Raw genomic sequence first — 123,550 nt, 5'->3', positions numbered from 1 at the left:
TTAGCCTGTAGACCCATCCCTTAAAGTTTCATTTTCCTAACCTATCCCCTTTCAGTGATATTTCAGAGAAAATTTCAGTGATATTTATATCACTCATATATTTCTCATATTTTATATCACTTTATATTTCAGTGATATTTTTCAGAGAAAAATAATTCAAATTTTTTCTCAAAAGAAGCTTGATTTTTAAAAATAAATGTATGTTTAAAAGAAAGCAACTGACATCATATGAAATCCAATAAAAAAAAAATTCATGGAGAATAAATAATATCTGCCAAATATTTAACCTATTGTGAGGTGGCATAAAAGATTATTTCTAAATTTAGAAAACCCAGTGTTATGGCAACAACAGTATGGCAAATCAACAGGAATTGTCTTTTCAGAACTAAAGCAAGAGAAAAAAAAAACTGATAACCCAAAATTTCAGGACCATTTAGAGGGAAAAGAAATGGAGGTAGGTACTTCAAAATACTTTCCTGGGACATACTTCAGCCTGCAGACACATCCCTGAAAGTTTCATTTTCCTAACCTAACCTCTTTCAAAGATAGTCAAAAGTAGCCAAAGTAAAATTTTGCCCCTACTTTATGTTAAAAATCTAGTTTAAACAGCAATCTCAATGAATACAGACTATATAACTAGGGAAAAGGGTAAAATTGGTGCAAACAGTATTACTGGCTTTCATATAAAGTGAATATACCACTTGATGCCTGTTTTAATGCTGTTTACATATATAATAAATGCTTTTACTGCAAATTCAGATTTAAACAATTTTTGGCCTCTTAAAAATGACCTAAATATGGGGTATAAAAAATCTGTAATAGATTAGAAACAAATTTGGGCTATATATTTGCACATCAGGGGGGGTGGGGGTAAAGCATAGCATATATTAAATAAGTAAACTAATCTTTGCCATATTTTTTTATGTGTTTGTGCACATTGAATTTTAATGAGAAGAGAAATCCCCAGTGCAACAGCACAAACATAAAAAAAATACACCAATGGTTAGTTTACGTATTTAATATATGCTATGCTTTACCCCCCACCCCTTGATGTACAAATATATAGCCCAAATTTGTTTCTAAGCTATTACAGATTTGTAATGACCCCACATATAGGTCATTTTTAAGAGGTCAAAAAGTGCTTAAATCTGAATTTGTGGTAGAAGCAATTATTATATTTATAAAGAGGATAAAAAAGGGCATGGAGTGGTATATTCACTTTATTTGAAAGCCAGTAATACTGTTTGCACCAATTTTACTGGGAAAAGAAGCCAATAATTTTTAGTTTTTAACTAACCTATAATATAAAGTTACAAACCAACCTATAATTTTTAATTTTTTCAACTAAAATTATAGGTTGGTTTAGAAACTAAGCCTGTTAGATTTGGTAATATTAGAATAACTCACCAATGTGATAGCTGCCTTCCTGAGAATCAACGTTTTTAACAACATAAAATTTTTCTTTTCATTCCTTATTAAGCTTAGCCTATGCAAGATAGGCCTAGAACACCAAAAACCCTTTAAATCCTAAGGAATATGCATAAGATTACTTACAGGTCACTGAAAAGCTAAGATTATTTCCACTAGGCCTATTAACAATTTCCTTGTCTTTTCTTTAGACTAAACAATTTCATATTTCTAAATTTTTCGCCATTGAAGCGTTCGATTCGCAATTCTGTGTTGACTTTCTAGGTCAACTTTTTACTAAATAAAACGGCAGCAGAGAAAAAAGTCAACTTTTAAGTTGACTTTTTCGAGTCGATTCGAACGCAACTTAGCTTAGACATAAGTCTAGTAACTTCACAATATCTGGAAGGTGCTAAACCTCTTAAATAAAGAAACGACAATAATTGAAGAAAAGATAAAGCTTTAGATACTCTACTGCCAAAGCAATATAATTATCAAATATGATATTAGTAAATATCCGTTTCATCCGTTTTCCTCGATGTCATATTGTCAGATGTCAGACTTTACGATTTCACATGTTTATCCATTTAAAAAAATATGTAACATTGACGTTACTTATCCTCAATAATCTTTTTATTTGGGGGTTATAAAGTGCAAGCCCACGGACAAGTAATCCTGAGCGTTCGAGGGGGTAATCCGTGTAACCTCTGACGTCATGTGCGTCTCATAAAACGCTTGGATTAGCCAGATAAGTAATCTGACAAGTAAAACAATATACGGTAGGTTTTAGAAAGAAAAGATTATTTAATAAATACAATTAAAAAGGATTGAATTACATTTCTATTAACTGGTCCCTGAAACAAAACTTTAGGTAGTTGTTTTTCAGTAATTGAAGGTAGGCGTAAGTTTAGAAAGTAGTCCTTTAATGTCTTTTCTATAGCCATTTTAAAGCCTACATGTTCTTCAACCTTAATTGCTAGAAGATGTAATTTAAGGAGCTGAGGCTTGTCTAGGTCTAAACCCGAAAATGGGGTAGGTCTAGGCTACCATATTTTGTATGCACATTAAACTAACAAGAGGAACATCATTTGATCATCATTTCCTACCATTTTTAAGCAGCCTATAATGGTGCCTAGCCCCCTCCTAACAGAGTCAGGTAGGCTACCCTAATATTTTAGATAGGTGACTTAATAAAACATGAAAAATCTGAATAGAATAAAAGCAGTACATTTCAGGGCTGCAACAAGTTCAGACTCTGCAAGACCCACATCTAATAGCCTATGTTTGCCAATGTTTTCATCATGAAATATGTGTGAGCTTGCTTTTCTGTCTTTTGGTCTAGCCTTTTCATAGGCTCGGATTCAGTGCTAGAATTGATTAGCTTACCCTTATTTTATTCCTTCTTTGCATCTTTTCTGACTAATGCTGTTCCATTAATATTCTTTTTTTCAAATTTCCAAAGAAGTCAAAACAAGAAGTAGGTAAGTGGTTGATAAATGTCTGCTTTAGGGTCTATTAAGAAGAAAACACACTAAGACAGTAGTTACTAGCCTACTTCACAATAGCCTAGGCAGAATAATATAGCTAGCACATTTTGACTAGCTTCACTATGCTTTGCCCCCAACCTCCCCTAATGTACAAACATATAGTCCAAATTATTTATTTTCTATATGCATTCTACTGCCTGTCACTCTTTTTTTTCTGGCTACTTTTTTATGACAGTTGATTCATTTTATCAGTACATGGGTTGAAGCAAGGACAATGCACTAGGCAGAACACTATGGAAAAAGTCATATATTTGTTAAAAAAAAAGTGAAAAAAGCACCCAATGAAATTGTATAAGAAGGAGAGCTGCATACACACAGCACAGATCCAGGGGGGGGGGGGGTGCAGGGACTGTGTGCCCTCCCCTGACAAAGTGGTAGATTTGTGATTGGGACCACTTGCTCTGGTTTGGGATGATTTTTTTGTAATTGCTTTTTGATAGTTGAGTTTATAATAAGTTTCTAATTATTAAGACTGTTTCCTTCTGCAAACAAGTTTGAAATAAGGTTTTAGTTACTTTGTGTAGTCTCTTTTAGGCTTTACTAATGACACAAACTACCAAAAAACATCTAATAAAATTTTAGATTATCAAGGGAATCTGTCTGTATTACCACAAAAGCCAACTGGGAGGCAAAAATCTTCATTTCTTAATAACTAGGAGGGAAATTTAAAATCCTAAGTTCTTTAGGCTGTCAAAATGATATTTCAGGATTGTGCTGTCACAATGGACCAAGAAACAAGGTATATATTTCTTTGTACTGTCAAAAATTTGTTTTGAGTCTTGCTATGACACTAAGGCAAAGAAATTGATATCATTACTCTTTTTGGCTGTCTGTTTTGGTTTTTTGGGTTTGCTTTTGTTTGCAAAGTAGAGTGGTTTTTACAACATTTTTTTTGTAGAGGATTTGTATAATACAAAGTAAATGTTGGAGGTACAAAAACTATTAATATAAGTCTTTGATTTTGGTTAGCCAATGGTGGCCATTTATCTGCCTATTAGAACTTTAATAAAGGCTCATATAAGTATATACTTAAAACTAAGTATACAAGTCCTAATACTCCTTTAAAGATCAGAGTAATCATTTAAGAAGAATAGATTCTTGAAGAGTTGTTTATAAAAGAAGGCAAATATTTATGTTTTTTCTAGCTGGTATAGATGAGTCTCAGAATTCTCAGTTTGAATCAGTGGAATGGCATTGATTTTTTCCAAATATTTACTAATAAAATGCTTTATAAAAAGTGGAAATTCACACTACTTGAATTAACCACAGAAATGGAATGCAACTACAATATTACTTCAGAACTTCTCACCTTTTCAATACCAGCCAGTCACAAAATATAGTTATGTTTTTGTATAGGGATTGTATATATTTGTACATAAAATTGTCTAAACTCTTATATATACTGCTGAGGATTTTTATGCTTATTTTGATACATGCCATCTAATCATATTTCCACAATTAGTTGTTTATAAACAAAAATTTTACAGGACAATTCTCTTACTAAATGCTAAATCTGAGTCAAGTTTCATTTTTTTTGTGCTCAACAAACATATTGAGATTTAATATTTGAATTGAATGTCTGAATGCACCAAGATTAAAAAAATAGTTATAAATCTCCACAGATTGAAACCCTGATTATTTAAATCACCAATCTATACCTATCAAATACAAAGATTACAAAGACATCAATTATTTGTTTTTTAAGGAGCATTTCAACTCATATACTTAGTTTGAAGCACATACCTATATATATTTTTATTAAACTTCATATTTTTCTGATGATTTTGTTCTTTATTTGAATATTTTATGATAAATAGAAAAGGAAATACTAAGGAAGAGCTCTAAACTGACAGGACTCTTAGATTGACATGACTAGCCATTATAAATGTTCACTGGAATATTGAGGTAGACATTGACCATATAATAAATAGACATGACAGGGGTGGAAATACAAAGATTGACTGTTCCTCATAAAACTGTAAATTCTGTAATTTAAGCAAAATATATCAAACTTTAAAAAGTGGAAAGATATACTATGTTGTTATGAAAAGTACAATTTTGATTAGTAAATTTTTGAGATTTCATCAAAGTTGATACTGCTTATTAAAACACTATTTTTAGAAAGAAATAGTAATTAGTTAATTATCAGTTTGAGTTTTTAGGTATATAATTTTTAGTTTTATAGATATGGTGGGAGTAGAAATAGAAGATTGACTGTTCCATATAAAATTGTGAATTCTGCAATTTAATCAAAGTATATCAAACTTTAAAAAGTGGAAAGATACACTATGTTGTTATGAAAAGTAAAATTTTGATTACTAAATTTTTGAGATTTCATCAAAGTTGATACTGTTTATTAAAACACTATTTTTAGAAAGAAATAGTAAATAGTTAATTATCAGTTTGAGTCTTTAGGTATATAGTTTTTAGTTTGATAGATATGGTTGGAGTAGAAATAGAAGATTGACTGTTCCATATAAAATTGTGAATTCTGCAATTTAAGCAAAGTATATCAAACTTTAAAAAGTGGAAAGATACACTATGTTGTTATGAAAAGTAAAATTTTTGAGATTTCAACAAAGTCAATACTGTTTATTAAAACATTAGTTTCAGACAGAAACAGTGATTAGTTAATGCTTTATTGCCTTTACTTAAAACCCTTGTTTTAAATGTCTTCTACACATTTCCATCCCTTTATTCTGTTTTTCTTGTTACACCCCTAAAAGAACTAGTATTTAATGTTTTAATATATTTAAAAAATTAATATATTTAATTATATTTAATGTAATTAATTTAATATAATTAAATTAATATATTTTGAAAAAAATTTACAAGTTTTATCTTTATCCTCATTTCCTATTTTTCATTAATATCATATTTAGTAAGTGATGTTGCAAAGTTAGGCAACATGCTAAATGATTTAACCTATACAAATTATCACAAAGAGTGGCTGACCCCAAAAGATAGTTAAAGACCAATTTTTTTTTATAATAAAAAGCTTAACTTGCAGAAAATATTAAATATCATATTCTTTCTATAGATAGAGAACAGCTTTTTATGGTCAAGTGATATTTATAACTTACTATTTTTTGTATCAATATTTTGAAAACCATTTTAATTTCTACAGATTTATTATTTTAGATTAAATTTTACGACCATTTCTACTCCCTCCCTACAACACATAATTGTTGAAGTTCCTTTTAAATTAAAGGTATTTCTTTGTTCACAAGTTTGGCAAAGCAACCTTTTATGTGTCCCCCTCCCCCTTAAATAAAATCCTGGATCTGCCCCTGCATGCATAATGTTTTAACTACAGTTATCTTGCATATTATGAAGTAAGAATTATATTCTTAACATATTTGCTTCTTAATAGCCCTTAATCTAGATCTTTACCCAGTTGGTTTTTCACAAACATATGGCCACTAAGAATTTTCTTTTTGTAATATTAGGCTACTTGAAGTTGTTTTTTTTTTTTATGTGTTTTTTTTTTGCAAGTAGGCCATATGCTTGAAAAAGAATAAAAGATTGTGACCAGGTGCTCTGCTAATGAGTAAAGCAGATAAAGCAAGAAGACTTTTTTGGGAAGTTTCAGCTATAGATCTCCCTCTGAAGCTAAGCTAGAAGCTTTTGTTTAATGCCTTCTGATGTACTGATTTTTTTTTCTTGTCTACCTAGTAAGTTTTTTTTCTGATTTTGTTGACCATGGAAGTAAAATATTTTCTCTTTTTTTTTGGTGACAGCTTGACCATTATATTTCTTATCTTATGCTCTTTCAAGCATCATGCTTGGATTTTTGACAATGCATCCCACAACTCCAATGGTTGAAGACATAGCCATAACACATATAAAACCAAATGTAAACAATGCTATTCTTACAATATATTATACAGGGTGTTCTGTTACTTGCCTTTTCTTCCAATATTATCCATAGTTTTAAATAATTCTTTTATTTGTTAAAGTCACTTAGACACATTTTCATTTGTCAAGAATGCAACAAACTTATTTTTGTCTAACAGGACTTGATACAATCATGAGATGACAAAAAACAAATGAAGCAATATTGTATTTGAGACTTTGTCAGGGGAAGCAGGGATGGGGGGTTGAAGTTCTAGCTGAGGGGCTTTTTACTTTCATGGAAAGTATTAATTACCTTAAATTACACTTGCTAGCAATAGGATGAATCCTGTGTCATACTTAGTTTAACTTAATCAAACTTTCAAGAATGAATCCTTGGCCTAAAGTAGACCATGGAAAGGTGTTGTTAAGTTACTATCTCTACCCTTTCCTTATTTCTAGGGCTTAGAATATTGTATATTTTATAGGCTTATAGCTATAATCTGTCTGATAGGTCTATACCTATTTATTTTTGACAAAACCATTGTACATTAATCTTGGATTTTTAGTCTTTTTAGTTGGTTCTATTGTCTAAAAATAGAATTCCTGTTATTTCTCTAGGATTGTAAGCCATATCAAGGTCCTTAATTTAAGAAAACGATTGTTAAATTGTTAAAAACCTTACAAATCAGGATTGAGCAAATGTATGAGTCTCTAAACACTTCCCTTGTGTCTAATTTGAGCTGTACATATATTTTTCCAGGATTTATTTTTCTGTTAAGCTGATTGTGATTTACTTGGATTTTTTTTCTTCATTTTCAAAATCTTAGGTTTTAAATTTTTTGTGTGAAATGTGGTTTTCTTGGTGTAAAGTTGGCTTTTTAAAACAGTCTAGCTGCAATAACAGGAAAAGAGGCGGAATAACATTTGGTTCCCTGCTCAACACTTTCTATACATACAATTTGCTACAATTAAAGACCAGTCCCCCTTCCCTATGCCTGGGTATAACTGAAGTTTGCTGATTTTGCTGGCTTGCATTATTTGGTATGGTTATTTCTCATCAAAGCTTGGTCTGTAGTTCTAAGTTATGCCATTCTAAGAAAAACCACTAAATTATTAAACTTTTGAGGAACATATAGCCAAGGGCTATATCTATTAGCTTGACAAAAGGCATTGGAGTGGACTTAGAAGAAAATATTGCATTTGGAAATAGTGTTGAATAAGGAGCCAAATAATATAAGACTTCTATTTTTATTGTCACTTTTTCAAAAACAAAATCTAATTATCTTAAACCACATGTCAAGCAAGATAAGGTGCTGATGAGCCTCCTGTGGAGCATCTTGCTGGTGGTGTGACTTGACTATGGTTTGGCATCCCAGGTTAGCCTACACTCTGCTTTTCCTCCTCAATGCCCCACTCTTTACTCTAAAATTTGACTCTTTCTCTTAACTCTACTTTTTAAAAAAGTAAGAAACTTTAGCGTGAAGAGCTTGGCGTTCAGGAGGAAAAGCCCCTTTCATATACTGAGTAATTTCTGTTCGTTTTAAGTTTTAGTGTTGCTACTTTCATTAAAAAAAACTTGTTTTTTTATTTAATTTCTGGACGTTTTTGAATTAATGCATGTTTTGATCTTGGCTCTCCGCACATAAATAATTTAAACGAAATTTGTATATTAATTAATTGCAATTAATCGGAAGTTTTTGAGAAAAAAAGAGCGAGGGAGGAGGCCTAGTTACCCTCCAATTTTTTGACTACTTAAGAAGGCTACTTAACTAGAACTTTTAATTTTTTTTAAACATTTTCATTGGTAAAAATATACGTAACTTACGAATTAACTTATGTAACGAATTTCTATGTTCGTTTGTTTTTATTGCGTATATGAGGGGGTTCTACCCTTGTCAATACCTCACTATTTACACTACAGCTTAAATTTTGTCCCAATTTCTTAAGAATGACCTCTGAATCCCAAAGGCTGTAGAATAAATGGTTGAAATTACTAAAAATACTTTAGCGTAAAGATAGAGGTATAACGATGAGGTAAACCCCTCATATGCATAATAATTTTCGTTCGTTTTAAGTTTTAATGCTGCTCCTTACTTTCAGTAGAAAAAACTTTTCACATTTATTTATTTCATTGTTTTTTCACAATGGAAATTTGAAGGGAAAATTTTTTCCCCTTCATTGAAATTTTCTTCCTTCATGAGAAGCTCCTCTATGGAAATATCTTCCCACGTAACCCCATCCCCTCAACTCTCCCCCCTAAACAAAAAATCCCCCTGAAAACATCTGTACATTTCCCAGTAACTAATGCTGCTTCTCACTTTCAGTAGAAAAACTTTTCATATTTATTTTTTCATTGTTTTTTTTTTTTAAATAATGCTAGAAAATTCTGCGCCCCCACCATTGAAAGTCTCTTCCCCCATGAAAAGTTCCTACATGGAAAAATCTTCCCCGGCAACCCTCCCCCCTAAAATATCCCCCTGAAAACGTCTGTACAATTCCCAGTAACCATTACTAAATGTAAACACAGGTCAAAGTTTGTAACTTGCAGCCCCTCCCACGGGGACGTCGGGGGAGTAAGTCGTCCCTAAAGACATAGTTATTATGTTTTCGACTATGGTGGATAAAATGGCTATCTCAGAATTTGATCCAGTGACTTGTGGGAAAAAATGAGCGTGGGAGGGGGCCTAGGTGCCCTCCAATTTTTTCGGTAACTTAAAAAGGGCATTAGAACTTTTAATTTCCATTAGAATGAGCCCTATTGCTACATTCTAGGACCACTCGGTCGATACGATCATCCCTGGCAAAAAAAACAACAAAAAAAAAAAACAAATGAACATGCATCCATGATCTGTCTTTTGGCAAAAAATGCAAAATTCCACATTTTTGTAGATAAGAGCTTGAAAATTCTACAACAAGGTTCTCTGATATGCTGAATCTGATGATGTGATTTTCGTTAAGATTGTATGACTTATAGGGAGTGTTTCCCCCTATTTTCTAAAATGAGGCAAATTTTCTGAGGCTCATAACTTTTGATGTGTATAACTGGTTTTTGATGAAACTTATATATCTAAAATCAGCATTAAAATGCGATTCTATTGATGTAACTATTGGTATCAAAATTCCATTTTTTAGTGTTTCGGTTACTATTGAGCCAGGTTGCTCCTTACTGAATGGTAATGAACACATCAAAAGTTCATTACCACGAACTGTTTGATAATGATATTCTAAAAAAAGGAGTCAAAATCTTATGTAGGCCTACTGGACCTCACTACAGAAAAGTAGCTATTTATGAGTTTGTTTTTGTTTTGTTTTTGCAGTCAATGTGAAATTATTGCAAAAAGCTTTGTTTCTATTCAGTATCAGAGACAATGTTGTAGAATTGCCTATTTTAAAGGCTGTAAGGCTCCTATGTTTAATATTTATTATTTATTTTTTTCCAGAGGTACTTCACATGGAAGGGATGGCTGTTTAAACTTTAGATGGGACTCTTTTGATTAGAAATTGGAAGTTCTAGTGCCCCTTTTAAGAGTCAAAAGTGACTGAAGGGTAACCAGCCCCCGCCCTCTACGCCCTTTTCCCTCAAATGTATCCAATAAAAAATTTGAGATAATCATTTTGTTAAAATAGTTCAAAGATGAGATAGCGAAACCCCATGGCCAACACAGCTCCCCCAGGGCTACATGATTCATGCATTGTAAGCTATGCCATGGAGGCATATATGGTTCTTATAAAAGGGGGGCTCAAATAAACTTGAGGGGGCTCATTTGATTGGAGATTGAAAATACTAGTTCACCTTTTAAGAGTAAAAACAATTAGAGGGCTACTAGCCCTCTTCTCCCCATGCCAGAATTTTTCCCAAACTCAATATGAAAAAAAATTTGAGAAAACCTTTTTTTTTAAATAGTTCAAATATGAGATAAAAATAAGCCTGGGGTACACATAAACCCTCAGAACCCCGTTGCAAATGTTTAAGTTATGTCCTGGGGGCATATAAGGCTTTTAATGTAAAGGGTCATTGTAGAAGTTTCAGATGTGGCTCATTTGATTTAAAATCGAAAGTTTTAGATAGCTTTTTATAATCCAAAAGGGGTCAGAGGATATCTACCACCCCTCCCCACACAAACCCTCTTTTCCCCAAATGCATCCAACCAAAATCTTGATATAGCTAGTTTGTCCAAAATAGTCCAAGGATCAGATAACAAAAATCAGGGGTTAACATTCCCTCCCCCAGGGCCTGGGGGAAGGGTTGTAACTTATGCCCCAGTGGCATATAAAGGTTTTTTTTATGGAACAGGTGGTCATATAAACTTTGGAGGTGACTCACATGACTTAATATTTTAAGAACAAAGTGATAGGGTGGCAACTAGCCCCCCCCCCCCAATCCTCTTTTTCCCAAAATAAATCTGATTGAAATTTTTATGTAGCCATTTCGCTCAAAATAGACCAAAGACTATATAACAAAACTCCAGGGTTAACACTCCCCCTCCAAGAACACAGTGGCAAGTATTGTAACTTATGTCCCAGGGGCATATGAGAGGATTGTTGTATAAAATTCAGAGGGGGTCGTATAAATTAAACAATTCTATCGTTACTCGGAATTTCTAGTGCCCCTTTTAAGAGTTAAAAGTGATTGGAGGGCAACTCCTCCAGCCCTAAGGCCATAAGGCTCTAATGTTCTATTTTTTTCAAAGAGGCACTTCTATGGAAGGGATGATTGTAGAAACTTTGGAGGAGCTCATTTGATTAAAAATTGGGAGTTATAGTGCACTTTTTAAGAGTCAAAAGTGATTGGAGGGGACACTAATCCCCCCAATACCCTTTCCTCCAAATGTATCAAATAAATAATTTAAAAAATTGTTCAAAGATCGAATTAAAAAAACCTCCAGGGTCAACACCCCCCCCCCCAGGGCATAGAGGCAGGTGCTGTAATTTATACCCTGGGAACCTATACGGTTTTTATGGAAGGGGTGCTTGTATAAGCTTCAGATAAGGCTCACTTGATTGGAAATCGAAAGTCCTAGTTAACTTTTTAAGAGTCAAAAGAGATTAGAGGTTAACGCCCCCCATGGGCATTTTCCCAAGACCCATCCAATAAATATTTTGAGGTATCCATTTCATTAGAAGTAGTTCAAAAATCAGATAAGAAAAACTCCAGCATTAACCCAACCCCCGAACCCTGGGGCAAGTGTTCTAAGTTATGCTCTGGGGCATATAAGGTTTTTATGTAAGGGATGGTCATATAAACTTCAGAGGTAGCTCATTTGATTGGAAATTGAAACTTTTACTTGCCATTTTAAGAGTCAAAGTGATCAGAAGGCATCGACCCCCTTCCCCAAACACACCTTTTTTTCCTTAAATGCATTCAATCAACTTGAGATGACCATTTTCTTTGAAATAAGTGCAACAATCAGGCAACAAAAACTTGGGGTCAATATATCTCTCCCAGAGCCCAGGGAAGGTTTGTAACCCTAGGGGTAAATAAGGTTTTTATGGAAGAGATAAACTTTGGAGGCGACTCAAACGACTAGAATTTGAAAGTTCTAGTTTCCTTGTTGAGAGTCAAAAGTGAACTGGCCCCTCCTCCCCCCCCCCTAATGCATCATTTGCACTTTATTGAAAACGAATGATATTAAAAATATTTTCTTTTGTACTTTTTACAACATAGAAAATCAACATAAAAATTACAGTAAAATAAAATTTTGAACTGGTGAGTTTTCAGCAATTAATATCATTATATATCAAATATTTATTTTAATTTTATTACTTCATTCCAAGACTATTTAAGACAAATATAATTTTTTTTTATAAACAAGAGTTTGGATACTGCCCTCTTCCCTAACTGTAAAAGTTTCAAGTCTGTTTCATCATTGACACTTCAATGAAAACGAATTATATTTCAAACATTTTTTTCCCAGTTATTACAGAATTGAAAATGAAAACAAAATTACTGTGAAATAAAATCTTGAACTGATCTTTCAACAATTAATATCATTATATATCCAATATTTATTTTGGTTTTATTTGTATTTTCCAAGACTGTTAAAGGCACATATAGTTTTCAGTAAAGCAGCAATGATGCAGTAGGCTTTTGACTTTTAAAGGGTCAGGGGGCAATAGGGGAAGGGGTCCATATCTGGACAGTCAAGAGGCAGGGGCTGTATAATAGTTATTTCCTCCAAATTTTTAGGGGGTGGTAACAGCCCCCCCCCCTCTGCACGATGCCCCTGACAGTGAGAGAAGGAGACAAAGCCCAAACTCTTGTTTGTAAGGATTTTTGTTCGTTTCATGCTTGATATGTATATTCAATGTTAGTTTCATTTGTTTAGGATTTATTTATTTACTTATATTTTTACCTATTTTATGTTTGTTTGTTATGATTTTTTAATTAATTCCTGTTCTTTTTTAGTTTAATTTATGCTTCAATAGCAAAATATTTTTGTTTGCTTCAAGGTTGATTTGCATATTCAATTTAAGCTTTACTTGCTTTAAGATTTATTTATATTAGTACCTGTTGTATGTTTTTTGCTGTGATTGTTTATCTAATTTCTGTTCGTTTTTGGTTTCATTTATTCTTTAATTGTAATATCTGGTCGTTTTGAGTTTAAGTTTCTGTAGATTTCTATTTCTTCCGATCTTAAGTTTAATTAAATAAAAAAAACCAAGTTTTTTTTACTGAAAGTAAGGAGCTACATTAAAACTTCAAATGAAGACAAGTTACTCCGTAAATGATAGGGGCTTTTCCTCCTCAATGCCCCGCTCTTTACACTAAAGTCTGGCTCTTTCTTTTAACTCTCTTTTTTAAAACAGTAAAAAACTTTAGCGCAAAGAGTGGGGCGTTGAGGTGGAAAAGCTCCTTTCATATACGGAGTAATTTCTGTTCGTTTTAAGTTTTAATGTCGCTCGTTACATTCAGTTAAAAAAATTAGTTTCATTTTTTCAAATTTAATTTCTGAACTTTTTGAATTAATGCATGTTTTGACTTTTGCTGTCTGCACATAAATATTTAAAACGAAATTTGCATATTAATTTTTTTGGCTAAATGGCGTTATCATAGTTCTAATTGGAAGATTCTAAGAAAAAAGGAGCGGGTGAAGAGACCTAGTTCCCCTCCAATTTTTTGATTACTTAAAAAGGCAACTAGAACTCTTAATTTCTTACGAACGTTTTCATTAGTAAAATAAAATCCGTAACTTATGAATTAACCTACGTAACAAACTTCTATATTCGTATGTTTTATTTTGTATATGAGGGGGTTCACCCCCTCGTCAATACCTCGCTCTTTACACTAAAGCTTGAATTTCGTCCCAATTCTTTAAGAATGACCCCTAAATCACAAAAGCAATAGAATAAATAGTTGAAATTACTAAAAATACTTTTTTTTAACGATTACCTCGCTCTTTGTTACATAAAGAGCGAGGTATTACGAGAAGGTGAACCCCTCATATGTGTAGAAATTTCTGTTCGTTTTAAGTTTTATTGTTCCTCCTAACTTTCAGTTGAAAAAAGATTTCATATTTATTTTTCCTTGTTTTTTTTTTTAAAATAATGCTAGAAATTCCGTTGCCCCTTCATTTAAATTCTCTTTCCCCATGACAAATTAACCCACCCTCGACTTCTTCCCTCCCCAAACCAAAAAAAAAATCCCCCGAAAAACGTCTGTACACTTCCCAATAACCATTACCATATGTAAACACTGGTCAAAGTTTGTAACTTTTAGCCGCTCCCATGGGGACTGTGGGGGAGTATGTCGTCCCCAAAGACATAGTTATTAGGTTTTTCGACTATGATGAATAAATGGCTATCTCAGAATTTTGATCCGGTGACTTTCGGGAAAAATGGTCGTGGGAGGGGGCCTAGGTGCCCTCCAATTTTTTGGTCACTTAAAAAGGACACTAAAACTTTTAATCCCCGTTAGAAAGGGCCCTCTTGCAACATTCTAGGACCACTGAGTCGATACAATCACCCTGGAAAAAAAAACAACAAACAAACAAATAAACACGCACCCGTGAGTGGTTTTCTGGTAAAAAATACGAATATTCCCATTTTTGTAGATAGGAGCTTGAAACGACTTCAGTGGGGTTCTCTGATACACTGAATTTGATGGTGTGAAGGTGAACGCTAAGATCCAATGACAATTAGGGGGTGTTTCCCCCCATTTTCTAAAATAAGGTAAATTTTCTCAGGCTCTTAACTTTTGATGGGTAGACTAAATTTGAAGACTTTTATATTGAAAATCAGCATTAAAATGCGATTCTTTTGATGTAACTATTGGTATCAACATTTCATTTTTTAGAGTTTTGGTTACTATTGAGCTGGATTGCTCCTTACTACAGTTCCTTACCACGAACTGTTTGATATGGGCTTTAATTTTCTTTAAAAAACTTCTTTTTCTGATTTTTTTTTGTTAAGTTTATTGAGAAAATGCCAAATTATTTGGCAAATTAATTTTTTCTGCCATATTTTTGCTTAAATTACCTCCCTGGTCTCCCCTGCTGTGTTGAGAAAAGTTGTTTTGCATATTTTGTTTGCTAATGTGCTTTTCATTACGTTTCTAAGATACCAAATGAAAACTTAGATTAAGTTATCATATCTGTTCAAGCCACAAACCTGGCTATTTGTTTGATAGTTGGGGAATATTTTTGGTTCTGGTTTTATTTCCTTTAGGATATCGTTTTAGGAACCAGCCCTTTGTATTTTACAATGTATCTGTTATTAAGTTGAAAGAAATACAACTTTCTATACAAAAAGTTACAACTTTTTGTATAAACCTTTTCATATAAAATTTTTTTTTACAACTTTTTATATTAAAAAATACAACTTTTTTTTTATACAAAAAAGTGCAATGACTGCACAACTTTTCTCTGCAGTGTGATTGCAGTGGTCTAAACTGGGGGCTTCCCTAGATTTTGGGATATTCTATTGAAAAATGCCTTTTTGTAGTGTTTCCATTGGAAAACTGTAAAAAATGAAGTGTGCCCCTTCCCCTAGATATTGAAGAATTCACTTTGCACATCTCCCTTTACTTTTTATCATTTGATGCCACCCTGTGATTACAAGTTTTCATTTGGAAGAATTTTTTTTTTGATGGGGAATTGCTAGTTTCATTAAGTGTAACTTTAAGGTCTTTATGGTCTTTGTATATTTCAAGCCAACTGCAATGCATGTAAAAAACATTATTTATTAAAAAAGAGGTATCCAGCTGATTTTTGTTTCTATTATTGCTATTTAGATTATAAAAATTAAAAAGAACCTATTTTATAATAAGAGTTCTGTTTTTTTGGCATCTGATGTGCATAAGGAATTTTGCATCAGAACTGTATGAACCCTGAGATAACATCTACAAATGTATGTATTTAAATGGTATGATAACAGTTTATCTTTTTTGTAAGAGTATGAAACCAAGGTAGAGTTTTCCAGTAATGGCCACAGTAAAGGTTTGTAGGCCACCTTGCCATCTCCTTCCAAGACCCCTTAGTGCCATGAGAGAGAGAGTTCAGTTCAGCAGAGCTGTGTGCAAACTGTAACCTAATCAAGATACCTACTAAATGTTGATTAAAATTCGCTAAAACGTAGTTTTCTAATTTCGAAAACCAAGAAGTTATTGTACTTCTCAAAAACCTAGAGTAAAAAAGAGGCAAATATGTATAGATTGGGGAGAAGGGGGGGGGAGAGGGGCAACTCATTTTCTCTATTTATACAATTAACTTTTTTCGTCTTTTTTCTGTGTCCAATGTATAGTCACAATACACTTGCTATTATAATCAATTGTTTAGTGCTATCTCTCTAATTGTGCATTAATGCCCCAAATTTCTCAGTCAAAGATAAGAATGGAAACTATTTTACTGTTTTTTTTTTGCTTTAACTTTTTGTTTTGGCATATGCATTATTGCTCCAGTATTTCAATGGCGACTGAGAGTAGAGCCAAATCAAGCTATTTTAGCTGGCTCGTGCCAGCCTAAAATTTTCTGAAGGAACTAGCGCCTTACTTAAAATGCTGCTGATTTGAACTTGTAACTTCTTCCCTGTTGCCCAAAGGTTCTGAGCTATGTGGAGAATACCTGCTTTTGATGTCGACTTAGTCTTGTACAGACTGAATATGAATGAGAAGCTGTACTATTAAGCTACACATTATGGTTGTACACTGTTTTTTTTTCTAAATCCCCAAATGAAACTGATTTATCAGTTTAAAATTTTTATTTGGAATTTTTAGTTTTATTTAAAATTCTATTTTAGTTCTCCTTTAAAACTATGAAAATCTGAAATGTGCCATTTTGTTCCAACTAACAGTGCTTTTTGCATAATGTGTCATCTTCTTTTGTGCTCGCAATTTTTGTGTAGGACTTCTCGAAAGATTTTATATATTTTTATCTAGATTTTGGATGCAATGATTTGTAGGAGCAATATTGTAAGCATTCCTTTGATTTTGAAAAATGAATCATACCGATTTGAGAGAATGTTTTTTACAGGCATCTGGCCATTTTAAGTAAAGATGGAAGCAATTGCCAAGCACGATTTTAATGCCACAGCAGATGATGAATTAAGTTTCAGAAAAGGATCTGTATTAAAAGTAAGTGGTAAGGTGCTTTAGCTAAAAATGAATACATACCACCAAATTGGCTACCCATGCACCTACTTGAGGAGGGGCGTGTGGGTAAGGGAAAGGTCTGACAGATCCAAAATTTACTTTTAAATCTAACAGAATATGTAATGCCTAGACCACAACGGGTCCTTCATGTGAGAGATTTTTTTTAATTTTCAGAAACCCAAAGATTTTGGAGTATTCCGCAGATTAATTGAAGGATAAACTAAAATTAAAAAAGCCACTAGAATGTTTATGTTTATATGAGCAATATCCCAAAATTCTAAAACTCTTGACTTGATGCAATCACAACTGGGGGGGGGGGGGGCAAACAATGAATTACGCATATTTAGTCATGTTTGTCAGAAGAAAATACACACAATTTTATTTTTGTATATAGTATATATATATATATATATATATATATATATATATATATATATATATATATATATATATATATTGGTGTGGGCGCTTCGCCCCCCCCCCGTGTGCGTAAGTCGTTACGTGTCATATTAGTTGCGCGCCATTGTAGTTGTGTCCCTGTGTACCACCTATGAATATAGATAGATTTATATATGTGTTTTGAACTGCGTAAAACTTGCGAATATACAACATTCTTGGCTTTCCCATTATCTGTGCATATACAAAGCCTTATGTACTAATAACGACGTCATATGCAAACGCTCTTTTTAAAAACAAACAAACACGCATACACACAACTCGTTTTTATATAGATTGATAGATAGATAGATACAATACAAATTAACTGCGTAAAACTTGCGAATATACAACATTCTTTGCTGTCCAATTGTCGCTGCACATAAATAGATTGTCAGGTTTACCGACCCTCGAACATGCAACGTACAATTGTCCATGGGAAAAACAATCAGTATTAAGATCCATACCACATTTTTCTAATGATTTACCTTGAGCTTTGTTGATGGTGATTGCAAATGCTAATCGAATTGGGAATTGCAATCTTTTAAATTGAAAAGGCAGATTCGTTGGAATCTTGGGAATGCGAGGAATAAGAACAGCCTCACCCTCAAAAGGCCCTGTCAAGATTGTGGCCTCTATTACGTTTTCCATTTTTTTTTTTTACGGCAAGTCGCGTGCCATTGCAAAGCTTTGGTAGGTTGATATTTCTTAACAGTATTATTGGTACGCCTATTTTTAGTTGTAGCACGTGTGGTGGAAACCCTGAAAGATCCACGGAATTTAAAAATTCAGATGGATAATTAACCGCCTCATTTGGTTCCAAAACTGTGTCGACTGACTTGTAAAGAACTGCCTGGTCTCGAATCTTGGTCAAAACAATATTGTTGATTTCGTGGACGTCTATATTTTTGGGTGCAAGAATCGCTCTTTCACTTAGCCATTTATTATTTTTATAATTGTTTAGAATATTCGGAAATACTTTTTCAATCAATTCATTTTTGGACGTCACTAAATTACAGAATTCAGCAGGTAGTTGTATACGTCCTGAAATTGAGTCTAGTGGGAGCTTTCCGTTTCCAATTGCCAGCAATTGATCTGAAAATGTTTGACCAGAGTCATCGTTTTGCAATCGGACACTCATATTTGTAGTTACTTTTAATGTTTTTACATGTGCCCATAAATTAAAATTTTTCAGGCAAGCATTCATTTCGTCTGCAGGGGTTGATTTAGGTATTATAGGTAATGTTTGCCTGAAATCTCCCGCAAGCAATATTAATGTGCTGCCAAAGGGTTTCGACTTCCCTCGCAAATCTTTCCAACATTGATCCAGAGCCTCGAGCTATTTTTTGTGTGCCATTGTGCACTCGTCCCAAATAATAAGTTTGCATTGCTGCAATACTTTACCCATCCCAGATGATTTGGAAATATTGCACGTGGGAGTTTCTGTAGAATGCAAATTCAGAGGCAATTTCAAAGCGGAATGAGCAGTTCTTCCACCAGGCAGCAACGTTGCGGCTATTCCGGACGACGCAATTGCCAACGCTATATCATTTTTTGATCGAATTGATGCCAGAATCATTTTTATCACAAACGTTTTACCAGTACCTCCTGGCACATCCAAAAAGAAAATTTCTCCAACGTTGTTATCGACACAATGCATTATCGTATCATAAATGTCTTTTTGTTCCGACGTTAACTTGGAAATGTTATTTTGTACATACGACAATAGATCACTCGTACTGTAACTTTGTTCACGATCCAATTCTACACATGTCGAAACAGCAGCGGTGCGATTAGGTGAAGGCATTCCCAAATCCTGAAGAGGTTTGTTTGCCATACGTACGCACAAATCTTCTATAATAACTAAAGTGTAGTTATGAATTTCTGATGTAAAATCAAAAGTCATATCTGACGTCTCTAACCGTTTTCGATGGAGTATATCTTCGGACATTTTTTATTTATATTTTTCCCATAACTCTGTAGGAGCTGATGGAGAGCAAGTTGTTAGTATGATGCCAAACAATGCACGAATTTGACTTGGAGTTGACGTTTCGCACGTGTCATTGATGCAGTTATCCCAGTGTTGGTCATTCTCCAATAAATTCAGAGCTTGGCATGCACTACGGTAAGTGTCATGTATAGTACCGTTTACAGTTCTCAAATACTCCTAGGACGTCGGACCGGGTACATTCACCAAAAGCAGGCGTAGAAAGAAGCATTCATGTTGATTGGGGTGAACGATGTAGAGTCTTCCTATCTTGGTATCTTTGAAGATGGTAGGTTGGCCGTCGACTAATTTACCCTGTTTTTGACGTTCAAATACTTTATTTTTAGTATTCCACGTGTAATACGAAGGTACTTCAGTATACAGCAGTTTTTTTTTTTGCAAAAGAATCATTTTTGCATAGCGAAAAGAAAGCAGTTAATTTTGTATCCGGTGGATTCAGGGCTCTTTGTTGCACGTTGGATTCCGAAAAATAAACACGTTGACCATTCTGTAAATGTACCGCTAAGTGAACAACAGCTGGACTACGTTCATGTATCGGAAATGAAAGAATTCGCCAAACAGCTTCATTACTGCTTATGTATCTTCCAGCCTAATATTGTACGATTTCGTCAATATCTTTGATTTCGGACTGCAAGCCAAAAACTGCCATGTCACTGCCTTTGTTGACGTATTTACATATGTATTTGATTGCCTTTACGGAGTTACAGTATTCAACGTTTATGTGTTCATTAAATGTTTTTGATAATAATGGGGAATATGGAACAACCCACTGGTTATCTACTTCGATGGTGGTACCGTTACGCTTCTTTATTATTGCTGTTTTACCGCCATCTTCAGTAGATCTTCTTCTATATTGTGGGTAACCATCATTGCCAGTAATTGTGTTGGATACTAAAAGTCGAGGATATTGCTTCGTGCACCTTCCTTTGGCCGTGCATGGTGAATTTTCGTTCACTGCACCGAAAGGTCCATGTATCATATTTTTTACAACACTATTATATAACCCTTTATCGACATCTTCATCAGGCATTTCAGCGGAAATCACCTCATCAGTTTCTTTAGAAGTAATTTTATTATGTAGCCAGATTATTATATGTGCGTGTGGCAAACCTCGTTTTTGCCATTCCACTGAGTACATCCAGCATCGCACTGACCCAAACACTTCAAGTTTTACTATGTAGTTTATCAGTGATTTCAACTTTTGCCGGAAGACACGGGCCGTAATATCATGTCTATGATCCGCCGATTGTCCTTGAAGTAAAAGCTGCTGTATCTCGTCCCAAGATTGATTACATGTAAATGTTATAAATAAATCTGGACGACCATAGAGACGAACATACGCAATAGCATCTTGAGCATATTCATGCATATGACGGGGACTGCCAGCATATGACGAAGGTAAAATCGTTAATCTTCCAACGTTTGTGGTATTACCGTCATTTACAACTGTATCTCGCAAATGAATGTATTGTTCAGAGCGGAGCTTGGTCTGGTTCAGACGGATAAATAGCAAATGTTCTGATTCAATTTTTGCATACATATCAACGACGTATTGGTGAAACATTTGACGGCATTTTAAAATATAATTGTCTTCATCCTGCCGAATCATTAGTCTATAGGAATAATAATGCATTGCACTGCATTTCTTATTAATTTTTTTGTTAGTGGCTGGATTCATCAATTTAATATTAAAGTGATAGCCGTCGGCTCCATCCCAAAAAATGATAGGATATTGTAGGGCATCGTAGCATCGATGAGTTTCAGCAATTCTTACCAACTGAGCGTTTCGCTTATGTAGAATAATATTTCAAAGTAAAAACTGATCACCGACCATAACGATTGCCACTTCGTCGATAGTTGGAGCATTGTATATACGCACATGTTGGCCAGGAGGCGTTTTGTCAGCGGAAATAACAATTTTATGCGTATCAGTAGGCATCAAATCGATGGCTGTTTTGAACAGACGCACTAAATTATTATTTTCGTGGAAAAGATGTTGGAATTGGGAAACGATTGTTCTTTTCTTACTTTCTCTATCAGCCGCAAGCCTGTTTTCTTGCTGTTCTTGTGATTCCTTGGCACGCCTTCTTTTTTTACTTTCTCTTTCAGCAGCAAGTCTGGTTTCGCGTTGCTCTGGTAGTTCCTCGACACGCCCTCGTTGACGTAAATTGCACATTCCTAATCTGGCATTATCTCTGGAAGCCGCAAGCCTGTTTTCACGTTGCTCTTGTGATTCCTCGACACGCCTCCTTTTTTTACTTTCTCTTTCAGCAGCAAGTCTGTTTCGCGTTGCTCTGGTATTTGTTCGACACGCCTTCGTTGACGTAAATTGCACATTCCTAATCTGGCCCTTTCTCTTTGAACCCCAAGCCTGGTTTTGCTTTTTGGTAACATTCTATCTTTTTCAATGTTTTTCAATTTGTCAATGTTCATTCTAACATTGGCAGTTAGAAAAATTTTTACGTGCAAAGCATGCTAAAACTCAACAATTTATAATAAACCTCAAATTTATAAGTATCTGTTTTAAGGTTTTCGAATTCCTTTAATCTACTGTCAAAATATATTGAAATATTTATGCAATTCCCAGTTTCTACATTTTTAGTTTCAATTTGCTTTTTCTTCTTTATTTTTCAGACGTCATATGCAAACCCTCAACACAAAAATACATAAAACTTATATATATATATATATATATATATATATATATATATATATATATATATATATATATATATATATATATATAAGATATAATCTGGCGTATCAGACATAGTGTAACAGACGTATCAGACAGACAACTTATTTATATATATATATATATATATATATATATATATATATATATATATATATATATATATATATATATATATATATATATGTTTTGAAGTACGTAAAACTTGCGAATATACAACATTCTTCGCTGTCCCATTGTCTGTACATATAAATAGATTATCAGGTTTACCGACTCTTGAACATGCAACATATAATGGTCCATGGGAAAAACAATCCGTATTCAGATCTATACCTCATTATTCTAATGATTGCCCTTGAGCTTTGTTGATGGTAATTGCTAATCAAACATTCCCTGTGTCCTCATATATCCCCCCTGTACCCCCCGGCGTCCCCGTTGTAGTTTTATCCTTGTGTCCCAGTCGTTATTTATAGTCGACAAACATGACGTCAGTCGACGCACATTTATATTCTCTATGTCCCGGTCGTCATTTTTGTCCCGGTGTCCCAGTCTGTAATTTCTCTTTGAGTGTCCCGGTCGTGACTTATATTCCCGGTGTCCCAGTGGTCATTTGTGTCCCGGTCTGTAATTTCTATTCGAACAATCCCTGTGTCCCGGTCTGTATATACATTCGTTTTTGAATTTGTATATGATGAAATAAATTTTTTGTTTTTTTTTCCTTTTTTTCTTTTTAGTTTTTTTTTCTTTTTTCTTTTTATTTTTTTTTTATTTTATTTTTTTTTAGTTCTCTTTTTCTTCTTTATTTTTCAGTTTTTTCCTTTTTTTAAATATATATATATATATATATATATATATATATATATATATATATATATATATATATATATATATATATATCTATATATATAAAAATAAGTTGTCTGTCTGTCTGTCTGTGTGTCAGGTGACGTCATGTTTCTGTGTCGACTGACGTCATGTTTTCGACTGACGAAATTACGAAATTACATTGGGACACAAATGACGACCAGGACACCGGCACATAGGGAATATAAATGACGACCGGGACACTCAAAGAGAAAGCGACCGGGACACAAGGAATGTTCAATTAGCAATCACCATCAACAAAACACCGTCAACAAACCATCACAAATGACGACCGAGACACAGGGAGTATAAATGACGACCAGGACATAAGTAAAAAAAAAAGGTAAAAACTACAAAAAAACTAAAAAGAAAAAAACAAACTAAAAACTAATAAAAAAACTAAAAAAGCTAAAAAACTAAAAAAACTAAAAAAAAAAAACTAAAAAAAGGAAACAAAAAGAAAAATAAAGGAGAAAAACAAAACTAAAAAAATAAAAATAAAAAAAAACTAAAAAGAAAAAAGAAAAAAAACTAAAAAAAACTAAAAAATGTAAAAACCAAAAAAAAACTAAAAAGAAAAAAAGGGGAAAACTACAAAAATTTATTTCATCATTTACCATTTCAAAAACGAATGTATATACAGACTGGGACACCGGAATACAAATGACGACCGGGACACAGGGAATATAAATGACGACCGGGACACAGGGACACAACTACAACGGGGACGCCGGGGGGCACAGGGGGATATATAAATGACGATGGGGACACAGAGAATGTTCGATTAGCAATCACCATCAACAAAGCTCAAGGGCAATCATTAGAATCATGAGGTATAACTAAAAAAAAAAAAAAAAGGCAGAAAACTAAAACCTAAAAAAAAGACCAATTCAAAAACGAATGTATATACAGACTGGGACACCGGGACACGAATGACGACCGGGACACCGGGACACAAGGAATATCAATGACGCCCGGGACCCTCAAAGAGAATTCACAGACTGGGACACCGGGACATAAATGACGACCGGAACACATGGAATATAAATGACGACCGGGACACCGGGGGGCACACGGGGATATATAAATGACGACGGCGACACAGGGAATCGTCGATTAGCAATCACCATCAACAAAGCTCATGGGCAATCATTAGAATCATGAGGTATAGATCTGAATACGGATTGTTTTCCCATGGACCATTATATGTTGCATGTTCAAGAGTCGGTAAACCTGACAATCTATTTATATGCACAGACAATGGGACAGCAAAGAATGTTGTATATTCGCAAGTTTTACGTAGTTAAAAACATATATATATATATATATATATATATATATATATATATATATATATATATATATATATATATATATATATATATATATATATATATATATATATTCACAGGTGGGACATAGGGACACAACTACAATGGCGCGTAACTAATATGGCGCGTAACGACTTACGCGCGCGGGATCTATATATATAAAAATAAGTTGTCTGTCTGTCTGTCTGTGGATCAGGTGACGTCATGTTTCTGTGTTGACTGACGTCATGAAATAAGTAAGAAAAGAAAGCGTTCCGAGGAATCACAAAAACAGCAAGAAAACATGCTTGCGGCTAAAGAACGCAAAACCGCGCAGTTAGATGAAAATCCACCTGGACAGCGAGAGTCAAAACATATCAAAACTGAAAATGATAGCGATGATGATTGGGTTTGGGATTTTGACTTGGATAAGGTCATAAATGCCTACCAGATTTAAGTTAAAAAACAAAGGTTCGTCGATATGTACTTCATAGTGACGCTGAAAAATAAAGAAGAAAAAGAAAACTGAAAAAAGAAAAAAGGTAAAAAACTAAAAAAAAAACTAAAAAGAAAAAACACTAAAAGAGAAATTACAGACCGGGACACAAATGACGACCGAGACAGAGGGAATATAAGTGACGACCGGGAACCTCAAAGAGAAATTACAGACTGGGACACCCGGACACAAATCACGACCGGAACACAGGGAATATAAATGACGACCGGGACACAGGGACACAACTACAACGGGGACGCCGGGGGCACAGGCGGGATATATAAATGACGACCGGGACACAGGGATTGTTCGAATAGAAATTACAGACCGGGACACCGGGACACAAATGACGACCGGGACACAGGGAATATAAATGACGACCGGGACACTCAAAGAGAAATTACAAACTGGGACACCGGGACACAAATGACGACCGGGACGCAGGGAATATAAATGACGACCGGGACACAGGGACACATCATTAGAATAATGAGGTATAGATCTGAATACGGATTGTTTTTCCCATGGACAATTATATGTTGCATGTTCAAGAGTCAGTAAACCTGACAATCTATTTATAAAAAACAAAGGTTCGTCGGTATGTACTTCATAGTGACGCTGAAAAATAAAGAAGAAAAAGAAAACTGAAAAAAGAAAAAAGGTAAAAAACTAAAAAAAAAAAAAACTAAAAAGAAAAAACACTCAAAGAGAAATTACAGACCGGGACACAAATGACGACCGAGACAGAGGGAATATAAGTGACGACCGGGAACCTCAAAGAGAAATTACAGACTGGGACACCCGGACACAAATCACGACCGGGACACAGGGAATATAAATGACGACCGGGACACAGGGATTGTTCGAATAGAAATTACAGACCGGGACACCGGGACACAAATGACGACCGGGACACAGGGAATATAAATGACGACCGGGACACAGGGACACATCATTAGAATAATGAGGTATAGATCTGAATACGGATTGTTTTTCCCATGGACAATTATATGTTGCATGTTCAAGGGTCAGTAAACCTGACAATCTATTTATATGCACAGACAATGGGACAGCGAAGAATGTTGTATATTCGCATGTTTTACGTAGTTAAAAACATATACTTACGCGCGCGGGGAGGCTTGGGGGTTGGGGTTGCGCGAAGCGCCCCACCAACTAGGTGTTGAGGTGACGCGAAGCGCCACCCCAACAGCTAGTATATATATATATATATATATATATATATATATATATATATATATATATATATATATATATATATATATATATATATATATATATATTTATACATATATATATATATACATATATATATATATATATATATATATATATATATATATATATATATATATATATATATATATATATATATATATATATATATATATATATATATATATATATATATATTTATACATATATATATATATACATATATATATATATAATATATATATATATATATATATATATATATATATATATATATATATATATATATATATATACTTATATATAAATATACATATACATAAACATATATATATATATATATATATATATATATATATATATATATATATATATATATATATATATATATATATATATATATATATATATATATGTATATATATATATATATATATATATATATATATATATATATATATATATAATAAACAATCAAGAGAGATAAAACTCTAAAAAAGAAAACTTCAAACGAGACGACGGCCAGTAAAATTAAAAGACTAAAACAACGCGGATATTTCGCCTGTATAAAACAAGGCGTCTTCAGCACAAGATAGAAAATTAAAAGAAAACTAATCTAAAAACAAATAAAAACCACCACCAAATATAATAAATACAATTGTCGCTACTTATCCACGTAGGGAAAAGCAGCTATGCGAGTTACTTCAATGAGAATCAAAGAGCGACATATATGAAAAATACAAAATATTGGAGAAAATATTGAAGACATCTTAATGCTCTGGACGTCACTTGACTGCGCATCCCCTTTGTATGTTTCTGATTAACCGTGAACCAGCCAGGCAACAATTGGGATTCGCCTCTCTGAACCTTCAAGATTTGCATGACTATGGCAGAGGTATCACAAGTCCCATCTATAGCGTCAAACCTACCAAATGAGAGATGACTGGGACTCGGTCATAACTGGTAGAAAAGACGAATTTCGAGTCTCCAACTCTAAGCCTACAGAGCTTAATTTTATGAACTATGCTAGAAATAGTTCATCTTCAAGATTTTATTTCCTCGTCCCCATTGGTATTTAGCTCATACTTTGAATACAATTAATTTAGAATTGGAGTCAATTACAGCTCTTGAATTCAAAATATACGCTGTTTGGATTGCCTGGAGCCACAGCCCATTTCAGTAAAAGAGGCAGTTAAATTTACTGAATATAAATACATATTATACACTATTATAGTGTATGATAGCTTTAACTCTAATGGAAATGAAGTTTAACTTCCTGATACAACGATCAAGTTTTAAATTTTCTTCTGTTTTTAGTTTTTAACCCTTAAATTGTGAAATTGTGTCGGAGTCGAAACATCGAGGTTGGATTAGGATTAGAATCAAAATTGAGAGAAGTTCTTGAATCTTCCTGTCACTGAGTACTAATGTAATAATACATACTAGAAGATACTGTAGATCTTCAGACGAGTCTCATATCAGAGTCGGGAGGACATTTAAGAAGCCGTCCGCTTGAAGGCTGCTCAAGGGCTGCTACTAAATAACACCCTTTGTGCCCTTGGAGGAACTAAGTTCCAAAGGCAAGATAGCATAGTACACATAAAAGAGTTAATAGTGACTCCAGGTAAATAGTTCGTGTGGAATTTGCTTGGAATCATTGGACAACTTTACATGTTGGGAAACAACTTTCATCAAAAAGTTAAGGTTCTTCAGTATTTTATATGAATGTTCTAATAAAGCCTTTGATGGTACAACTAAAGTCCGAGAACGTCTTTAACCACTTATGCTTCCCATTTTATGAAGATCCAAATCAGCAAGCCTTTGGAATTGTTTTTCCCTTTCGTTATTATTATCAGGGAGTAGCTATCTTCATGTCAATTACTGCATATAAAAAAATGGCAAAAAAGGCTAATAATGTTTCATAGTTGGCCAGTTTCTGACGAAGTTTACGGATCAGCAATTTTTTTTACGAGTAATTAATTTTGTCTGGCTGTGCTAATAAACTAGAATGACCGTGGCTGGGAAAACAGCTTATGCTGCTGAACTCACGTAGGAAAACATTCCTTAATAGGGCGTATAAAATGAAAATCTTGTTAATTTTGGTTTTAATTTTGTTTTTGCATTGACAGATCACAGCTTTTGTTGCATTTTCAAACTATTGCTAAAAATCTAAATAAAATTACAGATAAAATTATTTCCCGTACAGACAAAGGGAAGAAGTAAGACAGAGCACTTTTAAGAATTTAACAATACTAATTTTTGCTTCTTAATTCCTGTATGAAGTGAATTTTAATGTTTCAGCATAAAAACAAACCTCAAGTCCATTTTTTTTTGCCGTTTCAAAATACCGGTAGCTCATCTTAGATGACACCCAGTGCAGGATCGCAGTGGCACATCCAGGAGGAGGTCAACCAATTTTTAAAAATTATGTCTGAATGCAACAGAGAAGGAATTTTTGTTAAATCATACGAAGAAAAGAAAAAAATAATAAGAGATATAAATTGAGCCCCTGAGCATAACTTTAACATTAATAGCCTATAAAATGTAAGCTAATAGCACAGCTTATTGTGTAGCCTGACCCAGCAGAGCGATGTAAATTAAGCTAACTTGATTTTTATTGTATTAAAACATGGTTTAAACTGAAGGTATAGTTTTTTTTTAATCTTGCTTTTCATTTTATAAGTAAGCTGATTAGTTTTGTTTTTAAGTTTTTGTGGTTTATAAAATAGTTACAGCTAGGCTAGTATGCGTAAATAGGCTGGTAAAAATATGCAGAAATATAGCCTGCTTATTGTGTCCTGTTGGCGCAACTAATTCTATTTTCTTCAACTCAAAACAGAGAAAAATAGCTGAGAAAAAACTTGTAACGGTTTTTTTATTATTAACTAAATGATATTACATGGTAATAATAAAGGGCCTTGTCTCTCTTGAGCCCGATACCCCAGAAGACATATTTATTAATCCTTGACTATTTCCAATTTTTAAACATCGTCACAGTTAGCAGATTTCTTGGTTCCTCAAAAAACAAATACCTACGGTACTCCATGGCAAAACAGAGAAGAAGAATCAGATGAAATAAGACAAAAAAAAAACTTAAGAAAGGTAAAATTTTGGCTTTCCAGAAAGGCAAAGTCACGATAATGAAATGGAAAGATAAAAAAGACCGTTTGTTGTAATCAATCATCGACAATCCCAAAAAAAATCAGAGACAAGTAAGCCAGATCCGGATGGCAATAAAGTATTAAAAGTAAAAGTCGTTATCAACTAAAATCATACAACGGGTAATGTGGATAAGTTTGACCAGCAAATGCAATACTATCCAGTAGCAAGAAGGGATGCAAAAAGTGTTGCGAAAACATTTTCTTTTAATTGCACGACATTTCGGTTTATAATTCGTTTATTTTATACAAAAAGCAAGGTGTTATTTTGATTATTGCATTTCCTGAATACCGCAACTGACTTATGTTAGCCATTCGAAAAAATTAGCTGCAAAAGAAGGGCGTCCCACCTGTACCTCTGTGGCCGAGGGAGACGATATCCCGAATTTTTGTCTACAACTAAGAAAAAGCAGGAACCAACAAGGTATTGTGCAGTGTGTTGTACAAATTGGAATGACGGTAGGAAAACAATTCCAAAGATATTTTTCTTTTGTTCAAAATGCAACCTTGGGCTGTGTTGCACCTCATTTCTCTAATTTACTCTGGCCTCAAATTAATATTACATATGTCAAATCCGGAGGAAATTAAGCCACTGCTAAATCATTTAATTATCGTAGAATGACACTTTCAACACTTTTACAAATGTTTTATGTTTGAAATCTTTTGCCCAATGTGACAAGTAAAAAGTGCTTTTGCAAAGCAGTTTTGTTTAAGCTCAACCATAAGTAATTTTTTCCATTTTTGCGGTAAGCATACAAGCTGGTTAAACCAAAACTGTCATTGGTTAAACCAGATGGTTGACGCAAAAAAGGCCTTAAGTCCACGGACAAGTAATCTTGAACGTTCCAGGGGGTAATCCCACTAACCTCTGACATCACGTGGATTTCATGAACACCTTGTTGGGCTGTGTGCAGTTCCTTACTTCATGTTATTTCATACAAACGGGATTTTGATCCAAGGTTATAATAAGTACAAACCAATAACAGCTGAACGTTGTTATCAAATCTTTTCCTTAGTTACTGAAATGATTGTAGTTAATTTTAAAATATATTATAAGTCTTGCATCTTCTTGAATCCTTCTACTTAAAAATAATGGAAAAACTCCGTGAGCTGTTTGAGGCGTTGCCCACTCTCAGAAATCATGCACACCAAGTGGTGTGTGCCAAGCGTTTTTAGGAATGTGTCAAACGGCTTAGGGATTGTGCTAAGTGAGGTGGAACTGTGCGGCGCACGTGGCCTACTGAGATGTACACCATGTAGCAGAAAGTGGGAAACCCCTCGGGGCATTTAACATGCTCTTAGAGTGAGTATTACTGAAATATTGGAGCTAATCACTTGCCAAACAGCCTAAACATAGATTATCTTCAATATAAAAAAAATCGAGACTGTAATAAAAATGCGTGTTAATGGGCCAAAAAGTACATCATAATCTGATCTAATTGTCGATAGTACAGAAGAACTACTTGGAAAATATCTAAAAACTTTCCCAACTAAAATAAAATGAAATTAAAGTTCTTAAAAAAAAAATTATATTTCTTTTCACCAGGACTAAGTTTTACTGCCGCAACTGGCAGCTGTTAATAGTTCTAATGTGGTAGTTGTTAACTGTAAGTAGTTTTAGTCCGGTAGCTGGTACTGTTAAAAGTTTTAGTGCGGTAGCCGGTGTATTATTGCTATTAGTTGTTGGTTATTGAGCATGTGGAATCTAAAAGTATAGACATGGAAGCTCTTTTTTGTGCAATTTCGGAGGTTATTTTGCAGTCTTGTCATGTTTCTGATTGTAAGTTCTGTTTTCTTTCAGATATTAAATATGGAAGATGACCTGAACTGGTATCGAGCGGAACTAGATGGCAGAGAAGGTCTAATACCTAGTAACTATATTGAAATGAAAAACCACGAGTAAGTAAATTATTCCAAATATTTTAGCGCAAGGATTTCTCTCTACGGACGTAATCTTCTATGCTTAATGGTTAGATTACATTACGTTAAATGTCGTGCTGAAGATGAGTTTCATCAAATATGATCTTCTTGGCTTAAATAAGTTTTTTTTTTCTTACACTATTCCATCGTAAAAATCTATATACTACCAATTTCGTCAAAGTGGCGCTAATTATGGGGTAGGAGGCAGGATGGTAATAATATTTCTCACTGAAAAAGCTATCACAGTATATACCGGAAGTGATTTTTTTATGCCAAGTATTTATTTTTCATCAAATACGATCTTCTTGACTCAAATAATTTTTTTACACTATTCCATCGTACAAATCCATAAAACCACCAATTTCGTCAAACTGGCGCTAATTATGGAGTATGGGACAGGATGGTAATAATTTTTCACAATGAAGAAGCTATCACAGTATGTACTGGACGTGATTTTCTATGCCAAGTGTTTATGTTTCATCAAATATGATCTTATTGACTTAAATAAGTTTTTTTTACACTATTTCATTGTAAAAAAACATAAAACCACCAGGTTTGTCGAAGTGGCGCTAATTGGGGGGCTAGGGGGCAGCTTGGTCTATGATATAAAAGACATCATGAAAGGATTTTTAGCAAAATTCTTTTCATTTATTTTCAAAATTTATTAATTGTTCTTCGAATTTTTTTCTTTCTATGTTGACATACAAAACATAACGTAAATTTATGTAATGTAAAATTCTATTTAGAGCTCAGACTGCTTGGCAGTGTCTATTTTATGGACAAAAAATTGTACTTACACAACGCAAAGTCGTAAAATACCAAGAACATCAAAATAAAAACATCTTTTGCCACCTGGAAACTTTCTAGGTTCACATCTAAAAACTGTAATTTTCCAAGTTTTTGCTTTGCATTGTTTAAAAGTTATGGAGATTGTGGGTGGTATTGGGTTTTGGTCAGTGTTGCAACACTGAACCGTGAAAATAAATATGCAAAAATAATTAATTCTATCGCACAACGCTTTTCATCCATAAAATTTCAAACATTAACAACCTGGTGATTCCTAAAGGCAACTTTTTTTTATTTATATTTTTGCTGATTTTTCTTTGACTTTTTTTTTTAATTTGATGCCCACTTCTACCAAAGCCTGGATAAGTGCATATCGAGATTTTTTCCATTAAAAATTAAACTCCTGATTTTTTTTTTCGAAACATATATATGGTTGTGTAAATGTCAACTTAACCAGTTGAAAGTGTCGGATTAGATTTTCACTGTTTTAGTACCAGTTGTGTCAACTCACAAAAATATAAAAAGAGAGAGACAAAGGGTGGGGGAAAATTGTATTTTTCAAAAGCTGGTAAAGGGAAAAATTTTCATGTTTTTGAAAGTATTTTCAACAAAAATTAAAAGGTCTTTTGGTGAAAATACCAAGAAATATATTTTTCAAAATCTAGGAAGGGATAGGGAAAACAAATCTAGGACGGAAAAATTTCCCATTGTACAGTCCCTCCTGCAATCGACCCTTCTGCTGTGTACTTTAAGTTGTGTCAATGCAAAAGGTTTTACGGCGTAGTATGAATGCCACTAGTCATGGGTTTTGAATTAAAAAAAGTGGTAAGCTCCGGACCTTTATTCGATATTTTTTCCCTTGGTTTTTTCCTCATCTATTTGAACATCAAGACTGTCTTTAACATCTTAACTGAATTTTAATTCATAGATATTCTTCGATACCAAAATACTTAGTTTCATGAAATTATAAAAAACCTGAACTATAGGGTTATCAGTCAAAAATTAGTCGGAGATAGTAAAAGCTCAAGCCTAATATTTGGCACTTTGATTTATTTTTATTGTACTTGGAAGCCAACAATGTTTTGCCTGTAGGGAAAAAAAAATCTAGGACGAGAAAATCCCCCATTGTACTGTCCCTCTTGCAATTGACGCATCTGCTGGGTTTTTTAAGTTGTTCTAACGTGAAAGGCGTAGTATGAATGCCACTAGTCCAGGGTATTGAATGAAAAAAATTTAGTAAGCTCAGGATGTTTATTCGATATTTTTTTCCCTTTGTTGTTACTTCATTTATTTGAACATTAAGACTGTCTTTAACATCTTGACAAAATTTTAGTGTGGGTATTTTCAAATTTGTATCACAGGGAATTAGAATTAAAGGTACTTTTTGCTACCAAATTACTTAGTTTCTTGAAATTGTTAAGAAAACTGAGATGTTGGGTTATCAGTCTAAAATAATAAAAGCTCAAGGTTAATAATTGGCACTTTGATTTTTTTTTGTGTTCGGAAGCCAAAAAATAAAACAACCTACAATGTTTTACCTGTGGTTAGCAGTTATGGATTAATTAACGTGGGTTTGAAATGTACTTTTCTAGGGTTCAGCCAGGGCTATATCCAGGATTTATTCTGAGGGGAGGGGGGGGGGTAAAAAAATTTAGAAACTCATAAAAAATTTGTTTTTATTAATTTTTGATAGTTTTTACGAAAAGGACAAATATTTCGGAGAACTGGGATTCAAACCCGGTTCAGCTTAAATTCTTACAAAAGTGAAAGCGCTGACCAACAGCTTAAAACAAAAAAGAAGTTTTTATTCTCAATAGTGGCAAACGCTAAAGTTTATTTTTTGGTTTTTCCTTACCCCATATCCAATATTAAAACTGACCGACAATCTTTGTTCTGTGGTTGGCAGTTTCGGCTAGGATCAAGTTAAATTGGTCTGAAGTGTACTTCCTCGAGTTCCTTGAATTTTCTAATAATGTCGGAAACTACGACCCACAGTTCAAAATAAAGTATTCATTTCAAAATACGAAAGCAGTTTTAAGTATTAAATTCTCAAGTTTTATTTATTCTTTGTTATGATTTCTTTTGCCCCAAATCTAATATTAAACTGACGCGCATTTTTTGTCGTGTTTAGCAGTATCGTATCAGATTAACGACGCTTCTTGACTACTAAGATCCCTGCGTCGGCCCTGCGGTGCATTACTGCAGCATGATTCGATCTCTGGGTCCCGTATTACCAAGCTAAGGTCAAACCCACTGCGCCACCACAGGACTAAAATAAACGAATATAGAAGTTCGTTACAAAAATTTGTATGATTCGAGCTATCTATCACCTTTCCTAGTGAGACGCGGGATCGAACCTAGTAACCTTAGATTGATAACGTCGGCGTCATCCACTACACCATCACAAGGTATATTTACTACCAAAAAAATAAAAGTTGGCATTAATTCGTTTGAATTTGCTGCGCACTTTGCTGGAGTTGTCCGAATTATCTGGCAAGAAGTAACAATTGGACAGAGTTATGTTTTCTCATAAAACATTTTATTTGGCTGAAAGAAAAAACAAACAGATCAGTTAAACATTGTTGATGTTTGGGGTGACTTAGATGGCTAGGGTTGATTTCTGGGTGTGTTAATTTTTGTAGTGGGAAAATTATTTGTTCTTTTTCTTTATTTATTCTTATAATTTATTTTAGGGGGTCTCATAGAATTCCCAGTATGTTCATTAGTACTCATACAGCATGTCTTCATTTAAGTACAAGTATCACGTTTAAAGTGCGTATAATTTGTACGTTTTATTTTTTAGTTATAACTTTTTGATTATGAGCAAGCTTTTCCTAAAATATGAGGTTTAAATATATGCTTTCAGAAAATGTATCATAGTAATTGACATAGAATATAATATCTTTGTATTCTTTTATTCAAGAATAATTGATTGAATTACTATTTCTAGTTGGTACTATGGACGGATAACACGTGCTGACGCAGAGAAGCTTCTTTTGAATAAACACGAGGGGGCGTTTGTGGTTAGAGTTAGTGAAAGCTCCCCAGGTGATTTCTCGTTATCTGTCAAGTAAGTAGTTATATTTTTGGTCTCAATTCTTTTAAAAACATCATGAAAATGCAACAAAGGACAAAAGAGGGAAACATATCTTAAAATATGGATAAATGCCGAAGAGAGTTTGGAGGGACCTCCCCTTTCATATATTAAATGATATAAAATTTATTACATACAAAAAACAAAATAAAATATTCAAATAAAACAAAATAAGCTACTCTATTCAATCAATTTATGAAAAACAAAGTAAAAAATTAATAGATTCTGAGGAATCAATAATGGATGTTGTCATAGGGATACTCCGGTAGTGGTAAAAAGACAAAGATAAAAATCACCCGGGATGTGACGAACGAAGACCAGCCAATAAAATCCCTCACAGGGCGTGACATAAAGCGACACGATATCTACAATGTATGAACTAATTCTCCTTTTCACCCCTCATTGAATTTGGACGCCAAACCGGCGTCCAAAAATACATTTATAAAAGGGATGAGTCGCCCTTTTAGGTGGGCAGCTAATTCAAACGGCCTGTGAGGAAAAGGAAAAACCGTAATCATTACCTTAAAGAGAGAACCCAAAAGAGTAAACATACAAGTAATAGTAAAGATTAAGTTAAGTTTACAAAAAGGTCATTTATCTGATAAAAAGGGACTAGAAAAAAAAAATCCAAGACTAGAATGAAAAATAGCGCAATGTCGGAAACATAGCGACGCGTAATGAAAATTAGTTCTAACTGAGCAGCGACACAATTTCGAAAAAAAACACAATGAAACGACGCAAAGCCGATACTGGTGTAGTCTATTTTATATGTTTGAATAAATATAAAATCGTAACATTTAAATATTATTCACATAACATATAATTCAATATGGTTTTGTAGCCTACCAAATAGGGAAGCTTGTAGATAACTAAGGCATTTCTATTTGTATCAATGGAAATCTATAATCACTTTCATAAGGTTTTGGCTAAGAAATTTGATTTTCATCTTTTTTTGTAAGTTGCTTAGAAACGTTGTCAAAAATTAACAGATTCCCAAATTCCCTTGAAATGCTTGAAATTAAATGACGAGTTTCCTCTGTAAATCTAATCAAGCGTTTAGCTTTATTAAAAATTAAAAAAAAAATAAACAGGCCTCCCAGCCCACGAAGAGAGATGGATCTTCAAGAGGATCGTCTTCTTCCGAAGTCTCAACATGTTATAAAAGAGGTCCTTAAAATAGTAAGAAGGGTCGACCAGCAGAAGAAGGGGAAGGTCCTGTCGCTAGATCCGTGGGAGTACCTGCCGAGTATTTACTCTTTAAGTCGCGGGGAAACGGTAGCAGGACCTTACGCTTTCTTTGTTTCGCCCTTCTGAAAAAGCCAAACTAGTTTTTCTTTCCCCCTTGGAAGAATACAATTTCAATATCATGGAGGAAAACCATCCAACTTTGAAGCCAGAAGGACCCTGAATGATGAAGTCCAAGTGCTTGCTAACGAAGATAAAGAACTTTTCTTCTTTACTTCATTCCATACTTTATTTATCTAAACATTTTCCAATTCTAGTTTATTATCGTCACCGCCAGGAGGGAACTATAACAACGCTGAAAGCTGTTCAAGGACTCATTCGAAAGGACGTTGCAATATCTGTCACCTTTTGTAATTAACAAATGATAATATTGTACTATCATGCAATTTTTGACAAAAAACCGCAGCTGATTGACGTCACAGATCGTAGGTTACAACCATAAATGACGCTATATTAAAAGATTAAATCATGATGTTATAAAAGAAACAGTGACGTCATTAACAGTGACGCCATGTAGAAACAAAAAAAGAAGACTTCATTTGTAAGACATTATTCACCACAATGTGATCGAAGAGGCGATTTTATTAATCCAGGATATTTCTAACAGTAAGTTGCTCTATGCTAGCAAAAGCAGCTTATTCTTTTCGCTGTATTTTTTTTTACGTGTTTCATAAAGATCCACATAATATTGCTGAAGATAAACATCTATATTGTTCAGGCTAAGGAGTATGAATTCTTTGAAAGAGGAAGATGATAAGAGCTGAATTTGAGACTATGACTGAGGCTTCTTCAGGGACTCGCTGCTTAGTTGCTTGTGAACAGACAAAACTTATCTCAGAGAAATCAATCATCTCCTTCTTTGTCACACTTGCTACTTCCACGCCTACTGCTAAGCATTAGAAAATTATTAACTTTCTTAGCGCATAATCTGCCTAATATGAAGAAGCCAAAATATTAACCATTCATGCAATACAACCATTCGCTTGAGATCAACACTCGTTACCGTGGAATGAACACAATCTGGGAGAGAGTCACCGTTACCACTACACTACGGTAACTATTTAATAATAAGACATTATTTACCACAATATGACCGATGAGTTGGCTTTTATTAATCAAGGGTGTTTCTAGCTGTAAATTGCTGTTTACTAGCAGAAGCAGTGTAAGATCTTTGCCATTTTTTTTATATACTTCTCAGGTAAGACTCTATAGATGATGAGGGTAAAAATCTATATAAGATTGCTGAAGATAAAGATCTATAACTTAATAATATGAAAAAAACTTCGTTTTCTTAAAGAGTTAAAGAGGCTGCGTCCCAAAGTCGAACCTTAAAACGTACAGGAATTAGAAGAGGCAGTTGGGGGGCTGCCGCCCCCCAAACCCCCAGCTTTTAAAGACTCTTTTGTACAGGTTTTTATTTGTGGGGGGACTTCATTGTTACTAATTACTAGTTTCGGCGCAATGGTTCTCCTGTCCTCTTGTGTTTAACATTTTTCGAAGTTATTCCATTATTCATTCATTTCAATTTTTTGTTAATTAAAAGAGGGCCTTTCCGAAGCCAAGAGCGGGGGGTTCGCAAAAAAACAAAAAACCTGTACAAAAGAGTCTTTAAAAGCTGGGGGTTTGGGGGGCGGCAGCCCCCCAACTGCCTCTTCTAATTCCTGTACGTTTTAAGGTTCGACTTTGGGACGCAGCCTCTTTAACTCTTTAAGAAAACGAAGTTTTTTTTCATATTATTTCTGTACGTTTTTCTACAATCCATGGTGGATGTAATTTAATAATTCCTGTACTCCTCGTACAGGAATTAGGAGAGGACCCCCCCCCCCGCTTTTAAATCATTGTATAAAATAGAAAAAAAAATAGATAGAATGACCGAAATGTTTCTTTTGCTCATAAGAAGCTAATATTCTGTTATCTCTCAAATGATAAGCTGTCCAGGTGTTATAAAAATTTTTTTGATGTTGTGAAAAAAAACCGCCCGTAAGGGACTTGAACCCTTGACCCGAGGATTAAAAGTCCCACGGTATACCGACTGAGCTAATCACTTGCATGTGTGTAAATATAACTTCTCAATAAGTTTTAAAAATTTCAAATTAACATGGGCTCTTATGGACAGAAATGCGTTAATTAAGTAGCTAATGCGTGGTTTCTGGAAAACAGGGAAGGAGTTATCGGATCGAGCTGAAATTTCGCGGATAAGCTCCTGGGCCCTAGGGGACCTTAACTTGTGAATTCATTAACTTGTGAATTTCACAACGTTAAAGGGGGGCTGGGGTTGACGGGTCGAAACTTTCGGCCAGATTTTTCCCATGAAGGAAAAGTTGGAGGGGGATGAAATTTTGCAGGTTTCTTAGTTGGAGCTTGGGCTACGAAATGCATCCCTCCCCATCCCTCTGCGACCACTGGAACCGAAGATCGCTTAACATTGTCGTGTGTCGCCTTTTTATAGAGGCACGAGTGTGCCTCCTTGAAAGGATTTAATTATGGAGCTGAGAAAAAAAAATTTGCAAAGGCAAACAGGAATGAGTGAAATTTTTGATTAAATCCACCGTTAATCTCTTATAGTAATAATATTGAAAACCAAAAATTCAAATTGAGAAAGACGGAGAATAAACGAAGAAACCAGTCGTTACCGGGGAGTGAACTGAACTCACATCCCACGGTTTGGGAGAGAGTCACCGTTACCACTGCACTACGGTAAAACTGTTTAATTATAACACATTATTCACCACAATATGATCGATGAGTTGGCTTTTATTAATCAAGAGTGTTTCTAGCTGTAAATTGCTGTTTACTAGCAGAAGCAGTGTAAGATCTTTGCCATTTTTTTTTTATATGCTTCTCAGGTAAAACTCTATAGATGATGAAGGTAAAAATCTATCACCCCAACACCTAGTTGGTGGGACGCTTCGCGCGTTTTTCTGCTTTATTTTTCAGCTTCACTATGAAATACATATCGCCGAACCTTTGTTTTTTTTAACTAAAATCTGGTAGGCATTGATGACCTTATCCAAGTCAAAATCCCAAACCCAATCATCATCGCTATCATTTTCAGTTTTGATATGTTTTGACTCTCGCTGTCCAGGTGGATCTTCATCTAACTGCGCGGTTTTGCGTTCTTTAGCCTCCTAACCTAACCTAACCTAACTTCATGACGTCAGTCGACACAGAAACATTTTTTTGTAGTTTTTACCTTTTTTAGTTTTTTTCTTCTTTTGTATTAATGCTAAAGCCAAGGTCCAAACCTGGAGCCTCTCGGACCTAGAACCTGAAACAACGCTTTACCAACTCAGCCACTTCGGCTTGAATACATTCGTTTTGAGCAGCTTCCTTGGGTGTTGCCATTGTAGGTTCTTCAGTCATTTTACAATTAGAAATTTCTCTTTCAACGGTCTTCTTACAATTAAAAATTTGTCTTTGAACGATATTCTTAAATACCTGTGTCCTGGTCGTCATTTATATTCCCTGTGTCCCGGTCGCCATTTGTGTCCCGGTATCCCAGTCTGTAATTTCTCTTTGAGTGTCCCGGTCGTTATTTATATTCCCTCTGTCCCGGTCGTCATTTGTGTCCCGGTCTGTAATTTCTCTTCGAGTGTTTTTTCTTTTTAGTATTTTTTAGTTTTTTACATTTTTTCTTTTTTCAGTTTTCTTTTTCTTCTTTATTTTTCAGCTTCACTATGAAATACATATCGCCGAACCTTTGTTTTTTTTAACTAAAATCTGGTAGGCATTGATGACCTTATCCAAGTCAAAATCCCAAACCCAATCATCATCGCTATCATTTTCAGTTTTGATATGTTTTGACTCTCGCTGTCCAGGTGGATCTTCATCTAACTGCGCGGTTTTGCGTTCTTTAGCCTCAAGCCTGTTTCCTTGCTGTTCTTTTGATTCCTCGGCACGCTTTCTTTTCTGACTTTCTCTATCAGCAGCAAGTTTTTTGGCATAGACTCTTTGAGCATCTTCATCGGCTTTTGCCATTGCAAGTTCATCAGTCATTTTAAACTTAAACATTAATAGATTTCTACGTGAACATATATGTCTTAAATATCTTTAATGAGGTCACCGTCATAGCAAAAATGACGACAACTAACTTCATGACGTCTGTCGACACAGAAACATGACGTCACCTGACAGACAGACAACTTATTTTTATATATATAAGATTGCTGAAGATAAAGATCTATAACTTAAAAGGATTTAATTATGGAGCCGAGAAAAAAAAATTGCAAAGGCAAACAGGAATGAGTGAAATTTTTAATTAAATCCACCGTTAATCTCTTATATTAATAATATTGAAAACCAAAATTTAAATTGAGAAAGACGGAGAATAAAAATTTTAAAACTTAGCTAGCAAAGGCCCAGTAAATTTTGTAAATATTGTAGTTATTTTAAGAAATTGACCTGTTTCCGATTGGGTAGCAAACCATAAAGCTTATTGTTATTCTATCTAAATCTATCTTTTAAGTTATTATTGGTTTAATTAGCTTTAATTGTACTAGCCAAGGCTATTTCCAGATTTTATATGAAAAGAAAATCTAGACATAAATACATTGACACACTTTTGTGTATTTCAGATCGGTGGATTATTATTACTTTGACTTGATTGACATATTATTTTGATTTGTCAGTTTGAGTTTTATGTATAACAACTTATTTTTATATATACAGATTAGAAGAATAATTAGAAGGGGAATAGGAATATAATTTACAAGGGGAAGTATAATTAGAAGGAGTGCTTTGCACTTTTAACTCTAAAAGTGATTCTATTTCTTAACATTATAGAGGTCTGTTTTCTCATTTTATCAATAATAGTCTTCGAAGTAATATTTGTTTGGTCAATTAACCTTCTTGGCCTCAATGTTTTTGTTCAAGGAACACAAGAGATACTTTATTCGTTTGTAAATCCAATTGTCCTTGCTTTGTTCCTTATTTGTACAATTTAAATCAAATAGAAGATTATTTTTGGCAATCCCTTGTACTTGTCTAATTAATAGGATGACTTTTGGGAAGAATACTTCTTTGTATTCTTGTAGGATCTATGCTTTAAGAAAGAAGCTTGTTAAACTGTTCCCGAACCAATATTTTTGCTAAAGCCTATACCTTATCACAATTCATTGGCAGGTTTCACCAGAAAACAAAGTCAAGAATTTAAAAAAAAAAATTGAAACGTTTGGCAACGTTTCTCAGTTAAAATGTTACTTGTGGTAAAAACTTTACAAACATCTAAGTAAAGAAGGAATGTCAATTACGTCAATTGGTTGGGGCATTGTAGTTCTAGCCTCAGTAAAAGTAGTGGTTGCAAAATATACCTTGTATTGAGGTCTCTAGTAAAAACTAATGTTAACCAAAAAATGTTAACCCACAGAAAAAACTATCATCTTCTGCCATTGATAAAATTTCGGCATGAATAAGCACGTTCATCCATCGTTTTGCTGTAACTCCTATTTTATAATTAATTATTTCTCGTTTCATTCCAGTGCTTTCCCAAGTTTTTGCATGTCAGCTCGAACAATTGCTCTTCATTAAGGTGAAATCAAAAAGATAAGACTATTTATCATCCCATACCAGTTCGATCAGCTTTTAGCAAACAGTTGGAAATACCAACGCCGGCAAATCTACTTAACGTTGCAAACGAATGTCAATTCTGTCAATTCAGTGTTTCTCCAAAATTCAGCACTGAACATGCATTTCGTGGTTGCAGCATAGCCGCTAGTAAAGAACAAATAGTAACCGGAACTTTCAAAAGGCATTTTGAAAAAAAAAAATTGTCATTTTACGCTGATTCACGAACTGTAATTGCTGGTCATTAATGGTAATCCGGCTAATTTTAATGATAAAAGTTGATTGGGAGAACAAATTTTTAGGAATTACGTAAAAGAACAAGAAACCCCTCGCAAAACGTCAAATCAAAATGTAAAACGGAACCCAGTGCAATCGCCTTAGTCGAAAACCCTCATTAGAGAAAATTAAAGCCCCCCATATTGAACAATAAGAAAAATCACTTTTTCGCATAGGAAGCACTGAGGTGTCCTTTTTAGCAAGAAAATAAAAGCAAAACAACTGAGATTTCATAGAAAGTTTAAAGGTGAGCGCAAAAAATGCAAAGCACTCCTTCTAATTATACTTCCCTGTACATAAAACTCAAACTGACAAATCAAAATAATATGTCAATCAAGTCAAAGTAATAATAATCCACTTATCTGAAATACACAAAAGTGTGTCAATGTATTTATGTCTAGATTTTCCTTTCATATAAAATTTGGAATAGCCTTGGCTAGTACAATTAAAGCTAATTAAACCAATAATAACTTAAAAGATAGATATAGATAGAATAATAATAAGATTTTTGGTTTGCTACCCAATCGGAAACAGGTCAGTTTCTTAAAATAACTTCAATATTTACAAATTTTACTGGGCCTTTGCTAGCCAAGTTTTAAAATTTTTATTCTCTGTCTTTCTCAATTTAAATTTTTGGTTTTCAATATTATTACTATAAGAGATTACCGGTGGATTTAATCAAAAATTTCACTCATTTCTGTTTGCCTTTGCAATTTTTTTTTCTCAGCTCCATAATTAAATCCTTTTAAGTTATAGATCTTTAGCTTCAGCAATCTTATATAGATTCTTACCCATCATCTATAGAGTCTTACCTGAGAAGTATATAAAAAAAAATGGCAAAGATCTTACCCTGCTTCTGCTAGTAAACAGCAATTTACAGCTAGAAACACCCTTGATTAATAAAAGCCAACTCATCGATCATATTGTGCTGAATAATGTCTTATAATTAAACAGTTGCCGTAGTGCAGTGGTAACGGTGACTCTCCCAGACTGTGGGATGTGAGTTCAGTTCACTCCACGGTAACGAGTATTGGTCTTACGTCAAGGGTTATATTGCATGAATGGTTAATATTTTGGCTTCTTCATATTAGGCAGATTTTGCGCTAAGAACGTTAATAATTTTCTCATGTTTAGCAGTAGGCGCGGAAATAGCAAGTGAGGCAAAGAATGAGATGATTGATTTCTCTGAGAGAAGTTTTGTCTGTTCACAAGCAACTAAGCAGCGAGTCCATGAAGAAGCCTCAGCATTAGTCTCAAATTCAGCTCTTATCATCTTCCTCTTTCAAAGAATTCATACTCCTTAGCCTGAACAATATAGATATTTATTTTTAGCAACATTATATGGGTCTTTACGAAACATGTAAAATAAAATATAGCGAAAAGAATAATCTGCTTTTGCTAGCATAGAGCAACTTACTGTTAGAAATATCCTGGATTAATAAAACCGCCTCTTCAATTACATTGTGGTGAATAATGTCTTAAAAATGAAGTCTTCTTTTTTTGTTGCTACATGGCGTCACTGTTAATGGCATCACTGTTTCTTTTATAACATCATGATTTAATCTTTTAATATAGCGTCATTTATGGTTGTAACCTACGATCTTTGACTTCAATCAGCTGCAGTTTTTGTCAAAAATTGCAGGATAGTACAAAATTATCATTTGTTAATTACAAAAGGTGACAGATATTAATAGGAAACTTTCTTTCGATCCAGAAAATATTGCAGAAATTTTAGTTCGAGTTTCCCCTCCCCATTTCTTCCCCTCTTTTCTCTGAAAAAGGGTATTTCTTCTCGGCCAATTTTAAATATGCTAAGCAAATTTGTCTGAACGTGTTGGTGCTAAAAAAAAGTTATGCCAAGGTTTGGCCTTTTTTTCGTAGTTTTACTGCACAATTATATTTTCCTAAAACGCCATCTAATAAATTTCTCCATTCTTGGGTAAAAAAATATAGATGTCAGATAACGTGTTCCCCACAGAGTTTCTTGTTCCAAATTAAAAGAAAAGCAGACGAGTTAAACCCTTCAGAAAAGACAAACGACTTTAGTGAAAAGAGACAGATACTTTTTTTAAGAAATAATATTCCTAAAACAATTTTTAAAACCATTCCTCAGGCCAGTTTCTTAATTGCAGGTAATTTGTACAAGTACATGAATTCACTCAAAATAACTTAAAGCAAACATAATCTCAGTGACATAATGCGATTTACGTGTAAGGTTAGTTTTTCGAAAATGTTAAACGTAATATTTATGTAAAACCTTTCCCAATATTAAGTCACATGGGGAACATTTTCTCTTAATCTGTAAAACTTAATCTGATTTTCTCTTAATCTGTAAAACTTTTCCTTCTATTGAGATCCTCCCCCACAGTGTTTAAACATGACATACAATAAAACTATCATCATGTTTATTATTATTAAATTCACTGGAGGTCCGATTCTTGAAAAATATGTAATATATCAAACAGTTCGTGGTAACGAACTGTAGTAAGGAGCGACCCGGCTCAATAGTAACCAAAACTCTAAAAAACGGAATTTTGATATCAATAGTTACATCAAAAGAATCGCATTTTAATGCTGATTTTGAATATATAAGTTTCATCAAGTTTATTCTTACCCATCAAAAGTTACGAGCCTGAGAAAATTTTCTCTATTTTAGAAAATAGGGGAAAACACCCCCTAAAAGTCATATAATCTTAACGAAAATCACGCCGTCAGATTCAACGTATCAGAGAACCGTACTGTTCAAGTTCAAAGCTCCTATCCTCAGAAATCTGGAATGTTGTTTTTTTTTGCCAGAAGACAAATCACGGACGCGTGTTTATTTGTCTGTTTTTTTGTTGTTTTTTTTTTTCGGGGGTGATCATATTGACCCAGTGGTCCTAGAATTGTGCGAAAGGGCTCATTCGAACGGAAATGAAAAGTTCTAGTGCCCTTTTTAAGTGACAAAAAAAAATTGAGGGCACCTAGGCCCCTTCCTACGCTCCTTTTTTCCCAAAGTCGTCGGATTAAAATTCTGAGATAACCATTTTATTCAGCACTAGCTGTTGGGGTGGCGCGCCCCTTCCTACGCTCCTTTTTTCCCAAAGTCGTTACGTAAGTCGTTACGCGCCATTGTAGTTGTGTCCCTGTGTCCCACCTGTGAATATAGATAGATATATATATATATATATATATATATATATATATGTTTTTAACTACATAAAACTTGCGAATATACAACATTCTTGGCTGTCCCATTGTCTGTGCATATAAATAGATTGTCAGGTTTACCGACTCTTGAACATGCAACATATAATTGTCCATGGGAAAAACAGTCTGTATTCAGATCTATACATCATTATTCTAATGATTGCCCTTGAGCTTTGTTGATGGTGATTGCTAATCGAACATTCCCTCTGTCCCCGTCGTCATTTATATATCCCACTGTGCCCCCCGGCGTCCCCGTTGTAGTTGTGTCCCTGTCTCCCGGTCGTCATTTATATTCCCTGTGTCCCGGTCGTCATTTGTGTCCCGGTATCCCAGTCTGTAATTTCTCTTTGAGTGTCGCGGTCGTCATTTATATTCCCTGTGTCCCGGTCGTCACTTGTGTCCCGACATAGTCCCGACTTGAACACATCTACTCAAGCTATAATCATCGACTGGGCTGTACCTGAATGCCAGGCGATAATTTTCAGGTTGCTCTTGTGATTCCTCGGCACGCTTTCTTTTCTTACTTTCTCTATCAGCCGCAAGCCTGTTTTCTTGCTGTTCTTGTGATTCCTCGGCACGCCTTCTTTTTTTCACTTTCTCTTTTAGCAGCAAGTCTGGTTTCGCGTTGCTCTGGTAGTTCCTCGACACGCCCTCGTTGACGGAAATTGCACATTCCTAATCTGGCATTATCTCTTGAAGCCGCAAGCCTGTTTTCACGTTGCTCTTGTGACTCCTGGGCACGCTTTCTGTTCTTACTTTCTCTATCAGCCGCAAGCCTGTTTTCTTGTTGTTCTTGTGATTCCTCAGCACGCTTTCTTTTCTTACTTTCTCTATCAGCAGCAAGTTTTTGGCATAGACTCTTTGAGCAGCTTCCTCGGCTGTTGCCACTGTAGGTTCTTCATTCATTTTACAATTAAACATTTTTCCGACCACGATCTTCTTAGAATTAAAAATTTGTCTTTGACCGAATGTCTTAAATACCTTTAATGACGTCATCGTCATAACAAACATGACGACAACTAACTTCATGACGACATGACTTCACTCGACAGACATGACACACAGACAACTTATTTATATATATATAGGTAGTCGAAACCTTATAACTATGTCTTTGGGGACGACTTACTCCCGCACAGTCCCCGTTCAAGGGGTTGCAAGTTACAAACTTTGACCAGTGTTTGCATATATTAATGGCTATTGGGAAGTGTACCGATGTTTTCATGGGGATTTTTTGGTTGGGAGGAGGGGTTGAGAAGAGGGGTTTATGTGGGGGAAACTTTCCATAGAGGAATTTGTCATGGGGGAAGAAGATTTCCATGAAGGGGCGCAGCATTTTCTAGCATTATTTAGAAAAAAACAATGAAAAGATAAATATGAAAAACTTTTTTCAACTGAAAATAAGGAGTAGCATTAAAACTTAAAACGAACAGAAAATATTACGCATATAAGGGGTTTGTCTCCTCCTAATACCTCACTCTTTTCGCTAAAGTATTTTTAGTAATTTGAACTATTAATTCTACGGCCTTTGTGATTCAGGGGACAAAATTTAAGCTTTAGTGTAAAGAGCGAGGTATTGACGAGTGGGCGAACCCTCTCATATACGTAATAACAACATACGAATATAGAAGTTTGTTACGCAAGCTAATTCGTAAGTTACATATATCTTTTACTATTGAAAATGTTCGTAAAAAGCTAAAAGTTCAAGTTGCCTTTTTAAGTACCCAAAAAATTGGAGAGCAACTGTTCCTCCTCCCCCCCCTTTTTTCCTCAAAATCATTTCAAAATCTTTTTTCTCAAAATCATCATAATCAAAAAAGTTTTTTTTTAACTGAAAGTAAGGAGCGACATTAAAACTTAAAACGAACAGATATTACCCCGTGTATGAAAGGGGCTGTTCCCTCTTCAACGCCCTGATCTCTACGCTAAAGTTATTACTGCTTTAAAAGTAGAGTTGAGAGAAAGAGTCAAACTTTAGCGCAAAGAGCGAGGCGTTGAAGAGGCAACAGCCCCTTTCCTATACGGCGTAATTTCTATTCGTTTTAAGTTTTAATGTCGTCCCTTATATTCAGTCAAAAAAACTTATTTATTTTAATATTTAATTTCTCGTTTTTTTTTATTTAATTTCTTGTAAACACAGCCGATGTTTTGATTATGAATAAAATGAAAAATAAAATGAAATAAATTGAAAAAAAAAATGAAAATGAAAATAATAAGAAGTTGGGTCTCTTTTCGTAACTCTAAAAGTGATTCTATTTCCAAACATTATATATGCCTTTTTTCTCATTATATCAATAATAGTTGTTGAAATAATATTTGTTTGGTCAATTAACCTTCTTGGCCTCAATCTTTTGTTCAAGGAACACAAGAGATACTTTATTCGTTTGTAAATCCAATTGTCCTTGCTTTGTTACTTATTTATACAATTTAAATCAAATAGAAGATTATTTTTGGGAATCCCTTGTACTTGTCTAATTAATAGGATGACTTTTGGGAAGAATACTTCTTTATCTTCTTGTAGGACCTATGCTTTAAGAAAGAAGCTTGTTAAACTGTTCCCGCACCAATATTTTTGCTAAACTCTATACCTTATCGCAATTCATTGGCAGGTTTCACCAGAAACCAAAGTCAAGAATTAAAAAAAAAGAGAATATTTTCAATGTGAGCTAGAAAAACTTGGGAAATTATATGTCTAGTTGTTTCCCCAACAGGTCGTTCGGCAACTTTTCTCAGTAAAAATGTTACTTAAAAAACTTAACAAACATCTAAATAAAAAAGGAATGCCAATTAGGTCAATTGGTTGGGACATTGTAGTACTAACCTCAGTAAAAGTAGTGGTTGCAAAATGTACTTTGCATTGAGTCTCTAATAAAAACTAATGTTTATGATGAAAATTATTAACCCACAGAAAAAACTATCATCTTCTGCCATTGATAGAATTTCGGCATGAATAAGCACGTTCATCCATCGTTTTGCTGCAACTCCTATTTTAAAATTAATTATTTCTCGTTTCATTCCAGTGCTTTTCCATGTTTTTGTAAGTCAGCTCGAACAATTGCTCTTCATTAAGTAGGAATCAAAAAGATAACACTATTTATCGTCCAATACCAGTTCGATCAGCTTTTAGCAAACAGTTGGAAATACCAACCCCCCTTAAATCTACTTAACGTTTCAAACGAATGTCAATTCAGTTTTTCTCCGAAACTTGGCGCTGAACAAGCCTTTCATGGTTGCAGCATAGCCCCTAGTAAAGAGCAGACCAAGGCCCATAGTAACCGGAAATTTCAAAATGTGTTTTGTCACGAATTGTAATTGTCTGGTAACTAATGGTATTTCGGCTAATCTTTAATGATAAAAGTTTATTGTGAGAACAAATTTATGGGAATTACGCAAATGAACCAGTAACCCCTCTAAAATATCAAATCGAAATTAAAAGCGAACCCAGTACAACCGCCTTAGTCGAAAACCCTTATTAGAGAAAATTAAAGCCCCCCGCGTCGAACAATAAGGAAAATCACTTTTATCCATTGGAAGCATTGAGGTGTCTTATTTTAGTAAGAAAAAAAGAAGAAAAACAACTGACATTTGACAGAATGTTTAAAGGTGAGCACAAAAAGTGCTAAACACTCCTTCCAATTACACTCCCCTGTTCATAAAACTCAAAGTGACAATTCAAGATGATATTTGAATCTAGCTAAAGTAATCTGAAATACACAAAATTGTGTTCCTGCATTAATGTCTCGAATTTATTTCTGTATAAAATCTGGGCATAGCCTTGGCTAATACAATGAAAGTTAATTAAACCGATAATAATTTAAAAGCCTTTTAATAGAGCTAATTTTAGATGGAGTAATAATCAGCTTTTTGGTTTATTACCCCAGTGGTCGGCAAACTTATTAGCCAAGGAGCCAAATATGAGTATTACAATAATTTTTAAAGAATTATTAGCAAAATCTTCTTGTTTAATAAACTTTTTTGCATTAAATAAGTAGTACACTAAATAAAAATAAGCTTCATATTTATCAAATATTTATTAATGCGAAGAATATCCTTGCATCTCCTTTAAAGTTTGAGCCAGTCCTGTTTATTTGTTGTTGCTTTAATTTTTGTTATAATACCAAGTTTTCATCAAAAAGACAACTTCTGAGTTTACTCTTGATAATATTCATGCTTGAAAAAATTGTCCGCATATATGCGCCGAACCGAAAAGGAAAAGAACAGCAAACAAATGATATTTCAGCTAATCGTAAGTCAGGAATACTTTTCCAAGCGGTGAAACTGCTCATGTCTCCTTTCTCCAGTTCATTCAAAGCAGACCTCTTGTATCGTGATATATGATTCCCTTTGTCTCTTCTCCAATTTTTCCATTTCAGCACAAAGACGTTCGAATTTAGAGTGTCATATCTTCTTGTTGTTTTTTTTTAAATCCAGCAACTGTACTTCAAAGTTTCCGATGTCAATTTCAAAAGGAGAAAATTCAACCCGGTTATCATAGCATTAAGAAAATTTTTGGCAAAGGCTAAAATTGCTTTGTTGTTTTCAAATTCCTGAAAGGGAAGCTGAGAAGCGCTTCTCTCATATTTGAAATTATTGTTTAAAATGGTGTTTATCGATAGAGGAATTATTTTTTAGGCAATGCTTCAGCAGGCTCGGAAAATGGAACAATGTCTCCCTTTCAAAATTCTGAGCAAAAATGGACGTTTTTTCGAATGTTATTGCTTCTTCTAACATCGAAAAAAACGAATTTTCTTTCCCTTGTAGTTTACAATTAAGCTGATTTAGATGAGACGTAATATATACCCTGACATAGAAGTTTTGGATTCACTGATCCTCTATTAGTTCTGGATAGTGAACGCCCTTCTCAGGGAGAAATGTGTTAATTTCTGGAAAAGGGACGTGAAACGTTATAAAACGTCCCCTGTTGATAACCAACGCATCTAGTTATGAAGCAGAAGTTCATTGTACTCACTCTCCATTTCAAATAAAATCTTCGAATTTGTGATAATTACGCGATGATTTGGTCCTGTGTCATTTATGCCACAAGACTTGTCAGTTGCTATTGATAAAGGCGAAACCAATTTCAGATCTTCGATATGCTGTGTATTTATACTCGAACAAATTTTAATTGTTCTATCTTTAATGGTTTTGGAAGACAATTGGTAAACTCTTTATTTTTTTTTTTCTAAATATCTGCTTTGACTTAAAATCTTTTAACTTAAACAAAAAATAACAAATGTTCTCGGACCTTGTGACAGCTTAGTGGATACGACTGTCCTGTTAATCTGAAGGCGCTCAGGTTCGATCCCTACTGTCGCAAGGAAATTTGTTGTTTAATATTACATATGTTCTCGGTTTATAGAAGAATTTAATGTAGAAAATATGCCGATTTCTTTCTTACCAAATCTTTTTTTAATGAAAATATTATTGTGCTTTCCATGGATATTTGTGCCAGAGCCGCACTCTGACCACAGACCACAAGAGGCCAAAGACCACACGCAGCTCCAGAGCCAGACTCTGCCGACCTCTGTGCTACCCAATTGGAAACATATCCATTTCTCAAAATGACGTCAATATTTACAAGTTTTCATCGATTATAAAGGCCTTTGCTAGATAAGTTTAAAAATTTGTTCTCTGTCTTTCTCAATTTGAATTTTTGGTTTTCAATATCAGTACTATAAGAGATTACCGGTGGAACTAATCCAAAATTTCACTCATTTCTGTTTATCCTTGTAGAATTTTTTCAAGGTACAAATGTTCAAAATTTACTTTGACTCTAAGCCGAAGCCTTACCCTATTCTCCTCATACCATCCCTACGTTAAAGGTGGCACTTTTTAATACTGTCGGTCCGTGAGCCTGAAGAAGGGTACCTTTATTTAAAATGCATGTTTATGTTTCTTTTTGAGAAACAACGCTATATTCTATTAACTGCAAGTATTTCTACTTTTTACAACATTAAGAAAGTTGCAATTAAAGCCCCGCCTGCAAAGGTGTTTGGGTAAGAAGAAAGCAGATGGCAAAATTATTTTCCTTAATCAGGGTATGTTCCAGAACGTCTTTTGTAGAACTAATTGTCAGTATTTGTGTTTAGCTGTTATTATTTTTGTTCTTAGTTATCAGCTAGTACACAATTAGGAGCAGTTTAAAGTACTAGACGAGTAGAACAGGCTACTAAGCTAGCGTCTTTTATATATCAGAAGTTACTAAGATAATAAAGTTGTTTTTTTTAGATTAAACATATATCAATATGAATTGGATATTGGGAACAGAGCCACTATTCAAACAGATATAAAGTAAATAAAAAGAGTCTTAATTAGTGTTACAGACATAAACGTTGATTTATGCGTTTCTAGAGCAGCCCCCAAGGGCTTCCATGCGTTTAATTTTTCCCCCTCACATTTTTGTATTTAATGGGTGGCTGTAGAAACTTAGGAGAAGGCTCATTCGTTTTACAATTAAAGTTCTAGTTTCCTTTTCAATACTTGATCAAAAATAGTCAGAAGGTTGCTAAGTCTAAGAATCTCCTAAAATTGTTTACTTTGTATGAATTTTTTCTTAGTCTGAATATTAATCTTGTATAGATCCTTTACCTTCATCATCTATAGACCTTTAATTTAGAAGCATCAAAAAAAAAAAAAAAAGCGAAAATCTTACATTGCTTCTGTTAGTACAGAGCAATTTACTATTAGAAATGCCCTGGGTTAATAATATCCGTGAAGAAGCATTAGCCATAGTCTCAAATACAACTCTTATCCTATCTTCATCTCCCTCTGTCAGAGAACTTGTACTCTTTAGCCTGAACAATATAGGTCTTTACCTTTCAGCAATCTTATATAGACCATTACCTTCATCATCTATATACCTTTACCTTAAAAGCATGTAAAAAAGAAAATATGGTGAAAAGTTTACGCTGCTTTTGGTAGTAAAGAGCAATTTACAATTAAAATACCCTGGTAATTTACTATTAGAAATGCCCTGCTAGCGGTGACGATAAAAACAAGAATTGAAAAATATTTAAATAAACAAAGTATGGAAGTTCTTCTTCTTCGTTGGCAAGCACTCAGACTCTATCATTCGGGGTCCTTCTGGCTTCAAAGTTGGATGGTTTTCCTCCATGGTATTGAGTTTTATATTCTTCCAAGGATGAAAGGAAAACTAAAATGATTTTTTTCATAAGGGCAAAACAAGGGAAGCGTAGGGTGCTGCTACCGTTCCCCACAGTTTTCGAGTTTTTTCAAATTTGAAAAAATCAAATTTGCTTTAAATAAGGTTTCGGGTACAAGGGATAACAACGTGGTTTGCTCTTTAATAAAGTCTTGCAAAGAAAAAGCTGAAGGTCTTAAATTGTGTGTGATGTATGTTACTTTTAAGAAAAGAAGCTACATCTTGCATTATACTTACTATTGCTATTGATTAATTATATTGCTTAATTCCTGTATGAATCAATTTGGTTTATTTGTCTTGTTATAAATATTTTTGCTGGCGTAACTCCCAACTCTGAAAAAAGCAAACCAGTATTCCTACAAGTCTTTAGTCTTAAAAATCTTTTAACCGTTTTATTTAACTCTTTAAGAACATTCTTTTCCCAATTGAATGAGCCCTCTCCCAGATTTTTACGATCACCCATTATATATAAAGTTGGCAGGGAAAATTTTTTAAATATATTTATATCTATTTTGGTTTATATGTGGTTTGCAAATTGTTTAGAAACGTTATCAAAAATTTATAGATTCCCAAATTCCCTTGTGCTGAACTACGAAAAAAAGAGAGGGGCTTGAAATGAAATCATAAGTTTCCCCTACTAATCTAATCAAACGTTTAGTTTATTTTTTTTTTTTTTAATTCTTAGAATTGTGTAGGTATGAACTGGATTATCGTAAGCTCACTGACGTTTCGTGGCCATAGAATGGACTGAAATCACCCCCCCCCCCCTCTCTTTGGGAGAGTCCCTGTTATAACCTCACTACGGTAGCAGTCATTTGTAAGACATCATCCATTACAAAAAGATTGAAGAGGTGGCTACTATTAATCCAGGGTATCTCTAGTAGTTAATTGCTCTTTACTAGCAAAAGTAGCATAAGCTTTGTAGGTAAAGATGTATGTAAACTTGATATTCAGGTTAAGGCTATTTTATTTAAAATAAACAATTCTAGGAGTCTTTTAGTCTTAGCAACTTTTCAACTAATTTTGATCAAGTCTTGAAAAGGAAATTAGAACTTTAGATGTCCCATCGAATGAGCCTTCTCCCAAGTTTCTATGGCCATCCATTAAATATAAAGTTGCTAAGGAAAAAAGAAATTAAATACATGGAAGATACAGGGGGCTGCTGTCTTCAAAAACAATTTAAAATAGTTTAATTATAAAGCTGAGAAAAACACCTACAAGGATAAACAGGAAAGAGCGGAATTTTTTATTGATCCGAGCGATAATCCCTTATAGTACTGATATTGAAGGCAAAAATTCAAATTGAGAGGGGCAAAGTACATAATTTTAGAGCTTTTATAACAAATGCCCTTTAGAAAAATGCCCTTATTACTCAATAAACTATAGGGGAACCTATTTCCGTTTGGGTCGCAAACCAAAAATCTCATTATTTTGTCTAAATTTTGCTTTATTATAATGGTTTTAAATTGTCAGCAGTTTAATTAACTCCAATTGTACCAAAAAAGGCTTTACTCAGATTTTATAATGAAAAAAAAAATCTAGACTTCAATACAGGAAGACAATTTTGCGTATTTCAGACATATGGATTATTGTTACTTTAGCTTGATTGACATATAATTTGGACCATCACTTTGAATTTTATGTACAGGGGAGTACAATTGGAAGGAGCGTTTAACACTTTTTGCCTACACTTATAAATATTCTATCAGATCAGATAGATTGCCGGACAACGACTTAAAAAAATAATATTAAAACTGCAGTATATGCTGTTTCATGTGAACCAGACGTTCTTGTTTGTATTACTGTACCTTTGCCTCACCCCACCCCATAAGAAAAACGTTTCCTGAAAACATTTCCTGACCGTTTCTTCCAACTTGACCCTGAGCTATGAGATAAAACAGGATACACTAATCAAGCTATGAATAAAAATAATATTTGTGGAATTGGTCCTGATTTAATTAAATCTTTTGGCGGCAAGCAATATCTACCGTGAGACATATGTGGCTTGCCTTTAGGAAAACACGCATACTCGCTCATGAGGATCGAAACAACTGAACGATGGTTGTAAAGGTCTCCATTGAAAATGCTAGTTTTTCTTTCCCTTGTACTGGCCATAGTCCCGTTTGTTTTTTCACCTTGAGATTTCTCTCTCTCTCTTTGTTTTCATGCATACAATGTTCCATCCTTTATTTGTAGTTTTTCGATTTTTGTATTGTTCATTGTTTTTTTTTGTCTCTTTCTTTTGATGAAGGTTTCCCGATAGGATTTGAAATACTTTGGCTTTATAGTTTTGTGTAGCTCACTATCTTAATTAAAGGTTTTACTTGTTGTTGCATTTTTCAATATTCTCGACAAAGTAATTTAAAAAGTAGACTAAATGCTATTAGTCATAACAGCTCACCATGTATTGCTAGTGTGAAAATCTAAATGTTTGGGGATGGTTTTTGCAAACAACATGTTTTGATCTTGGATACCTCATTACCTAATTTGTTTTATTTTCTAGATGTGGGGATGGTGTACAGCATTTTAAAGTTTTACGAGATGCGACGGGAAAATTTTTCCTCTGGGTAGTGAAGTTTTCAAGTTTAAACGAACTAGTTGACTACCATCGATCCACCTCCGTCTCAAGGTCGCAAGATATCAAACTTAGGGATATGGTTCCAGAAGAAGTAAGTAGCAACTGGTGGATTTTATTAAAGCTTGATATTGGTTTCAAAAAGTATTTTGTAAAAGTATTTTTCAACACAAACTTATACGCAAGTGCTAGTAGCAAACACTTTAAGAAGAAGAGCATGGGTACGAGAAGGCTATGGTAAGGAAATGAGAGGTTTGAAATGCTAAAGCGACTAATTTTTTCAAACCTCTTTCAATGTTGCCGGTAAGGTACAGGGGGTTTTGAATCATATGTTAGGACCCCACCTCAGTATTTGCAGCATTCAATGTATATAGATTAGGCCCGACCAATATAGACTTTTGGGGTCCGATACCGATATATCGGTACCTTACCGATATCGATATAATTTACCGATAAATTCCCCTCCAAAAAAGATATGATCTAAAGTTTTAACCCTGTATTCTCTGCCGATATTCATCTCACATGTTTCTCCCTGGTCTATTACAGACCGAAGAACAGCCTCAATACCTCACCGTGGAATAGCTCACCGATATGCAAAATAGATTTTTTAGAGAAGATTTAGAAAAAAAACAGTTAAACCCAATAAAGTTCTAGTCTGGATAGTGAAACTATTTTAAGCCGGTTTAGTCACAGACACAGATATGTGAAAATCTTATTGTAAAGAGTGCAACATTTTTATTGAAATTGATTTCTCGAAACCCAAATTTCAATAGCGGTAATTTGCATTTTAATCATTAACATATTGATGCGAAAACTTTTTTATTCATTTGCTATTGTATCTTTACTAACAAATCCGTGCTAGGAATACTAGATATAGAGGTGCATCTAGGGTTTCAAGTTTGGAAGGGGGAGTTAAAGAATGTTTCGATGGTTCAAAATCGTCCAATATGCCGACAAATGTGACAGGTAAGCTATATTTCAAAGGTATATATTCCAAGGTGTTGACACGCGGTGGCGACTCCTTTGAACTCTCCCCTCTTCCTCTTAGCTCCGCTCTACCGACTGGATATCTTGGTTTTAACCGATTGAACCTTGGATCTTTTGCCCACGCAAGTGAACATTCATTAATCAAAAATATATGGATTATTGTGTTATTTTTAGTTGTTTTTTTTCTCCTAGAGGATATACGTTCTTGAAGTCAACATACATTTAGAGCAACGGGTCTGTATTGATAAGTATTGACGACAAATTTACTTTGACTTTTTTTGACTCACCTCTGCTGCTCTCTCCACTATGGTCAGACTTAGCTGGGGACTCTGCCCTCAAGGACTGAACAAACAAAATTACCTGAGGAAATCTGGGTCATCTTCTGGATAAGTTGTGCAAATAAAAATAAAAAAATCGGTCGACATCTGATATTTTCTTCCGATATCTGATAATAGCACTGACTCCCATATTGGCCCGATACGTCGGCCGGGCCCTAATATAGATGCAGACAGGGGCGCCCTTTGGAGGAAGTGAGATCGAAAGTAAGAACAATAATAGTTTTTTTTGTCACCATATCAGCCTGATCTAGGGGACCTAAAGTTTTCTAATATCCTTGTCGGAGTATCTGGTGGAACTGCTGTAGGGATATAATCTTTGTCTATCTAGAGGGCATGCCCAAGTTCCATCGGCCGTTCTTCAGCTACCCATTTAGCGAGCTGGTTCGAATGACCTCGATCGTGCAGTTGTGTTTAGTACCTCATTATCAAGCTCAATTCCAGGAATTATCATTCAACAGAAGATGAAAACTATCGATTTTTTATCTGCTTTGGTATCGGTTATCGCGTTTTATGTATACATGCAAGCAGTAATAATAATGTTGTTAAAGAATGTTGTCTGTTGAAATAAGATTGTCTAACTTTCGATAACAAACCAGTTGAACGTCATTAGTTCAAGTCATTTAAGAAGTCGCAACATATTCTCCAGAAGAAGTTACTGCTGGTTAAATCTATTTTTTTTCAAATAAAAGGCAATATTTGGCAGGTGTCAAAATGATTTCAATAAGAACTGATTGACAAGACGCCCACTCGGAGAAGTCTTGTTGTTGCTTATCTGGAGAGACATCGCTCCTCCATTGTTGATTGTATAAGTGCCTTGGGAGGAGTAGATTTAAGTCTTTTGGATCAGCTTGATTCTAAAAATTTGTGTTGGGGTTATGCAGAGTAAGTTTGTTACTGTTGTTGGGTTAGTGGGAGTACAAGAATCAAAATTCTCTATTGGTCCCAATTTTCTTATGACAATATAGTTTTGTGTATCCTGAAGCCCGATAAATGATAAGACAACTTATGGTCAAAAAACGTTTAAAATAATGTAAATATAACGAGATTTGTCCAAAGATTTGAAACTCTTCAGAACATCAGAAATCAACAGGTACTCACGGGCTCACTGTTGAATTGAACTCATTCATACGAAGACTGGCAATCCCAGAGTTATTATGACTCGGAAAATGTAGACTATATATGGCCATCCAGGGCTGGGACGAGGGTTGCTTGTAGTCTCAGTAGTAGGTGAATTTTCCAGAGTATGGACTTACTCTGACTTAGGTCTTCCTTGCCTAGAGGTGCATAATTCAGCAAAGGCAAAGATCTAATTCAACTGATCTTGTGCCAGCAACCTTGTGCTTGTTCTGTGCATTTTGAAGACTTGTTGCCTTCTTCCCAAGAGATCGACCTAATTCACTTCACGTCTTTCCCTCCCTCTAAGACCAGATGGGAGGCGTCCTTCAATCATGTGGATCATATGCCCCCTGTACCTCATCTCCTCGTTATGATCTCACTGATCACTGATGGTTGTTCAGTATCTACCCATGTCTGATAATTCGTTACTTTGTTTCTCAAGTGGAGATATGCCAATTCATAGGTTGTGCGTTTAGCTTGTTTATGCAATACTCAAAGTTAGCAACCATAGAATAGTCATCAGTGAATTTTTTTCTAGAGATAGGGGAGGGGATCAAAAGGTTTTAAATTTTGCAAGAAGATCCTTCAGATAAATTTTAAAACGTATTCTCTCCTCCGTCTTGGATTTGGATGTGCTTATGTTGACAATAATAGCTATCATACCAAAAATAAAAAATATGTTTAGAGAAGAAATAATGTTTTTATTGAAAATTTTGCCCTGTTCATTGCCTGTACAATTAGATATACAGGTAAATCCATAGGCAAGTTGAATTCAAAATCTTCGATAACGGGTCGAAGATAGGTGCTGGAGAGATTGGGCTTTTTTTTTTTTTTTTTTTTTTTTTTTTTTTTTTTTTTTTTTTTTTTTTTTTTTTTTTTTAATGTGGCAAACTTTAATTAATCTTAAACCCCTAGTGGTTGATTATATACTGGTCACATTTGCAGAGGTATACTTAATTTTATAATCTGTAGGGAAGTTCGCCCATAATTAGAACACACATGATTCAGTACAGGTACCTACAGAGGGGCGGGAGGGAAGGGCTTTTGGGCATGGCATCCTAAATGGGCCTTTTAGCCTTATTCTGATACTTGTTTATAAAATTAGTTTTCCTTATTCTTGATACAGATACAGTTTTATACTACCACTAACAACTCACCGCAGCACCAAGCCGCCTGAGGCCAACGCAGCTGCACACGCCCCTCCTCCATCCCAATCTATTTAAAGCTCTCCTCTTTACACCCTCACAGGAAGTTCTCATTTCCGTTAAGTCTTTCTTTATGATATCCCCCCACCCCAGCCGTGGACGACCTCGGGACCTGCTTTCCATTTAGTCCTAGACGGTTGAACAAAAAGGACAATCTTTGGCAATCTATCATCCTTCATCCGCAGAACGTGCCCTAGCCATCTCAACCTTTTTCTCATTTTAGCCCTAGAAAGCGGGTTTGACCCACACTTTTCGTACAGCCTTCTGTTCGAAATGCTGTCAGTCAGCCGAGTATCCAGAACAATCCGTAGGCAATTTCTTTGGAAAACATTTAGAAAATCTTCATCTGCTTTTCGGAGCGCTCATGCTTCAGAGCCATTATTTGACCACTGTCGTCACTATAGCTTTCAATATTCTAATCTTGGCTTGCATGCTTATCTTCCTATTCTTCTAAACCTTTTTTTAACTGTGAAAAAAAAAACTCCCTGAGCCTTGGCTTATCTACTATTAACATCTTTACTGCTCCCACCGTCGTTACTAATAATGTTACCAAGGTAAGTAAAGCTTTCCATCTGATCAATCTTTTCGTTACCCAATGACAACTTTTCATCTTCACTTATTACTAGCCTTAGTGACTTAGTCTTCTTAACATTTCTTTTCAAGCCTATTCTAGCACCTTGAATTCACAAAATCTCTAAGTTCATTCATTTTGCTCACACTTTCATCTCGGATGCTTAAATCATCAGCATAATCGAAGTCTAGGAGAGTTTTTCCTCCTCATTTGATTCCTTGGTCTCCCAATGCCTTTCCTTTGCTTCTTAAGACAAAATCCATCAAAGTGATGAACAAAACCCTGCTTAAATCCTGATTTAATACGAAACCAGCTGCTAATCTCATTTCCTACCTTAACCGCAGCAGTGTTATTCTCATACATAGCACGAATTACTTTAATGTTTTTGTCTGGTATACCACACAAGGATGAGACCTTTGCTAAAGCTCTTCTATGAGCTAGTTTGAACGTTTGCTTATAATCTAAAAAACTAAGGACAGGTGTTGATAACTAAGGCACTTTCTAATTATTAACCTAAGGGTGAAAATTTGGTTGACACATCCTCTACCTTTTCTAAAACTGCACTGTTCTTCTCTTAAAACTTTGTCTACAGCATCTCCCTGTCTTAAAAGTATCATACTACCATGTAATTTGCTACCTACAAAGACCAGATCAATGCCTCGATAATTACCACACTCACTCCTATCATCTTTCTTATAGAGTGGTTTAATTAAGGGTTTCCTAAAATCGCTAGTCACTTCCCCATTTTTAAAATCATATTCATAATCTTTAATAACTGATTTCTAATCTGAGAGCCGCCATATTTAAAAAAAACTCATTTACCACACTATCAGCACCCGGGGCCTTATCATTTTCGAATCCTTTTATTACTGTCGCTAATTCTTCTTCACAAAACAAATCTTCCTTCTCATCCAAGATATCACAACCTTTTTCATTTTCCTCTATATTTTTCCTACAACTCTATCTCGGTTTAGCATATTCTCAAAATGTTCTGCCCATCTCTCTTTAACTCTTTTCTTATCACCAATTGTGGATCCGTTCCTATCTTTAACAGGGACAAGTCCAGATTGACTACTCTCTCTCAATTTTTCAACATACCAGCACAATATTTTACTATTATGCCGTCTAGGTGTATCTTCCAGATCCTCGGCAATTTTATCCATGGCCCCACTTCATAGCTCCTTAGCTCATATTTTAGTGTTTTATCCACTCTCTTTACATTCTTTTTGTTTTAATTTTATCTATCACTCAGATAATTCTTGTATAAGCCCCTTCACCTCTCTATAAAACACAAAGCTATTTCACTAATATTCCTAGCTGCGGTCCTAACTTTCTCCCCTAAGACACTATCAGCAACTTCACAAATTGTTTCCCTAAAATCATTCCATTGATCTTCTACGTTGTCAAATTTTAAACTGTCCAGTTTAGTATTCAAATGTTCCTGGGAATTTTTCTCTCAAATTCTCATCCCGGAATCTACCAACATCATAAATTCCAGGGAGGCAGTTACCCTTTCGAAATTTCAGCTTTAAATTAACCCTAGACACTACCAGATGATAGTCTTAGTTTTAGCATCAATAAAAGCACTCCTATATACCCTAGTATCTTTTGTTCATCCTGCCAGTCTTCGGTTTACAATTATATAATGAATAAGGTTTGCTCTCTTATCATTACATGAATACGTTGATAATTTATGGGTTATTTTATAACCAAACACCGTATTGGTTATAACTAAATTGGTATATCTACAAAATTTGACAGTCTATACCCATAGCTGTTTTCTTACCTACACCAAATTCATCTTGGCTAGGATACCATCTATCCCTATTTCTACCGACCTGGACGTCAAAATCCCCTAATACAAACACCATATCTCTACCTGGGACCGTGTTTATTTGCTCCTGCAACTGCAAGTAAATTCATGTGAGTCACTAGTATCTTCGTCAGTCAGATTCTACAGCATATACTACTATAACTGATTCCCCTGAACTTTTTAGTCATAAAATGATCGATTAATATTCTATTATTAATACCTTCCCAGCCTAAACAAGACTTGGCAGCTTCCTTATTCATCATGAGCCCGACTCCCTGTCTATGTACCCCATCTTTCCTGCCATCCTGCCATCCTTCTTCTTGGGAAGTAGGTGGGTAATAGGAATTCTTATAGGATACAATTGGACAATATTAAACTTAAGAAATTTTAGAGGAACTTTTTTGCTTTTATTCTCTTATTGATGCCATGTGTAAAATGGAAGCAGAACAAGGATTTTCTAAAGGTAGTGTAATTTAAGTAGGTGTCTAGGACGGAAATGAATAAAAAAAAAGGCAAAAAAGGTCAGCGAGGAAGGGAAAGATAGATTGGGTGAGAGAGAGGGAAAGAATTCAGCATTTTACAAGAATTTATTCTGATGACTCAGTGACCGGCATCCAACGGTCAGAAACCCATCAGAAACTTTTTTTTACAAGTCTTTTGAAGGTCCCAAACAGGTGACGTTCTTGAACTGAATCAGGAAGGGTATTCCACATGATATGACACGCAACTAAGAGATACACACTACTACTACTACTACTAATAACTAACTGCAGCACCAAGCCGCCTGAGGCCAACACAGCTACGCACGCTCCTCCTCCAACCTAATCTATTTAAAGCCTCCCTCTTTACAGCCTCCCAGGAAGTTCCCATTTCCTTTAAATCCTTATTTATGACATCCTCCCAACCCAGACAAGGACGACCTGCTTTCCGTGTAGCCCCAGACGGTTGGCCAAAAAGGACAATCTTCGGTAATCTGTCATCCTTCATCCGTAGAACGTGGCCTAGCCATCTCAACCTTTCTTTCATTATAGCCCCAGAAAGCGGGATTGAACCACACTTTTCGTACAACCTACTGTTTGAAATACGGTCAGTCAGCCGGGTACCCAGAACAATCCGTAGGCAATTTCTCTGGAAAACATCTAGTAAATTTTCATCTGCTTTTCGGAGTGTCCATGCTTCAGAGCCATATTTGACCACTGTCATCACTGTAGCTTCCAATATTCTAATCTTGGTTTGTAGGCTTATCTTTCTATTCTTCCAAACTTTTTTTAACTGTGAAAAAACACCCTGAGCTTTAGCTATTCTACTTTTAACATCTTCACTGCTCCCACCATCTTTACTAATAATACTACCAAGGTAACTGAAGCTCCCAACCTGATCAATCTTTTCGTTACCTAAGGTCACCTGTTCATCTTCACTTATTCCTAACCTTAGTGACTTAGTCTTCTTAACATTAATTTTCAAGCCTATTTTAGCACCCTGAACTCGTAAAACCTCTAAAAATTCATTCATTTTGCTCACACTTTCATCTAATATGCTTAAATCATCAGCATAATCTAAGTCCAGGAGCGTTCTTCCTCCCCATTTGATTCCATGGTCTCCAATTGCCTTTCCTGTGCTCCTTAAGACGAAGTCCATCAAAATGATCCATATAAAGGGGGATAGAACACAACCCTGCTTAACTCCTGATTTAATACAAAACCAGTTGCTAACCTCATTTCCTACCTTAACCGCAGCAGTATTATTCTCGTACATAGCGCAAATCACTTTAATGTATTTTTCTGGTATACCATATAACGATAAGACCTTTGTTAACGCTGTTCTATCAACAGAATCGAAAGCTTGCTCATAATCGATAAAACTAAGGACCAAAGGTGTTTGACAACGAAGGGACTTCTCAATTATTAACCTAAGAGTGAAAACATGGTCGACACATCCTCTACCTTTTCTAAAACCGCATTGTTCTTCCCTTAAAACTTTGTCTACAGCATGTCTCAGTCTAAAAAGTATCATATTACTCAGTAATTTGCTACCTACAGAGACCAGACTAATGCCTCGATAATTCCGACATTCACTCTTGTCACCTTTCTTATACAGTGGTTTAATTAAGGTTTTCCTAAAATCATTGGGTACTTCCCCTTTTTCAAAAATCATGTTCATAATCTTCAGTAGCTTATTCCTAACCTCAGAGCCACCATATTTAGGGAACTCATTAATCATACTATCAGCACCTGGGGCCTTATTATTTTTTAATCCTTCTAGTACTGTCGCTAATTCTTCCTCACTAAACAAATCTTCCTTCACATCCAAGGTATCACAAACTTTTTCATTTTCATCTATATCTTTTCCTGCAACTGTATCTCGGTTTAGCACATTCTCAAAATGTTCCACCCATCTTTCTTTAACTTTTTCCTTATCACTAATTGTGACCCCATTTCTATCTTTAACTGGGACTAGTCCGGATCGGCTACTCCCTTTCAATTTATTAACATGCCAGTATAATATTTTACTATTATGCCGTCTAGCCGCATCTTCCAGATCCTCAGCAATTTTATCCATCGCCTCCATTTCACATCTCCTTAGTTCATATTTTAATGCTTTCTCCACTTTCTTTACATTCCTTTTGTTTTCATACGACCTATCGCTCAGATAATTCTTATACAAACCCCTTCTACTCTCTATTAAACCTAAAGCTTTTTCACTAATATTCCTAGTTGCTGTCTTAGCACTCTTCCCTAGGACACCATCAGCAACTTCACAAATTGTTTTTCTGAAATTATTCCATCCATCTTCCACATTGTCAAATTTTAAACCCTCAAGTTTAGTACTCAACTGTTCCTGGAATTTTTTTCTCAAATTTTCATCCTGAAGTCTACCAACATCATAACTTTCCGGGAGGGAGTTACTCTTCCGAAATTTCAGCTTTAAATTAACCTTAGACACTACTAGATGGTGATCTTTACTTTTAACATCAATAACGGCACTCCTATACACCCTAGTATCTTGTATTGATCCTGCTAGTCTTCTGTTTACAATAACATAATCAATAAGGTTTGCTGTCTTACCATCACGTGAATACCATGTCAACTTATGGGCCATTTTGTGACCAAACACCGTATTGGTTATAACTAGGTTGTTATACCTACAAAATACCTACGAAACATTACTGTTTTCTTTTCCTACACCAAAATTACCTAGGCTAGGATACCATCTATCCCTATTTCTACCAACCTGGGCATTAAAATCTCCTAGCAAAAACACCATATTTCTACCTGGTACCCTGTCTATTTGCTCCTGTAACTGTAAGTAAAATTCATCTGAGTCACTAGTATCACCATCAGTTGGTTCAATGGGGGCATATACTACTATAACTGATACCCTAAACTTTTTAGTCATAAAATGAGCAATTAGTATTCTATTATTAATACCTTCCCAGCCTAAACAAGACTTAGCAGCTTCCTTATTCATCATGAGCCCTACTCCCTGTCTATGTACCCCATCCTTCTTTCCTGAGTAAACAAATTCTATGTCACCTAATTTCATGCTTCCTACCCCTGGGATATGAGTTTCTGAAACTCCTAATAAATCCAGTTCAAACCGTCTGAATTCGTCAGTCAAAATGTCGATGCGATAGTCATTTTTTAACGTCGTAACATTCCAAGTTCCAATTTTCATGTTCTTTAAATCTTTGAAATTATTTTGGCCTCAAGAAAAGCAGTGATCCCGGATACCAGTGCAGGATGGGGACCAACATATCTTCTCAAGTCTACACCGAAGCGCTTAAGCCGGCTTAGAACCGGACAGCAAGAAGTCCCTGGGACCTCCAGTAAGTTGGAGGCTTTGTGCAATCCTGGGCCCATCTTGGTCACAACATGGTTTTCAGCACTTGGCGATGCTCTTCTATCAACAAGAGTCGAAATCCTGCACAGACACTCGAGAGAAACAAAAAACCTGAAGTATTTTAAGCTCCGTTTCGCTACTACCCAAAAACTTCAGAAGAAGAAACGGCATCGGCTGTAGTTTTCATTGTATAAGCTGGCCTCGGTGACCAATAAATGAAATGGAAGATACACATAAAGTGAAAGGAAATTAAGTATGAGCCAATAAAATGAAAATCTAGATTTTTAGGCAAAATTGAAGTGGATTGGGATACGAAAGACAAGGTCGAAATCCTCCACGGTCTATAGCCAAAAAAAGTAGTTAAGGATGTGCCCTCTTACTTCTTGCGGAATTTTTGGTACCGTCCTTAACATTCCACTAAGCTTGACTTACTGTATAATTATCAGCTCTTGATGGGTTGCGCCAGAAACGGTACAGCAAACAGGAACACTTCAGAAACCAAAATTGTGTCATATGATGAAAAATGAGCAATTGGTTTTACAGTTATCATCAGCAAAGGATATGGCAACATTTAGAAGGGATTAAAGAGGTACGGCACCTAAATGCTCAAAATCTGTAGACAGGGTCGCTAACTCCTTGCTCAACTGACCGGAGCCAGACACAATGGTAGTATAAATATTATTTTGTATTTAAACAGAGAATTAATTTCTTGCAAGAAACAAAAAAGAATAAAAACAAGGAATCGAATATGTAAAAATGGTTAGCCATTAAGCTCTAGGGAGCCTGTGTGGCTAAGATACGCAATAAAATCCTCCATAAAACAACCAAGAAACTAAAACAATACAAATTAGAAAAGAAGTAAACGCGAACAAATAAACATAGAGTCATATTTCCCAGTATTATTTTTGAAAATATGAGGAACAACAATACTTCGAACGCCATTCGGGACATTGGGCCAGTGTTTGGGACTAGCTGGGCTAATTAGTCCTTGTTTATGCTGTAGTGAAGTTTCTAGTTATTGTATCCTTATAGAGTTTCTAGGATCTATATAAGGTAAAAAAGTCATATTACAATATAAAGAAGCTTTAAAGGTGCTAGAAGGTATTTTTTTTTAATCCATATTTTAGAAAGAAAACTGAGCCTTAAATCCTCAAAATGTTATAAGCAGCACTTATAAACTTTTTTTTTATTTTATTTTTTCATGATCTATGTCAATAAGTAATATTTATAATAAGAATGCATATTTCAAAAAAGTATTATTTGAACAAAGGTTAGTTGGCAATTAAAATTAAAAGTGTATCTAGCGAATCCTTGAAGTATTTATGTTAAACACATATAAGAAGAAGCTTTAAATAAAAGGAAAAACTAAAATGATTTTTTCGCACAAAAAAAACCCTCTTTTATCACTATTTTTGGACATGTTCTCCTCCATCAAATTTCCATATTTTGACCTGGGTGAACTTGTATCACTGTTAAACATCCAAGTCTCCTAGTCCAGATTCGTCTATTAAACATGACGAAGTCGTGGCGTTCAATAGGCCACGACCCGAGTCCCTGTTACTTGCCACATCGTTCCCTGCTTAGTATTTGTTTTTGGCATTTCATGCTTGTGTAACTCAGCTACGCGTTTCAACTGCAGTTTTGTAAGCTACTTATACTTAGAAAAAGGATTGAAATTTTAAGTCTTTTGAATCAAATAGACTAAATAAATTAATTCATATAAGCTAATTTTCCCTTACTAGTAAGCTGATTGAAAAGCTGATTTTGAATTAAGTATGAAATTGCGACAATATAGGCTACCACTTTGCTTTCCATGTACAATTAGATATATGCACTGCACAACAAATAATCAAGTCGAAGAATAATGAGTGTGCGTCCGCAATCGATGTTTCCTAGGCATTCGACTTTTTATTGCATTCGTAGACTAATCTTTCATTTGTAAGAGAAGTTCAAAGAAGTTTAACCTTACTTCTGTGTTCTACTCCAGGATTGGTATGTTGGACTTGTCGTAATGAGTGTCGCTATAAAAGGGCATAAAAGAGTATCGCAGCCTGGTGATATAAAACAAATCTCGGCTTATCACCCAAAATTTACTGAATGATGCCAAACTCTTAGGAACCACATCATCCCTACCTCATCTACCCTTACATTGATGTTATGCTACCTTTGTGTGCTATGTTATGCCACCTTTGTTATGCTGATGATAGCTTGCTTTTTGATGATATTTAAGTCATTCATTTTTCACTCGATTTTTTTGCCCATACAGTCATTCCTGAATCTTTGTCGCCAATTACCTAAATCTTTAGTTTGGATCTAGTATTAACCCCACCAAAATACTTGAAAAGAAAGCTCAGGAAATAGTATGAGCTGCTAGCTTGAGTCAAACGCCAGTTTCGTAAAATAACCCTGAAAATCATGTGCGATTTTTTTTTGTCCCACGCGTATTCTTCCTTGTCCCGTTTTGTTTTTTCCCACGTATTCTTGTTCTTTCTTTTTTCTAATAGTTTCGTCCTGTCCCTACGTGAATTCGTAAACATTCTAGCTCGAGAAGATGTGAATTTTCGGAAATGGAGCAGTTACTAGATAGACTTTGGAAGCATTATGAATTTTTTGTCAATTTTCCAGTTAAATGTATTGTCTTAAGTAGTTAAGCCGTGGGTTTTTTTCTGTTCTTTATATTCTTTAGTTGACTTTTTATTTTATTTTGCTGGATTTTTTCCCATTGAATTTCTTCCATTCACTTTTCAACATTAAACTTTAAATAGTTTTGAAATGTTTTGATTAGAATTTAAACGGATAAATCCTTATGATTGAATTTCAAGTTCAAGTTCTATTTATTTTCATAAAATAATATCTTTTTGCTCTGAAGTTATCTTTTTTGGTTTAGACATTTCCGTTACTTCCCCGCCACCAGAGTGGTGTACTCCTGAGTTTCTGTTGCTTTTGTTTTACTGCAATTATAAAGAGAATAAAAGAATGTCCACAAGGTTAAACAATTACACCTATTTGGTTGATAGGTCACTTCAGATATTCTGTTCTTTAACGGTTCCCAGATTTTTTTTTTTTCCAAAACCTTCCTATTAGGCTTTTCTTAATGTGTTCCCTATGCTCTTTGCAATCAGTACAAAGGAACAATCCTTGGGTTTTCTAAAATTCGAAATGATTACTTTTTTTGAAAGTTGTGTATTTTTATTTTGGTAAAACCTTTAGGCTATGGGAGGGTCGTCGTCCCCTTTTATTTTATTTTATTTTCTAACAACTTAGTTATTTATCAGCTCTTTTTTTTTCGTTAGAAGAATTTCTTTTTAAAATCTCTTCGGTAAACAATCTGTTGGTTGACTTGCTACTTAGAAGGCACGGCTCTCTTGCAGTTTCGAGACATTTAAAAATGTTTCTAAAAGGCTCGTAAATGTTTCGGAAGCATTCGAGAGAGAAACATTGTTTCTCCTCCTACTTTCTTTATAATTCAGACGAAGGAACAATGCTTGGTCTGTTAAATATTTGAATTAGCATTTTTTTTTTTTTTTTTTTTTTTTTTTTTTTTTTTTTTTTTTTTTTTTTTTTTTTTTTTTTTTATGAAATTTAGCACCTTTTCTGTTTCTTATAAATTCCGCTACTTTCCCGCCACTGGAGCTGTGTCACTCTTTTTAATTTTTTTTTCATGTTGATGGATTAGTTATTAATTAACTTTTTTTCTTCTTTTTTTCTCTAGGGGGGAGCGGGTAGAAAAATGCTCATGTCTAATTCATCTTCTTTGTTGGTACGTCACTAAAGGCAAGGCTCTTTCATGGTTTCAAGAAATTTTCGAGAAAATTCCTTTTAAAACTTTCTTGGATGTTTTCCTTTTGTTATTAGTAATAAGGAAAGAATAATCTTAGGGTCATCAACCGTTTGAATTGACCGTTTTTGTTCTAATTGTTTATTTTATTTTGTTTCTTAGAAACCTTTGTTACTTTCTCGCCATGGGAGGACTGTCATTCTTTTTAAGTTATTTTCATTTTTCTTTGATTAATTTGTTATTTATTAGGCTTTTTCCTTTTCTTTTTTTTTTACTCAGAAAAACCATTCTTGTCATATACATCTGTTTGGTTGCCATGTCACTTAGAAGGCGAGGTTCTTTCACAGGCTCTAGACATTTTCTAAGCTTCCCTACAAAACTTTCCCGGATGTTTCCCCATTTTTTCATTTTTTCGGTTTATATATATATATATATATATATATTTGGAGTGGCCTCTTTTTATACTGGGGCTATTTACTTTGGTTGCTCCTGATACAGTGTGTTTTACTGCATTGTCGGGAAAGGGGTTTCTTCCTTTTCAATTAATTTTTCCTTTCATTTGTTGATTGACATGTTAGGTTATTTTCCTTGTTTTGGTAAAAAGAATATTCTTACCAAATACATCTTTATGATTGACATATCATTTTGAAGGCGAGGTTCATTCAAGGCCTCGATATAATTTCTTAAATCTCTTTATAATATCTTACTGGATATTTTCTCGATTTTTTTATTTTTATTTATTTTATTTTTAGTTGGACGAAGGAACAATTCTCGGATAATCAAATTCCTTAATTTATCAGCTTTTCCTTTGAAATAGTGTATTTTGTATTTTATTAGATTCTTAGACTTTTTTTGCTTTTCTGCAACTGCAGGAGCGTTGATGTTTTTTCTTTTTATTTGCAAACTATTTTGTTATTCATTAGGTTATAAGTTTTAATTTGTTTTTTTTTTATTAAATAGCATATTCTAGTCAAAGTCATTTATTGTGCCATGTCACTGTAAAGGTAAGGTTCCAATAGACTTCTTAAAACTTCCATTTAAGATTTTCCCGAATGTTTCCCCCGTGCTCTTTGTAATTGGACGAGGAAACAATCAGTCGGCTTATCAAATAATTGAAGTGGCTCCTTTTTGTTCTGAAGTTGTGTACTCTCGGTTGTTTCTTAGAAACGGTTTCATTGATACTCCATGACAAGAGCAGTGTCATCATTTTCCTTTTGTTTATCAAACAGTTCGTGGTAACGAACTGTAGTAAGGAGCGACCCGACTCAATAGTAACCAAAACCCTAAAAAATTGAATTTTGATATCAATAGCTACAACAAAAGAATCGCATTTTAATGCTGATTTTAAATATATAAGTTTCATCAAGTTTAGTCTTACCTATCAAAAGTTGCGAGCCTGAGAAAATTTGCCTTATTTAGGAAAATAGGAGGAAACACCCCCTAAAAGTCGTAGGATCTTAACGAAAATGACACCATCAGATTCAGCGTATCAGAGAACCCTACTGTAGAAGTTTCAAGCTCTTATCCACAAAAATGTGGAATTTTCCATTTTTTGCCAGAAGACAAATCACGGGTGCGTGTTTATTTGTTTGTTTTTTTTTTCCCAGGGGTCATCGTATCGACCAAGTGGTCCTAGAATGTCGCAAGAGGGCTCATTCTAACGGAAATGAAAAGTTCTAGTGCCCTTTTTAAGTGACCAAAAAAATCGGCGGGCATCTAGGCCCCCTCCCACGCTCATTTTTTCCCAAAGTCAACGGATCAAAATTTTGAGATAGCCATTTTGTTCAGCATAGTCGAAAACCATAATAACTATGTCTTTGGGGATGACTTACTCCCCCACAATCCCTGGGGGAGGGGCTGCAAGTTACAAACTTTGACCAGTGTTTACATAAAGTAATGGGTATTGGGAAGTGTACAGACGTTTTCAGGGGGATTTTATTTTGTTTGGGGGTGGGGCTGAGGAGAAGGGGCTATGTTGGAGGATCTTTCCTTGGAGGAATCTGTCATGGGGGAAGAAAAATTCAATGACAAGGGCGCAGGATTCTCTAGCATTACTATAAGAAAACAATGAAAAATAAACATGAAAACGTTTTTTCAAATGAAAGGAAGAAGTATCACTGAAACTTAAAACGAACAGAGATTATTACGCATATGAGGGGTTCTAAAAATACTTTAGCATAAAGAGCGAGGTATTTAGGAGGAGATAAATACCTCGCTCTTTATGCTAAAGTATTTTTAGTAATTTCAACTAGTTATTCTACGGCCTTTCTGATTCAGGGGTCATTCTTAAAGAATTGGGACAAAACTTACGATTTAGTGTAAAGAGAGAGGTGTTAACGAGGGTACAAACCCCCTCGTATACATAATAAAAATATAAGGTTATGAAAGTTTGTTACGTAAGTTAATTCTTAAGTTACGTATATTTTTTAATAATAAAAACATTCGTTAAAAATTAAAAGTTCTAGTTACCTTTTTAAGTAACCGAAAAATTGGAGGGCAACTAGGCCTCCTTCTCCACCCCTTATTTCTCAAAATCGTCTGATCAAAACTAAGAGAAAGCCATTTAGCCAAAAAAGAATTAATATACAAATTTCATTTTAATAATTTATGTGCGGAGAGCCCAAACCAAACATGCATTAATTCAAAAACGTTCAGAAATTAAATAAAAAAAACTATTTTTTTTAGCTGAAAGTAAGGAGCGACATTAAAACTTAAAACGAACAGAAATTACTCCGTATTTGAAATGAGTTGTCCCCTCCGCAATCCCTCGCTCTTTACGCTAAAGTTTGACTCTTTGCCACAATTCTACTTTTTAAAACAATTAAAAGCTTTAGCGTAAAGAGCGAGGGATTGCGGAGGGGACAACTCCTTTCAAATACGGAGTAATTTCTGTTCGTTTTAAGTTTTAATGTCGCTCCTTACTTTCAGCTAAAAAAAATTAGTTTTTTTTATTTAATTTGTCAGAAAGGAAGCAGTCATGTTGTATAGTGTCTGTAAGACTTCTTTTAATTAAATATGTGTTATAAATACTTCTTTTTTTTAAGTGTTGTGATTTTCAGTTCGGCGTTACTAGGTGAGCACTGATGTAAGAATAACAGTCCTAACAGATATGCTGAAACGTGGCTGTTGATATTGTCTTGTTGAATATCTCTCATTATTTCCTCTGTTGTTTTTTTTTACAACTTTTCTTTTTATATTTGAATTTATACTTTTATTGAAGTTTTTGGACTGAATGTCTCAGCTGCGTGAACTGCAGCGCAGGTGTCTTATACTAAAATCAAAAATAGTCCATCTTTTTCTTTGATTCCAAGATTCTTTGAAGAAGTAGTTTTAAAACATAAACAACTTTTTGTGTGTCTTACCTGTCCTTCGTGATTTCGTGCACAGCTATGTGTTCTTACTGCTGTTTTTTTTGGGGGGGGGAGGGATCAAGAATTCCAAATATGTCTTTTTGAAGAAGTATTACTACTACTAACAACTCACCGCAGCACCAAGCCTCCTGAGGCTAGCTGCTCACGCTTTCTAAGCCTTTTTGAATATTTTGAATGTTCTATCCTCTCCCTTTTATTGCTTGGTTCTTATTCTTTTCTTTTTTTTTTGTATTAGCCTTGACTAAGAGGACATTCTGCCATTTTATGCGAGTCTTTCATATCTGCTTTTCTTTTGTCAATGAATAGTAGCAATCTATCTACAGAACCGATTCAAATGAGACTCCTCCAATACTTTTTTTCTTACCTAGAAGATTCATCGTTTCTGAGAAATATTAAAAATGGATAGTTTGGAGAAGTTTCCTCTGTTCGTTACTTTTTCCCTCAGGGTTTTGTTTCTTAGAACTGAAACCTAATTTGATGGTTGTTGGGAAAGTCTTGCAACATTGTTGAAACTATAGCCGGAAAACTGGGGATTCTTGTGAAATGGTTTCTCGGTATTGGCTTATCACGTTGTGTGTTATACAAAGGGAAGTAAAACTTTCTCAAGGTGCTTTTTTATGTTTGAAATAAAAACATCGTTAGATTTTAAATTACTAAAACAGCATTCTTCGCTTCATCATTTTTCTTCCTGAATTCACATTATCTAATTTTTAAACTAAGCACATATAAAAAAAAGTAAAACAAAATAGATCGCATTTGAAGTAAAAAAAAAAGACACTAAGGAAAGAAGAAACAAGTGACAATTTGGGATTTAAAAGATAGATGTGAAGAATATATACCTGCAGTCAGTACGAGACTACTAGAGGAGTAACATACCTCAATATTTAAAGTTTAGTGTCTCAAATAGTCAGCAGTTAGTAAAGTGTTATTTGTAAAAAAAAAAAAAAAGTACAGCCACTGAGCTTGTGGAAACCCACCAAAACAGGGACTAGCTGAGGGAAGAATAACTACCTAGGTGTGCTGTGAACTAGGTTTCCCTAGTCTAGTCTTTCTCTTTTTTTAGACTCCTCGTATATTCAGTTCATAGCCGTGACTCAATAACAGAGTTTTGATTGACAACTTCTTTTCGTCGCTTGCAGCGGTGGGCGCAATCTTGTAAAGGACGAGCCTCGGACAATAATAACTCAAAATTAATTATTTTGAAACAAAATTGGATCGAAATAAAAAGTAAACCTTTGGAATCATGGTTGAAAACCCTATTCATAAAGCATACAATACCCTAGCTTGAACATCAAAGGAAATCATTTTTTTTTATATGGAAAACACTTTCTGTGTCCTCTTTTTTTCTGTTTTTACCCTTCTTCAGTGGAAGCTTGGCACTAGAACATCATAGATAACTGATTAAGGGCTCATTTTAAAGAAAATCGCTATATCTACTGCAATTGTCACACACAACAATTATCTTTTGTATTTGTCAAAGCACAGTATTTAAAATAACATCAATTTTGTGACAAAAGACTGTACCATCGTATACAAGATGATGATTGACGTCATAATCGTAGGTTACAATCATAAATGACGTTATACTAAAATGCTTAAAAGGGTGCCATGGGTAACGAGGACAAAGTAGTTTTTTCTTTTACTATTCCATCCAAGAAAAAGTCGAAGGTTTCTTCGTGTATGTAATACACGTGCATTTACGTTTCAAATGCTTCTCAATCATTAATCTATATTAATCTTTCTATAATTTTTGTGGTACAAGACAACGTCCCACTCAGCTCTGATTCTTGGGCGTATTTTGCTATTAAAAAAAGGTAAATTGGTTATGGCAGCAGAGTTTTGCCTGCCTGACTCAGCAGGCTTGGCCCCCTAAGAGTTTTTGCTTGTCTGTATTGAATGTTACTTTTGTAGAGTTTGAAAATCTAATTAAAGGGAAGAATACTATTATTAGAAAGCATATATTTAATCTTTGCCTTCAACAGACAGTTGCTTATTTCAAAAAATTTCAGCCGGCAAGTAGGCATCTATGGAGTAATGAGAATAATTCGAGACTGCCTCGCTCGTACTAGATACGAGCTGATAAATCAGGAAACTGATAATATCAGGAAAAATCAGGAAATGATAATATCAGGAAACTGATAAATAGAAATAGTTGTTTTTAGCATCCAATCATCAGTTGCCATTAGTTGCAATCAGTTGACACCAGAAAAATTGTAGGCGGAAATCTTTATCAAAAAGTGTTCTATCATCAGTTGTCATTAGTTGCGATCAGTTGCAATCTGTTGAAACTGGGAAACTGATAGGCTGAACAATTTATGAAATGACATTCGATCATGAGTTGCGATTAGTTGTAATCAGTTGAAACCAGGAAATTTGTCAGCTGAAATACTAGTCGAAAAGTAATCAATTATCAGCTGCGATTAGTTAACACAGGAAACTGGTGGTCAGAAATGTTTATCGAAAAGTACTCGATCCTCAGTTGACACCAGAAAATTGGTCGATTGAAACATTTATTGAAAAGCACCCGATCATCAGTTGCCATTCATTACGATTCGTTGCTATTTTTTGACTCCAGGAAACTGCTAGGAAAAATTTTTATAAAATAGTATTCCATCCTTAGCTGCTACCAGTTGTCATCAGTTGACACCAAGAAACTGGTTAGCTGAAATATTATCAAATAATATTCGATCACGAGTTACCAGTGCTTGTAATCAATTGCCATCACTTGAAATTAGGAAACTGGTTGGCTGAAATGCTTTATTGAAAAGAATTCGATCATCAGCTGCCATTAGGAACAGCCTTCTGATAGAAAGCATGAGCCTGATGGATTCACTGTGTTATTTCAAGTTCGTTTAAATAGCTTGGGGTAGATAGTCGTATGTTGGACGTGACCACATCTCCGAACGAGCCTGACTCCTTGTACTATGGCTAAAATTGGCTTCAGGATGACCTTGGTAAGTGATGCGACTACCTTTGTAGAAAAGGAAACATTTATATTTTTCATGTATATTCTTTCACCGATACGATATCCATGAGTATTGACACTAGTGAAATAGTACTGAGAATTAGGCAACGCTATATTCAGTCTGGAATAGTTGCTAAATTATCTCTCAAGCTTTATTAAATTTAAAACGGATCTAATTTGTTAAGAGGTTAAACATATGTAATTATAAGTAGTGGATACTCGAGGTTACTACTGATGGATATGTAAATCTCCCCTCCCATTTTCCTTGAGCTACATGAGTTTCATTGAATATTAAGGGCGTTTTTGTCTAAAAAGTTATTATTTACCCTACACGGTGGAAAAATCAATTACCAAATCAGCCACATTGTTTATTGGTGACAAACCATTATTTTTTTCTCTTTTTTGATAAATGAAATGAATACCCTTTTTTTCTGGGTATCCTCTTGTATATTTAGAAGAACTAATAAGACTCATACTAGGTTTTTTTTAAAAAAAAATCTGGTATATATTCTAATATTTCATTTTCTCTAGTTTCTTGTTCAAGCTCTCTATGATTTCACGCCACAGGAGCCAGGCGAATTGGAGTTCAAACGAGGAGATGTTATCACTGTCACAGACCGAAGTGACCAACATTGGTGGACAGGAGAAATTGGAAATCGAAGGGGATTATTTCCAGCCACTTATGTTACGCCGTACCATAATTAAGTTTTGTGAGTTCAAAAATGTGAAAATGGCCAGGAGTTGGATTGTTTATAAACTGATGAATTCTTCTGTTGATGTGTGATCGTTTTTTTTTTTGTTTTTTTTTTGTTTTTTTTTGTCTTGTATTGATAATTGTTTTTTTAATAATGTTAGTCAGATTGTGTTAATCTGTAAAAGATTGTGTTAATCTGTAAAAGATTGTGTGCTATTTAATAAGTAATCTCAGTTCTGTTTGAAGTTGACATGAACAACTTTAATTATAGCGTGTGCTGACCAATATTGAGGAGGCTCTAGTATAGAGAACTTTTACCTTTCATTAGAGGAGAAAGGGCATTAATAAAGATTTTAACTAATAATTCTTGGTATTTAACAGTATACCTGTATGTGTTAGAGACATAGGGATTATCTCTAATCATGTGTAAGAATTGACATATTTACAAAATTAAATTTTAATAAGTAGTATTTTACTTTGGTTTTTGTTACATTTTCTCTTCTGGAAAAATTGAAAAAAAGAAAAAAATCCTCGGAAAATTTCTCGGTGCAAGATAAAAGTTTTTCTGTTTAGAAAAGAAATTATGCTTATGTCATCTAACTTCAAGATATAATGTGAAGTCTAGTGCTTGTATCAAGTGTGTTTCAATGGCCTATCCGTTTAGTGCATATGATACTGCTAAGGAGTGATAATTCACCTGCTCATTTATGAGATAATTAATGCTTCATTTGCCTAGTAACAAAATAAAACCGTGTTTCAACTCGTCTCATTCATACTGCATTAAGCTGCTTTCACACTACGCGCGTAATTTTGCATGCTAAGGGGTTAATTTACGTTATGTTCAGTATAAACATTCAAGCTGGTGTAAAAATCCATATAAACATAAGTATCATTGCCTAAAATTGTCATTGTCATCGTAAGTAAACAACTTAGAATTTAAAAATGTGGAAGAGAAACGGGGATTCAAGTTCTGCTCAAGTCTGAAATTTTTCCTTGGAAAAGTTTATTAACTGATTTTCAAAATTATTAATAGCTTATACAGGCATCATTTTTTTCGTACTATGTTGATTTTCCCATAACATAACATAAGCTTAAGTAATATAGAATTCTATGTAGAGCTCAAGCCTACTTGACACTACGTTACGAACAAATTTTCTCTGTATGATAACACAACGTAACATATTAAGCTATGCTAGCATGAAGGAATCTACTGTGTAGTGTGAAAGCATCCTTAATTGTTTTACCTTTCGTCAGCATGTATCTTTTAAGCCTTGACAGCCAAACCAAAGGACTTCAAGATCCTCTCTTTAGTGAATGGTTTGAATAATCTGATATGTCTTTGTAAATAAGCATGTAGCAAGATATAATGTAATTTGGAGGGGGGGGGGGGGTTCACATTTGTGCTTGAGAATTGTCTTCATTCCTGGGGTGAGAAAAGAAAGGGGAAAAATATTTTGTTGTGTTAGCAGAGAAGTAAGGCCTTAGTAGTTTGGAGACCATCAAACAGGGCTAAAATAAAAGCAAAAACTTCAAAATTTTTAGCTAGACTATACACAGTATAAGAGTATAATACTTACGTGCAGAAACGTCAGACCAAAGTTTCTAAAGAGTTTCAATTAATTGAAATTTACTAAATTTCTTGTTTTGCCGTTTTTGCCTAGAAGTATTTTCGTTTTGAATTCTCAATACTGAATTCTTTGAATTTTTAACACATTAGTTCAGAATATATGTTTTTTTTTTCTTTTCATTTATTCCCTCTTTTCTAATGGCGCTCTCGGATTATAATCTCTTGGAATGGTTTTGTATGATCAAAAAATATATACCGTCGTACCACAAAGGGTAATATCTAACCTATTTGGAAACTATGAGTATTCTTTCAGGCCCTTCTTTACAATGGTGACAATTCACGAAAATGTAGGGGGGGGGGGTGGGGGGCAAGATATATTTTTTAAAAACTAGGGTGAAAACAAATTTGTTTTTTATTCAATGAGAATGCCAAAAAATGTATTTTCTGTGATAAAACAAAAAAGATATATTTCAAAATTTAGGAGGCAAATCCCCCCCCCCTAATTGACGCCACTCATAAGTCGCTTGGGAAACTTAGAAAAGCTTTGCCACGTCATTTAACGTCAAATCAAGCTGATAGCTGCGTAAAAGAAACACCTAACTTAATTTTATTTTCTACCACCACAAAATATAATTAAGTTATATCTGAGCCACATTAGAGTCGCATTTGTGGATAAATAGAAATCACTCATGGCTACAGCGACAATAATGTGTTCATTGTGTAATTTGGCAAATTGACGGCTAATTTTTTAAATAAAAAAATATGGAGCAAAGGCGCCATTTGGGCCAAATCTTGGGGTGGGCATGGGGCATTTGATGGAACTTGAGACTTTTATTTTGAATCTAACCTACTTTCAAAGTTTACAATGATTAATAGCAAATAGCGTAATTACCCCAAGGGTCGTCAGGTAATTACGCTCTTTGGCTAATAAGCGTGCAGTTAGTTCAAATCATTTGAACAGAATGGATTATGTTGGACATAATGGATAATTATGGCCGGAAAGGGGCCCTTTGCTGTGGAAACTTGGGCCCCCTAGAAAATCAGGGGTGGGCAGTTGCCCCCCCCCCCCAAATGGCGCCTCTGATATGGAAACTTTGGAAAGTAGATTCTCCATCTGCATGATGTATCTAGCGAAAGGTACAAAGAAATAGTATTAGTGGATGATTTTGGGAAGAAATCAAGGTTATTATAGGTCTTCAGCGAAGTGTTTATTTGGTATTATTTTGGTCTATTTTCTAGTGTCTATTTCAATTCAATCTTTAGCTTAAACGAGACATTGAAATAAAGCTAAAACATACATCATTCATCTATCGCGGCTTTTATTTTACAGGGGTAGCTCTGGTGCGGCTTGGATATTATTCAGTTGTGCACTGTATTTCTTACATTTTTTTATACTTAAATTATAAAAAGAAAAAAAAAAGATCATTTTGTTCATAGCTGTAATATAATCTTACTCTTGCTTTGTTCTTAAAATGCTAAAACTGAAACTATCGTGATTTAGTTTATTGACTTGTTTAAAATCGATTTTTTTTTTTTTTTTTTTTTGTTAGTTGGCTTGTTAATTCAGTTATCACTGGTTATTTGAGGTAGGAATTAATTTTAATTACATACTAATTGGGTTAATTTGAATTACTACTTAAATGACAATTGTAAACAGAAATATATTTCAAAGCATGAAGTAAAGGCTCTTAAACTAATAATTTTAAATTAACAATTTTAGTAAATTAATAATTGGTGAGTAATTTGGTTAATAATGAAATCTATCTTAATTCAATTAATTCTAATGGATTGAATAAGTAGATACATCCTTTGGTACGATGATATATTAGTGATTATTTTTAGATAAAAGGCGGATCTGTCTTTTCCAAGAAAATGTTCTGCCTATTTTATTGCTTCCACTAACCGTTTGTGTTATTTAACTTGTGTTTTGTTACGTTTATTTTTCGTCCCTTTTTTTGCCCCTGTGTTTTCTTAGGTTTTCTTAATTTGACTATAGATTGATTAATTATGATTATGTAAATTAATTGTTGTTATAAATTTGACTAAATATGTCCATAACTCTGGTAACTACTTAAGATTAAATTGTTTTAGTTGCTGATGATCAGGATCTGTAAAAATAAAATTAATTGATTTTGTCGCATCGAGTTTTATTTTTCTGGGGATGTAGTTTACTTAGGTGGGTAGTGCATACTTATAAAGAATATTCTTAATTTTACTTTACATACAATATAATCATGTAAATAAATTGTAATTATAAATTTGACTAAGTATCTTGACAACTCTTGTAAATACTTGATTAAGAATTGTCCCAGTTTTTGATAATTAGGCTCTGAAAAAAAGGGTTAATTGACACCTTCGCAATGAAGTTTAATTTTTGCCGTGGTGTATTTTGGTGAGGAGGGGCAGTGCCCACTTAGAAAAAAGTTTGGTTTTCTAGGAAGACCTCAAAATTTAGTTTTTTCCCGAGTTCTGATAGGAAAATGTAGCCCCTCCTCATTCTCTCGAAATAAAATATTAAATTTGTGCCCATGGCTTTTTCCTAGGTTTGCTAGTTTTCTTTAATATTTGACTGTTTTGTATATATCCTGTAATCGTGAGAACAGCCTGTAAAATGTTAGAATGTTTTTTGTTTTTATTTATCTTCGTAGATTTTTGAGAAAAAAGTAACTCATTATAGGCCAATTTCTCTTTCTTGGGTTTCACAAGCATAAAAAGGGAAAATAATGACTCTCAATTAGTCCGCCTCCATAGTTCAAAAAGAGGTCATCCCAATAGCAAGAACCCGCGTCCAGATTGGTTCCAAAATCATATTGCTGAAGTTCTCTTTACTTTTTATTTCAATTTCCAAGTAACTAAGTTTCTTTGAGGGTTAGTCAGCCCGGAGCACGGATCCTGAACATGTTTAGAACTTCGGACCTTTACTTTGGCACCCAAAGGATGGTATCGGATAATCTGAGCAATTATGTCTGAGCCCTGAAAAACTAAAATTGTAAGAAGAGTGCAAAGTAAAGAAACGGGATTGTTATACTTTTCAGGCAAAAGTTTTTTTTTAAGCCTTTGGGAAATTTTTCGCTATTATCACACAACCTCGCAGATGAGATTACTCCCCTCCATCTGTGATTGGATTTCTTGGCTCCCTGTGGTCTGATTGTTAAAGAAATTTTTTTTTTAAATCTGTCCTAGGAAAAATACTTTATAAACATAGGCTCATCTAGAGTATAGCTTTATAAACATAGGCTCATCTATAGTGTTAGGATTAGTTACGCTTGTTCTATTTTGTTTCGATTTTTTGTTCGTTTTTTTTTAACTTTTTAGTTTTAAAAAAGTCAGTTTATGGAATTTCCTTCCTTTAAGTACATAATGAACTTGGTTTTAACTTATGTCATTAGTAAATTAACTTATTTTTAGTTGATCTTTTTGTTCTAGATTCCGGGCCCTGAAAATTTTGAGTCTACAAACTAGAGTAATGTGGAAAAGAATCAATTACGCCCTCTGCTTAAAGATTAAAAATGATGAAATAGATACCATAAAATGAAAATCTCTTCATAGTTTAGTAAAAGTAGAGCCTTTCTAATGTCTAGGCTAAAACTAAATGCTAGATTTCTTTCTTTAAAGATTGTCTAAATTAAATGCTAAATTGCTTTTAAGGAGTATTAAAGGAATGTTTGAACAGTTAATAAAAGGAAAGATACTTGTGTTAAAGAGATATCCTGCTACTTTTAAAAATGGAAAAAAGTGCAGTGCTAATTGTGCTGCCTTTCTGTTGCTAATTGTGCTGTGTGAATTGTGCTCTTTTTTGGTAAAATTACAAGCAATACTTCAAAATTAATAAAATATTGACTTAAGTAGTGACTTGGCTCAATAGCAGTCGAAACTCTAAAAAAATAAATTGTGATAACAATTAATAGGGGAATAAAAAACATCAAAAGAATTGGCCTTTTATGCTGGTTCTAAATATAGAGGAAATCATTAAGTTTAGTATTACCAATCTAAAACTATGAGCCTGAGAAAATTTGGCTGATTTTCGAAAAATGAGAGAAAACCCGCAAAAAGTCAAGTGATCCTAATGAAAATCGCGCCATAAGATTCAGCGTATCAGAGACCCCTACTGTAGGGGTTTCGGGTTTTTATCTAAAACACTGGATTTTTTTTTTTGCCAGAAGCAACTAAAATTGCACCTTAAGTTGAAAATCACATTGAATGTCTCGTAAACGAAGAGCCTTTCTACTGTTTTGGCTGAGGACTTTGGTGGTGTCTCTGTGCCATAAATGGGGTGTAGTTAGGATGTCCCGGTTTAAGACTCGCCTTTATTGATAAGAAAGCACAAAGTTGGAAATGAGTGTCTTCCATTTATTTCTTCTTTAGAATAGATATACAGACAAGCGTATTGAAGCCCAAAGGGCCATTACGTATATAAGAATCAAAAATAAAATGCTTTTGAAATTCAAATATCAAATCCTTAAATTCAATAAAAAAAAAATCCCGAAATTTAGAATTTAATCATATGGAAATTTGTAAAATTCTGAAGGAACAGATTTTTATCTTTCAAAAATTTCCCGCTAAAGATTGAAGCTCTTGACATGTAAATAAAAAATGGTACGGATCATCATTAATATCATCAACTTTTAATATGTCATCTTTACTAAGGAGCGGCCAATTCTACACTTTTAGCATTAGGCTGTATCAGTCTAAGTCGTATTTGAACTGATTTACTGGTGCTGCCGGGAGTGAAATTTAGCATGTATCTTGCTCAAACTACCGCGCTTAGCACGAAAAACGTATCTCAATAAACCGTTACTTTTGGTACTGACCTAGTTATTGATGATGCATTATTAGTGACGTAATATTTTTACGTCATTAATTTAAGAGTTTGTTATTAAGTGCATAGTTTAAAGGAATGAAATATTAATCGAATGATATAAATATGATAGCCTAAGTCTAAAATAAGATGTATAGTTTAATATTATGCCAGGTCCCTGTATCTAAGACCCACACAGCTGTGCCAAGGACTAACGCTCGTAAAATATCAGTGTTGTCAGTACTTTAAAATTTTAGTTTTAAAGGGAGTCAGATCTATTTCAAACGAAAAGGATAATTTGATAACTTTAATGGACTTGGTTCCCGGTATGATAGGCTTACTCCTTTGGCCATCTCTCTTACAAGGATATAATGAATAAAAACTGGATTTTGTTCTTTTAGGGATTAAGTATGACACAGTCTTTACTTTTGCATTTTTTCATTTATATTGCAATTATCGTTTTATGTGTCCTCTAAAAGCTAGGGGGCCATGGAAGCCAAAAACATATTTTGACCTCCCTATATTCGTGTTCAAAATCTTTATATTCGTGTTCAAAAAGGCACCTTTACAAAGCAAATCAACGGTTCTATCTTAAAAGATGCGAATTTTTTTTTAAACTTGTTTTTTACACATAATTTTGACAAAGAAGAAAGGTTGAACTTCCCACCTCCACATTTTAAGACATAAACATTGATGATTCCATTGTTGGTTGATATTTTACGACCTCAATTCTTTCTAATGTTTTTTTTTTACTATTATTATTATGCTTTGTTTGGTGCTGAATTGGTCATGACGACGTAGACTGATATTAAACAAGCTCTTTTGGCTCTCAGAGCCAAAGAATAATTTGTAATAGCAGAGTAAATAAAATAAACAAAAGAGGCGTGAAAATAATATGAATGAAATAAGAAAAACTTCTGACCCTGATTCATCTACCTACTATTTTCTTACTCTATACTCTCTAGTTGCTCCTTCCTTATTAGCAGGAAGGTATTTATAATACGTGATGACCATATTTTTAAAAAATCAATCTTTTTGAGCTATTTAAAATTGGCTGGGCGGTGTTGCCATGACTTGTAGAGCTTGGATAAGAGATCCGGGTAAACAACAGAATACTAAAAGCCGAAACTCGCTTTCCTCGAATTCTCACTGACTGTGATCTAGGAGGAAACAGATCCTGTGTTTCAGGAGGAAAGCCGAAACCCACCTTCTTCGAAATCTCAGTGACTGTTTTAGGAGGAAAAGCAAATGCTGTGTTTTGGGAGGAAAGCCGAAACCCGCTCTCCTTGAAATCACTTCTTCCGGTTTGTGCTCAAGTTTTAATGAAACTTGCATCATTAGAAAGCGTGAATTTTGTTTTTCAGGTTCAAAGGAGCAAAATTTTCTTTTTAAGGTTCAGGAAAGGGTAGTTCCTAAAAAGCATCTACCATACCTGCAAGGAAAATGCTAAAAATAAGCTTAAAGTAAATACTATTGAGCAATTTGGCAGCTTTGGGAGTTCATTGTGTTGTTAATTTCTTCGATTGAAAACCATGCCGACACAGGCGACGTAAGTCTCCGTTGTCTTTTCAATCAAATTTCATAGTCAAACCAAGTACTCTCAATAGCCCTTGATGTTGGCTAGTCCCGAAGGAGAATTTAATAATGAACCCTTTGTCTTTGAGTCGAGGCGGAGGCTAGCAAAATAATTTAGGGGTATCAAATCTTCTTTAACAAAAAAAAAATCCAGGAAAATTAGAAAACTATTGCTTAGCTCATTTTTAGCCCTGCAATTTTTTTCTATGGATTTGTAATTCTGCATAAAAGTGGTTATTTGGTTTTTATTACCAATTGAAGTGAATATGTAATAACTGTTAATTTTTAAATTCTTAATGTAAAAGCTGAAACACTTGAGTTTTTATTAGTATTTGTATAAAACTAAGTTGTTTTTTTTAGGTGCACTGTGTTCATTAAAAAATTCCGCCTATTTTACTTTTGAAATGGAAAGATACTGTGTTTTAGGAGTTGATATCTCAGCAGTTTCCATTTTAGTTTGTAGTGCTGTTTCATTGAATCCATAACAACTTTTTCATTAAAATTCTGTGAAATCCTTAAATTTCGATTTTATTTTTTCCAAAATCAACTTTGCAATGTGTTTAACTCTTTTTATATCGTTGTTAAAACATAGAATTTATTCAAGGTCAAGTAGACATGGTGTTTTTATGTGATGTCTCAGAAGGCATCGAATTTATATGCTTTCTGAGGTGAATTATTTTAGGTTGGTGACAGGCAGTCAAAGTAATATTCCATTTCTCCTAACACGCTGGAGCTTTCTTGGCTATTAGTAATTGAAAGTCGAAATTAGTAGTTGTTTGAGAATATAACTTGAGTGAAAGGGATGCGATTGCACAAAAAAACAACATATTTTCTTTGTATTTATTTCCGGTCTTGATCAAAAGGAACGGTACCGCACAAACTGATCACAACTTTTTTGACCACCCCATCTTACTAGTATATCCTCTTTTAAATTATTGTTTACAAATCATCTAGAGGTTTACTGTGACAAATAGGGGTTGTATGAAATAAAGTCTGCTTTTTGGGGAGGGTGCACATGAATAGACTATTACACAATTAATCAGTTTTTATTACTAAGTTAAAGTAACAATTAAACAGAAGGAAAATAAAATTGATCCTATTCATCATAGCATTCACGAGATTTTGAGTGAAATTCAATATCTTTTGAAAGAGATATACTTTTTCGTTTTTGCACTTATTCGTTTTGCACGGGTTTTTGTTTTCAAGTGCTTTTGTGTGCTCTTCGGTTGTCATCAGAGGCGACTAAAAAACACCAAATCGTCGTAGTAAGAAGTCACAAAAGGCCATCACGGCAATGCAAAACAATGTCAGTCTCTTGGCTGTTTAATTCTTGGGTCGTTTTTATTTATTTTATTGATATGAGGCACTTCCTTGCCAAATGGATTAATTACATAAAATAGGAGTTGATAAGAATCACAAGGAAAATGTTTTTTTTCCCGAAACCATAGTCATCTTTCATAAGATGTTGGGATACCTTCGCTTGCATATTTGTTTTAGCATTCAGACTGTAAGGGAATTTTTGGTTTAAGCAAAAAAACAACAACTTTAAGGCCAACATTTTTCTCGTTTTTGGGCTTTAATCTAACCTCTCACATAAAATAGTAAATTTTTTAAGCAAAGATGACCAAGGAACGTCGTTATGCGAATTCAGGTTAGTACGTTTCATTGAAAGCGAAATTCTCTGAAATCTTTCCAGTAAAATTGTAAAAGAAAAATACCTTTTTAAAGGAGAATACTAATACTTTATTTATACCAGTACATAAAGAGGAGGCTTTGAAGGTTTCTGGACAAAGCTTACATGACATCTTAAAAAAGTAGTTGAGCAAGGTTGATGATTTTTTTTTTTCGCTAAATTGTTTAATCAATTTCGATTCAAATATAAAACCTGGAAGTTTCATTGACCTGGGTCATCTAATTATTTTGAAACATGAAAGAAAGTCAGTCTGAAAAACGGCAGTTTATCCTGCTTACTTTAAATACAATATAGCCAGCCAGGGATTTGAATTTTTCAACTGGGACTCGAAACAGAGGGAAAAAGACATTTTTTTCGTTGCGTAACGGAAAATTTTGATGCCAAGTCAAATTTCAACTCTGGTCAGAGCCTAGCTTTAATTTTTTTCATTATAGAATTGGATCCTGAAATGTAAAAACTAAGAAAACGATTTTCTTTTTCAGATAAAAATTCCGAAATAGTCTTAAAATGGAGTTAACCAACATAGTTTGTGGCTTGGTTATGTATTAGCTCGAAAGAAATATTTGTGCAAATGTCCTTATGCTATTAGAATTTGCTCTTATCGAATTTTATGAAAACAAACAAGTCGGAATGACTTGTCGATCAACTTAGTTGTTGAGAATTGTTTTCATGGCCTCTAGGATCGGTCCTTTGATGATTGATTTGTCTTTTTCATCAGCTATTTTTTGTCTAAAGTGTGAAAAATTATATTTTCATTATTTTTCTCATTGGAATTTTTACTGACGCCTGCATTGTTTTAATTTTTTTTCTTTAACTTAATGTCAGTTTATTTGTAACACAATTTGCGTCTAATTAAACGACATTTCGCTTAAAAATTTTTTTTAGCTTGGATAATTCTTATTTTTTTACCTTCAAAGTACATATTATAGATATAAATCAAAACTTATTACCAAAGAGCAAAGAAAGAATTAGCAAGCAAAAGGCTCTCTCTACTCTAGCCCTAGAAAATCCTGAATAATAAAACATGCATCATAATACAATTATTTGATCCAAAAATCATCATGCCTTGAATCTTAAAACTCTATATTCCAAATTACAGGATAACAATTATAAAAAGGTTGATTTTAGATTGGTTTAATTTTATAGTCTTTAGTTAGAATTGAATGAGATTTTCTGAGTTCTTTTATTTAACAATAAATGTATATCAACAGAAAACAACTTCAACAAGGCCTTCCCCGTAAACATCCATGGCGAGGAAAAAATATGAACCAAATAAAATTCAACTCCATTTGCATCCTCAAAATCACAAGCTAGGAAGGGGGTAGCACAAGACTTTGCCAGCTCAAATAAAAGTCCAGAGACGTCAACTCGAGGTAAAATTAAAAAAAAAAGAAAACACAAATATTAGCTAGATATGCTGTAACGTTCTTTTTCAAGACACCAAACGAGTGGCAGCTTTGTGCAGACTCTGAGAACTTGTTTCAGATCATGGTACTGGATCATTTTACTGGCATTTCAGAAATAAACACAAATATTAGCTATATATGCTGTAACGTTCTTTTTGAAGACACCAAACGAGTGGCAGCTTTGTGCAGACTCTGAGAACTTGTTTCAGATCATGGTACAAGCTATCAGAGGGTTGAAATCAGATCAAAATGAAGAAGTATTAGGAATCTTAGTTTTTATCAATGTATTGACTGACTTTTGAATTTGGATCATGAACTCTTTCAAAAATGTTCGGGTCATTTTACTGGCATTTCAGAAATAAACACAAATATTAGCTAGATATGCTGTAACGTTCTATTTGAAGACACCAAACGAGTGGCAGCTTTGTGCCGACTCTGAGAACTTGTTTCAGATCATGGTACAAGCTATCAGAGGGTTGAAATCAGATCACAATGAGGGGGTATTTGGAATCTTAGTTTTTATCAATGTGTTGACTGACTTTTGAATTTGGATCATGAACTCTTTCAAAAATGTTCGGGTTATTTTACTGGCATATCAGAAATAAACACAAATATTAGCTAGATATGCTATAACGTTCTTTTTGAAGACACCAGACGAGTGGCAGCTTTGTGCTGACTCTGAGAACTTGTTTCAGATCATGGTACAAGCTATCAGAGGGTTGAAATCAGATCACAATGAGGGAGTATTAGGAATCTTAGTTTTTATCAATGTGTTGACTGACTTTTGAATTTGGATCATGAACTCTTTCAAAAATGTTCGGGTCATTTACTGGCATTTCAGAAATAAATACAAATATTAGCTAGATATGCTGTAACGTTCTTTTTGAAGACACCAAACGAGTGGCAGCTTTGTGCTGACTCTGAAAACTTGTTGCAGATCATGGTACAAGCTATCAGAGGGTTGAAATCAGATCACAATGAGGGAGTATTAGGAATCTTAGTTTTTATCAATGTGTTGACTGACTTTTGAATTTGGATCATGAACTCTTTCAAAAATGTTCGGGTCATTTTACTGGTATTTCAGAAATAAACACAAATATTAGCTAGATATGCTGTAACGTTCTTTTTGAAGACACCAAACGAGTGGCAGCTTTGTGCTGACTCTGAGAACTTGTTTCAGAACATGGTACAAGCTATCAGAGGGTTGAAATCAGATCACAATGAGGGAGTATTAGGAATCTTAGTTTTTATCAATGCGTTGACTGACTTTTGAATTTGGATCATGAACTCTTTCAAAAATGTTCGGATCATTTCACTGGCATTTTAGAAATAAATAAGATTGATTTTCCATGGTTAAAACATTAGTTAATAAACAAACTATTAATAAAAGGAAAAAACCACGTAAAATAACACAATATACACAGGAATAAAAATAAATAGCTTAAAAACAGACTGGAACGCGACATGGAAAACTTATTGATAGGAGAAAACAAACTTCTAAAATTATTTTGCTTGTCAAAAACGGCAACAAGAGGCTAATCGGCAGCTATTCACCTGGCTGCAAGGAATAAGAAAGAAAAAAAACTCGAAAGTGTCAAAATGTTAGTGTCAAATTTTAACACATTTTGTTTCAATTTCTACACTTTTGACAATTGCACCAAGAGCTATCCAACGGATCAGGCAACTGTTTTTGTGCGTATTTTGCTCTGTTTTGTCACGTGTTCTAAGCGTGTTTTGCCCTCAGCGTCTTTTTCGTTATTTTAGAAGCAGCTGAACCCTCTAAAACCCGCCAGTGTAGCAACTATGCATTCCAATACAGAGCCGTTCCTTGGGTGGGTGGCGCCCGAGAAAAAATTAATTACAGCGCCCCCTCCCGACTCAAGGGTCAGTTATTTTATATTCTCGGAATAAACTTGAATCTCGGGTTAAAGGGGATAAATGTAGTAAATATTCTACAAATTTGGAATATAATGAACGGAATTTACGTTCTTATGTTTGTGAGAAAATCTTCCAAAATGGTGGTGTGTATGGGAAAAGTGGTGGTACTGTCGAGTTTTACAATTCCGAATGTAGCAAGAATGATTCGGTTGAAATGTTTCGGACAACTTTGACATAAAACGACCACGTTCCTTTTCAAGGTAGGAAATCAGCAGACGACGAGTTCGCTCTAGGGATAGCCCAATCGGAAGGTCAAGGTAAACATGTTACTCAACTAGCTTTACAAACGAACGTACCAGCTGGGCTTATTGAGTGGAGACCCAAATTATTACAATTAAATTGAAGACCATCAGATTTTTCAGAGTTAAATTTTAAACACAGTTTCGCATATTCCTAATGGAAGCTAATGTTTAGTAGCCTATAGCTTAAGGCTATATCTTGCCATATTAGGGGCTGAGACAAAATGCCAATGGTAACGGTTATTACATGTGGCTAGAGCACAGATTGTGTATGAAGTGGTGTATTTCTTCTTCTTTTTCTACGTGATTACTATCGTGCAAAGAAAATGAACGATGGAGTGCCAAACCTATTATATACATCTGTAAAATATACATCTGTATAAACTGCAAATATGTTGAACACCTCTGGAGTAATTCACTTGCGTCAAAAAAAAAAAAAATCTTCTAGATATACTACCTCCTGATTCCACGTTTATTTGCGTGCTCATTCAAAGCTAACCCATGAGACAAATGGCTAAACCCATATTCAAAGCTAGTATCAAACAGTTCGCAGTAACGAACTGTAGTAAGGAGCGACTCGGCTCAATAGCAACCGAAACTCCAAAAAACGAAATTTTGATACAATAATTACATCACATGAATTGCATTTTAGTGCTGATTTTAAACATATAATTTTCATCAAGTTCTATCTTACCCATTAAAAGTTACGAGCCTGAGAAAATTTGCCTTATTTTAGAAAATAGGGGAAAACACCCCTAAAAGTCATAGAATCTTAACAAAAATCACACCATCAGATTCAGCGTATCAGAAAATCCTAATGTAGAAGTTTCAAGCTCCTATCTAAAAAAAATGTGGAATTATTTATTTTTTGCCAGAAGGCAGATCACGGATGCGTGTTTATTTGTTTGTTTGTTTTTTTTTTGTTATTTTTGTTTTATTTTTATTTAAAAAAAATAAATATGCAAATTTCGTTTTAATTATTCATCTGCGGAGAGCCAAAATCAAAACACGCATTAATTCAAAAACGTTCAGAAATTAAATAAAAAAAAACAATTTTTTTTAACGGAAGTTAAGGAGCGGCATTAAAACTTAAGATGAACAGAAATTACTTCGTATATGAAAGAGGCTGCTTCCTCATCAACGCCCTACTCTTTACGCTAAAGTTTTTTACTGTTTTAAAAAGTAGAGTTAAGGGAAAGAGTCAAACTTTAGCGCAAAGAGCGGGGCGTTGATGAGAAATCTCGCAAGAGGGCTCATTCTAACGCAAATGAAAAGTGCGGGGCGGAAATGAACCTCCTCCGGCACCTTTTTTTCTTTTTAAAATCGTCCGATTAAAAGTATGAGAAAGCCATTTAAAAAAAATGATATACAAATTTCTTTTTATTTATTCATGTGCGGTGAGCCAAAATCGAAACAGGCATTAATTCAAAAACGTTCAGAAATCAAACAGTTCGTGGTAACGAACTGTAATAAGGAGCGACCCGGCTCAATAGTAACCGAAACTCTAAAAAATGGAATTTTGATACCAATAGCTACATCAAAAGTATCGCATTTTAATGCTGATTTTAAATATATAAGTTTCATCAAGTTTAGTCTTACCCATCAAAAGTTACGAGCCTGAGAAAATTTGCCTCATTAGAAAATAGGGGAAAACACCCCCTAAAATTCATACAATCTTAACGAAAATCAGCGTATCAGAAAACCTTATTGTAGAAGTTTCAAGCTCCTATCTACAAAAATATGGAATTTCAAAAAAATGTGGAAGTCGAAAAACCTAATAACTACGTCTTTAGAGACGACTTACTCCCCTGCAGTCCCCGTTGGAGGGGCTGCAAGTTAAAAACTTTGACTTGTGTTTACATATAGTAATGGTAACTGGGAAATGTACAGTCGTTTCCAAGGGATTTTTTTTTGGGGAGGGGGGGGGGGGGGTTGAGGGGGGGAGGGTTACATGGGAGGATATTTCCACGGAGGAACTTCTCATGGGGAAGAAAATTTCAATGAAGGGGGTGCAGGATTTTTTAATATTATTCGAAAAAGCAATGAAAAAATAAATATGAAAAGTTTTTTTTACTAAAAGTAAGGAGCAGCATTAAAACTTAAAATGAAAAAAAATTATTACGCATATGAGAGGTTTACCTCCTCGTTATACCTCGCCCTTTAGAGGGTTTGGGTGAATCAAACAGTTCATGGTAACGAACTGTAGTAAAGAGAGACCCGGCTCAATAGTTACCGAAACTCTAAGAAATGGCATTTTGATACAAATAGTTACATCAAAAGAATCGCGTTATAATGCTGATTTGAAATGTATAAGTTTCATCAAGATCGGTTATACCCATTGAAAGTTAGGAGCCTGAGAAAATTTACTTATTTTAGAAAATAGGGGGGAAAACCCCCTAAAAGTCATAGAATCTTAATGAAAATCATACCATCAGATTCAACGTATCAGAGAACCCTACTGTAGAAGTTTCAAGCTCCTATCTATAAAAACGTGGAATTTCGCATTTTTGCCAGAATACAGATCACGGATGCGTGTTTATTTGTTTGTTGTTGTTTGTTTTTTTTCCCCAGTGGTGATCGTATCGACCCAGTGGTTCTAGAATCTTGCGAGAGGGCTCATTCTAACGGAAATGAAAAGTTCTAGTGCCCTATACAAGTGACCAAAAAAATTGGAGGTCACCTAGGCCCCCTCCCACGCCAATTATTTTCCCAAAGTCACCGGATAGAAATTCTGAGATAGCCATTTTATTCACCGTAGTCGAAAAACCTTATAACTATGTCTTTGGGGGCTACTTACTCCCACACAGTTCCCGTGGGAGGGGCTTGAAATTACAAACTTTGACCAGTGCTTACATATAGCAATGGTTATTTGGAAGTGTAAAGAAGTTTTCAGGGGGATTTTTAGGTTTGGGGGGAGGGGCGGGGTTGAGAAGAGGGAGATATGTTGGGGGAACTTTTCTTGGAGGAATTTGTCGTGGGGGAAGAAAATTTTCATGAAGGGAGCGCAGGATTTTCTAGCATTATAAAAAAAACATTGAAAAAATAAATATGAAAACGTTTTTTCAACTGAAAGTAAGGAGAAGCATTAAAACTTAAAACGAACAGAAATTATTACGCATATGATGGCCCTCATACGCATGTGCAAATATGCATACGCAATACGCATAAATCTCATGGTCTACTCATATCTACCAAGACAAATTATAATAGACATATCAGAGCAAGACTTGTCAATGCGCTGGTGCAGCCACATGTTATTGGTCTTTCCCCGTTTCGGGCTCTATTAACCGATCGGAATAAACGTACCATCGGGTCATGCTTTTACCGTTTTTGTAAGTTCTTGTTAGGCCTACCACCCTGGACTAGAAACTCTTGGATTAGTGAAAGATATGGCATTCTTGATCCATACCTGGCCGTCCAAAATCGGCTTTCTCGCTATGTCCGATCTCTGCAAGAATAATTCCCTGTATGGGGCGATGCTGCCATAATCTTCTTCTTCTTATAAGCTATCTTTCTAGTTTAGTTATATTTTCTCTTGTTATTTATGTATTATGTAGGATAACTATTTAATTTCTTTTTTTGGTCGTTTTGTTAATTTCGTTTGCTTTTTCTTTTCTCCATAGGGTTATCTTTGTAGGCTATTAATAAATGATGAATTTGATGAATGCGAAAGATGATCGGCCGTCTATACTGTGTTTGTAAATATTTCTATTTGTCAATACAGCTTTACTTCGTCTGTTCTACTGATCTGTTAGTCTATTTTATTAAACTGTTTTTCTTTGTTATATTAGCTTTACTGTGCTTGCCATTGTTGAGTTACGTGTACTTTTGTTTTTGCTTTGTTTATTAATTTTTTCTCTGTACTCCACTGTTTATACTTTTGTATATTTGTGGGTAATAAATATTATTATTATTATTATCATTATTAATACGCAAATTTCGTTTTAATTATTTATGTGGGGAGAGCCAAGATCAAAACATGCATAAATTCAAAAACGTCCTGAAATTAAACAAAAAAAAAACAAATTTTTTTAGATGAAAGAAAGGAGCAACATTAAAAATTAAAAACTTTAAACACTACACTTTAAACTTTAACACTTTAACACTTTAAACTCAACACTTTAAAACATTAAAACTTTCTTGTTGTGGTATTCTGCTTGTTTTTAATTTTTATTGTCCTATTCATTATAATTTCTGCTTCTTTTGAGTCTTATTTGTTCATTAACAGTGATTTCCATTCGTTTCAAGTTTGAATACTCTTTTTTACTTTATTTGTGCTCGTCTATGGTTTAATCTAGCTTTTTAGCTTTATTTGAAAATTTTGCCTGGATTTTTTTTTTTAATTAATTATTTGTAAATATGATGGATGCACAGAGAATGGAATTTAGGAACTGTTGAATTTTTTTGAGAAACATAGAAAAATAAGTCTGCCACCAAAGATTAGAATATTGGAAGCTACAGTAGTGACAACTAGGATCTGAAACTCGAAAAATTTGTTTCGGTACCACTTTCTTTAGGTATAACGAAAGAAATGTTGAAATGGATAGGATATGTTTAGCGGATGAAGGATTGTAAATTGCTAAATATAGGGCATTTAGTGATCCATCGAGGACCAAGCGAAGAGCAGGTCGTCTGTAAATGGGCTGCGAATAGGTCATAAGGAAGGATTTGAAGGGATTTGGGACTTCAAGGAAGGAGGCAAAGAGTGAAGCTTTGAGTAGAGCGATCTGGAAGAGGAGTATCTGTGGCTGTTTTGGCTTTATGCAGCTTGATGGTGTAACGAGTTGTTAGTAGTAGTAGCAGTAGTAGAACACATCTGGTGAACAGAAATAAAAGCAAGATAATAACTGTCTGTTTTGTTTTATTTTTGCTCATTTTTTTGTATAAAAATGTCATGTTTTTCAATTTAAATAAGAAAAACGATCAACTTACTGATCCCAAGAAAAGGAAAGAACTGGTAGCTTAAATTTGAATAATGACAATAAATGAGACAGACCTTTAGATTAGTATTTTTGTAAGCTGCTTTGGCCCTAACAAAGCTAAGCACATGTGTAACCAAAACCTACTTATTTGTTTGCATCTATTTGGAGTAACCGATGGGCATACAATCACAAGGCGTGGTAACCGGCGGTGGCCCCTTCATAGGGAGCACCAATAATGTTTCGACACGAAAGTTTAAAGTTGCCGAATATTTCATTCATTTATTGATATTATGAATATAAGATAATTAAAAGTACGAATTCATGAAAAAATCAATAAAAGGGGTAAGGGGTAAACTACCCCCTTAGCCAAGTGGCTGACATTTCTCTTTTATGAAGATACAATCGCAAAACTGTTTCCAACTTACCATTCCAATCTTCTATATAACACGTTATCTTTTTTCTCAGATTGATTGAAATATTTACCTTTATAGAAAATTTTTCTCGATTACTTTATATAACTTATTTAACCAATATTTCAGGTTTATCTTCTGCCTCACCCGACGGAATTTCTGAAAACGCATGTTCAGAACATCCATAGCAAGCTGAGTTCAGAACCCAATCGATAGCAGCTTAAAACGACATAAGTTCATTTTTCTCTTATGTAAATCTAAGTTCCTCCAATTATATTTCATTAAGTTACTTTATGTTACTAAGAATATTTTAGATAGCACATAAAAGCCATTCGAAAGAGACTTTCAGTGTCTTTTCTTCTAAGGTTTTAAAGTTTATTCTTTTGATTCTTCAAAGTCTTTCCAATGAAATTTCTCTCCTTTTATGTTCTTTGTCCGCCTGACATCTCGACGATGAAATATCCTTGACAGAAGGAATATGATAGAAAAGTTAACTTGTTATATAGGGGACCCATGATGTTGGAGCTTATTCACTGTCAGAGAAACAGTGTTGACAATTGAAAAAAATTCTGGATGCTAATATCTCGAAAAACTACGTAACTGCTTGTAATAAATGGGAAAAATCTCCCACCTAAGATCTGAATAATATCTTAAAAATCCGCAATCAACTAAGATATAAAAATTATAAAGACGTGGCAGTCGCTTAAGAAAAATTAATAAGAAACAGATAAATGTAATGTGACACCATAGTATAAAAAACAGCTGAAAGTTTACTCAAATTTGTAGTAATTGTAAAAAAATGGACAGAAATTTAACGACATAAAATCATTGAAAATCCAACAAATCTTGCTGAGAACCAAACATGTTGGGTTTCTGTGCCTTCATAGAATTTTCAAACTCAAAAATATACAATTTGTTTTTCAGCTGCCATTATTTAACTTTGGATGTATTTCATACAATTTTTGAGTGCAGTTATTAACAAGTATAGTTTAAAATGTTTTTTTTAAGTACATTTGGAATAGATTGTGGAGTTTTTCCCTCTGCCAAGTGGCAACACTGGTAAATATACTTTGGAAAAAAAAGTCTCCTAAAAGTGTCTTGATATCTTGGCTATGGAAAATGTTTGAGAGGAACTTGAAAGAAAAGTTAACTTGCTACAAAAGAGATTTGTAATGCTATTACTGATTCATTTTCAAAGAGATAGAACATCTATTAAAACTCAAATTCTTTGCTAAAAAGTCATCAAAAATTATTAAATTGTTACGTCATACGCAATAAAACTGATGAGTCTAGAATTCTTCTTTTTAAAACAGTAAAAAACTTTAGCGTAAAGAGCGGGGCGTTGATGAGGAAGCAGCCCCTTCCATATACGAAGTAATTTCTGTTCGTTTTAAGTTTTAATGTCGCTCCTTACTTTCAGTTAAAATAACTTGTTTTTTTATTTAATTTCTGAACGTTTTTGAATCAATGCATGTTTTGATTTTGGCTCTCCGCAGAGGAATAATTAAAACGAAATTTGCATATTTTTTTTTGGCTAAATGGCTTTCTCATAATTTTGATCGAATGATTTTTAGGAAAAAGAGCGGGGGAGGAAGCCTAGTTGCCCTCCGATTTTTTGACTTAATTAAAAAGGCAACTAGAACTTTAATCTTTTACGAATCTTTTTAATAGTAAAAGATTTACGTAACTTATAAATTAGCTTACGTAAAGAAGTTTTGTATGCTCGTGTTTTTATTACATATATGAGGGGTTCGCCCCCTCGTCAGTACCTCGCTCTTTACACTAAAGCTTAAATTTTGTCCCATTTCATTAAGAATAACCCCTGAATCACAAAAGCCATAGAATAAATAGTTGAAATTACTAAAAATACTTCAGCGTAAAGAGCCAGGTATTAGGAGGAGGTGAGCCCCTCATAAGGGTTATAATTTCTGTTTGTTTTAAGTTTTAATGCTACTCCTTCTTCCATCTGAAAAAACTTTTTCATATTTATTTTTCCATTGTTTTTTTTTTTAAATAATGCTAGTAAATCCTGCGCTCCCTTCATGGAAATTTTCTTCCCCCATGACGAAATCTCGATGGAAAGTTCCCCCAGCATATTCCCCTCTTCTCAACCCCTCCCCCCAACCAAAACAATCCTCCTGAAAACGCCTGTACACTTCCCAATAACCATTACTATATAATATAACCATTACCAATAACACATAAAAGCCATTCGAAAGAGACTTTCAGTGTCTTTTCTTCTAAGGTTTTAAAGTTTATTCTTTTGATTCTTCAAAGTCTTTCCAATGAAATTTCTCTCCTTTTATGTTCTTTGTCCGCCTGACATCTCGACGATGAAATATCCTTGACAGAAGGAATATGATAGAAAAGTTAACTTGTTATATAGGGGACCCATGATGTTGGAGCTTATTCACTGTCAGAGAAACAGTGTTGACAATTGAAAAAAATTCTGGATGCTAATATCTCGAAAAACTACGTAACTGCTTGTAATAAATGGGAAAAATCTCCCACCTAAGATCTGAATAATATCTTAAAAATCCGCAATCAACTAAGATATAAAAATTATAAAGACGTGGCAGTCGCTTAAGAAAAATTAATAAGAAACAGATAAATGTAATGTGACACCATAGTATAAAAAACAGCTGAAAGTTTACTCAAATTTGTAGTAATTGTAAAAAAATGGACAGAAATTTAACGACATAAAATCATTGAAAATCCAACAAATCTTGCTGAGAACCAAACATGTTGGGTTTCTGTGCCTTCATAGAATTTTCAAACTCAAAAATATACAATTTGTTTTTCAGCTGCCATTATTTAACTTTGGATGTATTTCATACAATTTTTGAGTGCAGTTATTAACAAGTATAGTTTAAAATGTTTTTTTTAAGTACATTTGGAATAGATTGTGGAGTTTTTCCCTCTGCCAAGTGGCAACACTGGTAAATATACTTTGGAAAAAAAAGTCTCCTAAAAGTGTCTTGATATCTTGGCTATGGAAAATGTTTGAGAGGAACTTGAAAGAAAAGTTAACTTGCTACAAAAGAGATTTGTAATGCTATTACTGATTCATTTTCAAAGAGATAGAACATCTATTAAAACTCAAATTCTTTGCTAAAAAGTCATCAAAAATTATTAAATTGTTACGTCATACGCAATAAAACTGATGAGTCTAGAATTCTTCTTTTTAAAACAGTAAAAAACTTTAGCGTAAAGAGCGGGGCGTTGATGAGGAAGCAGCCCCTTCCATATACGAAGTAATTTCTGTTCGTTTTAAGTTTTAATGTCGCTCCTTACTTTCAGTTAAAATAACTTGTTTTTTTATTTAATTTCTGAACGTTTTTGAATCAATGCATGTTTTGATTTTGGCTCTCCGCAGAGGAATAATTAAAACGAAATTTGCATATTTTTTTTTGGCTAAATGGCTTTCTCATAATTTTGATCGAATGATTTTTAGGAAAAAGAGCGGGGGAGGAAGCCTAGTTGCCCTCCGATTTTTTGACTTAATTAAAAAGGCAACTAGAACTTTAATCTTTTACGAATCTTTTTAATAGTAAAAGATTTACGTAACTTATAAATTAGCTTACGTAAAGAAGTTTTGTATGCTCGTGTTTTTATTACATATATGAGGGGTTCGCCCCCTCGTCAGTACCTCGCTCTTTACACTAAAGCTTAAATTTTGTCCCATTTCATTAAGAATAACCCCTGAATCACAAAAGCCATAGAATAAATAGTTGAAATTACTAAAAATACTTCAGCGTAAAGAGCCAGGTATTAGGAGGAGGTGAGCCCCTCATAAGGGTTATAATTTCTGTTTGTTTTAAGTTTTAATGCTACTCCTTCTTCCATCTGAAAAAACTTTTTCATATTTATTTTTCCATTGTTTTTTTTTTTAAATAATGCTAGTAAATCCTGCGCTCCCTTCATGGAAATTTTCTTCCCCCATGACGAAATCTCGATGGAAAGTTCCCCCAGCATATTCCCCTCTTCTCAACCCCTCCCCCCAACCAAAACAATCCTCCTGAAAACGCCTGTACACTTCCCAATAACCATTACTATATAATATAACCATTACCAATAACACATAAAAGCCATTCGAAAGAGACTTTCAGTGTCTTTTCTTCTAAGGTTTTAAAGTTTATTCTTTTGATTCTTCAAAGTCTTTCCAATGAAATTTCTCTCCTTTTATGTTCTTTGTCCGCCTGACATCTCGACGATGAAATATCCTTGACAGAAGGAATATGATAGAAAAGTTAACTTGTTATATAGGGGACCCATGATGTTGGAGCTTATTCACTGTCAGAGAAACAGTGTTGACAATTGAAAAAAATTCTGGATGCTAATATCTCGAAAAACTACGTAACTGCTTGTAATAAATGGGAAAAATCTCCCACCTAAGATCTGAATAATATCTTAAAAATCCGCAATCAACTAAGATATAAAAATTATAAAGACGTGGCAGTCGCTTAAGAAAAATTAATAAGAAACAGATAAATGTAATGTGACACCATAGTATAAAAAACAGCTGAAAGTTTACTCAAATTTGTAGTAATTGTAAAAAAATGGACAGAAATTTAACGACATAAAATCATTGAAAATCCAACAAATCTTGCTGAGAACCAAACATGTTGGGTTTCTGTGCCTTCATAGAATTTTCAAACTCAAAAATATACAATTTGTTTTTCAGCTGCCATTATTTAACTTTGGATGTATTTCATACAATTTTTGAGTGCAGTTATTAACAAGTATAGTTTAAAATGTTTTTTTTAAGTACATTTGGAATAGATTGTGGAGTTTTTCCCTCTGCCAAGTGGCAACACTGGTAAATATACTTTGGAAAAAAAAGTCTCCTAAAAGTGTCTTGATATCTTGGCTATGGAAAATGTTTGAGAGGAACTTGAAAGAAAAGTTAACTTGCTACAAAAGAGATTTGTAATGCTATTACTGATTCATTTTCAAAGAGATAGAACATCTATTAAAACTCAAATTCTTTGCTAAAAAGCCATCAAAAATTATTAAATTGTTACGTCATACGCAATAAAACTGATGAGTCTAGAATTCTTCTTTTTAAAACAGTAAAAAACTTTAGCGTAAAGAGCGGGGCGTTGATGAGGAAGCAGCCCCTTCCATATACGAAGTAATTTCTGTTCGTTTTAAGTTTTAATGTCGCTCCTTACTTTCAGTTAAAATAACTTGTTTTTTTATTTAATTTCTGAACGTTTTTGAATCAATGCATGTTTTGATTTTGGCTCTCCGCAGAGGAATAATTAAAACGAAATTTGCATATTTTTTTTTGGCTAAATGGCTTTCTCATAATTTTGATCGAATGATTTTTAGGAAAAAGAGCGGGGGAGGAAGCCTAGTTGCCCTCCGATTTTTGACTTAATTAAAAAGGCAACTAGAACTTTAATCTTTTACGAATCTTTTTAATAGTAAAAGATTTACGTAACTTATAAATTAGCTTACGTAAAGAAGTTTTGTATGCTCGTGTTTTTATTACATATATGAGGGGTTCGCCCCCTCGTCAGTACCTCGCTCTTTACACTAAAGCTTAAATTTTGTCCCATTTCATTAAGAATAACCCCTGAATCACAAAAGCCATAGAATAAATAGTTGAAATTACTAAAAATACTTCAGCGTAAAGAGCCAGGTATTAGGAGGAGGTGAGCCCCTCATAAGGGTTATAATTTCTGTTTGTTTTAAGTTTTAATGCTACTCCTTCTTCCATCTGAAAAAACTTTTTCATATTTATTTTTCCATTGTTTTTTTTTTTTAATAATGCTAGTAAATCCTGCGCTCCCTTCATGGAAATTTTCTTCCCCCATGACGAAATCTCGATGGAAAGTTCCCCCAGCATATTCCCCTCTTCTCAACCCCTCCCCCCAACCAAAACAATCCTCCTGAAAACGCCTGTACACTTCCCAATAACCATTACTATATGTAAGTACTGGTCAAAGTTTGTAACTTGTTGCCCCTGTCACGGGGACTGTGGGGGAGTAGGTCGTCCCCAAAGACATAGCTATAAGGTTTTTCGACTACGCTGAATAAAATGGATATCTCAAAATTGTGATCCGTTGACTTTGGGAATATGATTAGCGGGGGAGGGGGCCTAGGTGCCCTCCAATTTTTTGGTCACTTAAAAAGGGCACTAGAACTTTTCATTTCCGTTAGAATTAGCCCTCTCGTAAAGTTTTAGGACAACTGGGTCGATACGATCACCCCCTAAAAAAAAAAAAAAAAAAATAACAAACAAATAAACACGCATCCGTGATCTGCCTTATGGCAAAAAAAAATACAAAATTCTATTATAGAAACCCCGAAGATTCTATGACTTTTAGAGGGTGTTTCCCCCTATTTTCTAAAAAACGCAAATTTTCTCAGGCTCGTTACTTTTGCTGGGTAAGACTAAACTTGAAGAAACTTATATATTTAAAATCAGCATAAAATTCGATTCTTTTGTGGTAGCTGTTGGTATCACAATTCCATTTTTTTGAGTTTTGGTTACTATTGAGCCGGGTCGCTCCTTACTACAGTTCATTACCCCGAACTGTTTGATATTTACTTAAGTAACAATTTAAAAAAAATGAAACTTGACCGACAAGACATATTATAAAAAATAAATTTAACTTTTTGTAATTATTTTAAAACGCATGATTTAAGCCCTATAAAAAAACAAACTTCGAAAACTAACAAAACTTTAAACCTATTTAAAGATATTAAATATATTGAAAATTAAGAGCGTTAAAAGATTAAATAAGCAGATTAAATACTAATAAATTACAGATACAAAAAAAAAACAGATATAGGACAAAAATTAAAATACAAAAATATAATCCCCAAAACCCATTCAAGGAAATCAAAACTTGACTAACCAGAAATTTGACACTCTGACAACAAGAAATTTAAATACGAGTACAAAACTTCCCTTCCGCATAGAAATTTGAAAGAAAATTTCAGAAAAGTAGAGAGAAAAAAGACAAGTTTTTGTCTCTAAGAAAATAAAGATATTTAAAGATATTAAAATATTAAATATTAGATATAAAGATGTTAATAGATTAAATATTAATAAATTACATTTATTAACAAGATGTTAATATTCGATATTAAAGATTTAAGAAATTCAAATTTAAGCCCTAAGTATCAATTTAAAAAATGAAACTTGACAGACAAGACATATTATAAAAAATAAATTTAACTTTCTGTAATTATTTGAAAATACAACATTTAAGCCCTATAAAAAAGCAAACTTCGAAAACTAGCAAAATTTTAAATCTGATACAAAAAGTTTAACTTTCCCATAAAAACACAAATATAACAAATAATATTTTTAACCAAAATCAAAAAATAACAAGAAAAATAAACAAAAACAGTCAAGACTAAAAATAAAAACAAGCCCTAATGTGAAACCATTATGTTTTATCTGAAACCTCTGAATACGCTGCTAGTTGTGCACTCAGATTTGTGAAAGCAGGGCCACTGCGTGAAATGGAAAGAAAAAAGACTAGTTTTGCCTTTAAGACATTAAAGATATTTGAAAATATTAAAATATTAAACATATTAGACATAAAAATATTATTAGATTAAATATTAATCAATTACGTATATTAACGAGATATTAATGTTAGATATTTCAGATTTAAGAAATTCTATTTAAGCCATTTCTCAAACATTTATAAAACATTTCTCAAGAAAACTAAGACTCTACGTGTATAATATTTACTTAATCACAACCATCGCCAACGACAAAGAAAATAAATTAAAATTAAAAACATAATTCTTAAGCCACAGTCAAAGAAACCAAAACTGGATTAATAAAAAAATACTCTGACAACCAACAAAATAAATCTAAATACAAAACTTTCACTTCATCATAAAATTTCTGCCCAGCACAAAACAAAATCGAGTCATACACAATGCTCAAAACGCAAAACGTAATTTAAACACTATACACAAAACTTCAAATCTAAATTTAAAGAACTTTGATTTCTCATTTAAAACAAAAAAGTAACAAACACAAGATTTAACCAAATACCCCCCCCCTCCAATAAAAAAACACACAAAAAAGACATAAACTGTGTTTTTGTTCTTTGCCTTTTTCCTTTCCGGCACCTTTTAACAATCCATGACGAAGAATTAGAATTTAAGATGCCCCTCTTACTCACAATGGTCCCCAACCTACGAAAAAATGACTAAAACTTCAAATGTTAAAACTTAAGCCCTAAGCCTAAATTGGGGGAAGCTAAAACTTGACAAACAAAATGTGTTATGCCCTTGCAATAAAAAATTAAATCGCAATTTAAACAACTAACCACACATACTTTAAACAAACACAAAAAAGCAAGAAAAATTATCACAAGCCTTCGATACTAAAATATAAAAATCAAACTTAAGGTGAAACCATAAAAACACATAAAATAGTTTCAACATAATGCATCAATACCAGCCTCACACACAAAAACACAAAGCCTACTTAAAAAAAAATCAAACCAATACAATTGGAAATTCACAATTGCAACATAGAAATTACAATGAATAGCCAGGGCACACCAAAACCGAGCGAAAATCAGCAGGAGTTTGGCTGAAAACCCCCATGCTTTACCAAGACCACAAAATAATATGTAGTTTACTGAAAACAAAATATATTTTAGATGATTTCACTTATTTTACTTTAATATATGAAAGATATAAAAAATTTAAGGAATAAATGTAAGTATATTCAAATTAATCAGACAATCTATGATCATTTTTTCCAGTAAAGTTTAAATTGTTTTCTGGTCATGAAATGGCAGGGGAGTTAATAGCCCTTCTCATGTTAAGCCCGTTTTTAGCTTGATTCGGCCAATAATATTATTTTGGTGTGTTTTGAATTCCACTTATTTATTGATTGTGATTTGAGGTAGTTTTACCCTTGGAAGATGACTTGACTTTATTTTTGCTCATTTTTGGCTTAATACTTTCACTTCACCTTTCTTTCGCTTAATACTTCACTATTTACTTTATTATTTTTACTTTCACTTAATACTTTAAGCTTCACTTTTCCTTGAAAAGCTTATTTTACGGCATATTATTTTAAATTAATTCAGAAGAGGCATGTCCAACACCTAGTTGGTGGGGGCGCTTCGCGCCCCCCAAGCCCCCCCGCGCGCGTAAGTCGTTACGCGCCATAATAGTTACGCGCCATTGTAGTTGTGTCCCTATGTCCCACCTGTGAATATAGATATATATATATATATATATATATATATATATATATATATATATATATATATATATATATATATATATATATATATATATATATATATGGTTTTAACTACGTAAAACTTGCGAATATACAACATTCTTTGCTGTCCCATTGTCTTTGCATATAAATAGATTGTCAGGTTTACCGACTCTTGAACATGCAACATATAATGGTCCATGGGAAAACAATCTGTATTCAGATCTATACCTCATGATTCTAATGATTGCCCTTGAGCTTTGTTGATGGTGATTGCTAATCGACCATTCCCTGTCCCGGTGTCGCGGTCGTCATTTATATCCCCCTGTTTCCCCCGGTGTCCCCGTTGTAGTTGTGTCCCTGTGTCCCGGTCGTCATTTATATTCCCTGTGTCCCGGTCGTCATTTGTATCCCGGTGTCCCGGTCTGTATATACATTCGTTTTTTAGTTTTGTTTTTCTCCTTTATTTTTTTCCTTTTTTTTTCTTTTTTAGTTTATTTAGATTTTTAGATTTTTTAGTTTTTTTATTAGTTTTTAGTTTTTTTTTCTTTTTAGTTTTTTTGTAGTTTTTACCTTCTTTTTAGTTTTGTTAGTTTTTTTTTTTACTTATGTCCTGGTCGTCATTTATACTCCCTGTGTCCCGGTGCTTTGTTGATTGCTAATCGAACATTCCTTTTGTCCTGGTCGCTTTCTCTTTGAGTGTCATTTATTTTTTTCTTTTTTAGTTCTTTTAGTTTTTACCTTTTTTAGTTTTTTTAGTTTTTTAGATGAAAATTTTTTTAGTTTTTTCCTTTTTTTCTTTTTAGTTTTTTATTGGTTTTTACCTTTATTTTAGCTTATTTTTCAGTTTTTTCCTTTTTTTTAGTTTTTTTTTATTTTTTATTTTTTTTAGTTTTTTACCTTTTTTTAGTTTTTTTAGTTTTTTTAGTTTTTTAGCTTTTTTACTTTTTTATTAGTTTTTAGTTTTTTTTTGTAGTTTTTGCCTTTTTTTAGTTTTTTCAGTTTTTTTTTTTTACTCCCTGTGTCCCGGTGCTTTGTTGATTGCTAATCGAACATTCCTTTTGTCCTGGTCGCTTTCTCTTTGAGTGTCATTTATTTTTTTCTTTTTTAGTTCTTTTAGTTTTTACCTTTTTTAGTTTTTTTTAGTTTTTTAGATGAAAATTTTTTTTAGTTTTTTCCTTTTTTTCTTTTTAGTTTTTTATTGGTTTTTACCTTTATTTTAGCTTATTTTTCAGTTTTTTCCTTTTTTTTAGTTTTTTTTATTTTTTATTTTTTTTAGTTTTTTACCTTTTTTTAGTTTTTTTAGTTTTTTTTAGTTTTTTAGCGTTTTTACTTTTTTTATTAGTTTTTAGTTTTTTTTTGTAGTTTTTGCCTTTTTTTAGTTTTTTCAGTTTTTTTTTTAGTTTTTTTAGTTTTTTAGCTTTTTTATTTTTTTTATTAGTTTTTAGTTTTTTTTGTAGTTTTTGCCTTTTTTTAGTTTTTTTAGTTTTTTAGCTTTTTTATTAGTTTTTAGTTTTTTTTGTAGTTTTTGCCTTTTTTTAGTTTTTTTCTTTTTAGTTTTTTTGTAGTTTTTACCTTCTTTTTAGTTTTGTTAGTTTTTTTTTTTACTTATGTCCTGGTCGTCATTTATACTCCCTGTGTCCCGGTACTTTGTTGATTGCTAATCGAACATTCCTTTTGTCCTGGTCGCTTTCTCTTTGAGTGTCGTCATTTATTTTTTTCTTTTTTAGTTCTTTTAGTTTTTACCTTTTTTAGTTTTTTTTAGTTTTTTAGATGAAAATTTTTTTTTAGTTTTTTCCTTTTTTTCTTTTTAGTTTTTTATTGGTTTTTACCTTTATTTTAGCTTATTTTTCAGTTTTTTCCTTTTTTTTAGTTTTTTTTATTTTTTATTTTTTTTAGTTTTTTACCTTTTTTTTAGTTTTTTTAGTTTTTTTAGTTTTTTAGCTTTTTTACTTTTTTTATTAGTTTTTAGTTTTTTTTGTAGTTTTTGCCGTTTTTTAGTTTTTTCAGTTTTTTTTTTAGTTTTTTATTGGTTTTTACCTTTATTTTAGCTTATTTTTCAGTTTTTTCCTTTTTTTTAGTTTTTTTTAGTTTTTAGTTTTTTTAGTTTTTTACCTTTTTTTAGTTTTTTTAGTTTTTTTAGTTTTTTAGCTTTTTTATTTTTTTTATTAGTTTTTAGTTTTTTTTTGTAGTTTTTGCCTTTTTTTAGTTTTTTTAGTTTTTTTACTAGTTTTTAGTTTTTTTTTGTAGTTTTTGCCTTTCTTTAGTTTTTTTAGTTTTTTAGCTTTTTTATTTTTTTTATTAGTTTTTAGTTTTTTTTTGTAGTTTTTGCCTTTTTTTTTAGTTTTTTCAGTTTTCAGTTTTGTCACCTGATTCAGTTTTTTCAGGTGACGTCACCTGATTCATCCACAGATCCACACACAGACAACTTATTTTTATATATATAGATATATATATATATATATATATATATAAATAAGTTGTCTGTCTGTGTGTCTGTCTGTCTGTCAGGTGACGTCATGTTTCTGTGTTGAATGACGTCATCAAGTTAGTTGTCGTCATTTTTGCTACGACGTTGACGTCATTCAAGATATTTAAGACATATGTTCACGTAGAAATCTATTAATGTTTAAGTTTAAAATGACTGATGAACTTACAATGGCAAAAGCCGATGAAGATGCTCAAAGAGTCTATGCCAAAAAACTTGCTGCTGATAGAGAAAGTCAGAAAAGAAAGCGTGCCGAGGAATCAAAAGAACAGCAAGGAAACATGCTTGAGGCTGATAGAGAAAGAAAGAACAGAAAGCGTGCCGAGGAATCAAAAGAACAGCAAGGAAACAGGCTTGAGGCTGATAGAGAAAGAAAGAACAGAAAGCGTGCCGAGGAATCAAAAGAACAGCAAGGAAACAGGTTTGAGGCTGATAGAGAAAGAAAGAACAGAAAGCGTGCCGAGGAACTACCAGAGCAACGCGGAAGCGGACTTGCTGCTAAAAGAGAAAGTGAAAAAAGAAGGCGTGCCGAGGAATTACAAGAACAGCAAGAAATCAGGCTTGCTGAAGTCAGGAAGTTAGTTGTCGTCATTTTTGCTATGACGGTGACGTCATTAACGGTATTTAAGAAATTTGTTCACGGAAAAATGTTTAATTGTAAAATGACTGAAGAACCTACAATGGCAACAGCCGAGGAAGCTGCTCAAAGAGTTTATGCCAAAAAACTTGCTGCTGATAGAGAAAGTAAGAAAAGAAAGCGTTCCGAGGAATCACAAGAACAGCAAGAAAACAGGCTTGCAGCTGATAGAGAAAGTAAGAAAAGAAAGCGTGCCAAGGAATCACAAGAACAGCAAGAAAATAGGCTGGCGGCTAAAGTACGCAAAACCGCGCAGTTAGATGAAAATCCACCTGGACAGCGAGAGTCAAAACATATCAAAACTGAAAATGATAGCGATGATGATTGGGTTTGGGATTTTGACTTGGATAAGGTCATCAATGCCTACCAGATTTAAGTTAAAAAAACAAAGGTTCGTCGATATGTACTTCATAGTGACGCTGAAAAATAAAGAAGAAAAAGAAAACTGAAAAAAGAAAAAAGGTAAAAAACTAAAAAAAACTAAAAAGAAAAAACACTCAAAAAGAAATTACAGACCGGGACACAAATGACGACCGAGACAGAGGGAATATAAGTGACGACCGGGAACCTCAAAGAGAAATTACAGACTGGGACACCCGGACACAAATCACGACCGGGACTTAGGGAATATAAATGATGACCGGGACACAGGGACACAACTACAACGGAGACGCCGGGGGCACAGGCGGGATATATAAATGACGACCGGGACACAGGGATTGTTCGAATAGAAATTACAGACCTGGACACTGGGACAAAAATGACGACCGGGACACCGGGACACAGGGAATATAAATGACGACCGGGACACTCAAAGAGAAATTACAAACTGGGACACCGGGACACAAATGACGACCGGGACACAGGGAATATAAATGACGACCGGGACACAGGGACACATCATTAGAATAATGAGGTATAGATCTGAATACGGATTGTTTTTCCCATGGACAATTATATGTTGCATGTTCAAGAGTCAGTAAACCTGACAATCTATTTATAAGCACAGACAATGGGACAGCGAAGAGTGTTGTATATTCGCATGTTTTACGTAGTTAAAAACATATATTTATATCTATCTCTATTCACAGATGGGACACAGGGACACAACTACAATGGCGCGTAACTAATATGGCGCGTAACGACTTACGCGCGCGGGGGGGGCTTGAGGGGGCGCGAAGCGCCCCACCAACTAGGTGTTGGGGTGGCGCTTCGCGCCACCCCAACAGCTAGTATATATATATATATATATATATATATATATATATATATATATATATATATATATATATATATATATATCATGAAAAGAGAAATCACCAATGCAACAGCACAAACACAAAAAAAAAAAAAAAAAAGAAAAGAGAGACAGAAGGAGAAAAGGAAGACTGTTTTCCTAAATTAGTGATTAATATAGACCAGCACTTGAATGAGGCCTTAACCCTACTCATCCATACAATCACATAGGTCAAACAGCATAGCCACACACAATCAACCATAAAGAATAATCCATGGACAGGCAGTCATGTCGTCAATAAGTATAAGTCGTCATTTACCAAACAATAGAAAAAATAATATAGACAAATAATTCAGAGGCAACACCCAACATAAGGGCTCATCAGGAGAATACACTGGCCTATATAGGGTTTCACCACTCTAAATTCTCTACCCAGCACAGTGTTGTGGCTACCACAGAATATCCATGGCATCCCCGCGTCAGGTATCACCCCAAAAATATATGCCTATGAAAGAAAAAAATAACAGCATTTGTAAAACAACCAAGTAAAACCAAAACAAGCTTATCCTGTTAATATATCCCTCCCTTTAGCAACAATAGATAAACTAAATATTATAAATTTTGCCAAATCACAAATATTAACACATTGCAAAAAACCTGAATGAACTAGACAATTATAGAATTCATCTTTACCATGTGGCCAAATTTTAAGAAAATCCGCTCAATTAGAACCACAATTCAAAATAAATGGCGCGGCGACTACATTTCTCGAACCTCCGAAATTAGTTGAAAATTTCTTTAAGTATTTCTAGATAATTCTTTTGATATTTATTTAAAAGTTCGTTATAATGAAAACTAAATTTTTTAAATTGCCAAGTTATATATATATATATATATATATATATATATATATATATATATATATATATATATATATATATATATATATATATATATATAACATAATGTCTTACTATAGCAAGGATTATATAACAAGAATTTGTTTGCTCTGACAACAAAAATTATATCTAAACTAAAACCTCACTTCCACATAAAAATTTCAGCCCAGCACATTAAAAAAGTTCAGCCTCATAGAAAAGGTCAAAATTAACACACACAACAAAAACATTGCTAGTATAAAACTTGAATGCTAAACAAAAATTAAGTATCATCCACAAACACTGGAAATACTGAAAAACTTTATATCCAAATAAAAAAAAAATAACTTTCCATGTGAAAACACAATATAACAAATGCAAGCTAACAAATATACTTAACTATAAATATATCTAACAAGTTAATCCTAACAAAATATACCTAAGTATTATAAAAATATAGTACTTTGGAAACAATCTTGGGCTATATTTTTACTAATTAGGGGGGGGGGTGCAGTATTTGAATGCAAAATGTGTTAGATACAAATTTCGGAAATTATGAAGTAAGAATTGTTTTCTAACTTAAAAATGTAAAAATAATGTATCCCTACATCACCCCTAATGTGCAAACGTATTGATTAAATATTATGTTTCCTATCTATTCTGTCAATTCTCTTTGTCTCTTCTTACCATAAGTTGAAACAAACTAGCGACAGAAACCATTTTACAGTGCGTCAATGCACAAACAACTAAAGCTGCAGCAGGTATATCATACAAGCACCGCAAGCTTTAACCAAATACGAAAAAAAACTATATTTGTATTCTAAGCCCCATTTATTCTTAGCATTTTAAAACCCTCCATGACAACAAATAAAAGCTTTGAGATACCCATCTTGCTTACAATGGTCCCCACCTTGCGAAAAAGACTAAAATTCTCAAGTATTAAAACCTAGGCTCTAAGCCTAAATCAAGGAATCTAAAATATGGCAAACAAATCAAGTTATATGGTGATAGCGAAATTTTTAGTCTAAAAGCAAAAATTTAACTTTTTTTTTGCATTTCAGCCCACCACAGGCCAAACAGCCACGTGCAAAATTTTACAACCAACGCACACACCTGAACACTTTCTAAAATCGAAAGTATGTAGAAACCCCACAATTTAAATCCAATAGAAAAAAGCTAACAAAACCTTAAATCTAAATACAAAAACTTTAATTTCCCGTTTATAAACACAAATCAAACAAATAATTGCTTTACCTAAACACACGCACATACAAAACAAGAAAAATAAATGCAAACCGTCAAAACTAAAAATTAAAAACAAAATGTTAAAGGTAAAAACGTTAAACCCCATTGAAGAAAACAAGAAAAACATTAAATCTAAATACAAAAACTTTAATTACCCATTTATAAACACAATTCTAACAAATGAACGGTTTATCTAAACACAGACAGTAAAAAAAGAAAAATAAACACAAACCGTCAATACTAAAAATTAAAAACAAAACGTGATGTGAAGCCATAAGCCCAGACAAAATAGTTTAAACTTTTGAACTCGAACCTCACACACAAAAACACGAAACCTAATTTCAAAAACTCAAATACGATACATTACAAAACTTCGACCCCTCCAACATATCAAATAAAACAAAGTAAGTTTTTTCAACTCATAGTAAGGGGTAACATTAAAACTTCAAACGAAAAGAAATTTTTATGTATTTGAGGGGATTTTCCTTTTTCAATACCTCGCTCTTTACGCTGAAGTTTTTCAACACTTTAAAGATCTACTAATGGTTCTAGTTAAGAGACCCTTCTCTTTCAGCCATTGTTCTAAAGGAATTGGAACAAAATTTAAACTTTAGCCCTTATATACGTAACAGTTTATGTTTGTTTTAAGTTTTAATTTTTTATATTGTATTTCTGTCAGTTTAGTTAGAAATGCAAATCCAGGGGGGGGGGGTTAAAAATCATTAAAGTTGTCATGTGTAGCATTGAGTATTTTCGCGACATAGAAATATCTTTAACTGGATTTTATTATTATTTATGTTTTTTTATTGGGGTGGGTTGAAAGGGAGGGGTGATGTTTAAGTGATTTTTAGATGCGCCTTACTTTTTAGACTTGGATCGCAATTTTTTGTAGGTACTGATTATGTTTTATAGGTAGGATTTTTTTTATTAGTATAGGTTAAATTTAGTGTGTTAATATTAGTATGGTAAATTTAAGTTGTTTGCTTAGGTACCTTTTATGCGGGGAGTACAGTTTTTTGTGTTTGTTTTTTGTGTTTTGTTTTACAGGACGTAAACTTTGCTTTTGCTATTAAATTTTTTCTATGGTATTTAATTTGTAAGTTTTTTGTTCAGATTTTCAAATAGTTAGCGGTAACGATCTGTAGTAAGGAGTGACCCGGCTCAATAGTAACTAAAACTCTAAAAAACGGAGTTTTGATACCAATAGTTACATCTAATAAGTTACGCATATATGCTTTATCAGGTTTAGTCTTACCCATCAAAAGTTACGAGCCTGAGAAAATTTGCCTTATTTTAGAAAATTGGAGAAATACCCCCTAAAAGTCATAGAATCTTAACGAAAATCACACCATCAGATTAAAAGTAGCAGACAACCCTACTGTAGATGTTTCAAGCTAAAGAATTTTGCATTTTTTGCTAGAAGACAGATCACGGATGTGTGTTTATTTGTATCCCCTTGGGTGATCGTATCGACCCAGTCGTCCTGGAATGTCACAAGAGGGCTCATTCTAACGGATATTGCAAGTTCTAATGCCCTTTTTAAGTGACCAAAAGATTTTAGGGCATCTAGTCCCCATCCCACGCAATTTTTTTCCATCTTATAACCCTCTCATTAAAACATAAATCTAACAAATCATATTTTTAACCAAATTAAAAAACAAGAAAAATAAACAAAAACCGTCAATACTAAAAATTAAAATGAACTTTAAGGTGAAACCATAACGTTCGATTCTGAATTAAATAAAAAAAAAACAAGTTTTTTTTAAATGAAAGTAGCCTAAGGAGCAACATTAAAATTTAAGAAATTTCTCCGTATGTGAAAGGGGCTTTTCCTCCTCAACACCCCGCTCTTTACGCTAAAGTTTGACTCTTTCTGTTAACTCTAGTTTTTAAAACGTTAAGAAACTTTAGCGTAAAGAGCGGGGCGTTGAGGAGGAAAAGTCCCTTTCATATACGGATTAATTTCTGTTCGTTTTAAGTTTTAATGTTGCTCCTTACTTTCATTTAAAAAAAAAAAATTTTATTTAATTTCTGGACGTTTTTGAATTAATGCAAGTTTTGATCTTGGCTCTCCGCACACAAATAATTGAAAATAATTTTCATATCAATTAATTGCAATTAATCGGAAGATTTTGATAAAAAAGGAGTGAGGGAGGAGGCCTAGTTCCCCTCCAATTTTTTGATTACTGAAAAAGCAACCAGAACTTTTAATTTTTTACAAACGTTTTCACTGGTAAAAATTATACGTAACTTACGAATTAACTTACGTAACGAACTATATTTGTATGTTTTTATTGCGTATATGAGGGAGTTCAACCCTCGTCGATACCTCGCTCTTTACACTAAAGCTTAAATGTCCCAATTCCTTAAGAATGACCTCTGAATCGCAAAGGCCACAGAAAAAATAGTTGAAATTACTAAAAATACATTAGCGTAAAGACTGAAGTATAACGAGGAGGTCAAACCCTCACATGCGTAATAATTTTTGTTGTTTTTAAGTTTTAATGCTGCTCCTTACTTTCAGTAGAAAAAACCTTTCATATTTATTTGTTCATTGTTTTTTCAAATAATGCTAGAAAATCCTGTGCCCCCTTAATTGAAATTCTCTCCCCCATGAGAAGTTCCTCCACGGAAATATCCTCCCACATAACCCCCCCCCCCTCAACTCTCCTCCCTAAACCAAAAATCCCCGTAAAAACGTCTGTACACTTCCCAATAACCATTATTATATGTAAACACAGGTCAAAGTTTGTAACTTGCAGCTCCTCCAACGGGGACTGCGGGGGAGTAAGTCGTCCCTAAAGACATAGTTATTAGGTTTTTCGACTATGGTGAATAATTTGGCAATCTCTGAATTTTGATCTGGTGACTTTTGGAAAAAATGAGCGTGGGAGGGGGCCTGGGTGCCCACTAATTTTTTTGGTCACTTAAAAAGGGCACTAGAACTTTTAATTTTTGTTAGAATGAGCCCTCTCGCGACATTCTAGGACCACTCAGTCGATACGATCACCCCTGAAAAAAAAAATAAGCAAGCATCCGTGATGTGTCTCCGGGCAAAAAATGCGAAATTCCACATTTTTGTAGATAGGCGCTTGAAACTTCTGCAATATGATTCTATGATACTTTGAATCTGATGGTCTGATTTTTGTTAAGATTGTATGTCTTTTAGGGGGCGTTTCCCCCTGTTTTCTAAAATGAGGCAAATTTTCTCAGGCTCCTTACTTTCGGTGGGTATAACCGATCTTCATGAAACTTATATATTTAAAATCAGCATTAAAATGCGATTCTTTTGATGTAACTATTTGTATCAAAATTCCATTTTTTAGAGTTTCGATTACTATTGAGCCGGGTCGCTCTTTACTATAGTTCGTTACCATGAACTGTTTGATTCACCCAAACCAGGCTCCTTTGCAATTTGGTTTCGTAATGCCGATATTTCCTGCTTGATACTTTATAATTCATTTTCTTGGGCCGTTCTAGCTAATTCTAGATCTTCCACCGAGATTTTATGGACTCTAAACCAGATTTAATGTCAACGATTTCCATTTTTATTTCCAAGACATCATTTTTAGTTGTTTCGACTATTTCAAGGATTTTATCTAACTTTGAGATATTATTAGTCGACTCCGTGGATCCTCTTGAATCTTCTAAATCACTTTGTCTTGATCGCTTCCCACTTTTCTTAACTATATTTATTTTCAATAATGTTTATAATTTTCAAAAAATAGATAAACGAACGCCCAAGATAATTCAGATCCAATTTTGTACAGCGCTCGCAAAAATGATGCTATTACTTCGGATTCATTGAAAAAATATCAAAAAATTTACTTGTCAGAGTTAATCCGGCTGAAAGTTGTAGCAGTGCAAATACAGATGTTCACTGAATGAATGTTAGTTCAGTACTGACTTAATGAAAGTTAGTTTAGTACTGAATGAATGTTAGTTCAGTACTGAATGAATGTTAATTCAGCACTGAATAGTGTTTAAGTGCTAACTTACCTTAAAGTTTCGATTGTTATGTAACTCAAGGCCACGTTTCTATTATTGGCTATATCCTTAGAAAAGTTTTTTCCGTATTTGCAAAGCCTCTCCCGGATCCCGGTACTTGATCGTACCGTACACATATAAATTTATAGGTCCTATGAACTAACAAGAAAAGACCGCCTTTACAAGAACCTTCAGAGAATGCAAGACCTACACGGAACGAGGCACTTCGACTTCATTCCTCCAAGTTTTATCCTTCTAGCTGAGTATAAAGAGCTACTTACAGCGAGTCATAGGCTACGACGTCCCTGGAATGTTAAGCCAGTAGCATCATCACGTGGAAGGGGAATATACTTGACATGTGAGGTACTGCGTTTTTTTTTTTTAATGAATGAAAGTACTGCCAATAATGATTTAAATTGAGTATCCAGGTATATAATATACACAAATATTTTTATACGTAAATCTTATACATTGCCTAACATTTAGCAAGGTTGAAATAAGACAAAGAAAAATTAAAAGTCTTTGAAAAAAGGTTGTGGAGGAAAAGTAAAGAGCAATATTAAAACAGTGGCATCTCTGGGGGGGGGGACAGGGGGTGGTTGGTTCCGCCAAAAATTTGGAAAAAAAACTATAATTTATTAAATAGCTTTAAAACTGTTGCTCGGTTGAAGTGTAAAATTTGCTCTTTACTTTGAACAGATATTTTTTTTTTAGACTAACCCATGTTCTTTTTAATATTTAAAACGAGAAAAATATGGGTACTTCATAATATATTCCACATTAACATTTCTCCATATATTCAGCAATTGAAACCCTATCATCAACTAAAAAGTTGATCCTAGTTAATTAACAAATTTCTTACTGGTTGTAATTATTTGAAACATGCAAGAATTTAAAGCTTAAATAAAACCATTGAAACAAGGATTGCTAATTTTCAAAAGAATTTTCTTAGTTTCTTGAAGCAATATTTTGAATGGCTGATTAACAGTTGGATAACGAGTTGATTTTCTAATCATATTATTTGGAAGTTGCGTGTTTTCAAGTATGCTTTGTATTCTCTTCTTTATTCACACAAACAGTTGGGAATAGTCTTTGATCTCAAAATCGATTTCGCTGCCTCTTGGATGCCTAAAAACACTCTATAATAATAATAATAATAATAATAATTTATTTATAACCCACAAAGTACATTAAACTGTGGAGTAAACACACAAAAAAAGAAAAAACAAGACAAAAAACATAACAACATAAATAACATAGCAGCATAACAACATACAACATAAATAAATTACCTCTATTCAAAAAATGGCCAAAGAGGGTCAAAAACACCGATCATTTGCCGGGTTTTAAGACATATATCTTTAGATAAATGTTTCAGTCGCGAGGGCGCATCAACGATGTCAAATTTAGAGACGACTGTATGATTCCGGTACAAATAGGTCCACAATAATAGTCAAATACGCGCAAAATGCCAACCTCCTGTAAAAGTACTATTTTGGAAGGTGTGAACTTCTGAGTTGGCACAGCCAAAGTGCTAATTATTTTTAATAAACTAGTAAAATCATAGCTAAAACGAATCTTGTTTTCACAATCCTGTTTTGCTGAAATGTGCCACTCTATTCACTCTATCACACACACAAAAATCTCATTAACCAACGACTAATTTACTCCTTTAGTATTTTTCAGATTTTAGACTCCAAACTTTTTGAAAGGTATAATCTTAGGGGGAGGGAGAAACCCTTAGTTTTCACATGTATCAGTTTGCAGAACATTGCAGTTCACTTATCTTATATTACGTTGTACTTATTAATTTACTTATTTATATACGTTGCACTTACTTTCAAGAAATAAAACACAAAAACACTTCGAAAATCACAGGTACCATGAACAAAAATCGTAACTATCCTTATCTTATAGAAGATGAAGAAGAAGATGAATTCCGTTTGCTGCTGCTGAGCATCTATTATTGCTAAATTGAAGAAAAGGGATAGTAACTTATGGTTGCAGCTAAGACTGTATCCAGGGGGTATCTAGGCGTTTTGACCCTCTCCCCCTCGAAATTTTTGTCCGACTCGTGAAAAACATGAATAACTTGTTAAACGAAATGAACAAAAAATGAATATAAACGAATTTTTGATGTGTTTTTCAAAATCTTTTCTGTAACCCCTACCCCCTCCAAAAAGTCTTTTTTAACTTCCCCTCCCCACAACAAAAAATTAAAATCCTAGATACGGCCATCATTACAGCATTTGAGCAATTCGCTAACGAACTATTCATTTGGCTTCCGATCACATCATTGCACATACGTTGAAAAATTCCTACGCATTTGGATCTGAGTTGCCCTTCCAACACTCGCCAGCTCACTGGGTTTTCTGCAAAACTTTGAATGTGGGAAGTAATGTTTAGAGCTGAGTTGGATTTTCCTAACCCAAAGTTAAGCTATATCTGAACCTTGAACACTCCATCAGACAAACACTTATCAATTTTTTTTTTATTTTGTAGCCATGGGATCTATCGATCTAGTAATTCTACTTTACCAAAACAGTAAAAAACTTTAGCGTAAAGAGCGGGGCGTTGGTGAGGAGGAAAAGCCCCTTTCATATACGGAGTAATTTCTGTTCGTTTTAAGTTTTAATGTCGCTCCTTACTTTCATTTTAAAAAAACTTGTTTTTTTTGTTTAATTTCTGGACGTTTTTGAATAAATATGTGTTTTGATCTTGGCTCTCCGCACATAAATAATTAAAACGAAATTTGCATATTATTTGTTTTTGGCTAAATGGCTTTTTCATAGTTTTAATCGGAAGATTTTGAGAAAAAAGGAGCGAGGGAGGAGACCTAGTTGCCCTCCAATTTTTGATTACTTACAAAGGCATTAACTTTAAATTTTTTACGAACGTTTTCATAAGTAAAAAGTATACGTAACTTACGAATTAACTTACGTAGCGGACTTCTGTATTCGTATGTTTTTATTGCGTATAAGAGGGGGCTCGCCCCTCGTCGATACCTCGCTCTTTACACTAAAGCTTAAATTTGTGTCCCAATTCCTTAATAATGACCCCTGAATCACAAAGGCCGTAGAATAAGTAGTTGTAATTACTAAAAATACTTTAGCGTAAAGAGCGAGGTATTACGAAGAGGTAAACCCCTCATATGCGTTATAATGTCTGTTTGTTTTCAGTTTTAATGCTGCTCCTCACTTTCAGAAAAAACTTTTCATATTTATTTTTTCATTGTTTTTTTTTAATAATACTAGAAAATCCTGTGCCACCTCCATTGAAAGTCTCTTCCCCTTGAGAAGTTCCTCCAAGGAAAGATCCTCCAACGTAACCCCTCCCCTCAACTCTCCCCGCCCAATAAAAAAATCCCCAAAAAAACGTCTGTATACTTCCCAGTAACCATTACTATATATAAACACAGGTCAAAGTTTTTAACTTGCAGCCCCTCCCACGGGGACTGTAGGGAGTAAGTCGTCCCCAAAGACATAGTTATTAGGTTTTTCGACTATGGTGAATAAAATGGCTATCTCAGAATTTTGATCCGGTTACTTTGGGGAAAAAATGAGCGTGAGAGGGGGCCTATGTACCCTCCAATTGTTTTGGTCACTTAAAAAGGGCACTGGAACTTTGAATTTCCGTTAGAATGAGCCCTTTCGCGAAATTCTAGGACCACTGAGTCGATACGATCACCCTTGGGAAAAAAAAATAAATAAACACGCATCTGTGATTTGTCTTTTGGCAAAAAATGCGAAATTCCACATTTTTGTAGATAGGGGCTTGAAACTTCCACAATAGGGTTCTCTGATACGGTGAATCTGATGGTGTGATTTTCTGATGGTGATGAGATCGTATGACTTTTAGAGGGTGCTTCCCCCTATTTTCTAAAATGAGGCAAATTTTCTCAGGCTCGTAACTTTTGATGGGTAAGACTAATCTTAATGAAACTTATATATTTAAAATCAGCATTAAAATGTAATTCTTCTGATGTAACTATTGGTATCAAAATTCCATTTTTTAGAGTTTCGGTTACTATTGACCCGGGTCGCTCCTTACTACAGTTTGTTACCACGAGCTGTTTGATCTCCTGCATGCGCTGCTAGCTCTGCACTCTGATTTGTGAAAACATGGCCGGCACATGAAGATTGAGCACAGCCAGCCCATTCCAACCCGTAGCATGAAACCCAACCCCGTAATATCCTTCCACTAGCAACGCATGTGCATATAAGAAGAATTAAACACTTCCCGAAAAGAGCTGATAAGATTCCAACAGGACTTGAAACATTGAAAAATATCGAAGTTAGATATTGAACATTTAAGATATTCAAATTTAAGCCCAAAGCATCAATTTAAGAAACTGAAACCTGACAAACGAAACATAGCGTAAGTAAATATATTAAACTTCTTGTAATTGTGTGAAAACACAATATTTAAGTTCTATAGATTAAAATTTTAAAACTAGCAAAACTTTAAATCTATATGCAAAAACTATAACTCTCTCATAAATACACAAATATAACAAATATATTTTTAACCCAAATTTTTAGCCCGGTGGCACTGTAAAAACAGTGCCACCGCGTGAAGGGTGTGTACATCCAGTCCCATCCACCTCCTAGCATCAAAGCCAATCCCCTAATATCCTTCCACTAATAACGCATATGCATATACAAAGAATTAATCACTTTTCAAAATAAAGTTGATAAAACTACAAAAAGACTCCAAATATAGTATTAACTTACTGCCCCTCCCCCCTCCACAATCAAAAACGAAGAAAACTTAAAATACAAGAACAAAATACTCAAAAGCCAATCAAGAAAATTATAACCAACAAAAAATTTTGTTCATCGACAACAAGAAATTTAAAACTAAATACAAAACCTTAACTTCCGCATAATAATTTCGAAGAAAATTTGAGAAAAGTAGAATGGAATAAGACAAGTTTGTCTTTAAGATATTACAGATATTTGAAGATGTTCAGATATTAAATATATTACATATTAAAGATATTAAAAGGTTAAATGCTAATAAATTACAGATATTAATTAGATATAAACATTAGGTTTTAAAGATTTTAGAAATTGAAATTTAATCCCTAAGCATCAATTCAGGAATAGTGAAACCTGACAAACAAAACTCATTATAAAAAAAAACATTTTGTAATTGGGTGAAAATATACACAGTTTAAGCCACATAGACAAAACTTCAAAAATTAGCGGAACTTTAAATATAATTGTAAAAACTTTAACTCCCATATAAAAATGCAAATCGAACAAACAAAATTTTTAACCAAACACAAAAAAAAAAAATAAAAAACAAAACCATGAATATTAAAAATTAAAACAAAGCTTAATGTGCAACCATAATGTTTGATTCTTTATCTCCTGATTGCGCTGTTAGTTATGTACTCAGATTTGTGAAAATAGCGCCTCCGCGTGAGGATTTAGCACAACCAATCCCCTCTACCCAGTAGAATCAAACCCAACCCCCTAATAGCCTCCCACTAGCAACGCAGGTGGATATACGAAAGATCAAAAACTTTCCAAAAAGAGTTTATGAGACTCGAACAGGACTCTAAATATAATATTTACTTAATAGCCCTCCACCATAAAAGAAAAACTTAAAACACACAAAAAAAATCCGCAAAGCCCAATCAAGGAAATTAAAACCGGACCAACAAGGAATTTGATACCCTGACAACAAGAAATTTAAATTTCGATACATAACCCTCACTTCCGCTTACAAATTTGGAAGAAAATTTGAGAAAAATAGAAAAGAAAAAAACAAATTTTGTCCTTAAGATATTAAGGATATTTAAAGATCTTAACATATTATACATATTAGATATTAAAAAATCAAATAAACAGATCAAGTGCTAATAAAATACATATTTTAACTAGATATTACTATTAGTTATTAAAGACTGAATCTTTTGAAATTTAAGCCCTAAGGATCAGTTAAGAAAAAATTGAAACCTAAAAACATGGAGCATATTATAAATGAATAAATTAAACTTTTGTAACTGTGTGAAAATACACAGTTTATGCCCTATAGACAAAAACTTCAAAAACTAGCAAATAATCTCTGACATAAAAATACAAATCTAACAAATATAAATTTTAACCAAACACAAAAAAAACACTAAAAAACGAAAACCATCAAAACTGAAAATTAAAGCGAACCTTTATGTGCAACCATAATGTTTGATTCTGTATCTCCTGAATGCGCTGTTAGTTGTGTGTTCAGATTTGTGAAAACAGGGCCAGCGCGTGAGGGTTGTGCACAGACGGCCCCATCCACCCTCTAGAAAAAAAACACATGCCCCTAATATCCTTCCACTAACAACGCACGTGCATATACGAAGGATCAAAAACTTCATAGAAAGAGCTTATAATACTTGAACAGGTCTTTAAACATAATATTTACTTAATCACCTCCCCCACCCTCAAAAAAGGAAAAAAACTTATAATTTAAAAGCATGATCCCAATCTAGGAAATTAAAACCCGACAGGCAAGAAATTTGATTCTCTGACAACAAGAAATTTAAATCTAAATACAAAAATCTTCACTTCCACATGAAAGTTTGAAAAAAAAATGAGAAAAGTAGAGAGGAGAAAGTCAAGTTTTGCCTATAAGATATTAAAGATATTTAAATATATTAAATATATTAGATATTAAAGATATTAATAGATTAAATACACAGATGAAATGTTAACAGATTACAGATATTAATTAGATATTAATATTATATATTAAAGATTTAAGAAGTTAAAATTCACGCCCTAAGCATCAATTCAGTAAACAAACCTAACAAACAAAACATACTATAAATAAGTAAATTAAACTTCTTGTAATTGTGTGAAAACAAACAATTTAAGCCCTATAAACGAAAACTCAAAAACAATAATTCAAGCCCTAAGACTCAATTCATGAAACTGAAACCTGAGAAACAAAAAATAGTATAAATAAGAAAATTAAACTTTTGTAATTGTGTGAAAACACAAAATATCACTTCTATAGACAAAAACTAGCAAAACTTTAAATTTAAATACAAAACTTTAACTCCCCCATAAAAACACAAATTTAAGAAATGAAATTTTTAACCAAACACAAAAAAACAAGAAACTAAACAAAACCGTCAATAATGAAAACTTTAACGAGGGTAATGTGAAACTTTTCGATTTTGATGCGCTGCTAGTTTTGCACTCAGATTTGTGAGAACAGGGCCACCGTGTGAAGGCTGTTCACATCCAGCCCCGTCCACCACCTAGAGTCAAACTCAATCCCCTAATATCCTCCCGTTAGCAACCCATGTGCTTATACAACGGACAAAATACTTCCCAAAAAGAGTTGATAAGACTGCAACAAGACTCTAAATAAAAAATTAACTTATTCACACCCCTTTTTATAAAAAAGTTAAAATCAAAACAAAAATCTAAAATCAAAACTTAAAATACAAAAACATAATCCCCAAAACCCAATCAAGGAAACTAAAACCTGATTAATAAGAAATTTAAAGCTGAGTAAAAAACTTCGCTTCTGCATTGAAATTTGGAAGAAATTTCAAAAAAGTAGAAATGAAAAAGACGAGTTTTGTCTTTAAGATATGAAAGATACTTAAAAATATTGAGATATTAAACATATTAGATACAGAGATATCAATAGATTTAAACATTAATCAATTATATATATGTACGAGATTTTAATATTAGATATTAAGGATTTGAGAAATTCAAATTTAAGCCCTAAGCAGCAATTCCGGAAACTGAAACCTGACAAACAAAACATGTCATAAATAAAAAAATAAAACTCTTTTCTTAATTGTTTGAATACGTAAAATTTAAGCCCTATAGACAAAAGCTTCAAAAACTAGCAAAAATTTAGATCTATATACAAAAACTTTAACTCTTCCATAAAAACACAAATCTAACAAATGAAACTTTTAACCAAACACAAAGAAAAACAACCCACTAGCAACTCATGGGCGCATACGATGGATTAAACACTTCCAAAAAAGAGTTGACTAGACTCAAAGACTCCAAATATAATATTTACTCAATCATACCCCACCCCCACCCCCAATAAAAAAGAACAAAACTTAAAATACAGAAACATATTTTCCAATCAAGGAAACCAAAACCCAATTAAGGAAATTAAAACCTGACAAACAAAAAATTTGATGCTCGAACAACAAGAAATTTAAATCAAACAGTTCGTGGTAACGAACTGTAGTAAGGAGCGACCCAGCTCAATAGTAAACGAAACTCTAAAAAACGGAATTTTGATGCTAAAGTATACATCAAAAGAATCGGATTTTCATGCTGAGAAAATTTACGAGCCTGAGAAAATTTGCTTTATTTTGGAAAATAGGGGAAAACACCCTGTAAAAGGCACGAAACACACCATCGCATTCGGCGTATCAGAGAACCCTATAGCGAAAATTTCAAGCTCCTATCTACAAAAAATGTGGAATTTCGTATTTTTTGCCAGAAGACAAATCACGGGTGCGTGTTTATTGGTTTTTTTTTTTTTTTTTTTTTCAGGGGTCATTGTATCGACCAAGTGGTCCTAGAATGTCGCAGGAGGGCTCATTCTAACGGAAATAAAAAGTTCTAGAGCTCTTTTTAAGTGAGCAAAAAAATTGGAGGGCACCTAGGCCCCCTCCCATGCCCATTTTTACTTCCAAAGTCAACGGATGAAAATTTTGAGATAGCCATTTTGTTCCGCATAGTCAAAAACCATAATAACTGTGTCTTTAAGAATGACTTACTCCCCCACAGTCCCTGGGGGAGGGGCTGCAAGTTACAAACTTTGACCAGTGTTTACATATAATAATCGTTATTGGGAAGTGTAGAGACGTTTTCAGGGGGATTTTTTTTTGGTTTTGGGGGTGGGGCTGAGGGGAGGGGGCTTTGTGGGAGGATCTTTCCTTGGAGAGATATATCATGGGGGAAGAGAAATTCAATGAAAAGGGCGCAGGATTTTCTAAAACTACTATAAAAAAAGAACAATGAAAAAATAAACATGAAAAAGTTTTTTTTCAATTAAGAAGAAAGTAAGGAGTAGCATTGAACCTTAAAACGAACAGAGAATATTATGCATATGAGGGGCTCTAAATGTACTTTAGCATAAATAGCGAGGCATTTAGGAGGAGATAAATACCTCGCTTTTTATGCTAAAGTATTTTTAGTAATTTCAACTATTTACTCTATGGCCTTTCTGATTCAGGGGTCATTCTTAAAGAATTGAGACAAAACTTC

General features: G+C 33.8%; 1 protein-coding gene across 2 annotated transcripts; it reads left to right on the top strand.

The window, feature by feature from the left end:
- The first annotated feature begins 2,192 nt into the window (after nt 1–2,192).
- On the top strand, nt 2,193–79,769 carry LOC136039770 (growth factor receptor-bound protein 2). Of its 2 annotated transcripts, none has more exons than XM_065723634.1 (6): nt 2,193–2,278; nt 17,258–17,358; nt 31,377–31,474; nt 35,232–35,351; nt 55,313–55,478; nt 75,900–79,769. In XM_065723634.1, the coding sequence occupies exons 2-6, from the start codon at nt 17,281–17,283 to the stop codon at nt 76,071–76,073; spliced, it is 636 nt and encodes a 211-aa protein (XP_065579706.1). In that variant the 5' UTR covers nt 2,193–2,278; nt 17,258–17,280; the 3' UTR covers nt 76,074–79,769. The 2 variants fall into 2 exon arrangements, with proteins under 2 accessions (XP_065579706.1, XP_065579705.1); XM_065723633.1 differs by having other exon boundaries at nt 2,196–2,302; nt 75,900–76,145.
- The last annotated feature ends 43,781 nt before the right edge of the window (nt 79,770–123,550 follow it).

The sequence above is a fragment of the Artemia franciscana genome, chromosome 20 (genome assembly GCF_032884065.1).
Source record: "Artemia franciscana chromosome 20, ASM3288406v1, whole genome shotgun sequence".
NCBI lineage: Eukaryota > Metazoa > Arthropoda > Branchiopoda > Anostraca > Artemiidae > Artemia > Artemia franciscana.
The sequence above is the reverse complement of the archived record's forward strand: the minus strand, read 5'-3'. Positions and strand labels throughout refer to the sequence as shown.

Bases quoted from the DNA above. Each gene is read 5' to 3' on its own strand.
- LOC136039770 (XM_065723634.1), top strand. From the start codon at position 17,281: ATGGAAGCAATTGCCAAGCACGATTTTAATGCCACAGCAGATGATGAA. The intron at 17,359-31,376 runs GTAAGTGGTAAG...GTTTTCTTTCAG, and splicing joins GAAAAGGATCTGTATTAAAA to ATATTAAATATGGAAGATGA. The intron at 35,352-55,312 runs GTAAGTAGTTAT...TTTATTTTCTAG, and splicing joins GATTTCTCGTTATCTGTCAA to ATGTGGGGATGGTGTACAGC.